A 144,179-nucleotide genomic window follows, 5' to 3' on the forward strand; every position below is an offset into this window, starting at 1 on the left:
TGGGACCTTTTACGTCCACCTGAGGGAGCAGACGGAGTCTGGGTTTAATATCTTATCCAAAAGACAGCACCTCCGACAGTACAGCAGTCCCTCAGCACTGCACTGGAGCATCAGCCGAGAGTTTTGTGTTCATGTCTCTGGAGTGCGACATCAACCCACAACCTTGTGACCCAGAGGCAAGTGTGTTACCCACTGAGTCACAGCTGACACAAATACTGACATAGTTAGAGCAGGTTAGCTCAGTTGGAGATGTGAGATGATGCATTTATCAATGCTTAGATATTTTTTCTGTTCCTTAAAATCAGCAACATTTTGGAAGGTTCAGATCATGGTTCACAGATTAACAATAAGAAATAGGAGCAGGAGTAGGCCATTTGATCCCTCGAGCCTGCTCTGCCATTCAATAAAAGCATGGCTGATCTGATCTTGACGTCAACTCCATTTTCCTGCCTGCTCCCCATAACTCTTGACTCCACTATAATTCAAAAATCTGTCTATCTCCCCTTTAAATATATTGAATGACTCAGCCTCCACAGCTCTCTGGGGTGGAGAATTCCAAAGGTTCATGAACCTCAGAGAAGAAATTCCTCCGCATATCTGTTTTCAATGGGCGACCACTTATTCTGAAACTATGCACCCTACTTGTAGATTCCCCCACAAGGGGAAACATCCTCTCTGCATCTACCCTGTCAAGCCCCCTAAGAATCTTACACGTTTCAATAAGATCACCTCTCATTCTTCGAAACGCCAATGAGTACAGGCCCAACCTGCTCATGCTTACTTCATAAGACAACCCCTTCATCTCAGGAATCAACCTCGTGAACCTTCTCTGAACTGCCTCCAATGCAAGTATACCCCTCCTTAAATACGGAGACCAAAACTGTACGCAGTACTCCAGGTATGGTGTCACGAACACCTTGTACAGTAGTAGCAGGACTTCTGTACTTTGATACTCCATTCCCCTTCAATAAAGGCCAACATTGCATTTGCGTTCCTGATTACTTGCTGTACCTTCATATTAACGTTTTGTGTTTCATGCACAAGGACCCCCAGATCCCTCTGTACCGCAGCATTTTGTTGTCGCCATTTAAATAATTTGCTTTTTTATTCTTTCTATCAAAGTGCATAACCTCATATTTTCCCACATTATATTCCATCTGCCAAATTTTTGCCCACTCACTGAGCTTGTCTATAACCATTTGCAGCTTCTTTGTGTCCTGCTCACAACTTGCTTTCCCACCTATCTTTGTATCAGCAGCATATTTGGCTGCAGTGCACTCCGTCCCTTCATCCAAGTCATTAATATAGATTGTAAATATTTGAGGCCCCAGCACTGATCCCTGTGGCACCCGACTAGTTACAGTTTGCCAACCTGAAAATTACCCATTTATCCCGACTCTGTGTTTTCTGTTACTTCGCCAATCCCACATCTATGCTAATATATTACCCCCAACCCTGTGAGCTCTTATATTGTGCAGTAACCTTTTATCTGGCAACTTATCGAATGCCTTCTGGAAATCCAAATACACAACTGCTGATGGTTCCTCATCATCCACCCTGCTCATTACATCCTCAAAGAACTCGAGCAAATTTGTCAAATGTGATTTCCCTTTCATAAAACCATGCCGTCTCATTGACTATTATGGTTTTCTAAATGTCCTGCTACTATTTCCTTCATAATGGACTCCAGCATTATCCCAATGATAGATGTTAGGCTAACTGATCTATAGTTTCCTGCTTTCTGACTCCCTCCCTCCCTTTTTGAATAGGGGTGTTGCATTCGAGGTTTTCCAATCCACTGGGACCTTGCTAGAATCCAGGGAATTTTGGTCGATTACAACCAATCCATCCACTTTCTCTGCAGCCACTTCTTTTAAGACCCCAGGATGCAGGCCATCAGGTCCAGGGGACGTCCACCTTTAGTCCTAATAGTTTGTCTAGTACTTTTTCTGCATTGATAGTGATTGTTTTAAGTTCCTCGCTCCCTGTGACCCCTTGATTATCTATTATTATTGGGATGCTTTTTGTGTCTTCAACCGTGAAGACCACACAAAATATTTGTTTAAAGTCTCTGCCATTTCCCTTGTACCATCATTAATTCCCCGTCTCATCCTCTATGGGACCAACGTTTATTTTAGCTATCTCTTTCTTTTTATATATCTGTAGAAGCTCTGACTGTATTGATATTTCTTGCCAGTTTACTTCAGTACATCTTCTCCCTCTTTATTATTTTTATTAAGTCAATACTTAAAACCACATAGCAGAAAGAAAGAATGTTCCATAGAAACTAGAATTTTCCATTCTGAATTTCGATCCTGTACTTGCAGTGATGACTTTTGTAAACTCCTTTTGCAGGGTGTTAGAAGGGGAGGATTTGAAGAAGGGAAACTCAAACTAAACGTCACAACAAGATCTGATAGAGTCACTCGATTCATCAGGACTTGAATATCATCGGCCTTTGAACGTGGAAGGAGAAATCTTTATTTATTCTGTCTGTGGGGAAAGATTACAAACATCAGTGTGACTGTAAAAGCACGGAGACACTCACACCCGAGTGAGAATATTTCAGTGCACTGATTGTGGAAAGAGCTTTAACCAGTTACACAGCCTGAAAAACCATCGCACCATTCACAGCGGGGAGAAACTGTAAACGTGTTGTGTGTGGAGGAGGCTTCAACTGATCATCCAACCTGGAGAGACGGAAGCACACCCGCACCACGGAGAAACCGTGGAAATGTGGGGACTGTGGGAAGGGATTCAGCTACCCGTCTGCACTGCAAATTCATCAACACATTCACACCGGGGAGAGGCCGTTCACCTGCTCCGTGTGTGGGAAGCGATTCATTCAGTCATCCGACCTGCGGAGACACCAGCGAGTTCACACCGGGGAGAGGCCATTCACCTGCTCAAAGTGTGGGAAGCGATTCACTCAGCCAACCAGCCAGGTGAAACACCAGCTTGTTCACACCGGGGAGAGGCCATTCACCTGCTCGGAGTGTGGGAAAGGATTCACTCAGTCATCCGACTTGCTGGCACAAAAGCGAGTTCACAATGGGGAGAGACCGTTCACCTGCTCGATGTGTGGGAAGGAATTCACTTCCTCATCCCACCTGCTGAGACACCAGCAAGTACACAAGTCACTGCAGTGGTTGGATTATGCTCTCATTGCCGCTGTTAATCACATCCGAATGAATCGTGTCCATTCTGACAGTTGAAGTTTGTTTCTGATGATGATAAACCCTGTAACTGGGCTGGAATATAATATTGTGATGTTTCAATAACAGAGTGTGTCGACATTTAATGTTCCAAGATAAGAGGAAACTAATTGATGTCCTGTTACTGACTGCATCATTTTGGGGCCTTTTCTCCTTTCTAACTCTGGATTATTTCAATTCTCATACCTTTGGTTACTCTCGTGGACGAGTGCCAGTTCCCCTTACCTTCCAGAGTGCCTCTTCTTGCCTTGGTATTGAGGGATGGTGTCGGTAACATGCCTGAGATCACTAAACACAAAACCCAGTCTGTTAATCACTTTCAGATACTGGACTTTACGTGTGCCCCACAGCATCTCTCTCACCTTCGATGTGTGAATGGAGCATCAGGCCTGCAAACCTGGGTCCAATTTAAATTTGAATCCACTCAGGAAATGTATTTAAGAAAATACAGATCACATGAAATAATTGGTGACAGTTTAGAGACAACAAGATGAACAAGTAAATACATCGCGGCCCAATATTCCAGCTCTACATTCACAGGAGAAAGTCTGTTATCAAACTCCCCGAGTAGACAGAATAGAGAACAATGCTCACTCGAAGAATATCTAGCATCTGTTGTAAATATCTTTCAAATCCTGACCGATGAAATCTGGTGTTTTCCTTTCAGTTGAAGTGAATGGAAGATGTGAGGGGTGTTGGCATAGGGAACTCGGTTAATTCAGCTTCTGAAAGGTGTTCATGTTTAGTTCATTCCATATCGGGGGAAATGTGGTTGTTATCATTCGAGAGAGATTTCACTGAGCAATAGTTGGTGTTTGCAAACAACTGGTCGAGGATATTTTCATCATAGAATGTTTAGATTAGAAATATGATGTTAGAATAAGAAGAGTTCCGAGACTAGTGGTTTGTGCTTGCCACAGGAAAAGCAGTTTTTTACGTGCTTCTAATATTGTTGATGTATGTTGAAGAAAATGCAGACTTGTGTCTCTGGACTATGCCGTAGCCAAAGACGACCATATCAGGCAATGCCAGTTCCAGTTGGATAAGAGGTTGATGACAGAGCAAAAGATCCAGCAGTTAAAACAAAATTATCTCCAGTTATCTGCAGACATCGAATGTTGCAGCATGCTGACAAAGTTAGACTTAAGAATTTAAAGTATTGAGTTAAATTATTGGGATTGAATTGTTATAGAATGGAAAAGTAGTGAAGTTATGCGAAACTTGTATCGAACCTTGGTTAAACTTTGTGTGTGCAATTCTGGTCACCATATTATAAAAAGGATATGGAGGCACTGGAGAGGGTGCAGAGAAGATTTACAAGGATGATACCAGAAAGGTGAGCGTATACCTATCTGGAAAGGATGGACAGGCCGGGTCTCTTTGCTCCTGAAAAAATAAGGCTGCGGGGTGACATAATGTCTTTAAAATGATGATAGGTTTTGATAGAGTAGACACAGTGTTTCCACTTATGGGGACCAGCATAATTAGAGGCCATTAACATAAGATAGTCACCAAGAAAGCAAATAGGGAATTCAGAAGAAATCTCTACACGGAGAGTGGTGAGAATGTGGAACTCGCTGCCACAGGGAGTGGTTGAAGTGAATAGTATCGATGCATTTAAGGGGAGGCTAGACAAGTATATGAGGGAGAAGGGAATAGAGGGTTATGTGGATAAAGTTAGATGAGGAAAGAAGGGAGGAGGCTCGAGTGGAGCATAAATGCCGGCATGGACTGGTTGGGCCGAATGGCCTGTTTCTGTGTCGTATATCCGATGTAATCCTCTTGTCAAAGACACACTGCTCGAAGGGGAAGATAAATGACTTGCATCCAAACGCAATTGTTACTTTTGTCTTCTCTGTAAAATGACAAAGTCTGGGAATAATTTGCTTGTGGAATTATATATATATATATATTTATTGCTAAGCGTCGCTGGTCAAACACATGGGAAGGAAAATTTAGCTGAAAATTGAGATAATTAATTTTTATTTTTGAAAAAGTCCCGTCTCTGTGGTGCTGTCCAAACTATCTATTCAGAAATAATTTTTTGGGGCGAATATTATACTTAAGGTAACTAACATCCTTCCTATTGTAGACTGAATTGCTCTCTGGCATATTTTGGAGAGTAAAAGGTCCAAGAAGAGGTTTGGTTAAATAAAATTAAACAAAGAAACTGGGTCAAAACTTGGACCAAGTGGGAATGTTTGATTGATGTTTAAAGACAGTATGATAATATTGTATTCGACAATAAAGTTCCCCCGGGCTCAGGAATGAAATGGTGAACACTGTATAAAATGTAATGAGAGGAAATGAGTGAGGATATAAGAGGAAAACAGGAAAGTTACACCTCCAAATAGAAATGTATCTTCATTCATTGTTCCTGGGCGAAATGTCATAAATCACCTGGGTACAATATGGTATTATTGTAAATTCTTGTTAAAGTCAGGATAGTGTAGGACATTGCGAAGATTTCTCTCTGAGATGTTTGTGTCATTGCCTGCACTGAGCAATAAGAAAACTGAATTTGATTGCCTGTCCACTACCCGAGACATCGGGACCGTGCAGAGGGAGATGAGCAATGATCTTCAGAAACCCCACGATCTTTTGATAAGATCACCTCAAATGGCTTGGATCAGATGTCCCATGTGGCATGATATTGGGATACCGCTGTGTGTGTGTGTGAACTAGTTTCAGGCATGCTCAGTTATCGACAACTGCACAACATGAAATGTCCAATGTGGCTCAGGAGAGTAAGAGAACGTTTTAAACCATCAAGGCCGTGACACATTCCCCATTAGCAAACCGACTGTGAAATAATCCGGATAGAGTTAAACACACTGCTACCTGTCAGAGGCATTAGAATTAACAGTAGCGAGAATGCTGATCAAATTAGGATTTCCTTACAGCAAGAATGGTCGTCAGTTTCAAGGCCTCCACTAAGTACTGAACAAAGGAAGCTTGTAGAGAGGCTAAAAACAAAAAAAAGTCAGCCTGTCTCTGTCTGGACAAGGTGGGCATGGCTGTGTACAGATCAGCTGCTAGCTGAAGGTGGGAGATAAGGAGGCCAGAACTTGCAGGCTCCATAACAAAACATGGATCCAAGTGAGAGGCCATCTCCAGGAGGAAGCAGAGGACCTCAAGAGGGTTAGTTTTGGAATCCCTGATAAACCGAGGTATAGACCCTCAAAAGCATAATTTTGGTGGTAAAAGAGAAAGAACCCGAAAGTGTGCTCCTTGGGAAGATTGGGAGACCAGGAAGACTCCCCTGAAGCAGGTGGGTTGGGACACATCCTGACCCCAAACACGAAATTAATAGTGTTCACTTAAAGAGTTAGTATCACACCAGGACAATAAGTAATTCAAGAACATTATAAAATACTTCAATACAAACTTAAAAGTTAATGACGGCAGATTATTTTAAAGTAAGAAATGTTGTATGTTGATCAGTAATGTTAACTATTGGTTTGCCAAGAACAAACGCTGAAAGTGATCATCATATGTGGGACTTAAATAAAATGACATCCCACCTCACAAAAATAACTCGACCTGTCCCATCCAGTAAAATAACCCACATTTAATGCACTAGAAGTAACTGAATCAGGAAATGTATTATATAACAATATGTGTTTTTAAATTGTTTATTAAAATCAAAAATTTTAATCATGATCTTGAATCTATCAACTAGATTTTGTGAAGGGAGATATTCACAATTAATAGACAAAATGGGAAGAGAATTAGTAAAGGATGTGTTGGTAAAGAATAGAAAACAGGAACCAAGGGATGAGGAAGATGGGGAACACAAGGAGAATCAGTTTAAATCGCAAGGAAAGTGAGAGCTGATAGGATAGCTCAGAATAGGAGCCACAGCAAGGTTAGCAGGAGTAAACAGAATAGATATAGAAAGTGAATGGGAACACGATGTGTCTTACTGGTGGTATTGTGTGTAGCCTCTGTGACATTTATGATGAATGTGGTACAGAAGGGACTGGACAAGAGAGAGAGTAATCAAATCCCTTTGTTTATTCATGAAGAACAACTGAGAAAATGGTTTAGGGGAACCAAGTCATAGGCTTTGATGTGATGCAGCCAATTGGAATGGGGATTTTGTCCCCTAGGGAAGGAGGAAGAAGTGAAGATATTAGACCAGTGGGAATGGTCTTGCCTTTGCTCAGGAAAAAATGGAAATGAAACGAAACCTTGGACTGTGTATAGGGTGGAATCATTTGCAAGGGTGGAAGACTGAGTTAGGTCCGATCCATAAACAGTATGAGGAATATCCAAGATATCTGATTAAGAAGGGAGGAACTTGGACAGCACCAGATATGCAGTGTTATACTCTGAAAGGGACAACATGGGTTTGCAGATGTTCCAGCTTGTGGGTTCACCCTCGACAAAGAATCTCCAGAATGCCAGATTGAAATAAGTAAATCGGGCGACGGCCAAACTAATGCCGTGTATAAAGGAAAAATACAGTATTGTGTGACTACTACTGTCACGTATATGACTGTGGGTTAAACTCGATGCCCCATATGAGAACATCACTTTAGCTTGATTCCACCGAGGAACACATGTATCGGTGCTAAACGTTGGTTCTGGTACATCATCATAACGCAACTTATCTGCAGATGACACTGCCCTGCCTCTGGAGGATGAAGCCATTCGAGCCATTCCACATATAGGACACTATATTCTCCCTGTTTCTGGCTTTAAAGCTCGTATTCAGTGAATTAGGACATCCCAGAAACACACAGTGCAAATCATATAGACGAATAGAGAGACAGAACAGGCAATCCTGAGACTTGCCAATCAGGAATGGTGGAAAGTAGCATCTAGTTAGATTGTTCCAGCTGGGATTGGTGATAGCACGGATAATAGCTTCAGGGATTTTGGTCATTACATTATGCTGTAAGGAAGTCAATAAGTGAAATTGAAAATTTCAGGAAAGGGATGGACACCGAGAGGAAACCAGGATTAGTAAAGACAAAGAAGGATATAAAACACTTTGTCAACAGGTAATGTAACCCATCAAAAAACCTGTGGGACAGGTTGACATGTGGACCCTGGTTAATTCAGCTTCTGAAAGGGGTTTATGTTTAATTCATTCGATAGAGGGATAAATGTGGTTCGTATTATTAGGGAGAGAGAGACAGATTTCACTGAGCAACAGCTGGTGTTTTCCGAATAACCAGGCTTCGATATTCATAATAGAATGGATTGGAAACATTGTTCGGAAAAGAAAAGTCCAGAACTAGTGGTTTATGATCACCGTAGCCTGACCGCAATGCATCTAAATGTGTTGCTGATGTAAACTTGTGTCTCTGGATTATGCAGTAGCCAGAGACTTCCATATTAGGCAATGCCGGTTCCAGTTTGATAAGAAAACAGTCTATAAATGTAAGCTTTTTCCATTGTTCGTTAGCGTGGAGATACCCGTGCCTGGTTACACGTGCTCCATCTGTGACTATACTCCATTTGTAAATTGTTTTTTATGCTGATGGTAAAGAATAAATCGATTATAAACAGAAGACTGAATTCATTACGACTCAAGTGAGCAAACAGAAGTTTCTTTTAAATTAACACTTGGTTCTTTTTTAAGTTTGGAACTTCAAAACTTCCTTTAGAATTAAAAATCAGTTAAAACAGCAGAAATCATTTGTAAACCTATCATTATTAACTTTGAATAAAACATAGCTTAGTTTATTTCAATAGCTCCAATTTAATTCGGATCAATATTTTATCAACGAAACAATACAGAACAGATAAAATGAAACAAAATAGCACATGCTTACAGAACACAGTAAATTACATCATTGTTACCTTCAGGTGCTTTACCAAATGCCTAAAAATACTGAATATGAGTAGACAAATATTGATTTAATTTGTTTAAATGTGAAAAAACAAAGTGCTTTGGAAATTTCAAACCAAGCACATGGCAACCGTAACTTCAAGGCTGAAGCTTATCTTTTGTAAAACAAACTCGCCTGACTTTGAGTTGCACAGCTTGCCCCAGTCAAAATATATCCACAGCAGCGTCTTTAACTTCAAAATGTATATCACAAAGATCCCCTGCTACTAGTTCCACAATCTGAATTGAAATGAACATACTCAACACATCCACACTTCTGTAAAACTCCCAACATCCAAGACAACAAAGGGTTAAGCGGCTTTTAGCTCCATGCGGAGAAAAGTGGGTGAAGCTAAAACAAACTTAACAGACGCTTTTTTCAAAGACAGACTTTCAGACAAAAGGAATACTGTAAATTCTTAAACATTCATTGTCAGGAAAACTTCCACTCTAACACAATTCACACAAACTGAAATTCCAGCAGCCTTTAAGGTTCCTTTCACTCAGCAATCTTGTGCTTTATTTTTGTCGGCACAGGCACTGGGAGCTTCAGTGTTGGTTTCAACTTTAAGTTTCCTTTTTTCGCCTTTTAAATTGTCATCTCAGTAACTTATTCCCTAATTCTGTTTTTTCCTTCCTTTGCTGAGTTCTCGGCTGGGTTAACTTGCACCTTAGAGCTTTTTCCCTCTCTGACTCGCCTGTTCCTTATGCTTCTCCTCTCTCACCTGTTAATTTCTCAAGTCTGTGCACAGAGGTGGGTTGCGTAAACCAATATACGCTTCCCTTTGTCAAATTGGAACTTGCCCTCGTCAATTTGACTCTGGACCCAATCGACCACTTTTCGGTACGAGTCACCTTGTGGACTCCCGAGGAATGATGCCAAGTGAGTGGTATGGAGCAGCTTCCCATGTTCATTGTCCCTGGCACGCTCTGTCAGGTTTGCCATGCTTAGCAAAGCGATCGCTCAACTACTGGTCGGAGATTAGTCCTACATCTCCCAGAAATTCTCCATCCTGGATTGATAGCCTGACCGAGTAAAACTAATTGGCCACAGATCTCCGGACCCCAGTTCCACTGAACAAAATGTTGATTAATTAGTATCTGTCAATTCAATTTTCTTGAGTTTTTGGGTCTGTGCCAATTAGCCCTTTCACGCCGAAGTTCAGAAAGCTTTGACTTAACTCATATTGGTGACCGTAATTATATTTTATTCAGTGAAATAGAGACACTACTTTTCACCAAACCCCGCATCCCAGCTCCTCTTGCACCTCTGTCTCCAACCATCTTCATCCCAACTCCTTTCACCCTTATTCTCCACCCTCACTTACCCCTCCTCTTAAACCCCTTTCACCTTCCATTCATTTCAATTGAAAGGAAACCGAGAGATTGGACCAGTCAGGATTTGAAAGAAATTTACAACAGTTTCTACAGGTTCTTAGACTTATGGTCTTTCTATATTCTGTTCACGCGCTCAGTTAGATAACAGACATTCTCCTGTGAATACACAGCTGGACTACTGGGCTGTGATGTGTTTACTTGTTTATCTTGGTGACTCTAAAGCTTTGCCAATTAATTGATGTGATCCATTTACTTGTTCGTCTTTTGTTAAATACATTTACTGAGTGGATTCAAATTTAAATTACAACCAGCTTTGCAGCCCATGATGCTCTATTCACACATCGAAGGAGAGAGAGATGCTATGGGGCACACGCTCAGTTCAGCAGCGGAAAGCCTCTCCACAGTGTGAACTCGCTGGTGTGTCAGCAGGTGGGATGACCAAGTGAATCCCCTCCCACACTGGGCGCAGGTGAACGGCCTCTCCCCAGTGTGAATTCGCTGGTTTGTTTGCGGGCTGGATGGCTGAGTGAATCCCTTCGTCCGGTGTGACTGCGCCGATGAATTTCCAGGTTAGACGGGGAAATAAATCCACTCCCTCAGTCTCCACATTTCCACGGTTTCTCCATGGTGCGGGTATCCTTGTGTCTCTCCAGGCTGGACGCTCAGTTGAAGCCTGGTCCACACACACAACACGTTTACAGTTTCTCCCCGCTGTGAATGGTGCGATGTTTCTTCAGGCTGTGTAACTGGTTAAAGCTCTTTCCACAGCCAGTGCACTGGAACACTCACTCTGGTGTGTGTGTCTCGGTATTTCTCCAGTCACATTGATGTTTGAAATTGTTCCCACAGGCAGAACAGACAAACATTTCTACTTCTATATTGAGATGCCGATGATATTCAGGTCCTGAGGAATCGGGTGACTCTGTCAGCTCTTGGTGTGATGTTTGGTTTGAGTTTTCCATCTCCAAATCCTTCGAATACCCTGTAAAAGGAGTTTACAGATCTCATCACCATAAGTACAGAAGAAAAATTCAAAACAGTAAATTCTAGTTTCTATGGAACATGTTTTCCTCGCTTGTTCCTCCAAAGCTGGAAATCACTGCCTCCTCCCTGTGCTGAAATCCAAACACATCGTACGTCTCGAGACATTTTATCCTCCACTCCCAGTTTTCTCCACCAACTCTGGTTGAGTTCAGTTGTACACTCACTGGTTCCCCTCCCTCTCCTCCCCTGATGGTGCTGACTTTGGCTGGGTTCACTTCTACACTCACTGGTTCCCCTCTCTCTCCTCCCCTGATGGTGCTAGCTCTGGCTGGGTTCAATTCTACACTCTCTGGTTCCCCTCCCTCTCCTCCCCTGATGGTGCTGACTTTGGCTGGGTTCACTTCTACACTCACTGGTTCCCCTCCCTCTCCTCCCCTGATGGTGCTGACTCTGGCTGGGTTCACTTCTACACTCACTGGGACCCTGAAGACCCAAGCACTCTCTGTTTTTTGACAAAGATGGGCATACATGCGCTCTACGGCTCGATGAACAGCGATAGCGGTGCACAAACCTGCGGTGTTCCTTTACAACGACTGCTAACCTGGGCCTGTTCCCGTGAAAAAGTCCCAGAGCTGCAAACGTGGGACCTCGAGGTTCTTCGTCAGGGTTACGACGAACACCAGTTATAAATGGATATGATCTGATGGCCATTACAGAGACATGGTTGCAAGCTGACCAAGACTGGGAACTTAACATTTTGGGATACTTGATAATACGGAAGGACAGACAGAAAGAAAAGGAGGTGGGTAGCTCTGATGATGAAGGATGGAATCACTGCCTTAGTGAGAAATGATATTGGCTCAAATGATCAGGATGTTGAAAGAGTTTTAGTTACCAATGGATGGCTATCTTTTCTCTTATGCCCTTTCCTCCTCACTGGAATATATTTTTCTTGAGAGTTGTGAAATATCTCCCTAAATTTACACCAACCGTCCTACACTATAATCTATTTTCCCAGTCCACTTTAGCCAATTCAGCTCTCATCCCTTCATAGTCTCCTTTATTTAAGCTGAGTCCGCTGGTTAGAGATCCTCCATCTGAATTTGAAATTGAGTCATGCTACTCATTCCAAGGGGATCCTTTACTAGGAGATTGTTTATTAATCCTGTCTCATTACACAGGACTAGATCTATGATAGCCTGGCTCCTGGTTGGTTCCGTTGCATACTGTTAAAGGAACCCGTCCCTTATGCACTCTATGAACTCTTCCTCAAGGCTACCTGACCAATTTGATTTGTCCAATCAATATGGAGGTTAAAATCACCCATGATTATTGATGTTCCCTTTTTACAAGCCCCCACTATTTCCTCGTTTATGCGCTGACCACAGAGTTGCTACTGTTCCAGGGCCGAAAGACTACACCCACCAAGTGACTTTTTCCCTTTATTATTCCTTATCTCCACCCAAACTGTTTCAGCGCACAGTCGATGTAATTAACTGGTCCTCCTTTGATAATAAATATCACATATATTTAATTGCAGTTCCTAATCTACAACAATGCCAAAGATTTTTTAAAGAAAAAAAATACTCACCAATCCACCAGCCAATCACTTACCTGCTTGGCTGTGACGTCACACTTCGATTTCGATTTTTTTTTTTGACTTTATGTTCCTGCTGCAGCTGGCCTCCTCCTGACTGTGCCCCTTTGTACTCCCGCGTCCGCACAGGTCTCGCGATGCTGGCCTCCTCCTGACTGTGCCCCTTTGTACTCCCGCGTCCGCACAGGTCTCGCGATGCTGGCCTCCTCCTGACTGTGGAACTTTGTACTCCCGCGTCTGCACAGGTCTCGCGATGCTGGCCTCCTCCTGACTGTGCCCCTTTGTACTCCCGCGTCCGCACAGGTCTCGCGATGCTGGCCTCCTCCTGACTGTGGAACTTTGTACTCCCGCGTCTGCACAGGTCTCGCGATGCTGGCCTCCTCCTGACTGTGGCCCTTTGTACTCCCGCGTCCGCACAGGTCTCGCGATGCTGGCCTCCTCCTGACTGTGGCCCTTTGTACTCCCGCGTCCGCACAGGTCTCGCGATGCTGGCCTCCTCCTGACTGTGGCCCTTTGTACTCCCGCGTCCGCACAGGTCTCGCGATGCTGGCCTCCTCCTGACTGTGGAACTTTGTACTCCCGCGTCCGCACAGGTCTCGCGATGCTGGCCTCCTCCTGACTGTGGCCCTTTGTACTCCCGCGTCCGCACAGGTCTCGCGATGCTGGCCTCCTCCTGACTGTGGCCCTTTGTACTCCCGCGTCCGCACAGGTCTCGCGATGCTGGCCTCCTCCCGACTGTCGCCCTTTGTACTCCCCCATTCGCTCAAGTCTTGCAATGCTGGCCTGCTCCCGACTGTTCCACAGAAGCACGTGGTTTGTCTGTTTTTATTCGTGAATTTAACAAATCTATATTAAAATGATGAATTTTAAAAATCTGCATTAAAATGTGAGCCAGTGGGTTGTGAGCCCCAGAGCCTTGTAATCACGGTAAATGAGCCAAAGGTGGACAGCAGAAATGTTACAAGGACACCCTCAAAGCTTCCCTGATAAAGTGTGACATCACCACTGACACCTGGGAGTCCCTGGCCAAAGACTGCCCTGGATGGAGAAAGTGCATCCGGGAGGGCGCTGAGCGCCTCGAGTTTTAATGCCGAGAGCATGAAGAAGTCAAGCGCAGGCAGCGGAAGGAGTGTGCAGCAAACCTGTCCCACCCACCAGTGACACAGTCTGTGGTTCCCGTATTGGACTGTGTAGCCACGAAATAACTCACTTCAGGAGTGGAAGCAAGTTTTTCTCGATCCGAGGGACTGCCTATGATGATGATGATGATGTGTCCAAAAGGGCCCACAATAAAGGCCCATAGCCTCCCCTGGCCCCAGGCCCTGAACAAGGGCCTGCACAAGGTCGTGCCCTGCGGCTCAGACAATCAGCGGTAGAAATCCCGCCCTTCGGGCTCCCCGATTGGTTGGAGGACCCGCCGCCGGCTCGCTCCTCTAGCCCCGCCCCGTTCGCTCCGCATTGGTCGAAAGCTCCCGTCAATCAGGCACGCGTCACGTGTCACGTGTCCCTCGAGCGCGCTCTGCCAAAGTGGTGGAAACTGGTCTCGCGGACCCGGTTGGCGGACTCTCGGGTTTGGATCTCCCTTTATTCTCCCCCTATCCCCAGCCGCGCAATTCTCTACCCAATCGGAGCAGAGAAAACTCACTTTGCATATCACCGCTCGCAGCTCTTTAACGGCACACAAACGCCTTTTCCTGGAAGGCGCTGCGCTGACTCCACACCACAGGATCCGAGTGCGCAGGCGCAAATCCGAGTGTGTGGGGGAGGAGGCGTTTGGTGGCCCCTGGGCATGCGCGGTTATTACCGATAGCGACCGAGAGGGGGCACTGTGCCGGGCGTGGTTCCCGGTGCGCAGGCGCAGACTATCGGCTGTCAATCACCCATCAGGCAGCGCAGCTGAGATCTGTGACATCAACGAATCCCAGACATTGACAGCACAGAAGGAGGCCATTCGGCCCATCGTGTCCCTGCCGGCCGGCACAGACCTCTCCAGCCTAATCCCACTGAGCAGCTCTTGGTCTGTAGCCCTGTAGGTTACAGCACAAAAAAGAAAGTCTTACATTTATGTAGCGCCGTTAACAACCACCAGACGTCTCAAAGCTCTTCACAGAGAATGAAGTACTTTTGGAGCGTGATCACTGTTGTAATGTGGGAAACGCGGCAGCTAATTTGTGCCCAGCAAGCTCCCACAGACAGAAATGTAATAATGACCAGATAAACTGTTTTTTTATTTGGATTAAAGGATAAATATTGGCCACGATGCCGGGAATAACTTCCCTGCTCTTCTTCGAACTAGTACCATGGGATCTTTTACGTCCACCAGAGAGAGAGTTGATGGGGCCTCAGTTCAAAGCCTCATCAGAAAGACGGCTCCTCCAACAGTGCAGTGACACTGGCATGCCAGCCTAGATTTTTTGTGCTCAAGTTCCTGGAGCGGGTCTTGAACCCACAACCTTCTGACTCACTGAGCCGCAGCTGACAACTCTGCTAAGGGAAATAGGTCCTTGCTAGCCACTCAATCTCGGCAGCTCATAATTTTATACATCCCACTAAGGTCACACCTCTAATCCTTCTATCAATTACTTTAACTCTATTCCCCACGAGTTATTGACCATTCTGCTAAGGCAAATAGATCCATCCTATCCACTCTATCTATGACCATCAAGTGCATATCCAAGTACTTTTAAATGTTATGAGGGTTTCTGCCTCTACCACCCTTTCATGCAGTGAGTTCCAGACTCCCACCATCCTCTGGGCGAAAAAACTTCTCAAATCCCATCGAAACCTTTCACCAATTACTTTAAATCTATTTACCCCCAATTATTAACCCTCTGCTAAGGGAAATAGGTCCTTCCTATCCACTCTATCTAGGCCCCTCATAATTTTATACACCTCAACGAGGTCTCCCCTCAGCGTCCTCTTTTCCTAAGAAAACAACCCCAGCCTATCCAATCTGTCCTCATAGCTAAAATTCTCCAGCCCAGGCAACATTCTACTAAATCTTTGAACCGTGTCTGGTGCAATCACATCTTTCCTGTAATGTGGTGACAATAACTGCACACAATACTCTAGCCGTGGCCTAACAGGAACCCAGCCAGATTCAGCACCTTCAGGGGAAGAGAGGGAGGGGAACCAGTGAGTGTAGAACTGAACCCAGCCAGAGTCAGCACCTTCAGGGGAGGGGCACCAGTGAGTGTAGAACTGAACCCAACCAGAGTCAGTACCTTCAGAGGAGGGGAACCAGTGAGTGTAGAACTGGACCCAGCCAGAGTCAGCACCTTCAGGGGAGGGGAACCAGTGAGTGTGGAACTGAATCCAGCCAGAGCCAGCACCTTCAGCAAGAAGGAAAACATGTTGGCGATGATGTAATGGGTTTGGATTTCAGCATGGGGAGTAGGGAGTGTGTGGGATAGGGATTTACAGCTGTGGGGAAACTAGAGAGGAATATGTGTACCATAGAAACTAGAATTGTCTGTTCTGGATTTCTATCCTGTCCTTACTTTTGTAAACTCCTTTTTCAGGGGATTAGAAGGGGAGGATTTGCAGATGGGAAACTCAAACCAAACATCACCAAGATCTCACAGAGTCACTTGATCCACCGCAACACGAATATCATCGGCCTTTGAATGTGGAAGGAGAAATGTTTGTCTGTTCTGCCTGTGGGCAAATATTTCAAATAACAATGTGACTGCAAAGGCAGCGAGACACACACACCCGAGTAAGTGTTCCAATGCACTGCCTGTGAAAAAAGTTTTAACCAGTTACACTGCCTGAAAAAACATCGCACCATTCACAGCGAGGAGAAATTGAAAACGTGTTTTGCGTGTGGACGAGGCTTCAACTGATCATCCAACCTGGAGAGACACAAGGATACCCGCACCATGAAGAAACCGTGGGAATGTGGAGACTATGGGAAGGAATTCAGTTCCCCATCTGAGCTGGAAATTCACCAGCGCAATCACACTGGGGAGAGGCCATTCACCTGTTCAGAGTGTGGGAAAGGATTCACTCGGCCATCCACCTGCTGAGACACCACCGAGTTCATACCGGGGAGAGGCCGTTCACCTGCTCCATGTGTGGGATGGGATTCAGTGATTCATCCAGCCTACTGGCACACCAGCCACTTCACACTGGGGAGTGGCCATTCACCTGCTCCGTGTGTGGGAAGAGATTCACTTGTTCATCCAACCTGCAGGCACACCAACTTGTTCAATAAGAGACCGTTTAAATGTTCTGACTGTGAGAAGAGCTTTAAAAGCAGAAATGGTCTGAGGAAACACCAACACACACACTGGGGAGAGGCCGTTCACCTGCTCTGAGTGTGGGAAGGGATTCACTCAGAAATCCAACCTGCTGATACACCAGCGAGTTCACACTGGTGAGAGGCCATTCACCTGCTCAGAGTGTGGGAAGCGATTCACTGCCCCATACAACCTGCTAACACACCATCGAGCTGACACTGGGGAGAGGCCGTTCACCTGCTCGGAGTGTGGGAAGGGATTCACTTGTTCATCAGACCTGTTGAGGCACCAGCGAGTTCACAAGTGACTTCAGGGTTGGATTCTGCTGTGAATCACGTCAGGACTGAACTGTGTTCATTCTGACAGTCGGGCTGTTTTTCCCCTGTAACTGGGCTGGAGTTTAACGTTCTGGATATCTGACAAATAAATAAGCTTTGGTTCCAACACAGAGTGTGTCGATTCCTTGATATATCCAATATAAGAGGAGACTGATTGTTGTCCTGTTACCAATTGTTCCTTTTTTGGAACATTTCTCCTTCATTTAAAAAAGACCCGTCCTTATGTAGCACCTCACATGACCTCAGGATGTCCCAAAGTGTTTTACAGCCAATGAAGTACAACAACAGCAAAGTACATTTGAAGTGCATTCACTGTTGTAGTATCGGAAATGCAGCAGATGATTTGCACACAGCAAGCTGCCATGAACAGCAATGGCCAGATAATCTGTTTGAGTGATATTGGTTGAGAGCTAATGGGGCCTCGGTTGAACGACTCACCTGAAAGATGGCAACATTGAAAGTGCAGCAATCCTGTGCAGTACCTGCCCTGGGCGTGTTTAATGGGACAGTGTAGAGGGAGCTTTACTCTGCATCCAACCCGTGCTGTACCTGCCCTGGAAGTGTTTGATGGGACAGTGTAGAGGGAGCTTTACTCTGTATCTAACCCGTGCTGTACCTGCCCTGGGAGTGTTTGATGGGACAGTGTAGAGGGAGCTTTACTCTGTATCTAACCTGTGCTGTACCTGATTGCAGAGTGTTTTAGGCAGACACTAGGTGCTCAGAATGACCCATTTCCAAACCGTGACATCCATCACCTCGATGAGAACATCATTTAACCGAAAGATAAGGAAAACCCATCAGTTCCTCCCCTGGACACAGGTCCGGAGGGACAGTGAGTGTCCCGGACATTGTTGTACAGTATGTTCGATAGCTCACCCCTGGGTCTGAGCCTTTTGATGATGATTTGAGTTTGATGCCCTCGAGTTACTGACTGACCAACTGGTGGAAATAGTGTTTTCCTCATTTACTGATCAAACTTTGAACAGCTCCCTCAGATCTCCAATGACCCTTTGTTCGAATGAAAATAGCCCAAGTTTCTCTAATCTCCCCTGATAACTAAAGCTTCTCTTCCCTGGTATCATCTCAGTGAATCTCTCTGCACCCTCTCCATGGCCTCCACATCCTTCCTGCTGTAAGATCCCCAAAACCTGACACAATATTCGACCTGCAGCCTAACCAATGATTTGTGCAGGTTTACATGACCTCTGCCCGTTTTGTGCTCCACATCCCAATTTAAAAACCTCGGACCCCATGTGCTTCTTTAACCACTTTATCAATTCGTCCGTCTATTTTTAAAGATTTGTGTAACTGAAGCCCTTGTAGGTTTTAAAGATATTAACATAACATAGCTAAAATACATTGACATAAACTGGCTGATATAATGTGCATCATGTGAAAGAGAAGTTTAGTCTGAGTTAGAAACTCAAACAATCGATTGGCTGCAGACAGGTCATCATGGCAACATTGATCAGACATTCCATTCACTGAACCCACTGTTGCAATCTGTAATCAGATCAGGGGAAAGAACAGGGTTTGTCTGTAAGTAACCACAATGTAAGCTTAAACGAGAGTGAGTAACACAATAGATTAGATTATAATGTGTGATGTTTATACCTATAATTGTGGAACTATAATAAATAACAACTAACATCAGTTAGGGGAGTTTATGGATAATGAGAAAATTACTGAAGAAAAGTAAGTGCTGGGAACCAGGGAAAGTGTCCTTGTAAATCACAGATTAGAGAAGTTCCAGCTGTCTTTTCCTCACTTCCTGCCCAACCCAGCAGAGAAGACAAAGAAGATTCTGGTGCCAGAGGTGGATCAGTGCAGGGTATAAAAGTGAGGGGAGACTGATGTAAGGGGGCAGTGGGGACTGGAGACACCGGAGATCAAGCTCAGGGTGCCCGAGGTTCCATCCAGCGGGCTGACCTGGTGTCAGTTACTGTGGACACGCTGGACTTGCATCTTTAATCTGATGTGGTAGAGCACAGCGAATCTGTTCAAGTTATATTTCTTAAGATATTAAAGTTGCTAATAATCATTGAATCTATTTAAGGTGGAGATAGACAGAGTTTTGAGCGATAAGGGAGTGAAGGGTGACGGGGAGTGAGCAGGGAAGTGGAGTTGAGACCAGGATCAGATCAGCCATGATCTTATTGAATGGCAGAGCAGGCTCGAGGAGCCAGATGGTCCACTCCTGCTCCTATTTCTTATGTTCTTGTGTTCTAACACTAGACTCTCGATCCTCAATAAGACAAGGAATTTGCTAGAATCTTACAACCCTAAATGTCTCTGCTCCTCTACTCCATTGAAAGTTTTACCATTTAATGTACATTTCTTCCCTTTTTCTTCCTCCCGAAATCTATCGCAGCACATTTCTCTGCATTAAATTTCATTTCACATCTACCTGCCCAAATTACTAACCTGTGTATTGGCAATGAAGGCACTTAAAGTCTTCTTCACAGTTGGCCATGGGCCTTTTTTGGCGTTCCCTGGAGATTTTAATCATGTGCCCCATATACCCCAATCCCAGATCATTTATCTATATTGAGCAGAGCAATGGTCCCAACACTGACCCTGGGGGACACCACTGTTTACATCCCTCCAGTCTGAAGAACCTCCATTAACCGCCACTCTCTGGTTTCTGCCCTTTACCCAACTTCCTCTCCACGTTGCCCCACTCCATTTAATACTATGAGCCTTAATTTGATCAACAGGACTCCTTTTGACAATCCATCTACACATCCCCTACATTTCCTTTCTCACAGCACTCTGTTAATTCCTGAAACCCTGCTATCTGTCCTGAATGAATCCATTTCACCACCAAATGTTGCAATGTTTGCTCCACTGCACAGTGTTCATCTGTTTAAAGCCACAACACAAAGGTCCCGTTTCCTCCTGCAGTTTGAGAGACAACACTCTGCATTATTCGCCTCCTCACAGCTACCCGCCAGTTTCAGACACAGACTCCAGGAGCACCAGGAAGTGCTGGGAAATCTCCAGGGAGTCAGCGAGTGTCTGTAAATGGAGGAGAAATGGAGACTGGTCAGGGAGTGTCTGTAAATGGGGGAGAAATGGGGACAGGTCAGAGAGCGTCTGTAAATGGAGGAGAAATGGGGACAGGTCAGGGAGCATCTGTAAATGGAGGAGAAATGGGGCCCAGTCAGGGAGTGTCTGTAAATGGGGGATAAATGGGGACCGCTCAGGGAGTGTTTGCAAATGGAGAAATACGAGAACCACAGTCCCTGTCACAGGTGAGACAGACAGTGGTTGAGGGAAAGGGGTTGGTGGGACTGGTTTGCCGCATGCTCCTTCCGCTGCCTACTCTTGATTTCTGCATGCTCCCGGCGATGAGTCTCGAGGTGCTCAGCGCCCTCCCGGATGCACTTCCTCCACTTAGGATGGTCTATGGCCAGGGAATCCCAGCTGTCAGTGGGGATGTTGCATTTTATCAGGGAGGCTTTGAGGATATCCTTGTAACGTTTCCTCTGCCCACCTTTGGCTCATTTGCCGTGAAGGAGTTCTGAGTCAAGCGTTTGCTTTGGGAGTCTCGTGTCTGGCATGCGGACTCTGTGGCCTGCCCAGCGGAGCTGGTCGAGTGTGGTCAGTGCTTCAATGCTGGGGATGTTCGCGTGGTCGAGGAGGCTAAGGTTGGTGTGTCTGTCCTCCCAGTGGATTTGTAGGATCTTTCGGATCCTCAATTGTTCAGTCACCTGGGAACTCACTTTTAGAGTGGAAGAAAGTCTCCTCGATTCCCAGGGACCGCCTGTGATGATGACACACATAAGATTTAAGAAAATTAATTAAAAAACAATCAAAGAAAAAAGTGCTTCCTAAACTCTCGCTCCCTCCTACCCCACGCGGCCCTCCAACGCAGCATGGACCCTGATCAACCCGCTAAGACCATTAACAATTAAAATGACATAATCCCCCCTTCCCAATCCTACAACTGAATTACTCATTAAAACATCCTCATCCAAAAACACACATTGTTAAATACATTTTAAAAATAACAAAAAACAACTAATAACATTTAAAATCTTTAAAAAAAGTATCAGCACGTCCAAGTACATAAATCATTCTTCACAGAGACCAATCACTTCCCCCGGAACAACAAGACCCCCGCTCCAACTGCCCCCATGGCCACACGTTAAATCCAGCCTGAGGCTTTTAATCGGCACTCGGCTCAAAAATAACTAACAACGAATTGAACCGACTACACAATCTCTAAAAGCCACAAAAATTAAAGAAACCCACCCCAAACAACTTAACCGAGACCCCAACTCCCAAAGAAACTAACCGAGACCCCCCCACACACACAACCTAAACGAGACCACCCCCCACACACACAACCTAACCGAGATCACCCCCACACACGACATAACCGAGAATATCCCCCACACACAACCTAACCGAGACCCCCCACACAGACACAACCTAACCGAGACCCCCCACACAGACACAACCTAACCGAGACCCCCCACACAGACACAACCTAACCGAGACCAGCCCCACACACACAACCTAACCATGACCCCCCCATACAAACAACCTAAACATGACCCCCCACACACAAACTAACCGAGACCCCCCACACACAGAACCTAACTGCGACCCCCCCACACACACAACCTAACCGCGACCCCCCGCCACACACACAACCTAACCGCGACCCCCCCCCACACACACAACCTAACCGCGACCCCCCGCCACACACACAACCTAACCGTGACCCCCCCCCACACACCCAACCTAACCGCGACCCCCCCCACACACACAACCTAACCGCGACCCCCCGCCACACACACAACCTAACCGAGACCCCCCCCCACACACAACCTAACCGCGACCCCCCGCCACACACACAACCTAACCGAGACACCCCACACACACAACCTAACCGCGACCCCCCCCACACACACACAACCTAACCGCGATCCCCCCCCACACACACAACCTAACCGCGACCCCCCCCACACACACACAACCTAACCGAGACCCCCCCACACACACAACCTAACCGAGACCCCCGCACACACACAACCTAACCGAGACCCCCCCACACACACAACCTAACCGAGACCCCCCCACACACACAACCTAACCGAGACCCCCCCCCCACACACAACCTAACCGAGACCCCACCCACACACACAACCTAACCGAGACCCCCCCACACACACAACCTAACCAAGACCCCCCCCCACAAACAACCTAACCGAGACCCCCCCACACACACAACCTAACCGAGACCCCCCCCCACACACAACCTAGCCGAGACCCCCCCACACACACAACCTAACCGAGACCCCCCCACACACACAACCTAACCGAGACCCCCCCCACACACAACCTAACCGAGACCCCCCCCACACACAACCTAACCGAGACCCCCCCCCACACACAACCTAGCCGAGACCCCCCCACACACACAACCTAACCGAGACCCCCCCACACACACAACCTAACCGAGACCCCCCCACACACACAACCTAACCGAGACCCCCCCACACACACAACCTAACCGAGACCCCCCCACACACACAACCTAACCGCGACCCCCCCCACACACAACCTAACCGAGACCCCCCCCACACACACAAACTAACCGAGACCCCACCCACACACACAAACTAACCGAGATTCCACCCACACACACAACCTAACCGAGACCCCACCCACACACACAACCTAACCGTGATCCCCCCGCCACACACACACAACCTAACCGTGACCCCCCCCCACACACAACCTAACCGAGACCCCCCCCCACACACAACCTAACCGAGACCCCCCCCCACACACAACCTAACCGAGACCCCCCCCCACACACAACCTAACCGAGACCCCCCCCCACACACAACCTAACCGAGACCCCCCGCCACACACAACCTAACCGAGACCCCCCGCCACACACAACCTAACCGAGACCCCCCACACACACAACCTAACCGAGACCCCACCCACACACACAACCTAACCGAGACCCCCCCACACACACAACCTAACCGAGACCCCACCCACACGCACAACCTAACCGAGACCCCACCCACACACACAAGCTAACCGAGACCCCCCACACACACAACCTAACCGAGACCCCCCCACACACACACAACCTAACCGTGACCCCCCACACACACACAACCTAACCGTGACCCCCCCACACACACACAACCTAACCGCGACCCCCCCCACACACACAACCTAACCGTGACCCCCCGCCACACACACACAACCTAACCGAGACCCCCCCCACACACACAACCTAACCGAGACCGCCCACACACACAACCTAACCGAGACCCCCCGCCACACACACACAACCTAACCGAGACTGCCCACACACACACAAAACCTAACCATGACCCCACCCACACACACACAACCTAACCGAGACCCCCCCCCACACACACAACCTAACCGAGACCGCCCACACACACACACAACCTAACAATGACCCCACCCACACACACACAACCTAACCGCGACCCCCCCCACACACACAACCTAACCGTGACCCCCCGCCACACACACACAACCTAACCGAGACCCCCCCCACACACACAACCTAACCGAGACCGCCCACACACACAACCTAACCGAGACCCCCCGCCACACACACACAACCTAACCGAGACCCCCCCCACACACACAACCTAACCGAGACCGCCCACACACACAACCTAACCGAGACCCCCCGCCACACACACACAACCTAATCGAGACTGCCCACACACACACAAAACCTAACCATGACCCCACCCACACACACACAACCTAACCGAGACCCCCCCCCACACACACAACCTAACCGAGACCGCCCACACACACACACAACCTAACCATGACCCCACCCACACACACACAACCTAACCGAGACCCCACCCACACACACAACCTAACCGAGACCCCCCCACACACACACAACCTAACCGAGACCCACCGCCACACACACACAACCTAACCGAGACCCCCCCACACACACACAACCTAACCGAGACCGCCCCACACACACAACCTAACCATGACCCCACCCACACACAACCTAACCGAGACCGCCCCACACACACAACCTAACCATGACCCCACCCACACACAACCTAACCGAGACCCCACCCACACACACACAACCTAACCGAGACCCCACCCACACACACAACCTAACCGAAACCCCCCCCCACACACACAACCTAACCGAGACCCCCCCCACACACAACCTAACCGTGACCCCCCCCACACACAACCTAACCGAGACCCCCCGCCACACACACACAACCTAACCGAGACCCCACCCACACACAACCTAACCGAGACCCCCCGCCACACACAACCTAACCGTGACCCCCACACACACACACACAACCTAACCGTGACCCCCACACACACACAAACTAACCGTGACCCCCACCACACACACAACCTAACCATGACCCCCCCCACACACACAACCTAACCGTGACCCCCCCCCACACACACAACCTAACCGTGACCCCCCCCCCACACACACAACCTAACCGAGACCCCCCGCCACACACACAACCTAACCGAGACCTCCCACACACACAACCTAACCGAGACCCCCCCCACACACACACAACCTAACCGAGACCCCCCCCACACACACAACCTAACCGAGACCCCCCCACACACACAACCTAACCTAGACCCCCCACACACACACAACCTAACCGAGACCCCCCCACACACACAACCTAACCGTGACCCCCCCACACACAAACAACCTAACCTAGACCCCCCACACACACACAACCTAACCTAGACCCCCCACACACACACAACCTAACCGTGACCCCCACACACACACAAACTAACCGTGACCCCCACCACACACACAACCTAACCATGACCCCCCCCACACACACAACCTAACCGAGACCCCCCCCACACACACAACCTAACCGAGACCCCCCCACACACACAACCTAACCGAGACCCCCCCCCACACACAACCTAACCGTGACCCCCCCCACACACACAAAACCTAACCGAGACCCCCCCACACACACAACCTAACCGAGACCCCCCCCCCACACACAACCTAACTGTGACCCCCCCCACACACAACCTAACCGTGACCCCCCCCACACACACAAAACCTAACCGAGACCCCCCCCCACACACAACCTAACCGTGACCCCCCCCACACACACAAAACCTAACCGAGACCCCCCCACACACACAACCTAACCGTGACCCCCCCCACACACACAAAACCTAACCGAGACCCCCCCCCCACACACAACCTAACTGTGACCCCCCCCACACACACAACCTAACCGTGACCCCCCCCACACACAACCTAACCGTGACCCCCCCCACACACACACAACCTAACCGAGACCCCCCGCCACACACACAACCTAACTGTGACCCCCCCCACACACACAACCTAACCGAGACCCCCCCCCCACACACAACCTAACCGTGACCCCCCCCCACACACAACCTAACCGTGACCCCCCCCACACACACAACCTAACCGTGACCCCCCCCCCACACACAACCTAACCGTGACCCCCCCCACACACACAATCTAACCGAGACCCCCCCCCACACACAACCTAACCGAGACCCCCCCCACACACACATCCTAACCGTGACCCCCCCACACACACAACCTAACCGTGACCCCCCGCCACACACACACAACCTAACCGAGACCCCCCCCCCACACACACACAACCTAACCGTGACCCCCCCACTCACACAACCTAACCGAGACCCCCCCACACACACAACCTAACCGAGACCCCCCCACACACACAACCTAACCGTGACCCCCCACACACACAACCTAACCGAGACCCCCCCCACACACACAACCTAACCGAGACCCCCCCACTCACACAACCTAACCGAGACCCCCCCCCACACACACACAACCTAACCGTGACCACCCGCCACACACACAACCTAACCGAGACCCCCCCCACACACACAACCTAACCGAGACCCCCCCCACACACAATTTAACCGAGACCCCCCCCACATACAACCTAACCGAGACCCCACCCACACACAACCTAACCGAGACCCCCCCCACACACAACCTAACCGTGACCCCACCCACACACACAACCTAACCGAGACCCCCCCACACACACAACCTAACCGAGACCCCCCCCACACACACAACCTAACCGTGACCCCCCCCACACACACACAACCTAACCGAGACCCCCCCACACACACAACCTAACCGTGACCCCCCACACACACAACCTAACCGAGACCCCCCCCACACACACAACCTAACCGAGACCCCCCCACTCACACAACCTAACCGAGACCCCCCCCCACACACACACAACCTAACCGTGACCACCCGCCACACACACAACCTAACCGAGACCCCCCCCACACACACAACCTAACCGTGACCCCACCCACACACACAACCTAACCGAGACCCCCCCCCACACACAACCTAACCGTGACCCCACTCACACACATAACCTAACCGAGACCCCCCCCACACACAATTTAACCGAGACCCCACCCACACACAACCTAACCGAGACCCCCCCCACACACAACCTAACCAAGACCACACCCACACACAACCTAACCGAGACCCCCCCCACACACAACCTAACCGTGACCCCACCCACACACACAACCTAACCGAGACCCCCCCCCACACACAACCTAACCGTGACCCCACTCACACACATAACCTAACCGAGACCCCCCCCACACACAATTTAACCGAGACCCCACCCACACACAACCTAACCGAGACCCCCCCCACACACAACCTAACCGAGACCCCACCCATACACACAACCTAACCGAGACCCCCCCCACACAGAACCTAACCGAGACCCCCCCCACACACACATCCTAACCGTGACCCCCCCACACACACAACCTAACCGTGACCCCCCCACACACACAACCTAACCGAGACCCCCCCCACACAGAACCTAACCGAGACCCCCCCCACACACACATCCTAACCGTGACCCCGCCACACACACACAACCTAACCGAGACCCCCCCCCCCACACACACACAACCTAACCGTGACCCCACCACTCACACAACCTAACCGAGACCCCCCCCCACACACACACAACCTAACCGTGACCACCCGCCACACACACAACCTAACCGAGACCCCCCCCACACACACAACCTAACCGAGACCCCCCGCCACACACACAACCTAACCGAGACCCCCCCACACACACAACCTAACCGAGACCCCCCCACACACACAACCTAACCGTGACCCCCCACACACACAACCTAACCGAGACCCCCCCCACACACACAACCTAACCGAGACCCCCCCACTCACACAACCTAACCGAGACCCCCCCCCACACACACACAACCTAACCGTGACCACCCGCCACACACACAACCTAACCGAGACCCTCCCCACACACACAACCTAACCGAGACCCCCCCCACACACAATTTAACCGAGACCCCCCCCACATACAACCTAACCGAGACCCCACCCACACACAACCTAACCGAGACCCCCCCCACACACAACCTAACCGTGACCCCACCCACACATACAACCTAACCGAGACCCCCCCACACACACAACCTAACCGAGACCCCCCCCACACACACAACCTAACCGTGACCCCCCCCCCACACACACACAACCTAACCGAGACCCCCCCACACACACAACCTAACCGTGACCCCCCACACACACAACCTAACCGAGACCCCCCCCACACACACAACCTAACCGAGACCCCCCCACTCACACAACCTAACCGAGACCCCCCCCCACACACACACAACCTAATCGTGACCACCCGCCACACACACAACCTAACCGAGACCCCCCCACACACAATTTAACCGAGACCCCACCCACACACAACCTAACCGAGACCCCCCCCACACACAACCTAACCGAGACCCCACCCACACACAACCTAACCGAGACCCCCCCACACACAACCTAACCGTGACCCCACCCACACACACAACCTAACCGAGACCCCCCCCCACACACAACCTAACCGTGACCCCATTCACACACATAACCTAACCGAGACCACCCCACACACAATTTAACCGAGACCCCACCCACACACAACCTAACCGAGACCCCCCCCACACACAACCTAACCGAGACCCCACCCACACACACAACCTAATCGAGACCCCCCCCACACAGAACCTAACCGAGACCCCCCCCACACACAACCTAACCGAGACCCCCCCCCACACACAACCTAACCGAGACACCCCGCCACACACACAACCTAACCGTGACCCCCCCACACACACAACCTAACCGAGACCCCCCCCACACACACACAACCTAACCGTGACCCCCCCCCCACACACACAACCTAACCGAGACCCCCCACACACACACAACCTAACCGTGACCCCCCCACACACACAACCTAACCGTGACCCCCCCACACACACAACCTAACCGTGACCCCCCACACACACAACCTAACCGTGACCCCCCCCAAACACACAACCTAACCATGACCCCCCGCCACACACACAACCTAACCGAGACCCCCCCACACACACAACCTAACCGTGACCCCCCCCCACACACACACAACCTAACCGTGACCCCCCACACACACAACCTAACCGAGACCCCCCCCCCACACAAACTAACCATGACCCCCCCCACACACACAACCTAACCGAGACCCCCCGCCACACGCACAACCTAACCGAGACCCCCCGCCACACACACAACCTAACCGAGACCCCCCCCACACACAACCTAACCGAGACCCCACCCACACACACAATCTAACCGAGACCCCACCCACACACACAACCTAACCAAGATCCCCCACACACACACAAACTAACCGAGACCGCCCCCACACACAACCTAACCGAGACCCCCCCCACACACAACCTAACCGAGACCCCACCCACACACACAATCTAACCGAGACCCCCCGCCACACGCACAACCTAACCAAGACCCCCCTCACACACAACCTAACCGAGACCGCCCCCACACACAACCTAACCGAGACCCCACCCACACACACAACCTAACCGTGACCCCCCACACACAACCTAACCGTGACCCCCCACACACAAACTAACCGTGACCCCACCCACACACACAACCTAACCGAGACCCCCCATACACACAACCTAACCGTGACCCCCCACACACACACAACCTAACCGTGACCCGCCACACACACAACCTAACCGAGACCCCCCACACACACACAACCTAACCGAGACCCCCCCACACACACACAACCTAACCGAAACCCCACCCCACACACAACCTAACCGAGACCCCCCACACACACAACCTAACCGAGACCCCACCCCACACACAACCTAACCGTGACCCCCCACACACACAACCTAACCGAGACCCCCCCACACACACACAACCTAACCGAGACCCCCCCACACACAACCTAACCGAGACCCCACCCACACACACAACCTAACCGAGACCCCCCCACACACACACAACCTAACCGAGACCCCACCCACACACAACCTAACCGAGACCCCCCCCACACACACAACCTAACCGAGACCCCCCCCACACACACAACCTAACCGTGACCCCCCCCCACACACACAACCTAACCGTGACCCCCCCCACACACACACAACCTAACCGTGACCCCCCCCCACACACACACAACCTAACCGTGACCCCCCCCACACACACACAACCTAACCGCGACCCCCCCCCACACACAACCTAACCGAGACCCCCCCACACACACAACCTAACCGAGACCCCCCCCACACACACAACCTAACCCTGACCACCCCCACACACACAACCTAACCGAGACCCCCCCACACACACAACCTAACCGTGACCCCCCCCACACACACAACCTAACCGAGACCCCCCCACACACACAACCTAACCGTGACCCCCCCCACACACACAACCTAACCGTGACCCCCCCCACACACACAACCTAACCGAGACACCCCCCCACACACACAACCTAACCGTGACCCCCCCCACACACACAACCTAACCGTGACCCCCCCAACACACACAACCTAACCGAGACCCCCCCCACACACAACCTAACCGTGACCCCCACACACACAACCTAACTGTGACCCCCCGCCACACACACACAACCTAACCGAGACCCCCCACACACACACAACCTAACCGAGACCCCCCCCCACACACACACAACCTAACTGAGACCCCCCCCACACATACAACCTAACCGTGACCCCCCCCCACACACACACAACCTAACCGAGACCCCCCCACACACACACAACCTAACCGAGACCCCCCCACACACACACAACCTAACCGAGACCCCCCCACACACACACAACCTAACCGAGACACCCCCACACACACACAACCTAACCGAGACCCCCCCCCACACACACAACCTAACCCTGACCCCCCGCCACACACACAACCTAACCCTGACCCCCCGCCACACACACACAACCTAACCGAGACCCCCCCACACACACAACCTAACCGAGACCCCCCCACACACACACAACCTAACTGTGACCCCCCGCCACACACACACAACCTAACCGAGACCCCCCCACACACACAACCTAACCGAGACCCCCCCACACACACACAACCTAACCGTGACCCCCCGCCACACACACAACCTAACCGAGACCCCCCCCACACACACAACCTAACCGAGACCCCCCGCCACACACACAACCTAACCGAGACCCCCCACACACACACAACCTAACCGTGACCCCCCCACACACAACCTAACCGAGACCCCCCCCACACACAACCTAACCGAGACCCCACCCACACACAACCTAACCGAGACCCCCCCCACACACAACCTAACCGTGACCCCACCCACACACACAACCTAAGCGAGACCCCCCCACACACAACCTAACCGTGACCCCACCCACACACACAACCTAACCGAGACCCCCCACACACACAACCTAACCGTGACCCCACCCACACACACAACCTAACCGAGACCCCACCCACACACAACCTAACCGAGACCCCCCCCACACACAACCTAACCGGGACCACCCCCACACACACACACAACCTAACCGTGACACCACCCACACACACAACCTAACCGAGACGCCACCCCACACACAACCTAACCGAGACCCCCCCCACACACACAACCTAACCGAGACCCCCCACACACACACAACCTAACCGAGACACCACCCACACACAACCTAACCGAGACCCCACCCACACACACAACCTAACCGAGACCCCCCACCCACACACACCCTAACCGACACCCCCCACACATACACAACCGAACCGAGACCCCACCCACACACACAACCTAACAGAGACCCCCCCACACACACAACCTAACCGAGACCCCCCCCCCACACACACAACCTAACCGAGACCCCCCCCACACACAACCTAACCGAGACCCCCCCCACACACAACCTAACCGAGACCCCCCCACACACACAACCTAACCGAGACCCCACCCACACACACAACTTAACCGAGACCCCCCCCACACACAACCTAACCGAGACACCCCGCCACACACACAACCTAACCGAGACCCCCCCCACACACACACAACCTAACCGAGAGCCCCCCACACACACACAACCTAACCGAGACCCCCCGCCACACACACAACCTAACCGTGACCCCCCCACACACACAACCTAACCGTGACCCCCCCCCCCACACACACAACCTAACCGAGACCCCCCGCCACACACACAACCTAACCGAGATGCCCCGCCACACACACAACCTAACCGAGACCCCCCGCCACACACACAACCTAACCAAGACTCCCCCCACACACAACCTAACCGAGACCCCACCCCCACACAACCTAACCGTGATGCCCCACACACACAACCTAACCGTGACCCCCACCACACACACAACCTAACCATGACCCCCCGCCACACACACAACCTAACCGAGACCCCCCCACACACACAACCTAACCGTGACCCCCCCCACACACACACAAACTAACCGTGACCCCCCCCACACACACAACCTAACCATGACCCCCCCCACACACACAACCTAACCGAGACCCCCCGCCACACACACAACCTAACCGAGACCCCCCGCCACACACACAACCTAACCGAGACACCCCCCACACACAACCTAACCGAGACCCCACCCACACACACAACCTAACCGAGACCCCCCCCACACACAACCTAACCGAGACCCCCCCACACACAACCTAACCGAGACCCCCCCACACACAACCTAACCGAGACCCCACCCACACACACAACCTAACCGAGACCCCCCGCCACACACACAACCTAACCGAGAACCCCCACACACACACAACCTAACCGTGACCCCCCGCCACACACACAACCTAACCGAGACCCCCCCCACACACAACCTAACCGAGACACCCACCCACACACACACAACCTAACCGAGACCCCACCCACACACACAACCTAACCAAGATCCCCCACACACACACAACCTAACAATGACCCCCCCCACACACACAATCGAACCGAGATCCCCCGCCACACACACAACCTAACCGAGACCCCCCCCACACACAACCTAACCGAGACCCCACCCACACACACAACCTAACCGAGACCCCCCCCACACACAACCTAACCGAGACCCCCCCACACACACAACCTAACCATGACCCCCCCCACACACACAACCTAACTGAGACCCCCCGCCACACACACAACCTAACCGAGACCCCCCGCCACACACACAACCTAACCGAGACCCCCCCCACACACAACCTAACCGAGACCCCACCCACACACACAACCTAACCGAGACCCCCCCCACACACAACCTAACCGAGACCCCCCCACACACAACCTAACCGAGACCCCCCCACACACAACCTAACCGAGACCCCACCCACACACACAACCTAACCGAGACACCCCGCCACACACACAACCTAACCGAGATCCCCCACACACACACAAACTAACCGTGAACCCCCGCCACACACACAACCTAACCGAGACCCCCCCCCCACACACACAACCTAACCGTGACCCCACCCCCACACACAACCTAACCGAGACCCCACCCACACACACAACCTAACCAAGATCCCCCACACACACACAACCTAACCATGACCCCCCCCACACACACAATCGAACCGAGATCCCCCGCCACACACACAACCTAACCGAGACCCCCCCCACACACAACCTAACCGAGACCCCACCCACACACACAACCTAACCGAGACCCCCCCCCACACACAACCTAACCGAGACCCCACCCACACACACAACCTAACCGTGACCCCCCACACAGAACCTAACCGTGACCCCCCACACACAACCTAACCGTGACCCCACCTACACACACAACCTAAGCGAGACCCCCCATACACACAACCTAACCGTGACCCCCCACACACACACAACCTAACCGTGACCCCCCACACACACAATCTAACCGAGACCCCCCCACACACACACAACCTAACCGAGACCCCACCCACACACAACCTAACCGAGACCCCACCCAACACACTACCTAACCGAGACCCCCCCACACACACACAACCTAACCGACACCCGCCACACACACACAACCTAACCGTGACACCCCCCCACACACACACAACCTAACCGTGACCCCCCGCCACACACACAACCTAACAGAGACCCCACCCACACACATCCTAACCGAGACCCCCCCCACACACACAACATAACCGTGACCCCCCATACACACAATCTAACCGTGACCCCCCCCACACACACAACCTAACCGAGACCCCCCCCACACAAACAACCTAACCGAGACCCCCCCCACACACGCAACCTAACCGTGACCCCCCCCACACACACAACCTAACCGTGACCCCCCCACACACAACCTAACCGTGACCCCCCACACACACACAACCTAACCGAGACCCCCCCACACACACACAACCTAACCGAGACCGCCCCCACACACACAACATAACCGTGACCCCCCATACACACAATCTAACCGTGACCCCCCCCCACACACACACAACCTAACCGAGACCCCCCCACACACAAAACCTAACCCAGACCCCCCCCACACACACAACCTAACCGAGACCCCCCCCCACACACAACCTAACCGCGACCCCCCCCCACACAACCTAACCGAGACCCCCCCTACACACACAACCTAACCGTGACCCCCCCCACACACACAACCTAACCGAGACCCCACCCACACACACAACCTAACCGAGACCCCCCCACACACACACAACCTAACCGTGACCCCACCCCACACACACAACCTAACCGAGACCCCCCCCACACACACAACCTAACCGAGACCCCACCCACACACACAACCTAACCGAGACCCCCCCACACACACAACCTAACCGTGACCCCCCCCACACACACAACCTAACCGTGACCCCCCCACATACAACCTAACCGAGATCCCCCCCACACACAACCTAACCGAGACCCCACCCACACACAACCTAACCGAGACCCCCCCCACACACACAACCTAACCGAGACCCCACCCACACACACAACCTAACCGAGACCCCCCCACACACACAACCTAACCGTGACCCCCCCACATACAACCTAACCGAGATCCCCCCCACACACAACCTAACCGAGATCCCCCCCACACACAACCTAACCGAGACCCCACCCACACACACAACCTAACCGAGACCCCCCCACACACACAACCTAACCGAGACCCCACCCACACACACAACCTAACCGAGACCCCCCCACACACACAACCTAACCGTGACCCCACCCCACACACACAACCTAACCGAGACCCCCCCCCACACACACAACCTAACCGAGACCCCCACACACACACAACCTAACCGTGACCCCCCCACATACAACCTAACCGAGATCCCCCCCACACACAACCTAACCGAGATCCCCCCCACACACAACCTAACCGATACCCCCCCCACACACACAACCTAACCGATACCCCCCCCACACACACAAACTAACCGAGACCCCACCCACACACACAAACTAACCGAGAACCCCCCCACACACAACCTAACCGTGACCCCCCCCACACACATAACCTAACCGAGACCCCCCGCCACACACACAACCTAACCGAGACCCCCCGCCACACACAACCTAACCGAGACCCCACCCACACACACAACCTAACCGAGACCCCCCGCCACACACACAACCTAACCGAGACCCCACCCACACACACACAACCTAACCGAGACCCCCCCCACACACACACAAACTAACCGAGACCCCACCCACACACACAACCTAACCGAGACCCCCCCCACACACAACCTAACCGTGACCCCCCCCACACACACAACCAAACCGTGACCCCCCCCCCACACACACAACCTAACCGAGACCCCCGCCACACACACAACCTACCGAGACCCCCCCACACACAACCTAACCGAGACCCCCCACACACACACAACCTAACCGAGAGCCCCCACACACACAACCTAACCGAGACCCCCGCCACACACACAACCTAACCGAGACCCCCCACACACACAACCTAACCGAGACCCCCCGCACACACAACCTAACCGAGACCCCACACACAACCTAACCGAGACCCCCCACACACACAACCTAACCGAGACCCCCCACACACACAACCTAACCGAGACCCCCGCCACAGACACAACCTAACCGCGACACCCCACACACACAACCTAACCGAGACCCCCACCACACACACAACCTAACCGCGACACCCCACACACACAACCTAACCGAGACCCTACCCACACAAAATCTAACGTAGAGCCCCCCTTTCAAACTCACACAACCTAACCGAGACCTCGCCCAGAGACAACCTAACCGAGACCACCCCTCACATACATCCAACCGAGACCCCTGCACACAAAAGCTAAACCGAGACATCCCCACACACATGCAACCTAACTGTGACACCCCCACGCACACGCAACCTAACCGTGGACCCCCCACGCACACACAATCTAACCATGACCCCCACACACACACGCAAGCTAACCATGACCCCACCACACACACACAACCTAACCGTGACCCCCACACACATGCAACCTAATCGTGGCCCACACACACACACAACCTAACCGTGACCCCCACACATACACAACCTAATCGTGACAACCCCCACACATACAACCTAACCTTGACATTCCCCACACACAACCTAACCGTGATCCCCTCCACACACACAACCTAACCGAGACAACCCCCACACACAACCTAACCGTGATCCCCTCCACACACACAACCTAACCGAGACCCCCCCCCACATACACAACCTAACCGTGACAACCCACCACACATACAACCTAACCTTGACCTTCCCACACACAACCTAACCGAGACAACCCCCACACACAACCTAACCGAGAACCCCCCACACACACTACCTAATCGAGACCGCCCCCAACACGCACAATCTAACCGAGATTCCCCCACTCACACAACATAAGCGAGACCCCCCCACACACACACAACCTAACCGTGACCACCCCAAACACAACCTAACCGAGATTCCCCCACTAACACAACATAAGCGAGACCCCCCCACACACACACAACCTAACCGTGACCACCCCAAACACAACTTAACCGTGACCCCCGCCAAGACTCACCTCCTAACAGAGACCGCTCCACACACACAACCTAACCGAGACCCCCCCCACACACACAACCTAACCGAGATCCCCCCCACATACACAACCTAACCATGATCCCCTCCACATACACAACCTAACCGTGATCCCCTCCACACACACAACCTAACCGAGACCCCCCCCACATACACAACCTAACCGAGACCCCCCCCACACACACAACCTAACCATGATCCCCTCCACATACACAACCTAACCGAGACCCCCCCCACACACACAACCTAACCGAGATCCCCCCCACATACACAACCTAACCATGATCCCCTCCACATACACAACCTAACCGTGATCCCCTCCACACACACAACCTAACCGAGACCCCCCCCACACACACACAACCTAACCGAGACCCCCCCACACACAAAACCTAACCCAGACCCCCCCCACACACACAACCTAACCGAGACCCCCCCCACACACAACCTAACCGCGACCCCCCCCCACACAACCTAACCGAGACCCCCCCCTACACACACAACCTAACCGTGACCCCCCCCACACACACAACCTAACCGAGACCCCACCCACACACACAACCTAACCGAGACCCCCCACACACACACAACCTAACCGTGACCCCACCCCACACACACAACCTAACCGAGACCCCCCCCACACACACAACCTAACCGAGACCCCACCCACACACACAACCTAACCGAGACCCCCCCACACACACAACCTAACCGTGACCCCCCCCACACACACAACCTAACCGTGACCCCCCCACATACAACCTAACCGAGATCCCCCCCACACACAACCTAACCGAGACCCCACCCACACACAACCTAACCGAGACCCCCCCCACACACACAACCTAACCGAGACCCCACCCACACACACAACCTAACCGAGACCCCCCCACACACACAACCTAACCGTGACCCCCCCACATACAACCTAACCGAGATCCCCCCCACACACAACCTAACCGAGATCCCCCCCACACACAACCTAACCGAGACCCCACCCACACACACAACCTAACCGAGACCCCCCCACACACACAACCTAACCGAGACCCCACCCACACACACAACCTAACCGAGACCCCCCCACACACACAACCTAACCGTGACCCACCCCACACACACAACCTAACCGAGACCCCCCCCACACACACAACCTAACCGAGACCCCCCCACACACACAACCTAACCGTGACCCCCCCACATACAACCTAACCGAGATCCCCCCCACACACAACCTAACCGAGATCCCCCCCACACACAACCTAACCGATACCCCCCCCACACACACAACCTAACCGATACCCCCCCCACACACACAAACTAACCGAGACCCCACCCACACACACAAACTAACCGAGAACCCCCCCACACACAACCTAACCGTGACCCCCCCCACACACATAACCTAACCGAGACCCCCCGCCACACACACAACCTAACCGAGACCCCCCGCCACACACAACCTAACCGAGACCCCACCCACACACACAACCTAACCGAGACCCCCCGCCACACACACAACCTAACCGAGACCCCACCCACACACACACAACCTAACCGAGACCCCCCCCACACACACACAAACTAACCGAGACCCCACCCACACACACAACCTAACCGAGACCCCCCCCACACACAACCTAACCGTGACCCCCCCCACACACACTACCAAACCGTGACCCCCCCCCCACACACACAACCTAACCGAGACCCCCGCCACACACACAACCTAACCGAGACCCCCCCACACACAACCTAACCGAGACCCCCCACACACACACAACCTAACCGAGAGCCCCCACACACACAACCTAACCGAGACCCCCGCCACACACACAACCTAACCGAGACCCCCCACACACACAACCTAACCGAGACCCCCCGCACACACAACCTAACCGAGACCCCACACACAACCTAACCGAGACCCCCCACACACACAACCTAACCGAGACCCCCCACACACACAACCTAACCGAGACCCCCGCCACAGACACAAACTAACCGCGACACCCCACACACACAACCTAACCGAGACCCCCACCACACACACAACCTAACCGCGACACCCCACACACACAACCTAACCGAGACCCTACCCACACAAAATCTAACGTAGAGCCCCCCTTCAAACTCACACAACCTAACCGAGACCTCGCCCAGAGACAACCTAACCGAGACCACCCCTCACATACATCCAACCGAGACCCCTGCACACAAAAGCTAACCGAGACATCCCCACACACATGCAACCTAACTGTGACACCCCCACGCACACGCAACCTAACCGTGACCCCCCACGCACACACAATCTAACCATGACCCCCACACACACACGCAAGCTAACCATGACCCCACCACACACACACAACCTAACCGTGACCCCCACACACATGCAACCTAATCGTGGCCCACACACACACACAACCTAACCGTGACCCCCACACATACACAACCTAATCGTGACAACCCCCACACATACAACCTAACCTTGACATTTCCCACACACAACCTAACCGTGATCCCCTCCACACACACAACCTAACCGAGACAACCCCCACACACAACCTAACCGTGATCCCCTCCACACACACAACCTAACCGAGACCCCCCCCACATACACAACCTAACCGTGACAACCCACACACATACAACCTAACCTTGACCTTCCCCACACACAACCTAACCGAGACAACCCCCACACACAACCTAACCGAGAACCCCCCACACACACTACCTAATCGAGACCGCCCCCAACACGCACAATCTAACCGAGATTCCCCCACTCACACAACATAAGCGAGACCCCCCCACACACACACAACCTAACCGTGACCACCCCAAACACAACTTAACCGTGACCCCCGCCAAGACTCACCTCCTAACAGAGACCGCTCCACACACACAACCTAACCGAGACCCCCCCCACACACACAACCTAACCGAGATCCCCCCCACATACACAACCTAACCATGATCCCCTCCACATACACAACCTAACCGTGATCCCCTCCACACACACAACCTAACCGAGACCCCCCCACATACACAACCTAACCGAGACCCCCCCCACACACACAACCTAACCATGATCCCCTCCACATACACAACCTAACCGAGACCCCCCCCACACACACAACCTAACCGAGATCCCCCCCACATACACAACCTAACCATGATCCCCTCCACATACACAACCTAACCGTGATCCCCTCCACACACACAACCTAACCGAGACCCCCCCCCACATACACAACCTAACCGTGATCCCCTCCACACACACAACCTAACCGAGACCCCCCCCCACATACACAACCTTACCGTGACAACCCCCACACATACAACCTAACCTTGATATTCCCCACACACAACCTAACCGTGATCCCCTCCACACACACAACCTAACCGAGACAACCCCCACACACAACCTAACCGTGATCCCCTCCACACACACAACCTAACCGAGACCCCCCCCACATACACAACCTAACCGTGACAACCCACACACATACAACCTAACCTTGACCTTCCCCACACACAACCTAACCGAGACAACCCCCACACTCAACCTAACCGAGAACCCCCCACACACACTACCTAATAGAGACCGCCCCCAACACGCACAATCTAACCGAGATTCCCCCACTCACACAACATAAGCGAGACCCCCCCACACACACACAACCTAACCGTGACCACCCCAAACACAACCTAACCGAGATTCCCCCACTCACACAACATAAGCGAGACCCCCCACACACACACACAACCTAACCGTGACCACCCCAAACACAACTTAACCGTGACCCCCGCCAAGACTCACCTCCTAACAGAGACCGCTCCACACACACAACCTAACTGAGACACCCCACGCACAATCTAACTAAGACACCCCCACGCACAATCTAACTAAGACACCCCCACGCACAACCTAACTGAGACCACCCCCCACACACAACCTAACCGAGACCCCCAAATCAAAACCTAACCGAGACTCCCCCATACAACCTAACCGAGACCCTGCACACAACTTATCCCAGACCACACCCACCCTCCCCGCCACACAACATCACCGAGATCCCACAGCAAGATAAAGATGCACAAAAAAAACTTTATTTTTTATCAAAAAAAATAAAATTGGCGATCCCAGCAAAACAAGCAGCCACAACAAACGGAGGTCATCATCATAGGCAATCCCTTTCAATCGAGGAAGACTTGCTTCTAGTCGATAAGTGACTTATCAGGTGGCTGTGCAGTCCAACACGAGAATTACAGATTCTGTCACAGGTGGGACAGATAGTTGTTGATGGAAACGGAGGGTGGACGAGTTTGCCACACATTCTTTCTGCTGCCTGCACTTGATTTCTGCATGCTCTTGGTGATGAGAGTCGAGATGCTCAGCGCCCTCCCGGATGCACTTCCTACACTTATGGCGGTCTTTGGCCTGGGACTCCCAGGTGTCTGTGGGGATTTTGCTTTTATCAGGGAGAGTTTCAGGGTGTTATTTTAACAATTCCTCTGCCCACCTTTGGCTCGTTTGCCATGAAGGAGTCCCGAGTAGTGTGCTTGCTTTGGGAGTCTCGTGTCTGGTATGCGAACAATGCGGCCTGCCCAGCGGAGCTGATCAAATGTAGTCAGTGCTTCAATGCTGGGGATGTTGGCCTGGTCGAGGACGCTAATTTTGGTGCGTCTGTCCTCCCAGGGGATTTGTAGGATCTTGCGGAGACATCGTCGGTGGTATTTCTCCAGAGATTTGAGGTGGCTACTGTACATGGTCCATCACTTTGAGCCATACAGGAGGGCGGGTATTACTACAGCCCTGTAGACCATGAGCTTGGTGGCAGATTTGAGGGCCTGTTCTTCGAACACTCTTTTCCTCAGCCACCGCTCGCTGCAACCCCGATAAATAAACAACGGCCCACTCTCCACAACCAAAAAGTTAACAAACCCACCACCACCACCCCCCCCCCCCCCCCCTCGTCACCGCCCCATGTAACCGAAACTTATTCCACAAATTCACAAATTGTTAAATGAATAAAATGGAAAGAAACAGACTCGGGAACATGCGGCTTCATGCTGTGGCCAATCAGCATTCTGCCGAACAGCAGCAACAAATCTCCGTTTCCAACAGACGGATTCCACAGAATCCTTGAACAGTTTAAACAATAACAATAACTCCCCAATTAATATCGCTAGCTTAGAACACCAGTTATAATATTACAAATAAATCCAAAAAATACAATTGACTTACTTACAATTAATAAGTTCCCCAACTCCACATAAACGTATTGAATACATACTAAGGAACTAACAACTCACCTATTAACCAATTTGAAACGACAAACCCAACCCACCAACCCCACACCCCCCAACACCCTCTGAAAATAAAACCCTTCCTAAACCAACATTCCCTAAGAGGGACTGTGCATAAATACAATCCAATCTCCATAAATTTAATCTCTTGGCACAATTCAATTTACTATCAATTTGATTATTAATAAAACACTTCCATAAAAGTTCCAAGGGAACATTACCCCAATGTCCCAAACAAGAAATGCCCTAACCCTTGAAATAGAATGGTACACCAGTATTCAGAATAAAATTAGAGCAAGGCGTCAGCGTCCAGAATGAAACACAAAGCCACAGCAGCTCTGAGACAGCAAGTAACGGACAGGAGAAAACCCAAACAACTAAAAAGAGGAAGCCAGAACAGAATGCATATTACTGATATTAACCTCACCCCAGTTCTAATCTAAAAACAGAGCATTGCATCAGCATGCAGAACGACACACAAAGGCACAGCGGTCCAGACACAGTGAATAGGGGGCATCAGAGAATCCAATTTACCAAACAGAAGAAACTAGAACCTAAAGGATCATACTATTAATCAAAATAATTCAAAATAATGAAAATAACTAAAGAGGACAAATCAAGGGCTAAGGCAAGAAATGCTGGGTTGTAAACTCCGGAAAGCGTGAGTAGCAAGGAATGCAAAATTCCAAAGGGGCGTTACCCCGCTGCCCGAAAAACCAACAACAACCTCAAAAAAAGTAACAGATTTGTCAAGTACAATTTCTCCTTCATCGACCCGTGTTGATTCTGCCCAATCTTGTGATTACTTCCAAAGTGCCGTGTTACCACATGTTTAATAATAGTTTCAAGCATTTCCTCTACCACTGATTTCAAGACGACCGGTACTGCACGGCTTAGATGCAGAGTAAATCTCACTCCATCCTGTCTCAAACACTACCAGGATTGATACAGAGTAAATCTCAGTCCACAATATCCCAAACACTCCCAGGGCATGTACAGCACGGGTTAGATACAGAGTAAAGCTCCCTCTACACAGTCTCATCAAACACTTCCCAGGCAGGTACAGTACAGGTTAGACACAGAGCAATTCTTCCTCTGTCCAGCCTCAAATTCTACCAGGGCATGTGCCGCATGGATCCGAGACAGAGCAATCCACACCCACTGACTGGACCCCATCCACTGACTAGACCACACCCACTGACTGCTTAACCAGAAGGCAATGTCGGTCAGCGAGCACAGGGGTGATGTGTGAGCTGGACTTATTTCGAGTTAGGACGTGGGCAGCCGAGTTTTGGATCAACTCTAGTTTATGTAGGGTAGAATGTGGGAGGAGTGTATTGGAATAGTCAAGTCCAGAAGTAACAAAGGCATGGATGAGGGCTTCAGCAGTGGATGAGCTGAGGCAAGAGTGGAGATGGGTGATGCAACAGAGGTGGAAGTTGGCAATCTTAGTTGTGCTGCAGATATATGGTCACAAACTTTTATCAGCGTCAAGTATAACATGAAGTTTGCGAACAGTGTGGTTGAGCATCAGACAGAAGTTGGGGAGAGGGAGGGAGTCGGTGGCTAGGGAAAGGAGTTTGTGACAATGACAATTGCAAATATCAGAATATTTCACAGGCTAACACACGCAAAATGTGTGGACAAGTTTTTTAAATTAAATTGCTACCAAAAACCGGTTAACTGATACCAAAATAACAGATTTTCAAATATTATGCAAGACAGTTCAATAAAGGGGTGGTTCAAAGGATTTCAGCGAAGTTTAAAGTGAGACTATGCAGTTAAGTCTACTACAATCACAAGTTATGTACTCAAACGGTACAAGTTTGGGGTTTCATATGATGGAAGGCTAACGAGGGGTGAGAAGTGATATAAGTTAGATTAAGGAAAAACACTAAAATCGAACAGTCGGTAATAGAACATCAATTAAACTCCTCTGATCATGTAAAAATCAAATATTCGACACACTGTGTTTGAAACAAAGCTGATTTATTCAATATTTATACATGATATTAATCTCCAGCCCATATGTAGGGGTTATTAAGATCATCAGAAACAAAATCTAACTGCCACAATGAACATGGTTCAGTGCCCAATGCAATCCCAGAAAATCCTGTTCCCTTCACTAAATGTACTATCAATGGCAGTATTTCTACCCAGCATTCCAAATGGGGGAGAATGTTCCGCTCCCAAATAACAGGAGATCAGTGCGCAGGCGCGGGATGTGGCTGTGTGTGGAGCATGCGCAGGGCGTGCAATGGCAGAAGCGGCACGCTGCATAAAGGATGCACAGGAGCAATCATTTTCAGCTGGTTCGAGCAAAGCAGTATATCAGGCGGGAGCCGCGGAGGCTTCATAAACAACCGGTCCCGATATCAGCCCGGAATAATAAACGGAATATCGACGGTTGCAGCTTCACGGCAAAAGAACCAAAGGCAACACAAGAAAAACCCTTTTCGTGTAGTGAGTGTTTAATTTCTGGAATACACGGCCTGACAGGGTGGTGGAGGCAGACTCAATCACAGCTTTCAAAAGGGAGTTGGATAAGTACCTGAGAGAAAAACATTTGCAGGGCTGTGCGGTAAGGGCGGGGGAGTGGGACTAGCTGATGTGCTCTTGCAGAGAGCTGGCACGGGCTCGACGGGCCGAATGGTTTTGTTCCGTGCTGTAACCATTCTCTGATTCTATGGTTCTAACTCTCTCAGCATAAGCCTCTATTCACCTCCCTCATATGCTGATCTTCAGTGCATCGATACTGGAAACACAGAGCGACCAATCCAGAGCCGCTCTGTATCAGGGTGGGCGCTGGATATGGAAGTCGCTCCCTGGCCTCCTGTGTGGGCCTATTTGTTGCATCAGTTCGAAATATAGAAACATAGAAAATAGGTGCAGGAGTAGCTATTCAGCCCTTCTAGCCTGCACCGCCATTCAATGAGTTCATGGCTGAACATGCAACTTCAGGACCCCCTTCCTGCTTTCTCGCCATACCCCTTGATCCCCCGAGTAGTAAGGACTTCAGCTAACTCCCTTTTGAATATATTTAGTGAATTGGCTTCAACTACTTTCTGTGGTAGATAATTCCACAGGTTCACCACTCTCTGAGTGAAGATGTTTCTCCTCCTCTCGGTCCTAAATGTCTTACCCCTTATCCTCAGACTGTGACCCCTGGTTCTGGACTTCCCCAACATTGGGAACATTCTTCCTGCATCTAACCTGTCTAAACCCGTTAGAATTTTAAACGTTTCTATGAGGTCCCCTCTCATTCTTCTGAACTCCAATGAATACAAGCCCAGTTGATCCAGTCTTTCTTAATAGGTCAGTCCCACCATCCCGGGAATCAGTCTGGTGAATCTTTGCTGCACTCCCTCAATAGCAAGAATGTCCTTCCTCAAGTTAGGAGACCAAAGCTGCACACAATACTCCAGGTGTAGCCTCACCAAGGCCCTGTACAACTGTAGCAACACCTCCCTGCCCCTGCACTCAATTCCCCTCGCTATGAAGGCCAACATGCCATTTGCTTTCTTAACCGCCTGCTGTACCTGCATGCCAACCTTCAATGACTAATGTACCATGACACCCAGGTCTCGTTGCACCTCCCATTTTCCTAAACTGTCACCATTCAGATAATAGTCTGTCTCTCTGTTTTTACCACCAAAGTGGATAACCGCACATTTATCCACATTATACTTCATCTGCCATGCATTTGCCCACTGACCTAACCTATCCAAGTTACTCTGCAGCCTCTTCGCATCCTCCTCGCAGGTCACACTGCCACCCAACTTAGTGTCATCCGCAAATTTGGAGATACTACATTTAATCCCCTCGTCTAAATCATTAATGTACAATGTAAACAGCTGGGGCCCCAGAACAGAACCTTGGGGTACCCCACTAGTCACTGCCTGCCATTCTGAAAAGTACCCATTTACTCCTACTCTTTCCTTCCTGTCTGACAACCAGTTCTCAATCCACGTCAGCACACTACCCCCAATCCCATGTGCTTTAACTTTGCACATTAATCTCTTGTGTGAGACCTTGTCGAAAGCCTTCTGAAAGTCCAAATATACTACATCAACTGGTTCTCCCTTGTCCACTTTACTGGAAACATCCTCAAAAAATTCCAGAAGATTTGTCAAGCATGATTTCCCTTTCACAAATCCATGCTGACTTGGAACTATCATGTCACCTATTTCCAAATGCGCTGCTATGCCATCCTTATTAATTGATTCCATCATTTTACCCACTACTGAGGTCAGGCTGACCGGTCTATAATTCACTGTTTTCTCTCTACCTCCTTTTTTAAAAAAATGGGGTTACATTGGCTACCCTCCACTCGATAGGAACTGATCCAGAATCAATGGAATGTTGGAAAATGGCTGTGAATGCATCTGCTATTTCCAAAGCCACCTCCTTAACTACTCTGGGATGCAGTCCATCAGGCCCTGGGGATTTATCGGCCCTCAATCCCATCAATATCCCCAACACAATTTCCCGACTAATAAAGATTTTCCTCAGTTTCTACTCCTTACTCGACCCTCTGACCCCTTTTATATCCGGAAGGTTGTTTGTCTCCTCCTTAGTGAATACCGAACCAAAGTACTTGTTCAATTGGTCTGCCATTTCTTTGTTCCCCGTTATGACTTCCCCTGATTCTGACTGCAGGGGACCTACGTTTGTTTTTACTAACGTTTTTCTCTTTACATATCTATAGAAAATTTTGTAATCTGCCTTAATGTTCCCTGCAAGCTTCTTCTCGTACTCTATTTTCCCTGCCCTAATCAACCCCTTTGTCCTCCTCTGCTGAGTTCTAAATTTCTCCCAGTCCCTGGGTTCGCTGCTATTCCTGGCCAATTTGTATGCCACTTCCTTGGCTTTAATACTTTCCCTGATTTCCCTTGATAGCCACGGTTGAGCCACCTTCCCTTTTTTATTTTTACACCCGACAGGAATGTACAATTGTTGTAGTTCATCCATGCGGTCTCTAAATATCTGCCATTGCCCATCCACAGTTAACCCCTTAAGTATCATTCGCTAATCTATCCTAGCCAATTCACGCCTCATACCTTCAAAGTTACCCTTCTTTAAGTTCTGGACCATGGTCTCTGACTTAACTGTTTCATTCTCCATCCTAATGCAGAATTGCACCATATTATTGTGACTCTTCCCCAAGAAGCCTCGCACAATGAGATTGCTAATTAATCCTCTCTCATTGCACAACACCCAGTCTAAGATGGCCTCCCCCCCCTAGTTGGTTCCTCGACATATTGGTCTAGAAAACCATCGCTTATGCACTCCAAAAAATAATCCTCCACCGTATTGCTTCCAGTTTGGCTAGCCCAATCTATGTGCATATTAAAGTCACCCATGATAACTGCTGCACCTTTATTGCATGCACTCCTAATTTCCTGTTTGATGCCCTCCCCAACATCACTACTACTGTTTGGAGGTCTGTACACAGCTCCCACTAACGTTTTTTGCCCTTTGGTTTTCTGCAGCTCTACCCATATAGATTCCACATCATCCAAGCTAATGTCTTTCCAAACTATTGCATTAATCTCCTCTTTAAATAGCAATGCTACCCCACCTCATTTTCCTTTTATTCTATCCTTCCTGAATGTTGAATACCCCTGGATGTTGAGTTCCCAGCCCTGATCATCCTGGAGCCACGTCTCGGTAATCCCAATCACATCATATTTGTTAACATCTATTTGCACAGTTAATTCATCCACCTTATTGCAGATACTCCTTGCATTAAGACACCCCGCCCGCCTCCCTCCTCCCATAGAGGCCAGAGTCTTGTGTAGGCCCAGACCGGGTGGTGGGTTCCCGTCCCTTAAGGACATGTAGAGGGTGGTGGGTTTGTCAGCCTTTTCTGATCTTGACGGTTCGAATCATCCCACTCCCTGGTTCTAGGGCTTGGAATTATTTATGAGATGTGATAGATGTAGACAGACAACTGTTTGGTGCAAGAACAAATATTTTATTTAGAAAATAGCACACCACACTAATTACCTTAATAGCATATAACAAAATGAACAGAAAAAGGGGGGTAACGAATACGCAATGGGTACAGAGGCTATGTAGTGAAAGAAAACACCTCCCACCACTACACTAACTAAGCTAAGCTCTGAAATTGAAGGGACTATGCTCACCAAAGGATTGCTCCACTTTAGATCAGTTGCACACTGCTTTCTCTCTCCAGCAATTATCATGGGCGACTTTAATCTACATATTGATTGCGCTAACCTAACTGTAGCAATGTGGTGGAGCAGGATTTCATGGAGTATATTAGGAATGGTTTTCCTGACCAATATTTCAAGGAACCAACTAGAGGGCTGGCCATCCTCGGCTGGGTGTTGTGTAATGAGAAAGGAGTAATTAGCAATCTTGTTGTGCGAGGCCCCTTGGGGAAGAGTGACCATAATATGGTAGAATTCTTTATTAAGATGGAGAGTGACACAGTTAATTTAGAGACTAGGGTCCTGAACTGAAGGAAAGGTGACTTTGATGGTGTGAGACATGAATTGCCTCGAATAAAATGAGAGAAAGCTTGCTGGGAACATTAAAACTGACTGCAAAAGCATGTGTGTGTGTGTGTGTGTTGCAGCCGATACATCCCCGGGGCCTGATAGTCTGCATACTCTATGGACTGGAGAGTTCAATTGTTAAAGATGAAATAGCAGCACATTTGGAAAGCAGTGACATGATCGGCCCAAGTCAGCGTGAATTTATGAAAGGGAAATCCTGCTTGACAAATCTTATCGAATTTTTTGAGGATGTAACTGGTAGAGTGGACAAGGGAGAACCAGTAGATGTGATGTATTTGGGCTGTCAAAGGGCTTTTCACAAGGTCCCACACAAGAGATTGGTGTGCAAAATTAAAGCACATAGTATTCGGGGTAATGTACTGACGTAGATAGAGAACTGGTTGGCAGACAGGAAGCAGAGAGTTGTGATAAATGGATCCTTTTCAGAATGGTAGGCAGTGACTAGTAGGGTACCGCAGGGCTCAGTGCTGGAACCCCCGCTATTTACAATATATATTAATGATTTGGATGAGGGAATTCAGTGTAATATCACCAAGTTTGCAGATGACACTAAGCTAGGTGGCTGTGTGAGCTGTGACGAGGACGCTAAAAGGCTGCAGGGTGACTTGGACAGGTTAGGTGAGTTGGCAAACGCGTGGCAGATGCAATATAAGGTGAGGTTATCCACTTTGGTGGCAAAGGTAGAATATTATCTGTATGGTGACAGATTAGGAACAGGGGAGGTGCAGTAAGACCTGGGTGTCATGGTACATCAGTCATTGAAAGTTGGCATGCAGGTTCTGCAGGCGGTGAAGAAGGAAAATTGTATGTTGGCCTTCATAGCTAGGGGATTTGAGGATCGGAGTAGAGAGGTCTTACTGCAATTGTACAGGGCCTTAGTGAGGCATCACCTGGAATATTGTGTTCAGTTTTGGTCTCCAAATCTGAGGAAGGACGTTCTTGTTATTGAGGAAGTGCAGCGAAGGTTCACCAGACTGATTCCTGGGATGACAGGACTGACATATGAGGAGAAACTGGACGACTGGGCCTGTATTCACTGAGGTTTAGAAGGATGAGAGGGGATCTCATCGAAACATATAACACTCTGACGGGACTGGACAGCTTAGATGCAGGAAGAATGTTCCCGATGTTGGGGAAGTCCAGAACCAGGGGTCACAGGATAAGGGGTAGGCCATTTAGTACTGATTTGAGGAGAAACTTCTTCACTCAGAGTTGTTAACCTGTGAAATTCCCTACCGCAGAGAGTTGTTAATGCCAGTTCATTGGATATAAACAAGGGCAAGTTAGATATGGCTCTTATGGCTAAAGGGATCAAGGGGTATGGAGCGAAAACAGAAAAGAGGCACTGAGGTAAATGATCAGCCATGATCCTATTGCATGGTGGTGCAGGCTCGAAGGGCGAATGGACTACTCCTGCACCTACTTTCTATCTTTCTATGTTTCCTCAATCTTGTGGATTCTTTGGCTGGTTGCAGTGTCTTCGGTATTAGCACTGGTCGACGGTTTGATGGTAAATAAGTGTTTTTTCCTTGAGGCAGCGCTGGATGATTGTTGGTTTTTCAGTGACTCCGAGGCTTCTTGTTAGGTTCTTCTTGTTGCGTTGCTGTAACCTCGTGTTGCAAGTTAGATGTTTCAAACCAGAGTCAAAGAGCCCAGAGGCCAAGTGCTTTTCCAGAGTGTTCTCGGGTACGTTTCTTCAGAAGTGTTTCATCGGCCCAAAAGGTACCACAGCCCAAAAGTCACCACCAAGGCCCCCAGTTATACCTGAGTGCACAATTGATTTCTGATGACTGCTTTTGTGCGATTGTAGCAGGCTGATCAACTCTAATGTGATCCCTTTGTGAGATATTTTGGTGGGCTGATTGAGTATTAGCCTGATACAAGATTCCCAAACGTGTTGATGGGGTTTTCGAATGGTGCCGTTAGAATGTAATCAGGTCTTGATACAGTCCATTGTGTGTTTTGCTGATGCCAGTGTTTTTCTGTGTAGCTGTTTTAAGAACTATTAAAATATTATGTATCTGGGTCCCTGGTAGGTGGGCTTTTGTTAGACTGCTAATGTCTACCTGGGGCCTGCCCCCCCAGATGGGTTAGCAGCCCTATACAGACCCAGCATACAATTTAAAATGTCCAAACTCAATCTAAAAGGCCCTAGTTTAGTCCAAAGGCGCCTAATAGTGAGATATTTCTGTCCACATTTCTCCTCCAAAAGTCTAATACAGTTCCATTTAAATTCCAGACACATGTCCATTGAGTAGGGGGTCCCAGAATTTTGTGAATCCTACAGACATTAGTGACCAGTTGGGTTATTACGACAATCCAACAGCTTTCATGTTCACTTTTTTTCTGCTGGCGTCCACACAAATAGCCAGGTTCATTCAGTTCAATTTCACAACCTGCTTTTGTGTTTTTGTGGATTCTCTCTCACCCACCCTTTTTCCTGTTTGAAACTCACTTTACAGGGTATCAGAAGGGGAGGATTTGTCGACCAGAGGCTCAAACCAAACATCACATGAAGATCTGATCGAGTCACTCGATTCATCGGGAACGGAATATCATCTGCCGCAGACCATGGAAGCGAAAAGCACTGTTCACACTGGGGAGAAACTGTACACGTGCTCTGTGTGTGGACAAGGCTTCAGCCGATCATCCAAACTGGAGAGACACAAGTGCAGTCACACTGGGGAGAATCTGTGTAAATGTGGGGACTGTGGGAAACGTTTCAACAACCTGTCCCAGCTGGAAATACATCAGCGAGTTCACACCGGGGAGAGGCCATTCACCTGCTCCGAGTGTGGGGAGTGATTCAATACGTAAGCCCATGTGTTGAGGCATCAGCGAGTTCTCAAGTGACTGCAGGGGTTGGGATCTGCTGCTATTGCTGCTGTTAATCACATCCCGACTGAACCATGTTCATTCTGACAGTTGGAGTTTGTTTCCGCTGATGTTAATAACTCCTGTAACTGGCCTGGAGTTTAACACTTGGGATATAGACAAGTAAATTCGTGTTGCTGTCAACACATTGCTGCAGATTTTTGTCTTTCCCGAGTGTTTAGCATCACCTGGCTCGAGCTCAGAGAGGACAATCTGGGGGAGGATCGTATGGGGGGAGAACTTCAGCCTGGACACTGTCCTTCAGGGTCACACTAAGAGGGGCAAACGGCACTTTTGTCTTTCTCATCTCACTTCACTGACAGCAAAGTCGCCGTGCGGGTTAATCTTGATGGTGTAAGGTGCGGATGATATCCACCAAGGGTGTTTAAAGATATGGGATGGATGCTCTGTCAGCCCTTTGCCCAGATCTCCAACAGCTCAGTAGAGTCATGGGTTGTTCCCTGGGATTGGAAGGTAGCACATGTAGTTCCCATTTTTCAAATTGGGCACAGGTCAGAACTCGGGAACTGAAGACCCATCAACGTGACCTCGATCACCGGGAAGGTGCTTGAAGAGATCCTGAGAGATGCTGTTTTCCATCACGGGGAAAGGGAAGGGCCATTACAGATACTGAACATGGATTCTGGTAAACATGGTCACGTCTTACAAACTAGCTTGAGTTTGTAAAGAAGTTGTTCGGTTGGTGGATGGGGGAATACGGTTGACATTGTCTACCTCAGGGTGTCAAACTCATTTTCTCGGGTGGGCCTGGTCCAGTATCCTGGCACTTGGCATGGGCCACATTCAGTAAAAGCTATTAAAACAGGAATAAATGAAGATAAACTACATCGGAATTTATATTTAGATGTTATTTACTGCCTCTGCTCCCGATCCCTTGCACCTCTTTGCTTGAGCATTCATGAACTGACCCTTATCAAACCATAACCACAAGGATATCGGTGAATGGTTCTGCCTGTGACCACAAGGCTGTGTCACTGCCACACACAGATACCGTTTCCTTGTTTCACATCTCCATACAAACATCATCACTTCACACATCCCTTTTCTGCACAATTGCAGCAGACATGAGCAAGGACATGAGGCTTATTAAAAGACACATGTCATTACAGCAAAGGTTAGACTGGGAGAAAAGGTCAGTTAATTTCCAAAATGCCGGTCAAGCCAGCAGCACACTGGCACCTGAACAGTGTCTCATCGGCCGGCAGTCTTTTCTAAAATAGATTTGCTGCCTGGATATAAACTTAAATCAGCTTTGCGGGCGTGATGCTCTATTCACACATTGAAGGTGAGAGAGATGCTGTGGGGCACACACTAAATCCAGTAGCTGAAAGTGATTAACAGACTGGGTTTTGTGTTTAGTGATCGCAGGCGTGTTACCAATACCAGCAAAGATGAAGCCCATGGAATAAAAGGGACAGTGGATGCTGTCTCACTGTGAGCGAGTCAGAATGATACGTTTAACAACAGCTGATGTTTCACAAAGTGAGACCTCACCAGACCTAAGGACATTGGTGGCGTTTAATGGGCTGTTTGTGTCACTGGGCTACAGGAGGCTATTTGTGACAGAAGGAAAGCTGGTCACAGCAAACAAACAGTTTACCGGCCTGTCCAGGGCCCAGTCTGACCCCCACCTTCTCTCTCTCACTATTGATGGACACTGCTGCAGTAATTGCTCCTCTGACCTTTCCTCTCTTGTCCCTCCTGCATCCCAAATACACGGCCCTACACAATCTCCCTCCCACTACATCCTCACTGTGCTGGAATCCACACCAGTCTCCCCATCTGTTCCTTGTTCTCTCCCTGGATCCTGAAATTACTGAACTCACTGATCCCTCCTGAAGTCTACAGGCTCTAAAACTGAAGCGTGGTGGCCCTCAGTCCCCACTCCTTGATTTACCTCCCCTTCTCTCCTCCTCTTTCCCCCTTGTTGTGTTCCACACTATGGGCCTTGGGCCTTCCCCGGGGATTCTCAGTATGAACAGGGGGATGTGTATTGAGACAGGATGTCCCAGCTCTCCACCTTTAAAGGGACATTGAGAGGGCCAGCTGGGCTGAATGGCCCTGCTTTATGACATCACTGCAGTGCCTAGCAACCACCCTCTCTGAGCCCTGCCTATTATGGGCTGGGTTGAGCTCAGTGCTGTTACAGGAAGGTAAACAGGAGCATGATTCGAGCCGTGTGGAGCCCAGGTTTAATGGGAAGAGGTACAGGATCAATTTATACCTTATTGAGTGAGAAATGTCAAATGTCCTGGACACTCCTGGTCCCTCAGTATCTGTGTCGGGGAGCGACCGATTGGTTCACTCTATATCTGACCCGTGCTGTGCGCGACTGGAGAGTGTTTGATGCTGGCACGAGCTGCCCAACTCGATGAGCATAACATTTAACCCAAAGATGATCAGATAAACCCATCAGCTTCTTCCCTTGACACAGGTCCTGAAGGACAGGGAGTGTCTCTAATAATTTGGCTGGTGCCCTTGATCAAATTTAAACACCTCATCTCTTTTTAAAAATTCGTTCATGGGATATGGCTGTCGCCTCTCACCTCTCATTCTTCTAAACGCTGGAGAATATAGTCCTGGTCTTCTCAATCTCTGATAGGACAATCCCCCCATCCCAGGAATCAGTCTGGTGAACCTTTATTGCAGTCCCTCGACAGCAAGTCTATCTTTCCTTAAAAGCAGTTGAAGGTAACAATGATGTTATTTACTATGTTCTGTAAGCATGTGCTATTTTGTTTTATTTTATCTGTTCTGTTTAGTTGATAAAACACTGGTCGAATTAAATTGGAATTGTTGAAATTAACTAAGCTATGTTTTATTCAAGGTTAATAATGATAGCTTTGCAAATGATTTCTGCTGTTTTAACGGATTTTTAATTCCTAAGGAAGTTTTGAAGTTCCGAACTTAAAACAAAGAACCAAGTGTTGATTTAAAACACATTTCTGTTTGTTCACGTGCCTAGTAAAGATTCAGTCTTCTGTTCATAATCAATTTATTCTTTAGCTTTAGCATAAAAAGCCATTTACATGTGGAGTATAGTCACAGACGGAGTACGTGTAACCAGGCACGGGTATCTCCATGCTAACGAACAAAGGAAAAAGCTTACATTTTCTTATCAAACTGGAGCCGGCATTGCCTAATATGGTAGTCTCTGGCTACTGCATGGTCCAGAGACACAAGTTTACATCAGCAACACATTTAGAAGCATTGTGGCCTGGCTACGGTGATCATAAACCACAGGTTCTGGACTTTTCTTATCCTAACAATATTTCTAATCCATTCTATTCTGAATATCGAAGTCTGGTTGGTTGCAAAACACCAGCTGTTGCAAAGTGAAATCTGTCTCTCTCTCCCGAATAATACGAACCACATTTTTCCCTCTATCGAATGAATTAAACATAAACCCCTTTCAGAAGCTGAATTAACCAGGGTCCACATGTCAACCTGTCCCACAGGTTTTTTTATGGGTTACATTACCTGTTGACAAAGTGTTTTATATCTTTCTTTGTCTTTACTAATCCTGGTTTCCTCTCAGCGTCCTTTCCTTTCCATATATTTTAAATGTCCCTTATTGACTTCCTTACAGCACAATGCAATGACCAGAATCCCTGAAGTTATTATCCGTGCTATCACCAATCCCAGCTGGAACAATTTAACTAGATCCGACGTTCCACCATTCCTGATTCACAATTCTCGGGATTGCCTGTCCTGTCTCTCTATTCGTTTATATGATTTGCACTGTGTATTTCTGGGATGTCCTAATTCGCTGAATTATGAGCTTTAAAGCCAGAAACAGGGACAATATAGTGTCCAATATGTGGAATGACTCGAATGGCTTCATCCTCCAGAGGCAGTCTCATCTGCAGATAAGTTGCGTTATGATGATGTACCAGAACCAATGTTTAGCACCGATACATGTGTTCCTCGGTGGAATCAAGCTAAAGTGATGTCCTAGTATGGGGCATCGGGTTGAACCCACAGTCATATACGTGACAGTAGTAGTCACGCAATACTGTCCTTTTCCTTTATACATGGTATTAGTTTGGCCTTTGCCCCATTTACTTATTTCAATCTGGCATTCTGGAGATTCGTTGTCGAGAGTGAACCCACAAGCTGGAACATCTACAAACCCATGTTGTCCCTTTCAGAGTACAACACTGCATATCTGGTGCTATCCAAGTTCCTCCCTTCTTAATCAGATATCTTGGATATTCCTCATACTGTTTATGGATCGGACCTAACTCAGTCTTCTACCCTTGCAGACGATTCTACCCTATACACCGTCCAAGGTTTCGTTTCATTTCCATTTATCCTAAGCAAAGGCAAGACCAATCCCACTGGTCTAATATCTTCACCTCTTTCTCCTTCCCTCGGGGCAAAAATCCCCATTCCTATTGGCTGCATCACAACAAAGCCTATGACTTTATTCCCCTAAACCATTTTCTCAGTTGTTCTTCATAAATAAACAAAGGGATTTGATTACTCTCTCTCTTGTCCAGTCACTTCTGTACCACATTCATCATAAATGTCACAGAGGCTACACACAATACCTCCAGTAAGCCACATCGTGTTCCCATTCACTTTCTATATCTATTCTGTTTACTCCTGCTAACCTTTCTGTGGCTCCTATTCTGAGCTATCCTGTCAGCTCTCACTTTCCTTGTGATTTAAACTGATTCTCCTTGTGTTCCCCATCTTCCTCATCCCTTGGTTCCTGTTTTCTATTCTTTACTAACACATCCTTTACTAATTCTCTTCCCATTTTGTCTATTAACTGTGAATATTTCCCTTCACATAATCTAGTTGATAGATTCAAGCTCATGTTTAAAACTTTTGATTTCAATGAACAATTTAAAAACACACATTGTTATATAATACAATTCCTGATTCAGTTACTTCTAGTCCATTAAAACTTGGGTTCTTTTACTGGATCGGACAGGTCTTTTTGTGAGGTGGGATGTCATTTTATTTAAGTCCCACATATGATGATCACTATCAGCGTTTGTACTTGGCAAACCAATAGTTAACATTACTGATCAACATACGACATTTCTTACTTTAAAATAATCTGCCGTCATTACCTTTTATGTTTGTATTGAAGTATTTTATAATATTCTTGAAGTACTTATTGTCCTAGTGTGATACTAACTCTTTAAGTGAACATTATTAATTTAGTGTTTGGGGTCAGGGTGTGTCCCAACCCACCTGGTTCAGGGCAGTCTTCCTGGTCTCCCAATCTTCCCAAGGAGCAGGGTTTAGGGTTCTTTCTCTATTACCACCAAAATTATGCTTTTGAGGGTCTCTGCCTCGGTTTATCACTGATTCCAAAACTTACCCTTTTGAGGTCCTCTGCTTCGTCCTGGCGATCGCCTCTCACTTGGATCCATGTTTTGTTATGGAGCCTGTAAGGTCTGGCCTCCTTATCTCCCACCTTCAGCTTGTAGCTGATCTGTACACATCCATGGTCACCTTGTCCAGACAGAGAGAGACTAACTTGTTTTGTTTTTAGCCTCTCTACAAGCTTTCTTTGTTAAGTACTTAGTGGAGGCCTTTAAACTAACGAACATTCTAGCTGTAAGGAAATCCTAATTTGATCAGCATTCTCGCTCCTGTTAATTCTAATGCCTGACAGGGAGCAGTGTGTTTAACTCTATCCTGATTATTTCAAAGTCGCTTTCTCTATGGAGAATGTGTCACGACCTTGATGGTTTAAAAAGTTCACTCAGTCTCCTGAGCCACATTAGCCATTTCATGTTGTGCTGTTTTCGATAAATGAGCTTGCCTGAGACTCGTTCACACACACACGCAGCGGTATCCCAATATCACGTCACACGGAACATCTGATCCAAGCCATTTGAGGTGATGTTATCAAAAGATCGTGGGGTGTCTGAAGATCTTTGCTCATCTCCCTCTGCATGGTCCAGTTGTCTCGGGTTGTGGCCAGGTGATCAAATTCAGTTTTCTTATAGTTCAGTGTCGGCAATGACACAAAGATCTGAGAGAGAAATCTTAGCAATTTCCTACACTTCCCTGACTTTAACAAGATTTTACATTAATACCAGATTGTACCCAGGTGATTTATGACAATTCGCCTAGGAACATTGAGTGAAGAAACATTTCTATTTTGAGGTGTAACTTTCCTGTTTTCCTCTTATATCCTCACTCATTTCCTCTCATTACATTTAATACAGTGTTCACTATTTCATTCATGAGCCCGGAGGAACTTTACTGTCGAATACAATATTATCATACTGTCTTGAAAACATCGATCAAACAATCCCACTTGGTACAAGTTTTGACCCAGTTTCTTTGTTTAATTTTATTTAACCAAACCTCTTCTTGGACCTTTTATTCTCCAAAATATGCCAGAGAGCAATTCAGTATGCAAGAGGAAGGATGTTAGTTACCTATAGCATAACAGTCGCCCCCAAAAACTTATTTCTGAATACATAGTTTGGACAGAACCACAGAGACGGGACTTTTTCAAAAACAAAAATTAATTATCTCAATTTTCAGTAAATTTTTCTTCCCATGTGTTTGACCAGCGACGCTTAGCAATATATGTATATATATATATATAAAATCAGTTTTAATTTCACAAACAAATTATGCCCAGACTTTGTCATTTTACAAAGAAGACAAAAGTAACAATTGCGTTTGGATGCAAGTCATTTATCTTCCCCTTCGAGCAGTGTGACTTGGACAATAGGATTAAATCGGATATACGGCACAGAAACAGGCCATTCGGCCCAACCCGTCCATGCCGGCGTTTATGCTCCACTCGAGCCTCCTCCCTTCTTTCCTCATCTAACTATATCCGCATAACCCTCTATTCCCTTCTCCCTCATATACTTGTCTAGCCTCCCCTTAAGTGCATCGATACTATTCACTTCAACCACTCCCTGTGGCAGCGAGTTCCACATTCTCACCACTCTCCGGGTAGAGGTTTCTTTTGAATTCCCTATTTGATTTCTTGGTGACTATCTTATGTTGATGGCCTCTAATTATGCTGGTCCCCACAAGTGGATACACTGTATCTACTCGATCAAAACCTTTCATCATTTTAAAGACATTAGATCACCCCTCAGCCTTATTTTTTCAAGAGAAGAGAGACCCGGCCTGTCCATCCTTTCCCGTTAGGTATACGCTCGCCTTTCTGGTATCATTCTTGTAAATCTTCTCTGCACCCTCTCCAGTGCCTCCATATACTTTTTATAATATGGTGACCAGAATTGCACACACAAAGTCTAACCAAGGTTCGATACAAGTTTAGCAAAACTTCACTACTTTTCCATTCTATAACAATTCAATTCTATAACAATCGATCCCAATAATTTAACTCAAGACTTTAAATTCTTAAGTCCAACTTTGTCAGCATGCTGCGACATTCGATGTCTGCAGATAACTGGAGATAATTTTGTTTTAACTGCTGGATCTTTTGCTATGCCATCAACCTCTTATCCAACTGGAACTGGCATTGCCTGATATGGTAGTCTTTGGCTACGGCATAGTCCAGAGACACAGGTCTGCATTTTCTTCAACATACATCAACAATGTTAGAAGCAGGTAAAACACTGGTCTTCCCGTGGCAAGCACAAACCACTAGTCTCTGAACTTTTCTTATTCTCGCATAATATTTCTAATCTAAACATTCTATGATGAAAATATCCATGGCCAGTTGCAAACACCAACTGTTGCTCAGTGAAATCTCTCTCTAATGATAACAACCACATTTTCCCGATATGGAATGAACTAAACATGAATACCTTTTAGAAGCTGAATTAACCGAGTTCCCGATGCCAACACCCCTCTCATCTTTCATTCACTTCAACTGAAAGGAAAATGCCAGATTGCATCAGTTCGGATTTGAAAGATATTTACAACAGATGCTAGCTATTCTGAGAGGTAGCATTGTTCTGTATTCTGTCTACTCGAGGAGTTTGATAACAGACTTTCTCCTGTGAATGCAGAGCTGGAATATTGGGCCGGGATGTATTTACTTGTTCATCTTGCTGACTCGAAACCATTGCCAATTATTTCATGTGATCTGTATTTTCTTAAATACATTTCGGGAGTGGATTCAAATTTAATTGAAACCAGGTTTGCAGGCGTGATGCTCCATTCACACATTGAAGGTGAGAGAGATGCTGTGGGGCACACACTAAGTCCAGTATCTGAAAGTGATTCACAGACTGGGTTTTGTGTTCAATGATCCCGGGCATGTTACTGATACCTTCCCTCAATACCAAGGCTAGGAGAGGCACTCTGGAAATGATGGGGAAATGGCACTTGTCCACGAGAGCAACCAAGGTATGAGAACTGAAATAATCCAGCGTTAGAAAGGAGAAAAGGCCCCAAAATGGTGCAGTCAGTAACAGGATATCAATTAGTCTCCTCTTATCTTGGAACATTAAATGTCGACGCACTCTATTATTGAAACATCAAAATATTACATTCCAGCCCAGTTATAGGGATTATTATCATCAGAAACAAACTTCAACTGTCGGAATGGACACGATTCAGTCGGGATGTGATTAACAGCAGCAATGATAGCAGAATCCAACCACTGCAGTCACTTGTGAACTCGCTGGTACCTTACCAGGCTGGATGACCGAGCGAATAGCTTCCCACACTCAGAGCAGGTGAACGGCATCTCCCCAGTGTCAATTCGCTGGTGTGCCAGAAGATTGGATGACACAGTGAATCCCTTCCCACAATCAGAGCAGGTTAATGGCATCTCCCCAGTGTGAACTCGCTGGTGTGCCAGCAGGTCGGATGACTGAGTGAATCCTTTCCCACATTCAGAGCAGGGGAACGGCCTCTCCCCGGTGTGAACTCGCTGGTGTTTCAGCAGGTCGGATAACTGAATGAATCCCTTCCCACACACGGAGCAGGTGAACGGCCTCTCCCCGGTGTGAACTCGCTGGTGTCTCAGCAGGTCGGATGACTGAATGAATCCCTTGCCACACACGGGGAAAGGTGAACGGCCTCTCCCCAGTGTGAATGTGTTGAAGAATTTCCAGCGCAGACGGGCAGCTGAATCTCTTCACACAGTCCCCACTTTACCACGGTTTCTCCGTGGTGTGGGTGTGCATCCGTCTCTCCAGGTTGGATCATCAGTTGAAGCCTTCCCCAGCACTGATCCCTGTGGCACCCGACTAGTTACAGTTTGCCAACCTGAAAATGACCCATTAATCCCGACTCTCTGTTTTCTGTTAGTTCGCCAATCCTGCATCTCTGCTAATATATTACCCCCAACCCTGTGAGCTCTTATATTGTGCAGTAACCTTTTATCTGGCACCTTATCCAATGCCTTCTGGAAATCCAAATACACAACTGCTATTGTTTCCTCTTCATCAACCCTGCTTGTTACATCCTCAAAGAACTCGAGCAAATTTGTCAAACGTGATTTCCCTTTCATAAAACCATGCCGTCTCTGCTTGACTATTTTAACATGTTTACAATTTCTCCCCGCTGTGAATGGTGTGATGGTTTTTTCAGGCTGTGTTACTGGTTAAAGCTCTTCTCACAATCAGTGCACTGAAACACTCTCACTCGGGTGTGTGTGTGCCTCAGTGCTTTTTCAGTCACACTGATGTTTTTAATCTTTCCCCACAGACAGAATAAATAAACATTTCTCCTTCCACATTCAAATGCCGATTAAATTCAAGTGCAGATGCATCAAGTGACTCTATCTGATCTTGACGTGACGTTTAGTTTGAGTTTCCCTCCTTCAAATCCTTCCCTTCTAACACCCTGCAAAAGGAGTTTCCAAAAGTCATCACTGAAAGTAAAGGATCGAAATTCAGAAGAGACAATTCTGGTTTCTATGGAACATTCTTTCTTTCTGCTGTGTGTTTTTAAGTGTTGACTTAATAAAAATAATAAAGAGGGAGAAGGTAGATTGACAGTAAACTGGCAAAAAATATAAATACAGTCAGAGTTTCTACAGATATATAAAAAGGAAGAGATAGCTAAAATAAACGTTGGTCACTTAGAGGATGAGACGGGGAATTAATAATGAGAAACAGGGAAATGGCAGAGACTTTAAACAAATATTTGGTGTGGTCTTCACGGTGGTAGAAAATAAAAGCATCCCAATAATAATAGATAATCATGGGGTCACAGGGAGTGATGAACTTAAAACAATCACTATCACTGGAGAAAACGTACGAGATAAACTATTGGGACTAAAGGTGAACGACCCCTGGACCTGATGGCCTGCATCCTAGGGTCTTAAATGAAGTGGCTGCAGAGAAAGTGGATGGATTGGTTGTAATCTACCAAAATTCCCTGGATTCTGGCAAGGTCCCAGTAGATTGGAAAACCTCAAATGCAACACCCCTATTCAACAAGGGAGGGAGGGAGAGAGAGAGCAGGAAACGATAGAGTAGTTAGCCTAACATCTATCATTGGGAAAATGCTGGAGTCCATTATTAAGGAAATAGTAGAAGGACATTTAGAAAAGCATAATAGTCAAGCAGAGACGGCATGTTTTCATGAAAGAGAAATCACGTTTGACAAATTTGCTCGAGTTCTTTGAGGATGTAACGAGCAGGGTGGATGAAGAGGAACAAGTAGCAGTTATGTATTTTGATTTCCAGAAGGCATTCGATAAGATGCCAGATAAAAGGTTACTGCACAATATAAGAGCTCAAAGGGTTGGGGGAAATATATTAGCAGAGATGCAGGATTGGCGAACTAACAGAAAACAGAGAGTCGGGATAAATGGGTCATTTTCAGGTTTGCAAACTGTAACTAGTCGGGTGCCACAGGGATCAGTGCTGGGGCCGCAACTATTTACAATCCATATTAATGAATTCGGATGAAAGGACGGAGTGCAATGCGGCCAAATATGCTGCTGTTACAAAGATAGGTGGGAAAGCAAGTTGTGAGGAGGACACAAAGAATCTGCAAAGGGTTACAGACAGGCTCAGTGAGTGAGCAAAAATTTGGCAGATGGACTATAATGTGGGAAAATGTTTGGTTATGCACTTTGGTAGGAAGAATAAAAAAGCAAATTATTATTTAAATGGCGACTGCAAAATGCTGCAGTACAGAGGGATCTGGGGGTCCTTGTGTATGAAACACAAAAAGTGAGCATGCAGGTACAGCAAATAATCAGAAAGGCAAATGGAATGTTGGCCTTTATTGAAGGGGAATGGAATATAAAAGTAGAGAAGTCTTACTACAACTGTACAGGGTGTTCGTGAGACCACACCTGGAGTACTGCGTCCAGTTTTGGTCTCCTTATTTAAGGATGGATATACTTGCATTGGAGGCAGTTCAGAGAAGGTTCCGGAGGTTGATTCCTGAGATGACGGGGTTGTCTTATGAAGTAAGCTTGAGCAGGTTGGGCCTGTACTCATTGGAGTTTCGAAGAATGAGAGGTGATCTGATTGAAACGTATAAGATTCTGAGGGGTCTTGACAGGTGAGATGCAGAGAGGATGTTTCCCCTCGTGGGGGAATCTAGAACTAGGGGGCATAGTTTCAGAATAAGGTTTTGCCCATTTAAAACGGAGATGCGGATGAATATCTTCTCTGAGGGTCGTGAATCTTTGGAATTCTCTACCCCAGAGAGCTGTGGAGGCTGAGTCAGTCAATATATTTAAAGGGGAGATAGACAGATTTTTGAATTGAAGGGGAGTCAAGAGTTATGGGGAGCAGGCAGGAAAGTGGAGTTGAGGTCAAGATCTGATCAGCCATGATATTATTGAATGGCAGAGCAGGCTCGAGGGTTCAAATGGCCTACTCCTGCTCCTATTTCTTATTGTTAATCTGTGAACCTTGACCTGAATGTTCCAAAATGTTACTGATTTTGAGGAATAGAAAAAATATCTAAGCATTGAGAAATGCATCATCTCACATCTCCAACTGAGCTAACCTGCTCTAACTATGTCAGTATTTGTGTCAGCTGTGACGCAGTGGGTAACACACTTGCCTCTGGGTCACAAGGTTGTGGGTTGACGTCGCACTCCAGAGACATGAGCACAAAAATCTCAGCTGATGCTCCAGTGCAGTGCTGAGGGACTGCTGTACTGTCGGAGGTGCATTCTTTTGGATAAGATGTTAAACCGAGGCTCCGTCTGCTCATTCAGGTGGAAGTAAACGGTCCCATTGCGCTATTTCAGCCAGAAAATGGGAGTTACCCCCGAGGTCCTGGCCAATATTTCCCCTTAACATCAGTGAAGCAGATTATCTGGTCATTATCACATTGTAAATTGGTTGCTGCGTTTCCGACATTGCGATAGTGACTACACTTCAAAAAGAACTTAATTGACTGTAAAGTGCTTTGGGGCATCTGGTGGTGGTGAAAGGTGCAAAATAAATGCAAGTCTTTTTATTTTCTATATGTCTTTTATTACTCTCCCTTCTCCCATTGTGCCTCCTTTTGTCTGCTGTCACTTCCCCACCTCCTCTTCCCCACCCAACTTTACAGTTCATTTCTTGTGTACATGCTCTCTCTCTCTCTCTCCTTTCCCTCACTCTATCGCTCCCTATAAGCTGTCCATCTGCAATATCTCCCAGTCCTGATCAAATGCTCTCCCTGACCCATCACCATTTCTCCTTCCTTTACAGACAACAACAACTTTCATTGATATAGCACCTTTAAGAACATAAGAGTTATGAGCAGGAGTAGGCCATACGGCCCCTCGAGCCCGCTCCACCATTCAATAACATCATGACTGATCATGAACCTCAACTCCACTTTCCCGCCCGATCTCCATATCCCTCGATTCCCCAAACACCAAAAATGTATCTATCTCAGCCTTGAAATAACTGTTAAATGGCCTCTGGTGCTTCACAGGAGCATTATCAGATAGAATTTGACACCGAGGTTCAAAGAGACACATTTTAAAGAGGGTTAAAAAGGAAAAGAGTGGCTAAAGTAAATGCTGGTCCCCTGGAGGATGAGACTGGGGAATTAATAATGGAGAACAGGGAAATGGCAGAGACGTTGAAGAAATATTTTGTGTCGGTCTTCACGGTAGAAGATACTAAATACATCTCAATAGTGGATATTCAAGGGCCTATAGGTAGGGAGGAACTTAATACAATCACTATCAGTAATGAAGTGGTACTAGGTTAAATAATGGGACTAAAGGCGGAAAAGTCCCCTGGACCTGATGCCTTCCATCCTCGGGTCTTAAGAGAAATGGCTGCAGAGATAGTGGATGCATTGGTTGTAATCTACCTAAATTCCCTGGATTCTGGGGCGGTCCCAGCAGATTGTAAAACCACAAATGTAACGCCCCTATTTAAAAAAGGAGGCAGACAAAAAGCAGGAAACTATAGACCAGTTCGCCTAACATCTGTCGTCGGGAAAATGTTGTAGTCCATTATTATGGAAGCAGTAATGGGACATTTGGAAAAGCATGATTCAATCAAGCAGAGTCAGCATGGTTTTATGAAAGGGAAATCAGGTTTGACAAATTTGCTGAAGTTCTTTGAGGATGTAACGAACAGGGTGGATAAGGGGGAACCAGTGGATGTGGTGTATTTGGATTTCCAGAATGCATTCGATAAGGTGCCACATAAGAGGTTACTGCTGAAGATAAAAGCTCACTGGGTTGGGGGTAATATATTAGCATGGATCGAGGATTGGCAAACTAACAAAAAACACAGAGTCGGGATAAATGGGTGATTTTCCAGTTGACAAACTGGGATGCCGCAAGGATCGGTGCTGGGTCCTCTTCTATTTATAATTTATATTAATGACTTGGATGAAGGGACAGCGGGTAATGTAGCCAAGTTTGCTGATGATACAAAGATGCATGGGAAAGTAAATTGTGAGGAGGAGATAAAAAATCTGCAAAGGCTCAGTGAGTGGGCAAACATTTGGCAGATGGAGTATAATGTGGGAAACTGTGAGATTATCCACTTTGGCAGAAATAATAGAAAAGCAAATTATAATTTAAATGGAGAAAAATTGGAAAGTGCTGCAGTACAGAGAGACCTGGGGGTCCTTTTGCATGGAACACAAAAAGTTATTACGTAGTTACAACATGTAATCAGGAAGGCAAATGGAATGTTGGCCTTTATTGCAAGGGGGACAGAGTATAAAAGCAGAGAAGTCCTGCTGCAACTGTACAGGGTATTGGTGAGGCTACACTGGAGTACTGCGTACAGTTTTAGTCTCCTTATTTAAGGAGGGATTTACTTGCATTGGAGGCTGTCAGAGAAGGTTCACGAGGTTGATTCCGGATATGAGGGGGTTGTCTTATGAAGATAGGTTGAATATGTTGGGCCTGTACTCATTGGAGTTCAGATGAATGAGAGGTGAACTTATTGAAACATACAAGATCATGAGGGTCCTCGATAAGGTGGATGCAGAGAGGATATTTGCATCCACTCATCGGGGAAACTAAAACTAACGGACATAGACTGAGAATAAGGGGCCGCCATTTAGAACTGAGATGAGGAGACATTTCTTCTCAGAGAGTTGTAAATCTGTGGAATTCTCTGCCCCAGAGAGCTGTAGAGGCTGGGTCATTGAATATATTTAAGGTGGAGATAGACAGATTTTTGAACGATAAGGGAGTAAAGGGTTATGGGGTGCGGGCAGGGAAGTGGAGCTGAGTCCATGATCAGATCAGCCATGATCTTATTGAAAGGCGGAGCAGGCTCAAGGGGCCAAATGGCCGACTCCTGCTCCTATTTCTTATGTTCTTAGGGTCTTAGAGGAGGAGGGAGAGGTTGAGGGAGATAATTCTGGAGCTTAGGGCCTAGACAGCTGAGGGCAAGGCCACCAATGGTGGTGTGATTAAAACCAGGAATGTGCAGGAGGCCAGAGATCCTGGAGGGTTGTAGGGCTGGAGGAGGTTACAGAGATAGGGAGGGGTGAGGCTACGGAGGGATTTGAAAACAAGGATGAGAATTTTAAAATTGAGCTTCGTGCCCAGTCACCATTTCTCCTTCATTTACAGACTCTCCCTGACCACTCTCCATTTCTCCTTCCTTTACAGACGCTCCCTGACCGCTCTCCATTTCTCCTTCCTTTACAGACGCTCCCTGACCACTCTCCATTTCTCCTTCGTTTACAAACGTTCCCTGACCACTCTCCATTTCTCCTTCCGTTACAGACGCTCCCTGACCACTCTCCATTTCTCCTTCCTTTATAGACGCTCCCTGACCACTCTCCATTTCACCTTCCTTTACAGACGCTCCCTGACCACTCTCCATTTCTCCTTCCTTCACAGACGCTCCCTGACCACTCTCCATTTCTCCTTCATTTACAGACGTTCCCTGACCACTCTCCATTTCTCCTTCCTTTACAGACGCTCCCTGACCAGTCACCATTTCTCCTTCCTTTACAGATGCTCCTTCACCACTCTCCATTTCTCCTTCCTTTGCAGACGCTCCCTCACCACTCACCATTTCTGCTACATTTTTTTAAATATTTAAAGATTTTAATAAATCTTTGAAGGTCGCAGGACAGGTTAACAAAGCTGTTAATAAAGCGTAACGTATCCTGGGCTTTCTAAATCGAGCCACAGAGTACTAAAGCCGGCAAGTTATGCTAAAGCTATATAAAACACGAGCTCAAGCCCAGCTGGAGGATTGGGTCCAATTCTGGGCACACTTCAGGAAGGGCACAAAGGCTTTGGAGAGGTCTTAGAAGAGATTTACTGGAATGGTGTCAGAGATGAGGAACATCATTTATGTGGAGACTGGAGAAGCTTGGATTGTTCTCCTTGGAGCAGAGAAGGCGAAGACAAGATTTGATAGAGGTGTTAAAAATCATGAAGATGAGATAGAATAAAAAGAGAAACTGTTTGAAACGGCTGATAACCAGAGGGCACAGATTTGAGGCGATTGGCAAAAACAGAGATGACATGAGGAAAACCATTTTCACACAAGGAGTGGTTAGGGTTTGGAATGCACTGCCTGAGGGAGCGGTGGAGACAGAGTCAATAGTAGCCTTCAAAAGTGAATTGGACAAACACTTGAAGCAGAATGATATTGCAGGGATTTGGGGAAAGAGCGGGGGAAGCGGGATAACCGGATTGCTCCCAGAAAGTATCGGCGCAGACTCGATGGGCCGAATGGCCCCCTTCTGCACACCGAGGGTGGGGGCGGATATATACCGGGAACATTCTCCCCCCCCGGTATGGGGAGAATGTTCCCCGGTTTATATCCAACCCCCCCGGTGTGCGGAGAATGTTCCCCAGTTTAAACCCCCTCTCTCGGTGCGGGGAGAATGTTCCCCGGTTTATATCCCCCCCCCGGTCTAGGGAGAATGTTCCCCGGTTTTTATCCCCCCCACCTTATCCTTAGACTGTGAATCCTGGTTCTAGACTTCCCCAACATCGGGAACATTCTTCCAACATCTAACCTGTCCAATCCCGTCGAAATTTCATATGCTTCAATGACATCCACTCTCATTCTTCTAAATTCCAGTGGATAGAAGGCTAGTCAATCCAGTCTTTCTTCATATGTCAGTCTTGCCTTCCCACGAATCAGTCTGGTGAACTTTGGCTGCACTCCCTCAAGGTGTATATCAGTGTTTTCTGGGTGATGCTGAGGTGATCACTAGACGATAAAGCGCAAAGACTGGCGTCTGGCTGCTCATTATCCTCGGTGTGATTAAATTATGTTTCACACTGAATACTGCAGACAGAAATGGTCACCTGGTAACAGAATGGTCAGAGGGACATCATTTTCTAAGCAAGAGCATGCAAGAGAATGGGTTATCAATAAATGTTAAAGCTATTAAACGACCTGTAATTGCATTTTGAATAAAGTGGAATGCTGAAAAATATTGGCTGAAGCTTATCATTTATCTTTGTGGAATGCACTTGCACACATTATGAATGTGTGCAAGTGTTTTGTACACACACACATACACTCACACACACACTAACACACACACACACATACATAAACACACAAACGCACATACACATATACCAAACACTTTTTGTGTTCTCTTTTCAGTTGTTCATTTCACAAGGTGAGAACATTTTTTCCGTAGGATATTAGGACCCTGCGGCCGCCCATCCGGCGGTGCTCTGAGGTCACGGTTCCAGGCTCTGTCTTACATGATCAGTGGGCCACGTCACAACTAAATAGAAAATACTGGACGAAAAACAATCCTTAACGTTAAAACTTGGAGAAATAGGCACAGGACAACACAAGTGTGATTTAGTAACCTCAAAAACACAGATTTTGCCAATAGTTCAAAGTGCAGTGAATTGCTCACCTTCCGTCCTGTCCCTCAATCCCAGCCAATTACTGGAAGATTGTTACAAAATTCACCCCAACCTCTCAACATAAATATTACCGTCATAATACCAGATCAATTAGAGATGGCACACACGTGTTGATAGCTGTTAACAAATCTAAACATATACTTCCAAACAAAAAAGTATTGCATCCTCACAGCCACACATATATACATCTTTATTTATATTAATATCTGTCGATCCCTCTTTATATCGTCTGCCTATGTAACAGACGCATGTGCAAGTGCAGAAATAACTGAGGCAGGGTCTATAGTATAAGAAATAGAAACAGGATCCAGCGCACTAATAGTGTAGACAAGATCAAGTGTAATATGAAGAGAGACAGGCATTTATTATAATATATTTCAGCCATGATCTGTGGCAGGAATAACTGAGACAGTGCCTAGTGAAATATAAACAGAGACATGGTCTAGTGTAATATAAACTGAGACAGGGTGCAGTATAATATAAACAGGGAGCGAGTATAGTGTAATATACACTGAGACAGGGACGAGTGTAATATAAATAGAGACAGGGTCTAGTGTAACATAAACAGAGACAGGGGCTAGTGTAATATAAACAGTGACTGGGTCTAGTGTAATATAAACAGAGACAGTGTCTAGTGTAATATAAACAGGGACGGGGTCAAATGTTATATAAACAGAGACAAGGTCTAGTGTAATATAAATAGAGACAGGGACGAGTGTAAATTAAACAGAGACAGGGTGCAGTGTAATATAAACAGAGACTGGGTCTAGTGCAGTTATAACTGTGACAGGGTCCAGGGAATCGATAACCAAGAGAGGGACTGCTGGGAGGATGTGTAAACTGACCACAACAGGGAGTTAATGGGGCCATTCAAGTGGCTGTGTAAAAATAAATTTTGGGTGCAAAAGCAAATTGTGAGGAAGACACTAAAAAATCTGCAAGGACATATAGACAGGCTAAGTGAATGGATAAAAATTTGGCAGACGGATTATAATGGTGAAAATCTCAGATTATCCACTTTGTCAGAAAAAAATAATAAAGCAAGTTATAATTTAAATGGAGAAAAATTGCAAAGTGCTGCGGTACAGAGGGACCTGGGTGTACTTGTGCATGAAACACAAAATGTTACTATTCAGGTACAGCAAGTAATCAGGAAGGCAAATGGAATGTTGGCCTTTATTGCAAAGGGGATGGAGTACAAAAGCAGAGAAGTCCTGCTACAACTCTACCGGGTATTGGTGAGGCCACACCTGGAGTACTGCATAAAGTTTTGTTCTCCGGATTTCAGGAAGGTTATACTTGCATTGGCGAATTTTCAGAGGAGGTTCATTAGGTTGATTCCGGAGAAGAGGGGTTTGATGTATGAAGAAAAGTTGAGTAGGTTGGGCCTATACATGTTGAAGTTCAGAAGAACGTGAGACGATCTTATCGAAACATATAAGACAATGAGAGGGCTCGAGAAAGTGAATGCAGAGAGGACATTTCCATTCACAGGGGAAAATAAAACTAGTCGGCTTAATCTCAGAATAAGCGGCTCCCACCATATAAAACTGAGATGAGGAGGAATTTCTTCTCTCAGATGGTTGTAAATCTGTGGAAGTACCTGCAACAGAGAGCTGTGGAGGCTGGGTCATTGAATATATGTAAGGCAGAGATCGACAGATTTTTGAGCGATAAGGGAATAAAAGGTTAGGAGGAGCGGGCAGGGCATTGGAGCTGAGTCCATGAGCAGACCAGCCATGAAATTATTAAATGGCAGAGCAGGCTCGAGGGGCCAAATGGTCTACTCCTGCTCCTATTGCTTATATTCTTATGTTCTTGTGTTCTAAGGTCTTAGCGTGATATAAAAAAATGCCATGACCAGTGCAATAATAACTGCGGCAGGAACTTGTGTTTTGTAAACCGAGACGGGTCTTAGTGTAATATGAACCGAGACATGATGTAGATATAGAATCACAGAATGGAAGAATGATACAGCACATAACGTGCACATTCAGCCCTCTGGTGCCTGTGCCTGCACTGAGTTGAAACAGCTAACCAATTGGTCCCACTACCCCTGCCATTTCCCAATAACCCTGCATTATTTACAGTTCAATTATTTACCTAATTCACTTTTGAAATTTATTACTGGAACTGCTTCCAGCACCCTGTCAGATAGTGTATTCCAGATCATAACAGCTCGTTGTGTATTTCTTTTTCCAAATTTCACCTCGGGCTCTTTTGCCAAGTTCCTTAAATGTGTGTCATCTGGTTACAGACCCGTCAGCTACTGGAAAATTATCTTCTCAGTTAAAGTGTCACGGTCTTGAACATGTATGTAAAAGCTTCTTTCAACCTTCTCTGCTCTAATGACAACAATCTCAATGCAGCGAGTGTCTTCACTTAATTGAAGTCTTTTATCCAAGGTACTATTCTAGTAAATTCCCCAAGCACCCTTTCCAAGGCCGTTCAATCTTTCCTAAATGTGGCGCTCAGATATAAACACAATACTCCAGCTGGAGTATAACCAATGCTTTACAGATGCTTAGCAATAAGTTCCTTGCATTTGAACCCTATATCTCTATTTATAAAAATTAAAGATAGTGTTTACCTTTTGCATTCCAGATCAGAACCACTTGCTACATTAAAACATCTCCCCATCTCCCTTCTGGTTTTTTTGCAAATGATCTGAAATATGTATCCTCTGGTTACGGACACGCCTATCAGTGTAAACACTGTCTCACTTTTAACCCTATCAAATCCCTTCATAAAGGGAAGGTTATGACACGCAGAGGCATTATTTTCTGATTGCTGCCGGAGATTGATTGCTAGATTTTGGTTCGGTTAGGAGATTACGGGTAACGGTACCAAAGCTGTTCGATGGAGTTAAGATGCCGATCATTCGTCATCTAATTGAATAGAGGCATGGTTTAGTTCAGTGCTAATTGAGAAAGCGTATCGTGTAATTGCAACAGAAGACTGGTCTAATCCATTAATAACAGAGACAAGAACTAGAGCAATATAAAGAGGAGACGTCGTCTAGTGTAGTAATAACTGCGACAGTGTCTAATGTAATATAAATAGAGACATGGTATAGATTGTAATAATGGAGAGTGCCCAGTGTATTATAAATATAGACATTGCTTAGTGCATTATAACTGAGGCAAGGTTTCGTGTAACATGAGAGATACATACCAGAGGGCAGCAATAAATGAGACAGTATTTAATATAAGACTATATGAAAAGGGGCACGGTCCAGTGCAGTAATAACTGAGACAGGACATCGTGTAATGTAAACTGAGACAAGGCTGAGTGAAATCTAATCACAGGCATGGTCTAGTGCAGTGATAACCGAGACAGGGCCTAGTGTAATATAAAGAGAGACGTGTTCTCATGCAGTATAACAGAGGGAGCATTGTGTAATATAAACAGAGACATGGCTTAGTGCAGTAATAACTGAGGCATGACCCAGTGTAATATGAACAGATGCAGGGCCTAGTGTAATATAACTAGTCACCGGGTCTAGTGCAATAATAAATGAGGCAGGGCATTGTGCAATATTAACATAAACAGTGTCCAGTACAGAACTAACGGAGAGCGAAGCGAGTGTAATATGCCAGCGACATGGTCTAGTGCATTAATAACTGAGACGGAGTCTAGTGTAATATAAACTGAGACATTGTCTGATGTAATATAAACAGAAAAAGGGTATTGTGTAATATAAACAGAGACATTGTCTAGTGTAATATAAACAGAGACACTGTCTAGTGTAATATAAACAGGGAAATAGTCTAGTGTAATATAAACAGGGACATTGTCAAGTGTAATATTAACGGAGACATTGGCTAGTGTAATGTAAACAGCGACATTGTCTAGTGTAATATAAACTGAGATATTGTCTAGTGTAATATAAAAATATACATTATCTAGTGTAATATAAACAGAGACATTGTCTCGTGCAATATAAACTGAGACATTGTCTAGTGTAATATAAAAAGATACATTGTCTAGTGTAATGTAAACAGAGACATTGGCTAGTACAATATAAACTGAGACAATATCTAGTGTAATATAAACAGAGACAGAGTCTAGTGTAATTTAAACAGAGACAGGGTCTAGTGTAATATGAAGAGAGACAACGTCGATTGCAGCAACAATCAAGACATGTTCTCTTGCACTTTAAACAGAGACATTGTCTAGATCAGTATAACTGAAGCAGGATGCCGCTGTCAAATTTATTAGTGTACTCAAGCTAGGCTCAGTTTATATTATACTGGACCATGTCCCGGTCTTTATTACACATGACCCATTCTCATTTATTCCTGCACCAGAACATATTTTATTTAAATTATATCTGAGCATATTTCTGTTTATGTTACATAAGTCCCGATATAACTTATTACTGAAACAGATCTTTTCTCTGTTTATATAACTCAGGACCTGATTTATATTACACTAGGCCCTGTCTGAGTTATACACACTGTCTCTGTTTAAGAACATAAGAAAATAACAATTAGGAGCAAGAGTAGGCCATTCGGCCCCTCAAGCCTGCTCCAACTTTTCATAAGAGCATGGCTGGTCTTTGACCTCAACTCCACGTTAACTGGAGTATCACATGCCTGACAGTAATCTACTAAATCTCTTCTTAACCTTTTCTACTCTAAGAACAAATCATCTTCTCCGGTTTCTCCACATTAACTGAAATCTCTCATGTAGGTACCAATCTACTAAATCGTCTCCTAACCTTCTCTGCTCTAAGGGGAACAACCCCAGCTTCCCAAGTCTGTCCACATAATTGTAATCCCCGATACCTGATGCAGTTCCAGTAAATTTATTCTGCACGCTCTCGAAAGACTTCACGTCCTTCCTACAGTGTGCTGCCCAGAATTGGACACAATACTCCAGCTGGGCAGAACTAGTGCTTCTTAACATTCATCCCTGCTACTAATCTGATAAATCTCCACTCAGCCTTCTCTGCTGTAAGGAGAACAGCCCCAGCTTCTCCAACTCTGTCCGCGTAACGAGAGCTTGCTTCCTACAGTCCTGTACACACAATGACAGCGAGCTCCAGGCGGGCACTGGCCTGTCCTCAACAGCGAGAAAGGGAAGGAAAAAAACAGCAGCTGAAAGTCGACGATGACTTAAAACAATTTTTTAAATTCTTACGCTTATTTTGTTTTATAAACAGGAAAAATATCCTGACTGCCCTAACTAGAATTTCTACCCTGTGACAGTTCACCAGCCAACTCCCTCTCTGGAAAGGTCAACATTTTAATTCTTGTCAGCTTTTTTAGATGGGGGTGGGGAAGTTAAATATATATATTTGCCATTGCTTTCTTTCTTATTTGTTAATATATATGAAAGCCCGGTGAAGGAATTGGCTGCAGAAAATTCCAGCTGAGGAATCCTTATAAATGGAATCAGCAACACTGCAAAGGGGAAAAAAGACACGTTTGGGCTGACAGAGGGAGGGAGTTAGGAGTGGAGCAAGGAATGGGTGGAGAGTTGGAGGGGTGGAGGGATGGACGGAGGTAGGGATGGGTGCACGGAGTGAGCAATTGATCGAGGGGGCGATGGAGGGAAGGAGGAGTGGAGCAAGGGAGGTGTAGTGTATTGGATGGGTGGAGTGCGGCCGGAGGGAGGGAGAGGTGGGTCCAGGGAGGGAGCGATTAATGGAGGCAGGAATGGAGGGCGGGAGGGATAGATAGAGGGAGGGATGAAGGGATGGAGGGAAGGAGGGACAGGTGGAAGATGGGAGGGATGGTCGGAGGGAATGATGGTGTATCTCCCAATTTACCCGATCAAAACTTTTCATGATTTTGAACACCTCTATTAAGTGGCCCAGAACTTGCTCGGCTCTAAGGAGAACAGTCCCAGCTTCCAGCTGCTCTGATGGTGCAGCTCACACAATGTAAATCTCAAGTTCCGTGGGTCCTTCTGCCTCGAACACTTCCAGATGTTGCCTGCGGAATCACTGACACTTTTATATGGACCCAGTGGAAATCCCAGTGTGGTAATGACATCTCAGGCAAGCTAAGAGAACTCGCGCCTGATGATAAACAGAGCGGTGTAAGACTGGGTTCAGACACTGAAACTGAGACATGTTAAGCTGAATGGCAGCATTTTAAAATACAAGCTGTGATATGTTCATGCCTCGGCTCAGTGGGATCACTCTCGCCTCCGACTCAGAAGGTCACAGATGCTCAACCCCACTCCAGAGATCTGAGCCCATAATCTAACCTGTCATGCCTGGTGCCAGTACTGTGGGAGTGCTGCACGATAAGAGGTGCTGTCTTTTTGGGCAGACATTAAACTGAGGCTCTGTCTTTCCACTCAGGTGGATTTAAAGGACTCATGGCACTATCTTAAATAGCAGAGGAGTTCTCCAGGGTTTCCAGCAGAAAAAATTATCCCTCAATCAACATCTGAAAAATTGATTATCTGGTCATTATTTCATTGCTGTTTATGGGATCTTGCTGTGCACACATTGGCTGCCACATTTCCTACATTACACCAGTGACCACATTTTAAAATAATTCATTGGCTGCAAACCACTTTGGGACAACTTGAGGTCATGAAAGGTGCTATATGAATGCAAGGTGTTTCTAAATGCCAACATTGGAAAATACAAGTTGTGTTATGTGAAAAGCTCAGATAATACTGTTTTTGGCCGACACTCCTCTGCTCACTGGTTTAACGTATTAAGTTTAAATGGATTAAGTATTCTACTAAATGGCGATCCAGTGGAATAGCAGCCTGTTCAGAGATGTTCCACTGAGTTTGGCAGCAGAACTTTCGAAACTGAATTATTCATTGTTAAATTTATTCCCTTTGATATAAATCACATATGTTCTAATTGAACAAAACTGAAGCAACGTCACTGTTCGAGATATGTATATTTTTGTGTACCAACTGACAATATTCTTAAAATAAGCCCATTTTGTGAGTTGAAAAGAATCAATAAGTGAGTCTGTTGATCTTACTTTGCTGCCAGGAACATTTCATGGGAATCAGTCAGGCGTTTATATAAATAAACACAGAAATAGCAGTCTCAGATTAGAGTATTGAGCGACAAAAAGACAATAAATGTTTCCCCACCAACACAGCATAGAAATAAAGATAGAGAAAAATGCAAATATCTCAACAGATTCCAGCAACAACTGTTTTTTGGTACATTTCTCTAAATTATAGGTGAATAAAGTAAAGATGATACTCACGGACAGAATGGGGAAATATTCTAATCACCGTATATAGTGACATCACAAATGTGTCAGTGGAGATTTCCTGTACCCTCTCCCTCTCCTATTTCAACTTTCCATCTTGTCTATCAAGAATAGATAATTGGCTTTCCCCCACAACTAGATGTCAACATCCAACAAACGTTTTCCTTAAGCCCAATCATATGCCTCGAACCAAATTGATCAGAAGGACAGGGGGAGCTTTAATCCAAAATGTGACATGTGCATTTAATTATCTGGCAGTTTTTGATGGGACAATGTAGAGGGATCTTTAAACAGTATCTAACCCGTGCTGTACCAGCTCTGGGTGTGTTTGATGGTACTGTGTAGAGACAGCTTTACTCTGTATCTAACCTGTGCTGTACCTGCCCTGGGACTGTTTGATGGAATGGTGTAGAGGGAGCATTACTCTGTATCTGACATATGCTGTACCTGCCCCGTGAGATACATAGTTTAGTGCAGTTATAACTGAGACAGGGTCGAGTTTAATATAAACAGAGGCATGGTCTAGTTTATTAACATGAAAGAATGGGGCTAGTGTAATATAAAGAGTGTATTTGTCTAGTTTACTATAAGCAGAGACAGGGGTCTTCAGTAATAGGAACAAAGGCATGGCATATTCCAGTAATATCTAAAACAGGGCCTAGTACAATATTAGTGTTTCTCGTGCAGTAATAACTGAGGTAGTGGCTCGTGCAGTAAGTACTGATACTGGGACATTGTTTATTCGTTCCTGGCATGTGGGTGTGGGTGTCGCTGGCAAGGCCAACATTGATTGTCTATCCCTAATTGGCCTTGAAAAGCATGTGGTGAGCTGCCTCCTTGAACCGCTACAGCCCGTGTGGTGAAGGTACTCCCACAGTGTACGGGAGGCTGTTCCACGAATTTGACCCAGCGATTATGAAGGATCGGTAATAACTTTCCACGTTAAGATGGTGTGTGATTTGGAGGGTTATGTGGAGGTGATGGTGCTCCCATGAGCCCGCTGCCCTTGTCCTTCTAGCTGGAAGAGGTCGTAGGTTTGGAAAGTGCTGTCGAAGAAGTCTTGGCTAGTTGCTGCAATGCATCTAGTAGATAGTACTCACTGCAGACATAGTGCGCCGGTGGTGGAGCTAGTGAATATTTAATGTGGTGAATGGGGTAATAAAAACAGGAACAGGGTCTAGTGTATTATAGAATTATAGAATGTTTACAGCACAGAAGAGGGCCATTTGGCCCATATAGCCCGTGCCGCTCTCTGCAAGAGTATTTAAGCAAGTCCACTCCCCCGCCCTTTCCCGTAGCCCTGTGAATTTTCTTCATTGAGGTACTTATCGAATTACCTTTGGAATGCCCTGAATGAATCTGCCTCAACCACCCTTTCAGGCAGTGCATTCCAGACCCTAACCACTAGCTGTGCAAAAACGTTTTCCTCATGTCGCCTTTGGTTCTTCTGCCAATCACCTTAAATCTGTGTCCTCTGTTCTAGACCCTTACGGCAATGGGAACAGTTTCTCTCCAGCTACTCTGTCTAGACCCCTTATGATTCTAAACACCTCTGTCAAATCTGATCTCGACCTTCTCTGCTCGAGGGAGAACAATCCCAGCTTCTCCAGTCTATCCACAAAACTGAAGTGTCTTATCCCTGGAACAACAGGTAAATCTTTTCTGCCCCCTCTCCAAGAGCTTCACATCCTTCCGAAAGTGCGGTGTCCAGAATTGGACACAATACTCCAGTTGAGGCCTAACCAATGTTTTATACATGTTCATCATAATTTCCTTGCTTTTGTATTCTATGCCTCTATTTATGAAGCACAGAATTCCGTATGCTTTTTAAAACAATTTCTCAACCTTTCCTGCCATCTTCGATGATTTGTGCAAACATACCCCCAGGTTTCTCTGTTCATCACACCTTTTAGAATTGTACCCTTTCGTTTATTTTCCGTCTCCCCGTTCCTGCTACAAAAATGTATCACTTGAAAATTTTCTCCGTTTCATTTGCCACGTGTCCAACCATTCCACCAGAATATCTATGTCCTCTTGCAGTCAGCACTATCCTCCTCACTGTTCACTATGCTTCCAAGCCATGAATGATATGAACATTTTAAATTGTGCCACATACACCAAAATCTACGTCATGAATATTAATCAAGATAAGCAGAGTTCCTATTACCAACCACTGCGGAATACCACTGTATACCTTCCTCCAGTCCAAATAAAAACACTACTCTCTGATTCCTGTCACTCAGCCAATTTCATATCCATGCTGCCACTCTTCTTTTTATTTTATGGGCTTCAACTTTGCTGGCAAGGATATTATCAAGACACTTTATCCAACGCTTTTTGGAAGTGGACCACATCAACCATATAAACTGAGACTTTGTTTACACAGTAAAAACTGCGACGGGGTCTGGTGTAATGAGAGAAACAACACATCAGACAATGACATATTTATTAACCTCATGCCAGGTACAGGTGCATTTCCATTTTTACCAACACTTACGCTAATCATCCACAACGGAGGTAAATCTCGGGAACTTCTGTGTGACAGTGGGGTGATCACTAGACAATAAAGCGCCGAGACCGGTGGGGGGGCTGCTCATTATACTCGGTGGGATTTAATCCCCTTTCCCACTGAATACAGCGACTGACATGGTCACCTTGGTAACGGAATCGTCAGTGTGACATCACTTTCTAAACCAGAGCATACAGGACAATGGGCTATCAATAAATGTTAAAGTTATTAAACGGCATGCAATTGCATTTTGAATACAATAAAATGCTGAAAAATAATGGTTGAAGCTAATCATTTATCTTTGTTTAATGCACGCATAATGAATGTTGTTTTTTTTACACACACACGTACACATATACATACACATCTAGGAAAAACTTTGTGTGTGCTCTTTTCAGTTGTTCATCTTAACGAGATGAGAGAATTTATTCAGGTGGATATTCGGACCACGTGGCCGCCCATCCGGCGGTGCTCTGAGGTCAAGTTTCCAGGCTCTGCCTGACATAATCAGTGGGTCACGTGAAAGCTAACTAGCAAATACTGCAGGAAAAACAATCCTTAACATTAAAGAACTCGGAGGAATTGGCACAGGACAACACACGTGCAAATTAGTAACCTTCACTCCTGTCCCTCAATCCCAGTCGACCTCTTGGAGATTGTTCAAAAATTCACCACATCTTTTCAACACAAATATTAACACAAAGAACAAGCAGAAATTGCAGACAGCTCTTGATAGCTGTTAACAAAACTAAACATAGACTTCAAACCAAGAAAATATTACATCCTCACAGATTCTAGTGTAATATAACATAGACAGGGTCTAGTGCAATATAAAGAGAGCCAAGGTATAATATAATATAAGCAGGGTCAGAGCCTAGTGTAATGTAAACAGCGGCAGGGTCTAGTGTAATATAAACTGGGACAGGGCCTTGTGTAATATAAACAGAGACAGGGTCGAGTGCAATATAAACAGAGCCAGGGTATAGTGTAATTTAAATAGAGACAGGGTCTAGTTTAATATAAACAAAGACAGGGTCCAGTGTAATATGAATATAGTCAAGGTCTAGTATAACAAAACGAGAGACAGGCCTAACATAACGTAAACAGGGTCAGGGTCGAGTGCAAAATAAACTGAGACGGGGTCTACTGTAATATAAACTGAGACAGGGTCTATTGTATTATAAACTAAGACAGGGTCTAGTGTAATGTAAACAGAGACACGGTCTAGTGTAATACAAACAGCAACACGGCCTAGTGTAATATAAACAGAGACAGGGTCTAGTGGAATATAAACAGATACAGTGTCTCGTGCAATATAAACAGATACATGGCCTAGTGTAATATAAACAGGGACATGCCCTAGTGTAATATAAACAGGGATAGGATCTATTGAAATATAAACAGAGACAGGGTCTAGTGTAATATAAACAGAGACGCAGTCTAGTGTAGTATAAACAGAGACAGGGCCAATCTACTTCATCCACCCTGCTCGTTACATCCTTAAAGAAATCCATCAAATTTGTCAAACATGATTCCCCTTTCATAAAACCATGCAGACTCTGCTTGATTGATTTATGATTTTGTAATTGTCCCGTTCCTGATCCTTATTAATAGACTCAAGCATTTTCCCAACGACAGATGTTAGTCAAACTCGTCTATTGTTTACTGCTTTTTGTCTACGTCCTTTTTTAGATGGGGACAGGATCTAGTGTAATATAAACAGTGACAGGGTCTGGTATGATATAAACTGTGACAACATTAAGTGTCATTTAAGCAGCAAGAGCGTCGAGTGTAATATAAACAGAGACAGGGTCTGTGTAATATAAATATAGGCAGGGTCTAGTGTAATATAAATAGAGACAGGTCTAGTCTAATATATAAATAGAGACAGGATCTAGTGTAATATAAACAGAGACATGGGCTAGAGTAATATATAACAAAAGGCAGGATCTAGTGCAGTAATAACTAAGACAGGGCTCTACTTTATATAAACAGAGGTACCGTTGAAAGTAATGTAAAGAGAAACATGGTTTAGCAGAATGATAACTGAATCAGGGCCTAGAGGCCTTTAAACAGAGACAGGGTCGAATTTAATATATGCAGAGACAGATTCGAGTGTAATATAAATGGGGACATGGTTTAGTGTACTGTCAACAGAGACAGGGCCGAGAGTAACATAATGAGAGACAGGGTGCAGTTTACTTAAGAACATAAGAATTAGGAACAGGAGTAGGCCATCTAGCTCCTCGAGCCTGCTCCGCCACTCAACAAGATCATGGCTGATCTGGCCGTGGACTCAGCTCCACTTACCCGCCCGCTCCCCATAACCATTAATTCCCTTATTGGTTAAACATCTATCTATCTGTGATTTGAATACATTCAATGAGCTAGCTTCAACTGCTTCCCTGGCAGAGAATTCCACAGATTCACAACCCTCTGGGAGAAGAAATTCCTTCTCAACTCGGCTGGAAATTGGCTCCCCCGTATTTTGAAGCTGTGCCCCCTAGTTCTAGTCTCCCCGACCAGTGGAAACAACCTCTCTGCCTCTATGTTGTCTATCCCTTTCATTATTCTATAAGATCACCACTCATCCTTCTGAACTCCAACGAGTAAAGACCCAGTCTACTCAATCTATCATCATAAGGTAACCCCCTCATCTCCTGAATCAGCCTCGTCAATCGTCTCTGTACCCCCTCCTAAGCTACTTTATCCTTCCTTAAGTAAGGTGACCAAAACTGCACGCAGTACTCCAGGTGCGGCCTCACCAATACCGTGTACAGTTGCAGCATCACCTCACTGCTTTTATACTCCATCCCTCTCGCAATGAAGGCCAACATTCCATTCGCCTTCCTGATTAACTGCTGCACCTGCAAACTAACTTTTTTTGGATTCGTGCACCCCCAGGTCCCTCTGCACCGCAGCATGTTGTAATTTCTCCCCATTCAAATAATATTCCCTTTTACTGTTTTTTTTTCCAAGGTGGATGAACTCACATTTTCCGACATTGTATTTCATCTGCCAAAGCTTAGCCCATTCGTTTAACCTATCTAAATCTCTGTGCAGCCTCTCTGAGTCCTCTACACAACCCGCTTTCCTACTAATCTTTGTTTCATCTGCAAATTTTGTTACACTACACTCTGTTCCCTCTTCCAGGTCATCTATGTATATTTTAAACAGTTGTGGTCGCAGCACCGATCCCTGTGGCACACCACTAACCACCGATTTCCAACCCAAAAAGGACCCATTTATCCCGACTCTCTGCTTTCTGTTAGTCAGCCAATTCTCGATCCATGCTAATACATTTCCACTAACTCCGCGTACAATTATCTTCCACAGTAACCTTTTGTGTGGCACCTTATCGAATGCCATTTGGAAATCTAAATACACCACATCCATCGGTACATCTCTATACACCATGCTCGTTATATCATCAAAGAATTCCAGTAAATTAGTTAAACATAATTTCCCCTTCATGAATCCATGTTGCGTCTGCTTGATTGCACTATTCCTATCTAGATGTCCCGCTATTTCTTCCTTAATGATAACTGCAAGCATTTTTCCCACTACAGATGTTAAACTAACCGGCCTATAGTTACCTGCCTTTTGTCTGCCCACCTTTTAAAACAGAGGCTTTACATTAGGTGCTTTCCAATCCGATGGTACTTCCCCAGAGTCCAGAGAATTTTGGTAGATTATAAGGAATGCATCTGCTATAACTTCTGCAATCTCTTTTAATACCCTGGGATGCATTTCATCAGGACCAGGGGACTTGTCTACTTTGAGATGCATTAGCCTGTCCAGCACTACTCCCCTAGTGATAGTGATTGTCTCAAGTTTCTCCCTTCCCACATTCCCGTGACCAGCAATTATTGGGATGTTTTTTGTCTTCCACTGTGATTTTTGTGTCTTCCACTGTGAAGGGCCCCATGTAATATAAACAGAAACATGGTGTAATATGAGCAGAGACAGGATCTACTGTAAGATAAACAGAGACAGGGTCGAGTTTAATAGAAACAGAAGCAGGTCTAGTGTAACATAAACCGAGAGAGGATCGAGTGTAATGTAAACAGAGATGTGGTCTCATGTAATATAAACAGAGACAGAGTCTAGTGTAATATAAAGAGAGACAGGGTTTAGTGTATTATAAACAGAGAAAGGATCTCGCGTAATATAAACAGAGACATGGTCTAGTGTCATATAAACAGAGGCAGGGTGTAGAGTAATATAAAGAGAGACATGGTGTAGCATAATATAAACAGAGACAGGGTCTAGTGTAATATAAACAGAGACAGGGTCTAGTGTAATCTAATTAGAGATCGGTTCGAATGCAATATAAACAGACAGGTCTGGCATAATATATAAAAAAGACGGGGCCTAGTGCAGTGTGGAAGAAAACGATCGATGTCCTATAGTAAAGGAAAGGGTTACATTCACTTTTTGCTCATTCTGTAGAATTACTGGGACTAGAAAAACACTCAAACTTCTCAGCCTTGAAACAAAGGATGTTGTAAATATGTGACCATCTGGTGTGTGTATGAGTTTCCAGATACCCTGCTTATCAGGATACGGACAGGGAGAAACTATGCAAGGACAGATAAGGTGTGTCTCCCGGAATGACCTTTGTATTTACAGGATGTATGATTAATGTTCATGTGTGGGGTGTTTTAGATAAAGTTCCTGCTTCAACTGTATAAAGATGGAGCGGGTTTTCTTGTAAAACTCAGAGTTTTGCCTCGGTGCGGACTGAGCAAGCTCTCCGAGATATCTCGCTTGTACAATAAAATTCTCTCGAAGCACGACTCTGAAAGCCTCCGCCTGAGTTAATTTACCTTAGACATTTCCTCGACAGATTCTGGCGTAGTCAGGCAGGACCTCTAAAAAAACAAGATCCAAAAGAACTAAATTTAACTTTTATAAAGAAAAAGAGAAATTTTAAGGACCTTCCTAGCTAAAGGAGGAAGGTGCCTAGGCCGTCCTAGCTAAAAGAGAGACGAGCCGCCGAGATCCCCTGGAGGGGGTGAGGCATTTAAGGTAGCTACCACAAAGAAGTTAAAATAACAAGAAGGCAAAAGGAGACCCCGAGCTGAGCGGGAAAGAGAACACCGGTGAGCGCTTTGTAAATTACTGTATATTTTGTGGGATTGTCCTAACTCTCATTTCAGAAAAGATCACGAGACGTTGTACCCAGAAGAATGGGAAACGGCTCTAGTCGAGCAGGGCACTTGCGCCCAGCTCCTAGAAAAGGAAAGAAAGACGACCTCTCGACTGAAAGAATGAAAGTACATCCTAAGACCGAGAAAATAATTCGTAAGGTAGTAAAGCAACGAGACAAGGTAGGAGATCCCATTCTGCCGCCTGGCTCGCCGGCGGACACTGTAATTAAAGAAACAGGAGATGACAGATATGCGGTAACGTTTAGTAGCGATTTGTACGGTCGGTCTGATGGGGATTGGCCATATGGAGGAAGTTTTAAGTTATCTTTGATTGAGGAATGGAGAAAAACAACCAAGGAAGGAGGGGGAGACCCTACTTGGGATAGGGACTATATGGAAAACTGTTTTAAAAAATGGACAGAGGTTGCTAAGAGGCATCAACCCCCTAAAAATAAATCAGAAGGAAAAGGAAGTGGGGAAAATGAAAACCCTCCCTCTTATAGTCCTCCGGGCCTTCCTATCCCCTCAGCACCAGCAGTAGGACTCTATCCCCGTATAGAACCCCCAAAACAAGATAGTTGGCAGGAAATTATAGATATAATCGCGGCCCATAGAAATCAAGCCCCACGGGAAATAGCAGCCCCTCTGGATCAGCCACGTAATGCAGAAGCCGGGGGAGGAGGTCCGGGAGCATCAGGATCAGGGGAAGCCGAAGTAGAGGGAGAGGTAGCAAACCAGGACACAGGGAGGATAGGTATTCACAAAACAAGGCTACAAACAGCAAAAGAAGCAGCCGATTCTACCATCCACCAACATCCTAGGGTAATGATAGGAACTACGGCAATTCTGAAACCCTGGTTCCCGGGAGAAGCCAGAGATATGATCTCGGCCGCCCCAAATCCGGTAAAGAAACCGGTAGCATTTCACAACTGGCTTGAGCAAACATGTACAATTTACAATCCACTCCCAGAAGATTATTGCAAGCGGCCTATGGATCTTCCTGGCAGGGAGTAAAATATATGTTCCCCATCCCAACAGGGGAAAATGGAGACTGGAGAGTTAATGATGACTTGCTGGATGCCGGCAATGAGTTGTTAACCCATTGGCTGAAACACCGAGGAAAGAACGCAATTCTGCAAGGGGCTAAAAAGCATATGGATATAGGGGAAGTCACCCGCTGCTTGCAGAAAACAGAAGAATCAATGATAGATTTTGCAGGCAGATGGAAAAACAGTGGGGACGAACATGCAGGAATACCGATGCATCAAAATGAACCTTTGGCAGTACAAACCTTGATAAATTGTATGTTGCCACAACAAGCCAGACCATACAAGATAAAAGTTTTGGACTGGCAAGGAAAAGGTTGGGAAAGACAATTACAGTACTGGCCAATACAGATAGGGAGGGACTATTCACCTATAAAGACAACAAGTTAATAATGAGACTTTGAAAGTCTCTAAAACAACACCTCTCCCTTTATTAGGAAGACAGACTTTGTGCAAACTAGGAGCCACAATTTATTGCACAAAGGAAGGAATGTTCATGGAGCTCCCTCCAAATAAAATCCATCAGTTCTTTAATGGGATTGAAGAAGAGAAAAGGGAGGGTAACAAAGAAAAGGCTGCCCTCTATTGTTGGCAATTGAATGGCAACTTCTACTCCCCTTTGATACATGAAGTTATACCCAATTTAAAAGCTAAAATCGACACTAATACTGAAGAATTGATGTATATAATTTTGACAAGCTTTGAGGCAGTTCAGCTTCACTGTACAGCCTGGTACACTCAACAAAAAGCTGAAACTTACCAGTGTCTGGTACAATCCTTTTTTAAAAAAAGAAGAAATAGTAGAAGCTACGCCCCGCATTTATTTTGGACCAGAAGGATCTGACATTGGCTGTAAAACCGCCAGCGAAACCTAAAGATATGGGTCCGATAATTGTAGGAATAGAAAAAGAAAAACAGCAACAAGGCTATCAACCTTGGGCAGCAATAAAGTTGCAAAATGCTCAGATAGAATTTATCACCCACAACAGGGGGATTTTCCAGTGGAAAGGTAAAAATCATGCCTCCACTTTTGAAAAACAGCAACCCCCGGAACAACCAAGCCTTAAGCTGCCAATGGCATTGAATCAAGTATCTTCTGAACTTTGGGCAAAGCATAAGAATCATGTTGGGCAAATACATTCTGCCGTACCCCATCGGGTACGATTGATAAAGAACGCCGTGTTACCAAGCATTAGGCAGTACAGACTGCCTTCAGAGGCAGAAAATGCAAGATTCCCTGAAACTGTTAGAGCACTTATGTGAAAGAGGGCACCGAGTGTCGTTACAAAAGTTACAATTATCGAGAATTGGATGCGGTCCTAAGATCAGCTGCTCTAAATGATGCCCCACCCAAGGTGGAATGGACCCCAGAGAGAGAGAGAGGAGGCATTTAAACAGTTAAAGAAAGCCATTACTAATGCTCCGGCGTTGGTACTTCCGAATTTTGGTAAACCTTTTCAGATGTATGTAAATGAGAAAGAAGGATTTGCAACAGCAGTACTAACCCAAGAACATGGCGGGGGAAATAGACCAGTTGCGTATTATTCGGTTTTGCTGCCTCCAGTAGTACGGGGAATGCCAGCATGACTACGTGCTGTAGCTGCTACTGCGGTCATGGTGGAGAAGTCGGCATCCATTGTTTTGGACTATCCATGTACTGTCATTACAGCCCATGCTGTGTTATTACTTTTGAATTCAGCTGCCACACAACACTTTACAGCGTCTAGAAGAACAGGTTATGAAGTATTACTGCTGTCACACCCTAAATATACCTTTCGATGCACATCGGTAGTGAACCCAGCCACCTTTCTTCCGACTAAAGAAGTAGAGGATCCAGACCAGCATGATTGTCTGTTAACGGTGGAAATAGCCACCTTACCAAGACCAGGTTTGCTCACAGAGCCCATGGACAATCCAGATCTTATTCTCTATACGGATGGATCATCACATAGGCCGTCGGATGATTTGCTTTTGGCAGATAATGCTATTGTAAATCCCCACAAAACTGTTGAAGCATTCGCCCTACCTCCCGGAACCTCGGCTCAGGCTGCTGAATTGTTTGCCCTCACTAGAGCTTGTATAATAGCTAAAGATCAAAATGCTAATATCTATACTGATTCTAGATATGCATTCGGTGTGGTCCATGATTTTGGACAGTTGTGTAAAAACAGAGGATTTATCACCTCTGGTGGAAAGCATATTAAGCACTCTCAAATGGTGCTTAATCTATTAGACGCCATTCAGTTGCCAAGAAAGTTAGCCGTTATCAAGTGTGCAGCTCACACAACCGGTGAGGATGAGGTATCAGTAGGAAATAGGAGGGCTGACGAAGCAGCCAAACAGGCCGCTTTGGCGCAAGTAGATTGCCTTCAAGCAGTTGCAGTCTCCCCTCCACAGAAATTAGACATCCAACAAATTAAAACAGCCCAACAACAATTTACTATGAAAGAAAAAAGAACTTGGGAAAACCAAGGTTGTTTTCTCAAAAACAACATCTGGTGTCACCCTGATGGGCGAACTGTTTGCCCTAGAGCTCTATTTTTGCCCCTGTCTCGCCTAGCACACGGTCAGGCTCACATGGGCAAAGGAGGGATGATACGTGCTATTAATGCACAGTGGTATGCACCAGGAATAACAGTAGTAATTGAAAAAGTTGCTAGGACATGCCAAATTTGCCAACAAAATAACAGAGTTAAAACACCTGCTGAATATGATCATCTACCCCAGCCAAGTATGCCCTTTGAAAATTTGCAATTTGATTTTGTCCACATGCCTCCAATATCAGGTCTTAATACCTATTAGTCATAGTAGATATGTTCACGAGGTGGGTAGAAGCGTACACCACTAGGAGAGATGATGCCCGAACAGTAGTAAAAATTCTATTTAAAGAAATAGTACCAAGATATGGGATATCTATGGGAATCAACAGTGACAGGGGAACACACTTCACAGGAAAAATAGTGCAAAATCTTGCAGAACATTAGGTTTCCAGTGGAAGTTCCATATACCATATCAACCACAGTCCTCGGGAATAGTAGAGAGAGTAAATGGGATAATAAAATCTACCCCCACCAAGGTATGTCAGGCGACAGGACGAAAGTGGTCAGATACCTTACCATTGGTACTGTATACAATTAGAAACAAAAAAAAACTCGAAACACTGGTTTGACACCACATGAAGCCTTGTTGGGAAGACCAATGCCTACCGGCGTAAATCCACCATTGGTGGCTGAAAAAATAGCATTAATTTGGAATGATGAAAAATCACTAAAGTATGCTCAAGCCATGTGTGAAACAGCGAGGAGTCTGCACGAACAAATAAAGCAGACACAGGTGCCCTCGGTGGAAGGAAATATGCACCCTTTCAGGCCTGGAGATCAAGTGTTAGTAAAAACATTAAGTAAAGAATCCTTTTCTCCTAGGTGGAAAGGACCGCATCAGATAATTCTCACAACATGAACCGCTTTGAAGTTGGAAAAGCACCCGAACTGGGTGCATGCAACCCGCTGTAAATATTATTTTCCCGACGAATTACAGCCGAAAGAAAAGGCATTGAACCAGGACGAGCTACGGTTGCCCGACTAAGAAAACAGCCATCTTCTCGCTGAAGAACTGTACCGCTCTTATTTTGTGTTCACTCCTTGTGTATTTTGGACTTAAAATATCGATAGTTACCCAAAAGTCCAGGGACGAATGTCAGAACTCATTTGTATGCCAGTTTGGGCCTTTATTATTTGGGTCACTGTTACTATCGTGCTTGCGTGTTGTTATTGTAACGAGTTAGTTCAAGAGTGTTATAGAAATAAACAGAAAAGGGAAGATGAGGCGGGACTCTGGGAAAAACTATAAGCAGACATTGGGCATTCTGATCATTTTAGCAGTTGGGCAGGTTAGACAGGAAGAAGAGTTGCTTGAAGGAAAGAAAATATGGAAGGGAGACATGACGTGGGAAACAAATAGTAAGATAACCCAACAAGACAATTTCACATGACCAGCAAGCCAAAATTGTAAGATAGGGAATTTCACAGTAATGTGTAAAGCTTGCGGAGTAGGAATAGATCAGCGATCAGGAGAAGTGCAAGTGACCAGTGAGGAAGGATTTAATATATCCCTGAACTGGAAAGTGGACAAGACTTGCCTGACCAGCACAGACCAGGGTGAGAGTCGGGAGACCAATGGAACCTTGTGTGAACAAGAAAAGAATAGGGGTTGTGCTAGGTGGCCATTCGGAATGGTATGTCCTTATCAGACTGCCATATACGAACCATGCTCACTACAGCACTCCATTGGAGTATGTAAATGGGAATTAAAGCCAACAAGTGACACTGATATTACGGAAATAGGACAGAATGAGATCTGTGTGACAGGAAATAAACCTGTCTATCTGGATGGCATTTTGTATAGGCCCCCCATTAATAAATGCGTGAGAGAAGTCTACACCCTGTATGACCCAGAATAAAGAGAACCTATACCTTTGGGCAATGGCAAAATGGAGAAAATATCTGTCCATGCACAAGATTGAACCCTTACCCCCTGCAATTAATTTGACCAGACTGCACGATTTGATACGTAATGACAAGAAAATTGAGGAAGCTCTGTCAAAATAAGGCAGAGACATCCACCAATTTAGAGTCAAAATGAGTTACAAGAAGGGGCAGCTAGTAAGAATCGCAGATTTGTTTTCCGGATGATCCCCAAAAGCTTCAGCAGTACTGAAGCTTGCTATACACCCCATAGTAATCATAGGTGTGGTTATGCTTATAATGTTAATAATAATTTGTGGAATGTGGATAAAATTGAAAAGGTTAGTTCGTCAAGTATTGGGCCTGGTATCCCAAGTAGAAAGGAAAAGTGTGTTCGTGAAAGGAAGGTTAAATCGCATAGAAGAAAAAGTAGATGGTTACATTGAAGAGGAATATCTCAAAATGCGACCCTACCATGAGGGGTATGAACTCCCTTTTGAACAAGAAAAAAATATATAACACACTGTGTTGATCTAGTAGAAGATCAACAAGGAGGGAATTGTGGAAGAAAACGATCGATGACCTATAGTAAAGGAAAGGGTTAAATTCACTTTTTGCTTATTCTGTAGAATTACTGGGGCTAGAAAAACACTCAAACTTCTCAGCCTTGAAACAAAAGATGTTGTAAATATGTGACCATCTGTTGTGTGTATGAGTTTCCAGATACCCTGCTCATCAGGATACGGACAGGGAGAAACTATGCAAGGACAGATAAATTGTGTCTCCCGGAATGACCTTTCTATTTACAGGATGTATGATTAATGTTCATGTGTGGGGTGTTTTAGATAAAGTTCCTGCTTCAACTGTATAAAGATAGAGCGGGTTTTCTTGTAAAACTCAGAGTTTTGCCTCGGTGCGGACTGAGCAAGCTCTCCGAGATATCTCGCTTGCACAATAAAATTCTCTCGAAGCACGACTCTGAAAGCCTCCGCCTGAGTTAATTTAACTTAGAAATTTCCTCGACATACAGTAATAACTGAGACAGGGCCCCATGTAATATAAACAGAGACATGGTTGAATGTAATATAAAGAGAAACATGGTTTCGCAGAATGGTAACTGAGTCCGGGCCTAGAGCCCTCAAAACAGAGAAAAGTTCTATGTAATGTAAACTGAGACTGGACTAGTGCAGTAATAACTGATACAGGGTTTAATATAATAAAAAGAGAAACGGGGTCTGGTCTAATATAAAAAAGACAGAGTCTTGTGCAGAAATAACTGCAACAGGGTCTAATATAATATCAACGGAGTCAGGGCCCTGTGCAGTAATAACTGAGACAGGTCTTAATACAATAAAACCAAAGACAGTGCCTAGAGTAATACAAACTGAGACATGGCCTTGTGCAGCAATAGCTGTGCCCTCTGGATAATCGCCCTCCTGCCAGTGTAAACATTTTCATAGAATCGTAAGAACATAAGAACATAAGAAATAGGAGCAGGTGTAGGCTAGCTGGCCCTTCGAGCCTGCTCCACTATTTAACGACTTCATGGCTGATCTGATCATGGATTGAGCTCCACTTCCCTGCCCGCTCCTCATAACCGTTCATTCCCTTATCGCTCAAAAATATGCGTATCTCTACCTTAAATGTATTCAATGACCCTGCCTCCACAGCTCGCTGGGACAGCGAATTCCACAGATTTACAATCCTTCTGAGAGAGAAAATTCCTCCTCATCTCAGTTTTAAATGGGCAGCCCCTTATTCTAAGTCTATGTCCTCAAGTTTAATTTTCCCCGATGAGTGCAAATATCTTCTCAGCATCTACCTTGCGAGCCCCACATTACTTCATACATTTCGATAAGATCCCCTCTCATTGTTCTTAACTCCAATACGCATATACCAAACCTACTCAACTTATCTACATAAGTCATCCCCCTCATGTCTGGAATCAACTTAGTGAACCTTCTCTCAACAGCCTCCAATGCACGTATATCCTTCCTTAAATACGGAGACCAAAACTCTACGCAGTGCATCAGGTGTGGCCTCACCAATACCCCGTACAGTTGTAGCAAGCCTTCTTTGCTTTTATACTTTATTCCCCTTGCAATAAAGGCCAGAATTCCATTTGCCTTCCTGATTAATTGCAGCACCTGCAAACTAACTTTTTGTGTTTCATGCACAAGGACACACAGGTCTCTCTGTCCTGCAGCACTTTGCAATTTTTCTCCATTTAAATTCAAATTTGCTTTTCTACTTTTTCTGCCAAAGTGGATAACCTCACAGTTTCCCACATTATACTCCATCTGCCAAATTTTTGCCGGCTCATTTAGCCTGTCTATGTCCCTTTGCAGCTATTTTGTGTCCTCCTCACAATTTGCTTTGCCGCCCATCTTTTTACCATCAGCAAACTTGGCTACATTACACTCTGTCCCTTCATCCATTACATTAACATAGATTGTAAAATTTGAGGACACAGCACCGATCCCTGCGGCACCACACTAGTCACTGTTTGCCAATCGGAAAATGACCCATTCATCCCGACTCTCTGTTTTTTGTTAGTTAGCCAAAGCTCTATCCATGCTAATACATTAGCCCCAACCCCGTGAACTTTTATCTTGTGCAGGAATCCTTTATGTGGCACCTAATCGATTGGAAATCCACATATACCACATCCTCTGGTTCTCCATTATCCACCCTGATTGTTACATCCTCAACGAACACAAGCAAATTTGTCAAACATTAATTCCTTTTCATAAAACCATGCGGATTTTGCATGATTTAATTATGCATATCCAAATATCCAGCTACTGCTTCCTTAATAATGGAGTCCAGCATTTTCCCAACGACAGATGTTAGGCTAACTTTTCACTAGTTTCCTCCTTTTTGCCTTTCTCCTTTATAAAATCGGGACAGGATCTCGTGTAATATAAACAGAGATAGGGTATAGGGTAAATTAAACGGCGACAATGTCTCGTGTAATATAAACAGAAACAGGGTCCAGTGTAATATAAACCCAGACAAGATCTAGTGCAATAAAACACAGACAGGATCTGGTGTAAAATAAACAGAGACAGGGTCTCGTGTCACATATAAAGAGAGATGGTCTCGTTTAATATAACAGATACAGGGTCTAGTGTAATATAAATAGAGACAGGGTCTCGTGTAATATATAAAGAGAAATGGTTTAGGAGAATATAAACAGAGACATGGTCTAGTCTAATATAAACAGAGACAGGGTCTAGTGTAATATAAACAGAGATAGGGTCTAATGTAATGTATACAGTGACATGGTATATAAACAGAGTTAGGGTCTAGTATATTATATACAGAGACAGGGTCTCGTGTAATATAAACAGAGACAGGGTCTAGTGTGATATAAACAGAGACAGGGTAGAGTGCAATATAAATAGTGACAGGATCTAGTGTAATATAAGCAGAGACATAGTGTAGTGGAGTAATAACTGAGAAACAATCTGCTGTGATTTCATAGTGTCACAGACAATTATGGCATAAAGGAAGCCATTTGTTCCATTGCGTCTCTGCTGACTTTGAGTGAAAACAAACTCTGCTCTTCTCCGCTCTAGATCTTTTGCCAATGCTTTTAAATCTAGGACCTCTGCTTAGTGAGAGCCGATATACTATATCATAAAATCTTAGAAATTTACTGTATGGAAGGAGGCCATTTCAGCCCTTTGTATAGCGCCAGCCGACCAAGAGCTATCCTGCCTAATCCCACTTTCCAGCTCATGTTCTGCAGCCTGTAGGTTACGACACGTTAATTGAACATCCAAGTATCGGTTAAATATGGTGAGGATTCCTGCAGTGCATTTCAGACCCCCACCACCCTCTCGGTGAAGACATGTCCCCTCATATCTCCACTACATTATAAAAACAAGTTAGCATATTGAAGACATCTATTAGGTCGCTAATTAAAATTCTCTGTTACAAGGAGAACAGTTCTAACTTTTGAACTCTCTACTTGAAGCCCCTCATCCCTGGTAACAACCCGTTAAACCTCTTCCATACACTTTCAAGTCTCTGTACATCGTTATGGAAATGTGGTGCCCAAAATTCTCCATAATATTCCATGTGAGATCTAAGGCCTAATATAAGCAGAGATAAGTTGCAATATATTAATAACTGAGCCAGCGTCTAGAGTGATTTAAATAGAGGCTGGTCTAGTGGAAGATAAACAGAGATAGGCTCTAGTGTAACATAAAAAGAGACAGGTTCCAGTGTAATATAAACAGAGATATGGGCGAGTGTAACATAGTCAAAAGTTTTCGTCAGATGGTCTCGTGGCCAATGCCCAGTACAATAAAGTCTCCGAGCAGCTGCTCCAGGTAGCCATCATATTCACATTGTCCTGCAAGACGCCTTAGCTCGGCGATGTAGCTCGCCACTTCCTGACCTTCAGATCGCTGGCACATGTAGAACCGATACCACGCCATCAGCACGCTCTACCTCTGGTTAAGATGCTCCAGAACCAGTGTACACAGCTCCTCATACGACTTATCTGTGAGTTTCACTGAAGCCAGAAGATTCTTCAAGAAGCTGTAGGTCGGTGCCCCGCAAACCGTGAGGAGGACTGCTCTCCTTTTCGCAGCGCCTCCTTCTCCGTCCATCTCATTGGGTACAAAGTACTGGTTTAGCCGTTCGACATAGGCTTCCTAGTCCCCATCCTCCAAGACCTTCTCCAGGACGCCCACAGTTTGCTGCATCTTTCCATTGGATTTGCATACTCGTCGCCAGTTATTGTATTCCGAACAGAGATGAGACTTCACACAGGGTGGTTAAAGTAACAGTGACTTCAGTCTTTATTAAGGCACTCCAGAATGAGGAACAGGCCTTAGGGGCCGGCTTATATACAGTGCTCCCTGTTGGCAGAAAATGGGAGTGCATGCTTTACAGATACACAACACACCCCTCCCCCTCCCCCAACTTGGGCTCCCACCCCTCCTCTCCCCAACTCGGGCTCTCTCCCAGATCAACTCGGGCTCCCTACCCTCCCTCCACAACTCGGGCTCCCTCCCCTCCCACCCACCACACCCTGGCTCGGGCTTCCTCCCCTCCCGACTCGGGCTCCTCCACCCTCCCCTCTTCTATCGACTCGGGCTCCTACATCCTCCCCTTCCCCCCGACTCGAGCGACTCACCACACCCCCCCTCCGCAACTCAGGCTACTCCTCTCCCCCACAACTGGGGCTTCTCACATCCCCCAACTGGGGTTCCTCCCCACCCCCCAACTCTGGCTCATCTCCTCCCCACAACTCAGGCTCCTCCCCTTCCCCCTCTCCCCAAAAAACTTGGGCTCTCCCACTCCCCTTGCCCCGAAATAACTCGGGCTCTCCCCCACCCCTCAAACTTGGGTACTCCCACTCCCTCTCCCTCTCCCCCAACTCGGGTTCTCGCCCTCCGCCTCTCCCTCAACTCGGGCTCCCCCTCCCCCTCTCCCCCAACTCGGGATCTCCCCCTCCCCCACTCCCCCAACTCTGGCTCTCCCCCTCCCTCTCCCTCTCTCCCAACACGGGCTCTCCACTTCCCCCCTCCCTCCAACTCGGGCTCCCCCTCCCCCTCTCCCTCATCACGGGCTCTCCCCCTCCCTCTCTCCCCCAACTCGGGCTCTCCCCCTCTTCCCCAACTCGGGATCTCCCCCTCCACCTCTCCCTCAATTCGGGCTCCCCTTGCCCCTCTCCCCCAAATCGGCCTCCCCCTCCCTCTCTCCCCCAACACGGGCTTTCCTCCTCCCCCTCCCCCGCAACTCGGGCTCCCCCGTCCCCCTCAATCTGGCTCTCCCCCTCTCCCCCAACTTGTGCTCTCCCCATTCCCCCCTCCCCCAACTCAAGCTCTCTCTCTCCACCCCTCTCCCCCAACTCGTTCTTTCTCCCTCCCCCTCTCCCCCAACTCGGGCTCCCCCAACCCCTGTTCTCCCCCTCCCCCAACTCGGGCTCGCCCCCTCCCACCTTAAGGTACTGACTCTGGCTGGGTTCAGTTCTACTCTCACTGGTTCCCCTCCCCTAAAGGTACTGACTCTGGCTAGGTTCAGTTCCACACTCACTGGCTCCCCTCCCCTGAATGTATTGACTCTGGCTGGGTTCACTTCTACACTCACTGATTCCTCACTGTTTGTGAAGTGCTCCTGACACTTTATGGAACACACACAGCAGAAGAACATGAATGTGATGCGAGATCACTGACTCGTGAACAGCCAGCAGTGTGGAGACTCCTGAGGCTTCCATCCCTTTACGGCCAGTATTTACAGGAGCTGGGACACGGGAAATGAAACATTTGTTCACTAAAAATAGTAATTTCTACTTAATTTACAGACGCTCCCTTACCAATCCCCATTTTCCCTCCATTTGCACACACTCCCGGACTGGTCCCCATTTCTCCATTTACGGACACTCCCTGTCCAGTCCCCATTTTTCCCCATTTACAGATGCTTCCTGACCAGTCCCCATTTCTCCTCCATTTACAGACACTCCCTGACCGGTCCTCATTTCTCCTCCATTTACAGACACTCCCTGACCAGTCCTCATTTCTCCATTTACGGATGCTCCCTGACCAGTTGCTATTTCTCCTCCATTTACAGACACTCCCTGACCAGTCCCCATTTCTCCTCCATTTACAGACACTCCCTGATCACTACCCCATGTCTCCTCCAGTTACAGACACTTCCTGACTCGCTAGGGATTTCCCAGCACTTCCTGGTGGTCCCAGAGTCTGTGTCTGAAACTGGCGGGTGGTTGTGGTGCGGCGGATAATGCGGAGTGTTGTCTCTTAAACTCCAGGAGGAAACGGGATTTTGTGTTGTGGCTTAAACAGATGGAACCCTGTGGGGTGGAGTAAACATTGCATTATCTGTTAGTGAAAGGGATTCATTCAGGACAGACAGCAGGGTATCAAGAAATCACACAGTGCAGTGAGAAAGGAAATAAATGTTGTGCAGATGGATTGTCAAAAGGTGTTTGATAAGATGCCGGACAGGAGGCTTGTTGACCAAATTAAGGCTCACAGTATTAAAGGGAGTGGGGCAGCGTGGAAAGGGAGTTGGGTCAAGGGCAGAAAACAGAGAGTGGCGGTTAATGGAGGTTCGTCAGACTGGGGGGATGTAAACAGTGGTGTCCCCAGGGTCAGTGTTGGGACCATTGCTCTACTCAATATAGAGAAATGATCTGGGCGTGGGTATATGCGGCACATGATCAAAATCTCCAGGGAACACCAAAAAGGGCCCATGGCTAACTGTGAAGAGGACTTTAATTGCCTTCATTGTCAATACACAGGTTAATAATTGGGCAGGTAGATGTGAAATGAAAGTTAATGCAGAGAAATGTGCTGCGATAGATTTCGGGAGGAAGAAAAAGGGAGGAAATGTATATTAAATGGTACAACGTTCAATGGAGTAGAGGAGCAGAGAGATTTAGGGTTGTAGGATTCCAGCTAATTCCATGTCTTATTGAGGATCGAGAGACGAGTGTTAGAACACAAGAACATAAGAAATAGGAGCAGGAGTAGGCCATCTGGCTCCTCGAGCCTGCTCCGTTATTCAATAAGATCATGGCTGATCTGATCCTGGCCTCAACTCCACTTCCCTGCCCGCTCCCCATAACCCTTCACTCCCTGATCGCTCAAAAATATGGCTATCTCCACCTTAAATATATTCAATGATTATTATTAGAAACATTAATATTTTAAGAACTGTAATTTGAGCAGATCCTCTGTGCTCTACCACATCAGAGTAAAGATGCAAGTCCCGCGTGTCCACAGTAACTGACACCAGGTCAGTCCCTGGATGGAACCTCGGGTGCCCTGAGCTTGATCTCCGGTGTCTCTAGTCCCCACTTCCCTCTTACATCAGTCACCCCTCAATTTTATGCCCTGCACTGATCCATCTCTGGCGCAGGACTCTTCTTTGTCTTGTTTGCTGGGTTTGGGCAGGATACGAGGAAAAGACAGCTGGAACGTCTCTAATCCGTGATTTACAAGGACACTTTCCCTGGTTCCCAGCAGTTACTTTTCTTCAGTAATTTTCTCATTATCCCAAAACTCCCCTGCCTGCTGTTAGTTGTTAGTTCTTATAGTTTCACAATTATAGGTATAAGCATCACGCGTTATATTCTAATCTATTGTGTTACTCACTCTGGTTTAATCTTACATTCTGGTTACTCACAGACAAACCCCGTTCTTTTCCCTGATCTGATTACAGATTGCAACAGTGGATTCAGTGAATGGAATGTCTGATCAGTGTTGCCAAGGAGACCTGTCTGCAGTGAATCGATTGTTTGAGTTTCTAACTCAGACTAAACTTATCTTTCCCATGATGCACATTTAAGTCAAAGTCAATGTATTTTAGCCATTTTATGTTGATAACGTGGTTAAAGAAGCACATGGGGTCCTATGGTTTATAAATAGGGGTGTGGAGTACAAAAGGGCAGAGGTCATGTAAACCTGAACAAATCATTGGTTAGGCTGCAGTTCGAGTATTGTGTCAGGTTTTGGGGATCTTACACCAGGAAAGATATCGAGGTGCAGAGAGATTCACTGAGATGATACCAGGGAAGAGAGGCTTTAGTTATCAGGGCAGATTGGAGAATCTGGGACTCTTTTCATTAGAACAAAGTGTCATTGGAGATCTGAGGGAGGTGTTCAAAGTTTGATCGGTAAGTGAGGAAAAATTATTTCCACCAGTCGGTGAGTCAGCAACTCGAGGGCATCAAATTCAAATCATCACCAAAAGGCTCAGACCCAGGGGTGAGCTATCGAACACACTGTACAATAATGTTCGGGACACTCACTGTCCCTCCGGATCTGTGTCCAGGGGAGGAACTAATGGGGTTTCCTTATCTTTGGGTTAAATGATGTTCTCATCGAGGTGATGGATGTCTGTGTTTGGGAATGGATCATTCTGAGCACCTTGTGTCTGCCTAAAGCATTCCAGGGCAGGTAAAGCACGGGGTTAGATACAGAGTAAAGCTCTCTCTACACGTTCCCAACAAACACTCCCAGGGCAGGTACAGCACGGGTTAGATACAGAGTAAAGCTGTCTCTACAGAGTCCCATCAAAACTCCCAGGGCAGGTACAGTACTGGATAGATACAGTGTAAAACTACCTCTACACTGTCCCATCAAACACTCCCAGGGCAGGTACAGAACGGGTTAGATACAGAGTAAAGCTCCCTCTACACTGTCCCATCAAACACTCCCAGAACAGGTACTGCACAGGATTGCTGCACTGTCAGTGTTGCCATCTTTCAGATGAGTCGTTCAACCGAGGCCCCATCAGCTCTCAACCAATATGACTCAAACAGATTATCTGGCCATTGCTGTTCATGGCAGTTTGCTGTGTGCAAATCATCTGCTGCATTTCCTATACTACAACAGTGAATGCACTTCAAATGTACTTTGGTGTTGTTGCACTTCATTGGCTGTAAAGCACTTTGAGGTCATGGGAGGTGCTGCATAAGGAAGGTCTTTGTTAACTGAAGGAGAAAAGTTCCAAAAAAGGAACAGTTAGTAACAGGACAACAATTAGTCTCCTCTTATATTGGAGAAGTCAAGGAATCGACACACTGTGTGCTGGAACCAAAGCTGATTTATTTGTCAGATATCCAGAACATTAAATCCAGCCCAGTTACAGGGGAAACACAGCCCGACTGTCAGAATTAACACGATTCAGTCCTGATGTGATTCACAGCAGAATCCAACCCTGCAGTCACTTGTGAAAACGCAGGTGTCTCAGCAGGTTGTATGGGGCAGTGAATCCCTTCCAACAGACGGAGCATGTGAATGGCCTCTCCTCAGTGCGAACCCGCTGTTGTGTCAGCAGATTGGATTTCTGAGTGAATCGCTTCCCACACTCTGAGCAAGTGAACGGCCTCTCCCCAGTGTGAACTCGCTGGTGTGTCAGCAGACTGTATGGGGCAGTAAATCGCTTCCCACAGACGAGCAGGTGAACGGCCTCTCCCCAGTGTGAGCGCATTGATGTTTCCTCAGATTATTTCTGCTTTTAAAGCTCTTCTCACGGTCAGAACATTTAAACGGTTTCTTATTGGTATGAACAAGTTGTTGTGCCAGCAGGTTGGATGAACAAGTGAATCCCTTCCCACACACGGACACAGGTGAATGGCCACTCCCCAGTGTGAACAAGCTGGTGTGCCAGTAGGCTGGATGAATCACTAAATCCCTTCCCACACATGGAGCAGGTGAACGGCCTCTTCCCGGTATGTACTCGCTGGTGTCTCAGCAGGTGGGATGGCCGAGTGAATCCTTTCCCATACTCTGAACAGGTGAACAGCCTCTCCCCAGTGTGAATGCGCTTGTGAATTTCCAGCTCAGACGGGTAACTGAATCCCTTCCCACAGTCTCCACATTCCCACGGTTTCTCCATGCTGCTGGTATCTCTCCAGATTGGATGATCAGTTGAAGCCTCGCCCACACACGATACGTTTATAGATTCTCTGCGCTGTGAATGGTGCGATGTTTTTTCAGGCTGTGTAACTGGTTAAAGCTCTTTCCAAAGGCAGTGCCATGGAACACTCTCACTCGGCTGTGTGTGTCTCAGTGCTTTTGCAGTCACACTGATGTTTGGAATATTTGCCTGCAGGCAGAAGAGACAAACATTTCTCCTTCCACATTCAAAGGCCAATGATATTCATGTTGCGGTGGATCAAGTGACTCTGTGAGATCTTGGTGATGTTTGGTTCCAGTTTCCCATCTGCAAATCTTCCCCTTCTAATCCCCTGAAAAAGGAGTTTACAAAAGTCATCCCTACTCCCCAGGCTGAAATTCAAACCCATTACATCATTGACAACATGTTTTCCTTCTTGCTGAAGGTATTGACTCTGGCTGGGTTCAGTTCTACACTCACTGGGTCCTCTCCCTCTCCTCCCCTGAAGGTGCTGACTCTGGTTGGATTCAGTTCTACACTCACTGGTTCCCCTCCCTCTCCTCCCCTGAAGGTGCTGACTCTGGCTGGGTTCAGTTCTACACTCACTGGTTCCCCTCCCTCTCCTCCCCTGAAGGTGCTGACTCTGGCTAGGTTCTAGTTAGGCCACAGCTAGAGTACTGTGTGCAGTTCTGGTCACCACATTACAATAAAGATGTGATTGCACCACTCAGGGTAAAAGATTTACCAGGATGTTGCCTGGACTTGAGAATTTTAGCTATGAGGACAGATTGGATAGACTGGGGTTGTTTGTTTAGGAAAAGTTGACGCTGAGCGGAGACCTCATTGAGGTGTATAAAATTATGAGGGACCGAGATAGAGTGGATAGGAAGGATCTATTTCCCTTAGCAGAGGGTCAATCGCTGGAGGTGCATAGATTTAAAGTAATTGGTGAAAGGTTTAGATGGGAATTGAGAAATGTTTTCACTGAGAGGATGGTGGGAGTCTGGAACTCACTGCCTGAAAGGATGGTAGCGGCAGAAAACCTCATAACATTTAAAAGTGCTTGGATATGCACTTGAGGGGCCTAGATAGAGTGGATAGGAAGGAACTATTTGCCTTAGCAGAGGTGTCAGCTGTGGCTCAGTGAGTCAGAATGTTGTGGGTTCAAGTCCCACTCCAGAGACTTGAGCACAAAAAATCTAGGCTGACACTCCTGTGTCACTGCACTGTCAGAGGAGCCATCTTTCAGATGAGGCTTTAAACCGAAGCCTGGTCAACTCTCTCTCTGGTGGACGTAAAAGATCTCATGGCACTATTTCAAAAAGAGCAGGGAAGCTATCCCGGCGTCGTGGCCAATATTTATCCTTTAATCAAAATAACAAAAACAGTTTAACTGGTCATTATCACATTGCTGTCTGTGGGAGTTTGCTGGTCACAAATTAGCTGCCGCGTTTCCCACATCACAACAGTGACTACACTCCAAAGGTATTTCATTCTCTGTGAAGAGCTTTGAGACGTCCGGTGTTCGTGAAAGGCGCTATATAAATGTACGGCTTTCTTTATTGTGCCATAACCTACAGGGCTACAGACCAAGAGCTGTACAGTGGGATTAGGCTGCAGAACTCTGTGCCAGCCGGCAGGGACATGGTGGGCCGAATGGCCTCCTCCTGTGCTGTCAATGTCTGGGATTCGATGATGTCACAGGTCTCACCAGCAGCTGAGCTGCCTGATTGGTGATTGACAGCCGAGAGTCTGCGCATGCTCACCGGGAAACACGTCCGGCACAGCGCCCCCCCCTCACGATCGCCATCGGTAATAGTCGCGCATGCCCAGGGGACACCAACCGCCTCCTTCCCCCCCACACTCGGAGCTGTGCCTGTGCACTCGGATCCTGTGGTGTGGAGTCGGCGCAGCACCTTCAGGGGAAAGGCGTTTGTGTCCGTTAAAGTGCTGTGAGCGGTGATGCAAAGCGACTTTCCTCCACTCCGATTGGGTAGAGAATTGCGCGGGGGGTGGGCGGGGGGAATAGGGAAAGAATAAAGGGAAATCCAAACTCGAGAGTCCGCCCATCCGGGTCCCCGAGACCAGTTTCCACCAGTTTGGCTGAGCGCGCTCGAGGGACATGTGACCGGGCCTGATTGATGGGAGCTTCCAACCAATGCAGACCGAGCGGGCCGGGGTTGGAGGAACGAGCCAGCGGCAGGTCCTCCAACCAATTGGGGAGCCCGAGGGGCGGGATTTGTGCCGCTGATTGTCTGAGCCGCATGGCACGACCTTGTGCAGTCCCTTGTTCAGGGTCTGGGGCCAGGGGAGGCTATGGGCCTTTATTGTGGGCCCTTTTGGACACATCATCATCATCATCATAGGCAGTCCCTCGGAATCGAGGAAGACTTGCTTCCACTCCTGAAGTGAGTTATTTGGTGGCTAAACAGTACAATACGAGAACCACAGACTGTGTCACTGGTGGGTGGGACAGGTTTGCTGCACACTCCTTCCGCTGCCTGCGCTTGACCTCTTCATGCTCTCGGCATTGAGACTCGAAGTGCTCAATGCACTCCTGGATGCACTTTTTCCATCCAGGGCAGTCTTTGGCCAGGGACTCCCAGGTGTCAGTGGTGATGTCGCACTTTATCAGGGAAGCTGTGAGGGTGTCCTTGTAACATTTCTGCTGCCCACATTTGGGCACAAGGCTCTGGGGCTCACAACCCACTGGCTCACATTTTAATGCAGATTTTTTAAATTCATCCTTTTAATATAGACTTGTTAAATTCATGAATACAAGCAGACAAACCCCGTGCTTCTGTGGAATAGTCGGGAGAAGGCCAGCATCGCAAGACCTGAGCGGGCGCGGGAGTACAAAGGGCAGCAGTCAGGAGGAGGCCAGCTTCGCGAGACCTGTGCGGACGCGGGAGTACAAAGGGCAGCAGTCAGGAGGAGGCCAGCATCGCGAGACCTGTGCGGACGCGGGAGTACAAAGGGCAGCAGTCAGGAGGAGGCCAGCATCGCGAGACCTGTGCGGACGCGGGAGTACAAAGGGCAGCAGTCAAGAGGAGGCCAGCATCGCGAGACCTGTGCGGACGCGGGAGTACAAAGGGCAGCAGTCAGGAGGAGGCCAGCATCGCGAGACCTGAGCGGACGCAGGAGTACAAAGGGCCACAGTCAGGAGGAGGCCAGCATCGCGAGACCTGTGCGGACGCAGGAGTACAAAGGGCAGCAGTCAAGAGGAGGCCAGCATCGCGAGACCTGTGCGGACGCGGGAGTACAAAGGGCAGCAGTCAGGAGGAGGCCAGCATCGCGAGACCTGTGCGGACGCGGGAGTACAAAGGGCAGCAGTCAGGAGGAGGCCAGCATCGCGAGACCTGAGTGGACGCGGGAGTACAAAGGGCAGCAGTCAGGAGGAGGCCAGCTGCAGCAGGAACATAAAGTGAAAAAAAATCGAAATCGAAGTGTGACGTCACAGCCAAGCAGGTAAGTGATTGGCTGGTGGATATGTGACTTTTTTTTCTTTAAGAAATCTTTGGTATTGTTGTAGGTTTGGAACTGCAATTAAATATATGTGATCTTTATTATCTAAGGAGAACCAGTTGATTAAATCGGCTGTGTGCTGAAACAGTTTGGGTGGAGATAAGGAATAATAAAGGGAAAAAGTCACTTGGTGGGTGTATTCTATCGGCCGCCGAACAGCAGCAACTCTGTTGGTCAGAATATACACCACGAAATAGTGGGGGCTAGTAAAAAGGGAACAGCAATAATCATGGGTAATTTTAATCTCCATGTTAATTGGACAAATCAAATTGGTCAGGTAGCCTTGAGGAAGAGTTCATCGAGTGCATAAGGGATGGGTTCCTTGAACAGTATATAACGGAACCAACCAGGGGGCAAGCTATCTTAGATCTGGTCCTGTGTAATGAGACAGGATTAATAAACAATCTCCAAGTAAAAGATCCCCTTGGAATCAGTAGCATGATTCAATTTCAAATTCAGATGGCAGGGGGATGGGAACCTATGTAGGGAGGCAGAGGGAAATAAAAGGGAGACAGAGGCAAAAGAGAGAAAGGAGAATAGTAAAAGTGGAGGGCAGAGAATCCCAAGGGCCACATTACAGCAAAATTATAAAGGGACAATGTGTGTTAAAAAGACAAAGCTGAAGGCTCTGTGTCTTAATGCAAGGAGTATCCGTAAAAAATGTGGATGAATTAACTGTGCAAATAGATGTTAACAGATATGGTGTGATTGGGATTACAGAGACGTGGCTCCAGGATGATCAGGGCTGGGAACTCAACATCCACGGGTATTCAACATTCAGGAAGGATAGAATAAAAGGAAAAGGAGGTGGGGTAGCATTGCTGGTTAAAGAGGAGATTAATGCAATAGTTAGGAAGGACATTAGCTTGGATGATGTGGAATCTATATGGGTAGAGCTGCAGAACACCAAATGGCAAAAAACGTTAGTGGGAGTTGTGTACAGACCTCCAAACAGTAGTAGTGATGTTGGGGAGGGCATCAAACAGGAAATTAGGGGTGCATGCAATTAAGGTGCAGCAGTTATCATGGGTGACTTTAATATGCATATAGATTGGGCTAACCAAACTGGAAACAATACGGTGGAGGAGGATTTCCTGGAGTGCATAAGGGATGGTTTTCTGGACCAATATGTCGAGGAACCAACTAGGGGGGAGGCCATCTTAGACTGGGTGTTGTGTAATGAGCGAGGAATGTGTAATGTGAGGCTCCTTGGGGAAGAGTGACCATAATATGGTGGAATTCGACATTAGGATGGAGAATGCAACAGTTAATTCAGAGACCATGGTCCAGAACTTAAAGAAGGGTAACTTTGAAGGTATGAGGCGTGAATTGGCTAGGATAGATTGGCGAATGATACTTAAGGGGTTGACAGTGGATGGGCAATGGCAGACATTTAGAGACTGCATGGATGAACTACAACAATTGTACATCCCTGCCTGGCATAAAAATAAAAAGGGAAGGTGGCTCAACCGTGGCTATCAAGGGAAATCAGGGACAGTATTAAAGCCAAGGAAGTGGCATGCAAATTGGCCAGATTTGCAGCGAACACAGGGACTGGGCTAAATTTAGCACTCAGCAGAGGAGGACAAAAGGTTTGATTAGGGCAGGGAAAATAGAGTACGAGAAGAAGCTTGCAGGGAACATTAAAACGCACTGCAAAAGCTTCTATCAATATGTAATGAGAAAAAGATTAGTAAAGACAAACGTAGGTCCCCTGCACTCAGAATCAGGGGTAGTCATAACGGGAAACAAAGAAATCGCAGAACAATTGAACGAGTACTTTGGTTCGGTATTCACTAAGGAGGACACAAACAACCTTCCGGATATCAAAGGGGTCGGAGGGTCTAGTAAGAAGGACGAACTGAGGGAAATTCTTATTAGTTGGGAAATTGGGTTGGGCACATTGATTGGATTGAAGGCCGATAAATCCCCAGTGCCTGATGGATTACATCCCAGAGTATGTAAGGAGGTTGCCTTGGAAATAGCGGATGCATTGACAGTCATTTTCCAACATTCCATAGACTCTGGATCAGTTCCTATGGAGTGGATGGTAGCCAACGTAACCCCACTTTTTAAAAAATGAGGGAGGGAGAACAGGGAATTATCGAACAGTTAGTCTGACATCGATAGTGGGGAAAATGATGGAATCAATTATTAAGGATTTCATAGCAGCGCATTTGGAAAGAGGTGACATGATAGGTCCAAGTCAGCATGGATTTGTGAAAGGGAAATCATGCTTGACAAATCTTCTGGAATTCTTTGAGGATGTTTCCAGTAGAGTGGACAAGGGAGAACCAGTTGATGTGGTGTATTTGAACTTTCAGAAGCCTTTCGACAAGGTCCCACACAAGAGATTAATGTACAAAGTTAAAGCACATGGGATTGGCGATAGTGTGCTGACGTGGATTGAGAACTGGTTGGCAGACAGTAAGCAAAGAGTAGGAGTAAATGGATATTTTTCAGAATGGCAGGCAGTGACTAGTGGGGTACCGCAAGGTTCTGTGCTGGGGCCCCATCTGTTTACATTGTACATTAATGATTTAGACGAGGGGATTAAATGTAGTATCTCCACATTTGCGGATGACACTAAGTTGGGTGGCAGTGTGAGCTGCGAGGAGGATGCTATGAGGCTGCAGAGTGACTTGGATAGGTTAGGTGAGTGGGCAAATGCATGGCAGATGAAATATAATGTGGATAAATGTGAGGTTATCCACTTTGGTGGTAAAAACAGAGAGACAGACAATTATCTGAATGGTGACAGATTAGGAAAAGGGGAGGTGCAACGAGTCCTGAGTGTCATGGTACATCAGTCATTGAAGGTTGGCATGCAGGTACAGCAGGCGGTTAAGAAAGCTACTGGCATGTTGGCCTTCATAGCTAGGGGATTTGAGTACTGGGCAGGGATGTGTTACTACAGTGTACAGGGCCTTGGTGAGGCCACACTGGAGTATTGTGTACAGTTTGGTCTCCTAACTTGAGGAAGGACATTCTTGCTATTGATGGAGTGCAGCGAAGGTTCACCAGACTGATTCCCGGGATGGCGAGACTGACATATCAAGAAAGATTGGATCAACTGGGCTTCTATTCACTGGAGTTCAGAAGAATGAGAGGGGCTCTCATAGAAACGTTTAAAATTCTGACGGGTTTAGACAGGTTAGATGCAGGAAGAATGTTCAAAAATGTTGGGGAAGTCCAGAACCAGGGATCACAGTCTAAGGATAAGGGGTAAGCCACTTACGACAGAGAAGAGGAGAAACTTCTTCACTCAGAGTGGCGAAACTATGGAATTCTCCACCACAGAAAGTTGTTGAGGCCAATTCACTCAATATATTCAAAAAGGAGTTAGATGTAGTTCTTACTGCTAGGGGGAATCAAGGGGTATGGCGAGAAAGTAGGAATGAGTTACTGAAGTTGCATGTTCAGCCATGATGGAATACAATGTCGGAAAGTGTGAGGTCATCCACCTTGGGGAAAAAAAACAAAAATTGGGAATATTATTTGAATGGGGAGAAATTACAACATGCTGCGGTGCAGAGGGACCTGGGGGTCCTTGTGCATGAATCCCAAAAAGTTAGTTTGCAGGTGCAGCAGGTAATCAGGAAGGCGAATGGAATGTTGGCCTTCATTGCGAGAGGGATGGAGTACAAAAGCAGGGAGGTCCTTCTGCAACTGTATAGGGTATTGGTGAGGCCGCACCTGGAGTACTGCGTGCAGTTTTGGTCGCCTTACTTAAGGAAGGATATACTGGCTTTGGAGTGGGTACAGAAACGATTCACTAGGTTGATTCTAGAGATGACAGGTTTACCTTATGATGATAGATTGAGTAGACTGGGTCTTTACTCGTTGGAGTTTAAGAAGGATGAGGGGTGATCTTATAGAAACATTTAAAATAATGAAAGAGATAGACAAGATAGAGGCAGAGAGGTTGTTTCCACTGGTCGGGGAGACTAGAACTAGGGGGCAGAGTCTCAAAATACGGGGGAGCCAATTTAAAACCGAGTTGAGAAGGAATTTCTTCTCCCAGAGGGTTGTGAATCTGTGGAATTATCTGCCCAAGGAAGCAATTGAGGCTAGCTCATTGAATGTATTCAAGTCACAGATAGATAGATGTTTAACTAATAAGGGAATTAAGGGTTATGGGGAGCAGGCGGGTAAGTGGAGCTGAGTCCACGGCCAGATCAGCCATGATCTTGTTGAATGGCGGAGCAGGCTCGAGGGGCTAGATGGCCTGCTCCTGTTCCTAATTCTTATGTTATGTTCTTTTGACCTCATTGAATTGCGGTGCAGGCTCGAAGAGCCAAATGGCCTAATCATGCACCTATTTTCTATGTTTCTATGATCTCTAACCAGCGTACTAAGCTTAAATAAAGGGGACTATGAAGGGATGAGGGCTGAGTTGGCTAAAGTGGACTGGGAAAATAGATTAAAGTGTAGGATGGTTGGTGTACATTTCAGGAGATATTTCACAACTCTCAAGAAAAATATATTTCAGTGAGGAGGAAAGGGTGTAAGAGAAAAGATAGCCATCCGTTGGTAACTAAACGTGTTTCAGCATCCTGATCATTTGAGCCAATATAGTTTCTCACTATGGCGGTGATTCCATCCTTTATCATCAGAGCTACCCCACCTCCTTTTCTTTTCTGTCTTTCCTTCTGGATTGTCAAGTACCCCGAAATGTTAAGTTCCCAGTCTTGGTCACCTTGCAACCATGTCTCTGTAATAGCTATGAGATCATATCCATTTGTAACTGGTGTTGGTGCTAAACCCTGACTAAGAACCTAGAGGTCCCACGTTTGCAGCTCTGGGACTTTTTCACGGGAACAGGCCCAGGTTGGCAGCCTTTGTAAAGGTACGATGCAGATCTGTGCACCGCTATCACTGTTCGTCGAGCCATAGAGCGCATGTGTGGTCACCTTTTAAATGAACACAGAGTGCTTGGAACTTCAGGGCCTCAGCCAGATTCAGCACCATCAGGGGAGGAGAGGGAGGGGAACCAGTGAGTGCAGAAGTGAACCCAGTCAGTGTCAGCACCATAAGGTGAGGAGAGGGAGTGGAAGCAGTGAGTGTCGAACTGAACCCAGCCAGAGTCTGCACCATTAGGGGAAGAGAGGGAGAGGAACCAGTGAAGGAGAACGGAACCCAGCCAGAGTCAGCACCATCAGAGTAGGAGAGGGAGTGTAGAACTGAAACCAGCCATAGTTGGTGGGGAAAACTGGGAATGGAGGATAAAATGTCTTGAGACGTGCGATGTGTTTGGATTTCAGCAGAAGGAGGAGGCAGCGATTTACAGCCTTGGAGGAACAAGAGAGGAAAAAATGTTCCATAATAACTAGAATTTACTGTTCTGAATTTTTTTTGTGTACTTATGGTGATGAGATCTGTAAACTCCTTTTACAAGGTATTCAAAGGATTTGAAGATGGAAAACTCAAACCAAACATCACACCAAGATCTGATGGAGTCACTCGATTCCTCAGGACCTGAATATCATCGGCCTTTCAATATAGAAGGAGAAATGTTTGTCTCTTCTGCCTGTGGGAAAAATTGCAAACATCAGTGTGACTGGAGAAGCACCGAGGCACACACACCCGAGTGAGTGTTCCAGTGCACTGACTGTGAAAAGAGCTTTAACCAGTTACACAGCCTGAAAAAACATCGCACCATTCACAGCGGGGAGAACCGTACACGTGTTTGTGTGTGTGGACCAGGCTTCAACTGAGCGTCCAACCTGGAGAGACACAAGGATACCCACACCATGGACAAACCGTGGAAATGTGGAGACTGTGGGTGGGGATTTAGTTCCCCGTTTAACCTCGATATTCATCAGCACAGTCACACCGGGGGAAGGGATTCACTCAGCCATCCAGCCTGTGAACACACCAGGGAGTTCACACCGGGAAGAGGCCGTTCACCTGCGCCCAGTGTGGCAGGGGATTCACTTGGTCATCCCACTTGCTGACACACCAGCGAGTTCACACTGGGGAGAGGCTTTCCACTGCTGAACTTAGCGTGTGCCCCATAGCATCTCTCTCACCTTCGATGTGTGAATAGAGCATCATGGCTGCAAACCTAGTTTTAATTTAAATTTGAATCCACTCAGGAAATGTATTTGACAAAAGATGAACAAGTAGACCGATCGCATCAATTAATTGGCAAAGCTTTAGATTCACCAGAATGAACAAGTAAACACATCAGAGCCCAATAGTCCAGCTCTGTATTCACAGGAGAATGTCTGTTATCTAACTGATCGCGTGGACAGAATATAGAAAGACCATAAGTCCAAGAACCTGTAGAATCTGTTGTAAATATCTTTCAAATCCTGACTGGTACAATCTCTCTGTTTCCTTTCAATTGAAATGACTAAGATGAGAGGGGTTTAAGAGGAGTGGTCAGTGAGGGTGGAGAATAAGGGTGAAAGGAGTTGGGATGAAGATGGTTGGAGACAGAGGTGCAAGGGGAGTTGGGATGCGGGATTTGGTGAAGAGTAGTGTCTCAATTTCACTGAATAAAATATAATTACTGTCACCAATACGAGTTAAGTGAAAGCTTTCTGAACTTAGGTGTGAAAGGGCGAATTGGCGCAGACCCAAAAACTCAACAAATTGACTTGACAGATAGTAATTAATCAATATTTTGTTCAGTGGAACTGGGGTCCGTAGATCTCTGGCCAACTCGTTTTACTCAGCCAGGCTATCAATCGAGGATGGAGAATTTCTGGGAGATGTAGGACTAATCTACCAGTAATTGAGCGATGGGTTTGCTAAGCATGGCTAACCTGACAGAGTGTGCCAGGAACAATGAACATGTGAAGCTGCTCCATACCACTCACTTGACATCATTCCTTGCGAGTCCACAAGGTGACTCGTACTGAAAATCGGTCGATTGGGTCCAGAGTCAAATTGACGAGGGCAAGTTCCAATTTGACAAAGGGAAGCGTATATTGGTTTACGCAACCCACCACTGTGCACAGACTTGAGAAATTAACAGGTGAGGGAGGAGAAGCATAAGGAACAGGCGAGACAGAGAGGGAAAAAGATCTAAGGTGCAAGTTAACCCAGCCGAGATCTCAGCAAAGGAAGGACAAAACAGAATTAGAGAATAAGTTACTGAGATGACAATTTAAAAGGTGAAAAAGGGGAACTTAAAGTTGAAACCAACTCTGAAGCTGTCAGTGTCTGTGCCGAGAAAAATAAAGCACAAGATTACTGAGTGAAAGGAACCTGAAAGGATGCTGGAATTTAAGTTTGGGTGAATTATATTAGAGTGGAAGTTTTCCTGACCATGACTGTTTAAGAATTTACAGTATTCCTTGTGTCTGAAAGTCTGTCTTTGAAAAAAGCATCTGTTATGTTTGTTTTAGCTTCACCCACTTTTCTCTGCATGGAGCTCAAAGCCATTTAACCCTTTGTTGTCTTGGATGTTGGGAGTTTTACAGAAGTGTGGATGTGTTGAGTATGTTCATTTCAATTCAGATTGTGGAACTAGTAGCAGTGGATCTTTGTGATTTACATTTTGAAGTTAAAGACGCTGCTGTGGATATATTTTGACTGGGGCAAGCTGTGCAACTCTGAAAGTCAGGCGAGTTTGTTTTACAAAAGATAAGCTTCAGCCTTGAAGTTACGGTTGCCATGTGCCTGATGCGTGGTTTGAAATTTCCAAAGCACTTTGTTTTTTCACATTTAAACAAATTAAATCAATATTTGTCTACTCATAGTCAGTATTTTTAGTCATTTGGAAAAGCACCTGAAGGTAACAATGATGTAATTTACTGTGTTCTGTAAGCATGTGCTATTTTGTTTTATTTTATCTGTTCTGTATTGTTTAGTTAATAAAATATTGGTCTGAATTAAATTGGAGCTATTGAAATTAACTACGCTATGTTTTATTCAAGGTTAATAATGATAGCTTTACTAATGATTTTGCTGTTTTAACGGATTTTTAATTCTTAAGGAAGTTATGAAGTTCCAAACTTAAAAAAAAATAACCAAGTGTTGATTCAATACAAACTTCTGTTTGTTCACTTGAGTAGTAACGAATTCAGTCTTCTGTTTATAATCAATTTATTCTTTACCATCAGCATGAAAAACAATTTACAAGTGGAATATAGTCACAGATGGAGCACGTGTAACCAGGCACGGGTATCTCCATGCTAACGAACAAAGGAAAAAGCTTACATTTATAGACTGTTTTCTTATCAAACTGGAGCCGGCATTGCCTAATATGGTAGTCTCTGGCTACTGCATAGTCCAGAGACACAAGTTTACAACAGCAACACATTTAGAAGCATTGTGGCCTGGCCAAGGTGATCATAAACCACTAGTTCTGGACTTTACTTATCCTAACAATATTTCTAATCCATTCTATTATGAATATCGAAGCCTGGTTGGTCACAAAACACCAGCTGTTGCTCAGTGAAATCTGTCTCTCTCTCCCTAATAATATGAACTACATTTATCCCACTATCGAATGAATTAAACATAAACCCCTTTCAGAAGCTGAATTAACCAGGGTCCACGTGTCAACCTGTCCCAGAGGTTTTTTTTTATGGGTTACATTACATGTTGACAAAGTGTTTTATATCCTTCTTTGTCTTTACTAATCCTGGTTTCCTCTCAGTGTCCTTCCCTTTCCTTATATTTTCAATGTCTCTTATTGACTTCCTTACAGCATAATGCAATGACCAGAATCCCTGAAGCTATTATCCGTGCTATCACCAATCCCAGCTGGAACAATCTAATTAGATACTACTTTCCTCCATTCCTGATTCTCATGTCTCGGGATTGCCTGTTCTGTCTCTCTATTCGTCTATATCATTTGCACTGTGTGTTTCTGGGATGTCCTAATTCGCTGAATTATGAGCTTTAAAGCCAGAAACAAGGAGAATATAGTGTCCTATATGTGGAATGACTTGAATGGCTTCATCCTCCAGAGGCAGTCTTGTCTGCAGATAAGTTGTGTCATGCTGATGTGCCAGAACCAATGTTTAGCAGCGATACATGTGTTCCTCGGTGGAATCAAGCTAAAGTGATGTTCTAGTATGGGGCATCGGTTTAACCCACAGTCATATACGTGACAGTAGTAGTCACACAATACTGTCCTTTTCCTTTATACACGGTATTAGTTTGGCCTTCACCCCATTTACTTATTTCAATCTGGCATTCTGGAGATTCTTTGTCGAGGGTGAACCCACAAGCTGGAGCATCTATAAACCCATGTTGTCCCTTTCAGAGTACAACACTGCATATCTGGTGCTATCCAAGTTCCTCCCTTCTTAATCAGATATCTTGGATATTCCTCATACTGCTTATGGATCGGACCGATCTCAGTCTTCCACCCTTGCAAACAGTTCTACCCTATACACCGGCCAAGATTTCGTTTCATTTCCATTTTTCCTTAGCAAAGGCAAGACCAATCCCAATGGTCTAATATCTTCACTTCTTTCTTCTTCCCTACGAGCCAAAATCCCCATTCCTATTGTCGGCATCACATCAAAGCCTATGACTTGGTTGTCCTAAACCATTTTCTCAGTTGTTCTTCATGAATAAACAAAGGGATTTGATTACTCTCTCTCTTGTCCAGTCCCTTCTGTATCACATTCATCATAAATGTCACAGAGGCTACACATGATACCTCCAGTAAGCCACATCGTGTTCCCATTCACTTTCTATATCTATTCTGTTTACTCCTGCTAACCTTGCTGTGGCTCCTATTCTGAGCTATCCTGTCAGCTCTCACTTTCCTTGTGATTTAAACTGATTCTCCTTGTGTTCTCCATCTTCCTCATCCCTTGGTTCCTGTTTTCTCTTCTTTACTAACACATTATTTACTAATTCTCTTCCCATTTTGTCTATTAATTGTGAATATCTCCCTTCACATAATCTAGTTGATAGATTCAAGCTCATGTTTAAAACTTTTGATTTCAATGAACAATTTAAAAACACACATTGTTATATAATACATTTCCTGATTCAGTTACTTCTAGTCCATTAAATGTGGGTTCTTTTACTGGATGGGACAGGTCGAGTTCTTTTTGTGAGGTGGGATGTCATTTTATTTAAGTCCCACATATGATGATCACGATCAGCGTTTGTACTTGGCAAACTAATAGTTAAGATTACTGATCAACATACAATATTTCTTACTTTAAAATAACCTGCCGTCATTTAACTCTGAAAAAATCCAGAGTTAGAAAGGAGAAAAGGCCCCAAAATGGTGCAGTCAGTAACAGGACATCAATTAGTCTCCTCTTATCTTGGAATATTAAATGTCGACACACTCTGTTATTGAAACATCAAATATTATATTGCAGCCCAGTTATAGGGGTTATTATCATCAGAAACAAACTTCAACTGTCGGAATGGACACGATTCAGTCGGGATGTGATTAACAGCAGCAATGATAGCAGAATCCAACCACTGCAGTCACTTGTGAACTCGCTGGTGTGTCAGCAGGCTGGATGACACAGTGAATCCCTTCCCACACTCCGAGCAGGTGAACGGCCTCTCCCCAGTGTGAACTCGCTGGTGTGCCAGCAGATTGGATGACCGAGTGAATCGCTTCCCACTCACGGAGCAGGTGAACGGCCACTCCCCAGTGTGAACTCGCTGGTGTTTGAGCAGATTGGATGACAGAGTGAATCCTTTCCCACACTCCGAGCAGGTGAACGGCCTCTCCCCGGTGTGAACTCGCTGGTGTGCCAGCAGGTTGGATGAAACAGTGAATCCCTTCCCACACACGGAGCAGATGAACGGCCTCTCTCCAGTGTGAACTCGCTGGTGACTCAGCAGGCTGGATGACACAGTGAATCCCTTCCCGCACTCAGAGCAGGTGAACGGCCTCTCCCCAGTGTGAACTCGCTGGTGTGCCAGCAGGTCGGATGACTGAATGAATCCCTTCCCACATTCAGAGCAGGTGAACGGCCTCTCCCCAGTGTGAACAAGCTGGTGTTTCACCAGGCTGGATGACTGAGTGAATGGCTTCCCACACACGGGGCAGGTGAACGGCCTCTCCCCAGTGTGAAAGTGTTGATGAATTTGCAGCGCAGACAGGTAGCTGAATCCCTTCCCACAGTCCCCACATTTCCACGGTTTCTCCGTGGTGCGGGTGTGCTTCCGTTTCTCCAGGTTGGATGATCAGTTGAAGCCTCCTCCACACACAACACGTTTACAGTTTCTCCCCGCTGTGAATGGTTCGAGGGTTTTTCAGGCTGTGTAACTGGTTTAAGCTCTTTCCACAATCAGTGCACTGAAACACTCTCACTCGGGTGTGTGTGTCTCAGTGCTTTTTCAGTCACACTGATGTTTGTAATCTTTCCCCACAGACAGAATAAACAAACATTTCTCCTTCCACATTCAAAGGCCGATGAAATTCAAGTCCTGATGAATCGAGTGACTCTATCTGATCATGACGTGATGTTTAGTTTGAGTTTCCCTTCTTCAAATCCTCCCCTTCTAACACCCTGCAAAAGGAGTTTACAAAAGTCATCACTGTAAGTACAGGATCGAAATTCAGAAGAGACAATTCTAGTTTCTATGGAACATTCTTTCCTTCTGCTGTGTGGCTTTAAGTATTGACTTAATAAAAATAATAAAGAGGGAGAAGATAGATTGAGGGTAAACTGGCAAGAAATATAAATACAGGCAGAGCTTCTACAGATATATAAAAAGGAAGAGATAGCTAAAATAAACGTTGGTCCCTGAGAGGATTAAACAGGGAAATGGCAGAGACTTTAAACAAATATTTTGTGTGGTCTTCACGGTGGAAGACACTAAAAGCATCCCAATAATAATAGATAATCAAGGGGTCACAGGGAGCGAGGAACTTAAAACAATCACTATCACTGGAGAAAAAGTACGAGACAAACTATTGGGACTAAAGGTGGACGTCCCCTGGACCTGATGGCCTGCATCCTGGGGTCTTAAAAGTGGCTGCAGAGAAAGTGGATGGATTGGTTGTAATCTACCAAAATTCCCTGGATTCTGGCAAGGTCCCAGTGAATTGGAAAACCTTAAATGCAACACCTCTATTCAACAAGGGAGGGAGAGAGAGAGAAAGCAGGAAACTATAGAGCAGTTAGCTGAACATCTATCATTGGGAAAATGCTGGAGTTCATTATTAAGGAAATAGTAGCAGGACATTTAGAAAACCATAATAGTCAAGCAGAGACAGCATGGTTTTATGAAAGGGAAATCAGGTTTGACAAATTTGCTGGAGTTCTTTGAGTATGTAACGAGCAGGGTGGATGAAGAGGAACCAGTAGCAGTTGTGTATTTGGATTTCCAGAAGGCATTCGGTAATGTTCCAGATAAAAGGTTACTGCACAATATAAGAGCTCACAGGGTTGGGGGTAATATATTAGCATAGATGTAGGATTGGCGAACTAACAGAAAACACAGAGTCGGGATAAATGGGTCATTTTCAGGTTGGCAAACTGTAACTAGTGGGGTGCCACAGGGATCAGTGCTGGGGCCTCAACTATTTACAATCTATATTAATGACTTGGATGAAGGGACGGAGTGCACTGTAGCCAAATATGCTGCTGATACAAAGATAGGTGGGAAAGCAAATTGTGAGGAGGACAAAGAATCTGCAAAGGGTTATAGACAGGCTCAGTGAGTGGGTAAAAAATTGGCAGATGGAGTATAATGTGGGAAAATGTGAGGTTATGCACTTTGGTAGAAAGAATAAAAAAGCAAATTATTATTTAAATGGAGACGACAAAATGCTGCGGTACAGAGGGATCTGGGGGTCCTTGTGCATGAAACACAAAAAGTTAGCATGCAGGTACAGCAAGTAATCAGGAAGGCAAATGCAATGTTGGCCTTTATTGAAGAGGAATGGAGTATAAAAGTAGAGAAGTCTTGCTACAATTGTACAGGGTGTTCGTGAGACCACACCTGGAGTACTGCGTACAGTTTTGGTCTCCTTATTTAAGGAGGGCTATACTTGCATTGGAGGCAGTTCAGAGAAGCTCACGAGGTTGATTCCTGAGATGAGGGGGTTGTCTTATGAAGTAAGATTGAGCAGGTTGGGCCTGTACTCATTGCAGTTTCTAAGAATGAGAGGTGAACTTATTGAAACGTGTAAGATTCTGAGGGGGCTTGACAGGGTAGATGCAGAGAGGATGTTTCCCCTCGTGGGGGAATCTAGAACTTGGGTGCATAGTTTCAGAATAAGGGGTCGCCCATTTAAAACGGAGATGCGGAGGAATTTCTTCTCTGAGGGTCGTGAATCTTTGGAATTCTCTACCCCAGAGAGCTGTGGAGGCTGAGTCAGTCAATATATTTAAAGGGGAGATAGACAGATTTTTGAATTACAGGGGAGTCAAGAGTTATGTGGAGCAGGCAGGAAAGTGGAGTTGAGGTCAAGATCAGATTAGCCATGATTTTATTGAATGGCAGAGCAGGCTCGAGGGATCAAATGGCCTACTCCTGCTCCTATTTCTTATTGTTAATCTGTGAACCTTGACCTGAACCTTCCAAAATGTTACTGATTTTGAGGAATAGAAAAATATCTAAGCATTGATAAATGCATCATCTAACATCTCCAACTGAGCTAACCTGCTGTAACTATGTCAGTATTTGTGTCAGCTGTGACTCAGTGGGTAACACACTTGCCTCTGGGTCACAAGGTTGTGGGTTGATGTCGCACTCCAGAGACATGAGCACAAAACTCTCGGCTGATGCTCCAGTGCAGTGCTGAGGGACTGCTGTACTGTCGGAGGTGCTGTCTTTTGGATAAGATGTTAAACCGAGGCACCGTCTGCTCCCTCAGGTGGACGTAAAAGGTCCCATTGCACTATTTAAAGCAGAACAGGGGAGTTATCCCCGATGTCCTGGCCAATATTTTCCCTTAACATCAGTAAAGCAGATTATCTGGTCATTATCACATTGTAAATTGGTTGCTGCATTTCCTACATTACGATAGTGACTACACTTCAAAAATAACTTAATTGACTGTAAAGGGCTTTGGAGCATCTGGTGGTGGTGAAAGGTGCAAAATAAATGCAAGTCTTTTTATTTTCTATGTGTCTTTTATTCCTCTCCCTTCTCCCATTGTGCCTCCTTTTGTCTGCTGTCACTTCCCCACCTCCTCTTCCCCACCCAACTTTACAGTTCATTTCTTGTGTACATGGTCTCTCTCTCTCTCTCCTTTCCCTCACTCTGTCGCTCCCTAGAAGCTGTCCATCTGCCATATCTCCCAGTTCTGATCAAATGCTCTCCCTGACCCATCACCATTTCTCCTTCCTTTATAGACAACAACAAATTTCATTTATATAGCGCCATAAGAACATAAGAGTTATGAGCAGGAGTAGGCCATACGGCCCCTCGAGCCTGCTCCACCATTCAATAACATCATGACTGATCATCAACCTCAACTCCACTTTCTCGCCCGATCTCCATATCCCTCGATTCCCCAAACACCAAAAATGTATCTATCTCAGCCTTGAAATAACTCTGTAAAATGGCCCCTGGTGCTTCACAGGAGCATTATCAGATAGAATTTGACTCCGAGGGTCAAAGAGGCACATATTAAAGAGGGTTAAAAAGGAAAAGAGTGGCTCAAGTAAATGTTGGTCCCCTGGAGGATGAGACTGGGGAATTAATAATGGAGAACAGGGAAATGGCAGAGACGTTGAACAAATATTTTGTAATGGTCTTCACGGTGGAAGACACTAAAAACATCCCAATAGTGGATAATCAAGGGGCTATAGGTAGGGAGGAATTTAATACAATCACTATCAGTAATGAAGTGGTATGAGGTAAAATAATAGGACTAAAGGCGGACAAGTCCCCTGGAACTGATGGCTTGCATCCGAGGGTCTTAAGAGAAATGGCTGCAGAGATAGTGGATGCATTGGTTGTAATCTCACAAAAATCCCTGGATTCTGGTGCGGTCCCAGCAGATTGAAAAGCCGCAAATGTAACGCCCCTATTCAAAAAAGGAGGCAGACAAAAAGCAGCAAACTACAGACCAGTTCGCCGAACATCTGTCGTTGGGAAAATGCTGGAGTCCATTATTAAGGAAGCAGTAATGGGACATTTGGAAAAGCATGATTCAATCAAGCAGAGTCAGCATGGTTTTATGAAAGGGAAATCATGTTTGACAAATTCACTGGAGTACTTTGAGGATGTAATGAGCAGGGTGGATAAGGGGCAACCAGTGGATGTGGTGTATTTGGATTTCCAGAAGGCATTCGATAAGGTGCCACATAAGAGGTTACTGCACAAGATAAAAGCTCACTGGGTTGGGGGCAATATATTAGCATGGATAGAGGATTGACGAACTAACAGAAAACAGAGAGTCGGGATAAATGGGTCATTTTCCAGTTGACAAACAATGACTAGTGGGGTGCCGCAGGGATCGGTGCTGGGTCCTCAACTATTTACAATTTATATTAATGACTTGGATGAATGGACAGATTGTAATGTAGCCAAGTTTGCTAATGATACAAAGATGGGTGGGAAAGCAAATTGTGAGGAGGACACACAAAATCTGCAAAGGCTCAGTGAGTGGGCAACAATTTGGCAGATGGAGTATAATGTGGGAAACTGTGAGATTATCCACTTTGGCAGAAATAATAGAAAAGCAAATTATAATTTAAATGGAGAACAATTGCAAAGTGCTGCAGTACAGAGAGACCTGGGGGTCCTTGTGCATGAAACACAAAAAGTTAGTATGTAGGTACAGCAAGTAATCAGGAAGGCAAATGGAATGCTGGCCTTTATTACAAGAGGTTTTGAGTATAAAAGTAGAGAAGTCCTGCTGCAACTGTACAGGGTATTGGTGAGGTCACACCTGGAGTACTGTGTAAGTTTTAGTCTCCTTATTTAAGGAGGGATATACTTGCATTGGAGGCTGTCAGAGAAGGTTCACTAGGTTGATTCAGGATCTGAGGGGGTTGTCTTCTGAAGATAAGTTGAATAGGTTGGGCCTATACTCATTGGAGTTCAGAAGAATGATAGGTGATCTTATTGAAACATATAAGATAATGAGGGGGCTCGATAAGATGGATGCAGAGAGGATATTTGCACTCATAGGGAAAACTAAAACTCGAGGACATAGTCTTCGAATAAGGGACCGCCCATTTAGAACAGAGTTGAGGAGAAATTTCTTCTCTCAGAGGGTTGTTATTCTGTGGAATTCTCTGCCCCAGAGAGTTGTAGAGGCTGGGTCACAGAATATATTTCAGGTGGAGATAGACAGATTTTTGAACAATAAGGGTGTAAAGGGTTATGGGGAGCGGACAGAGAAGTGGAGCTGAATCCATGATCAGATCAGCCATGATCTTATTGAATGACGGAGCAGACTCGAGGGGCCAAATGGCCGACTCCTGCTCCTATTTCTTCTGTTGTTTGGGTCTTAAAGGAGGAGGGAGAGAATTCTGGAGCTAAGGGCCGAGGCAGCTGAAGGCATGGCCACCAATGGTGGTGTGATTAAAACCAGGAATGTGAGGCCAGAGATCCTGGAGGGTTGTAGGGCTGGAGGAGGTTACAGAGATAGGGAGGGGCGAGGCCACAGAGGGATTTGAAAACAAGGATGAGAATTTTAAAATTGAGCTTCGTGCCCAGTCATCATTTCTCCTTCCTTTACAGACGCTCCCTGACCACTCTCCATTTCTCCTTCCTTTACAGACGCTCCCTGACCTCTCTCCATTTCTCCTTCTTTTACAGACGCTCCCTGACCACTCTCCATTTCTCTTTCCTTTACAGACGCTCCCTGACCACTCTCCATTTCTCCTTCCTTTACAGACGCTCCCTGACCACTCTCCATTTCTCCTTCCTTTACAGACGCTCCCTGACCACTCTCCATTTCTCCTTGCTTTACCGACGCTCCCTGACCACTCTCCATTTCTCCTTCCTTTACAGACGCTCCCTGACCACTCTCCATTTCTCCTTTCTTTACAGACGCTCCCTGACCACTCTCCATTTCTGCTCCATTTTTTGAAATATTTAAAGATTTTAATAAATCTTTGAAGGTGGCAGGACAGGTTAACAAAGCTGTTAATAAAGCATAAAAGATCCTGGCTTTATAAATCGAGGGACAGAGTACTAAAGCCGGGAAGTTATGCTAAAGCGATATAAAACACTAGCTCGACCCCAGCTGGAGGATTGGGTCCAATTCTGGGCACACTTCAGGAAGGACACAAAGGCTTTGGAGAGGGGACAGAAGAGATTTACTGGAATGGTGCCAGGGATGAAGAACTTCATTTATGTGGAGACTGGAGAAGCTGGGATTGTTGTCCTTGGAGCAGAGAAGGCTAAGACGAGATTTGATCGAGGTGTTAAAAATCATGAAGATGAGATAGAATAAATCGAGAAACTGTTTCTAACACTGATAACCAGAGGGCACAGATTTGAGGCGATTGGCAAAAACAGAGGTCACATGAGGAAAACCATTTTCACAGAAGGAGTGGTTAGGATTTGGAATGCACTGCCTGACGGAGCGGTGGAGACAGAGTCAATAGTAGCCTTCAAAAGTGAATTGGACAAACACTTGAAGCAGAATGATATTGCAGGGATTTGGGGAAAGAGCGGGGGAAGTGGGATAACCGGATTGCTCCCCGAAAGTATCGGCGCAGACTCGATGGACCAAATGGCCCCCTTCTGTGCTGAATATTCTGTGATTCTAGAATTCTTTACAGACACTCCCTGCTCAGTCACCATTGCTCCTTCATTTACAGACGCTCCCTGGTCCATTACTAGTTCTCGTTGATTTACAGACGCTCCGAGAGTTTGACGCAGACACAGCGCATGCACTGACCGCTCCTTCGGGCTGGAGCGGACCCAGGACCCGGCAGGCAGGGGGAGAATGTTCCCCGGTTTATATCCCCCCACCCCCCCGGTGTGGGGAGAATGTTCCCCGGTTTATATCACCCCCGCCCCGGTGTGGGGAGAATGTTCCCTGGTTTATATCACCCCCGCCCCCTGGTGTGGGGAGAATGTTCCCCGGTTTATATCCCCCGCCCCCTGGTGTGGGGAGAATGTTCCCCGGTTTATATCCCCCCCCCCGGTGTGGGGAGAATGTTCCCCGGATTATATCCCACCCCCGCTGTGGGGAGAATGTTCCCCAGTTTATATCCCCCCCCCCCCCGGTGTGGGGAGAATGTTCCCCGGATTATATCCCACCCCCGCTGTGGGGAGAATGTTCCCCGGTTTATATCCCCCCCCCCCGGTGTGGGGAGAATGTTCCCCGGATTATATCCCCCCCCCCCCGGTGTGGGGAGAATGTTCCCCGGATTATATCCCACCCCCGCTGTGGGGAGAATGTTCCCCGGTTTATATCCCCCCCCCCCTGGTGTGGGGAGAATGTTCCCCGGATTATATCCCACCCCCGCTGTGGGGAGAATGTTCCCCGGTTTATATCCCCCCCCCCTGGTGTGGGGAGAATGTTCCCCGGATTATATCCCACCCCCGCTGTGGGGAGAATGTTCCCCGGTTTATATCCCCCCCCCCCGGTGTGGGGAGAATGTTCCCCGGTTTATATCCCCCCCCCCCCCCGCGGTGTGGGGAGAATGTTCCCCGGTTTATATCGCCCCCCCCGGTGTGGGGAGAATGTTCCCCGGTTTATATCCCCCCCGGTGTGAGGAGAATGTTCCCAGTTTATATCCCTCCCCCCGGTGTGGGGAGAATGTTCCCCGGTTTATATCCCCCCGGTGTGGGGAGAATGTTCCCCGGTTTATATCCCCCCGGTGTGGGGAGAATGTTCCCCGGTTTATATCCCCCCCCGGTGTGGGGAGAATGTTCCCCGGTTTATATCCCCCCCCCCCGGTGTGGGGAGAATGTTCCCCGGTTTATATCCCCCCCGGTGTGGGGAGAATGTTCCCCGGTTTATATCCCCCCCGGTGTGGGGAGAATGTTCCCCGGTTTATATCCCCCCCGGTGTGGGGAGAATGTTCCCCAGTTTATATCCCCCTCCCCCGGTGTGGGGAGAATGTTCCCCGGTTTATATCCCCCCCCGGTGTGGGGAGAATGTTCCCTGGTTTATATCCCCCCCCCCCGGTGTGGGGAGAATGTTCCCCGGTTTATATCCCCTCCCCCCGGTGTGGGGAGAATGTTCCCCGGTTTATATCCCCCCCTGGTGTGGGGAGAATGTTCCCCGGTTTATATCCCCCCCCCCGGTGTGGGGAGAATGTTCCCCGGTTTATATCCTCCCCCCCGGTGTGGGGAGAATGTTCCCCGGTTTATATCCCCCCCGGTGTGGGGAGAATGTTCCCCGGTTTATATCCTCCCCCCCCGGTGTGGGGAGAATGTTCCCCGGTTTATATCCCCCCCGGTGTGGGGAGAATGTTCCACGGTTTATATCCCCCCCCCCTGGTGTGGGGAGAATGTTCCCCGGTTTATATCCCCCCCGGTGTGGGGAGAATGTTCCCCGGTTTATATCCCCCCCCCGGTGTGGGGAGAATGTTCCCCGGTTTATATCCCCCCCCCCGGTGTGGGGAGAATGTTCCCCGGTTTATATCCCCCCCCGGTGTGGGGAGAATGTTCCCCGGTTTATATACCCCCCCCCGGTGTGAGAAGAATGTTCCCCGGTTTATATCCCCCCCCGGTGTGGGGAGAATGTTCCCCGGTTTATATCCCCCCCGGTGTGGGGAGAATGTTCCCCGGTTTATATCCCCCCCGGTGTGGGGAGAATGTTCCCCGGTTTATATCCCCCCCGGTGTGGGGAGAATGTTCCCCGGTTTATATCCCCCCCCCCGGTGTGGGGAGAATGTTCCCCGGTTTATATCCCCCCCGGTGTGGGGAGAATGTTCCCCGGTTTATATCCCCCCCGGTGTGGGGAGAATGTTCCCCGGTTTATATCCCCCCCAGTGTGGGGAGAATGTTCCCCGGTTTATATCCCCCCCCCCCGGTGTGGGGAGAATGTTCCCCGGTTTATATCCCCCCCCCGGTGTGGGGAGAATGTTCCCCGGTTTATATCCCCCCCGGTGTGGGGAGAATGTTCCCCGGTTTATATCCCCCCCCTCCCCCGGTGTGGGGAGAATGTTCCCCGGTTTATATCCCCCCTCCCCCGGTGTGGGGAGAATGTTCCCCGGTTTATATCCCCCCCCCCCGGTGTGGGGAGAATGTTCCCCGGTTTATATCCCCCCCCCCGGTGTGGGGAGAATGTTCCCCGGTTTATATCCCCCCCCCGGTGTGGGGAGAATGTTCCCCGGTTTATATCCGGGCCCGGGGCTGCACTCGGTGTTGTTCTCCCCAGTGTTTCTTTAACCCGCTCCCTGGAGCTCGCTCACCTCCTGCGTCAGCGTCTGCCTCCGCCGCCTGCACATGCTCAGCTCACACTGCCCGGGTGATTGACGGCAGCTCCCCACCAATAGGAAGAGTGGGGCGGGGCTGGAGGACCGAATGGGCGGTTGGTCCTCCAACCAATTGGAGTGTGTGAGGGGCGGGGCTTCCGGCAGGCTGTAACTAGTGGGGTGCAGCAAGGATCAGTGCTGGGGCCTCAGCTATTTACAATCTATATTAATGACCGAGATAAAGGGACCGAGTGTAATATTTGCTGACGATACAAAGCTCGGTGAGACAGTAAGCTGTGAGCAGAACACAAGAGTGCAAAGATATATAGATAGACGATGTGAATGGGCAGTAAGGTGGCAGATTGAGTACAATGTCGGGAAATGTGAGGTTATTCACTTTGGTCGGAAGAATAGAAAAACAGAATATCTTTTAAATGGTGAGAAACTTTAAATGTTGGTGTTGAGAGAGATTTGGGTGTCCTTGTGCAAGAAACACAGAAAGCGAGCATGCAGGTACAGCAAGCAGTAAGGGGGTGGAGTATAAGTGTAAGGATCTATTGCTACAATTGTACAGGGCCTTAGTGAGACCACACCTGGAGTACTGGGCAGTTTCAGTCTCCTTATATAAGGAAAGATATATTTGCCTTGGAAATGGTGCAATGGAGGTTCACAAGATTGATTCCTGGGATGAGAGAGCTGTCTTACGATGAGAGTTTGTGTAGAATGGGCCTATACTCTCTGGAGTTTAGACGAATGAGAGGTTATCTCATTGAAACACACTGGCACTGGCATTTAGTGCTGCCAAACTCCCCTATTGTCTATTTTCTAGCCTTTGTTTCCTCTGCCTTCCAAACACGATACCTGCAGTCCCCTCTCTCTGTCCACGCAGTCCCCTCTCTCTGTCCAGTGAGGATATTGTCCGGTCCTGTTGAGGTGCAACCTGTCTGGCTTGTACTGGTCCCCCCTCCCCCAGAAACGCTCCCAATGCCTCAGGAATCTAAAGCCCTCCCTCCTGCACCAAACTCCAGCCATGCATTCATCTGCTCTATCCTCTTATTTCTGTACTCACCAGCACGTGGCACCGGGAGTAATCCGGACATTGCTCCCTTTGAGGTCCTGTTTTTTAATCTCTTTCCTAGCTCCCTAAAATCTGCCTGCAGGATCTCATCCCTCTTTCTACCGATGTCACTGGTCCCGATATGGACCACAACCTCTGGATGTTCATCCTCCCCCCTCAACAATGTCCTGCAGCCGCTCAGTGACATCCTTGACCCTGGCACCAGGGAGGCAACATACCATCCTGGAATCATTTTTGTGCCTGCAGAAGCGCTTGTTTGTTCCCCTAACTATCAAATCCACTCCCACTATTACTCTTCCACTCTTCTTCCTCCCCGCCCTGTGCAGCTGAGCCACCCACGGTGTTGTGGACATGGCTCTGGCTGTACTCCCCAGAGAAACCATCGCCCTCATCAGTATCCAGAACTGAAAACCGGTTAGCGAGCGAGATGCACTCAGGGGACTCCTGTCCTACTCTTGCCCCATAACGCTGAAAAATTTTTAAACTCATGTTTATCTCTTTCGAAAGTTACAAGTGAATCTGCTTCCACCACCCGAACAGGCAGTGTGTTCCAGGCCAGAACATCTCGCTGCTTCATTAGTCCCTCATGTAGCATCTGCTTCATTTACCAATCACATTCAATCTGTGCCTCTGGTCACTGAACTTTCTGACACTGGAAATTGTTTCTCCTTATTAAGAGGATTGGCGGGCTGGAGGAGGTTACAGAGATAGGGAGGGGTGAGGCCTTGGAGGGATTTGAACAAGAGGATGAGAATTTTAAAGCCTGAAGCCACCAGCCGTCTCCCCCAGTGCAGAATGTGACTCACTGCTAACAGAAAGGATTTTTGTTTACTTACAAAAGATGCATAATGGAGGGAAATCAATCTCTGTATCTTTAACTAACAGCGACATGAGGGAAATGAATGATCTTTAAACACCTGGTCCACTTGGCAATGAAGTGTCTGAAACTCATAATAGGAACTCCAGGGAAATAAAATACTGACAAATGTTAAACTGTTTTGCTAACTTTAACCCTAACCCTAACCCTAACCCTAACCCTAACCCTAAATCTCGATTTAACTTTAAAAGATGAATTGTATAACAGGGGTTTACACAGACTCACCTGACAGGCCGACTCAGGATCCACCCCTCAAGCACCGCGATTGGTTGCAGAACACGCTGCTCCCTGGGCCCTCCGGCCTCTGACCTCTCTTCCTGTTGGTTCCCAGGGCAATCAATCAACACTCGCCAACATTACGCTGCCAGATTAAGTTGAGAGGCTCAGAGGAAGAAATAAAATAGGGCCGTGAATCTGAGTTCAGAAATAAAATTAAAGAAGCATAATTAAATTTAGAAACAAAACTATTTAAAGTAAAATCAAATGAATTGTTGCATTTAATACATCCTTCAGGGCCAAGTGGGAAACAAGTGATGTGTGGGCAGTGCAGAGTGTCTGTGCCCAGTTACACAGCGTGATCCTGGCTCCCCGCTCCAAGTGCACATGTTTCAGCTCACATCCAACTGACTGGATAAACCTCGCCCGTCTAAACCCCATCACACAAATAGCAGCATTTGATGTTTAGTTCTGCTCAACCTTAATAAAACACCGGTTAGGCCTCAGCTGACACATTGTGCTCAATTCTGGGAACCACACTTTCAGAAGGGTATCTACACCTTAGAGAGGGACCAGAAGAGATTTACTAGAACGGTACGAAGGAGGAGGGACTTCAGTTATGTGGAGATACTGGAGAAGCTGCGGTAATTCTCCTTGGAACAGAAAAGGTTAAGAGGAGATTTGATAGAGTGTTCAAAATCATGAACGGTTTTAATAGACTAAATAAGGAGAAACACTTTCCAGTGGCAGAAGGGTCAGTAACCAGAGGACACAGAGTTCAGGTCATTGGCAAAAGAAGCAGAGGCGACATGAGCAACCATTGAATAAGCAGCGAGTTGTTGCAATCTGGAATGCGCTGCCTGATAGGGCGGTGGAAGCAGATTCAACAGTGGCTTTCAAAAGTGAATTGGATAAATACTAAAGGGACAATATTTGCAGAGCTATGGGGAAAGAGCAGGGGAGTGGAACTAACTGGATAGCTCTACCATAGAGCCAGCACAGGCACGATGGGCCGAATGGTCTCCTGCAATTTCATTCTATGAAAATGGCGGATGATCTTATCCAGAATGCTGCGACCACATATCCCCAGAAAACCAAGACCGCCTATTTCCACCTGTGCAATATCGGCCGTCTCCATCCCTGCCTCAGCTCACCCTCTTCTGAAACCCTCATCCATTCCTCGGTTACCTCTAGACTTGACTATTCCAACACACTCCTGGCTGGCCTCCCACATTCTACCCCACGTAATCTTCACCTCATCCAAAACTCGGCTGCCCGTGTCCTAACTCGCACCAAGTCTCGTTCACCCATCACTCCCTGTGCTCACTGACCTACATTGGCTCCCGGTTAAGCAACGCTTCGATTTCAAAATTATCATCCTGGTTTACAAATCCCTCCATGGTCTCGCCCCTCCCTATCTCTGTAATATCCTCCAGCCCCACAACCGCCAGAGATGTCTGCGCTTCTCCAATTCTACCCTCCTGAGCATCCCTGATTATAATCGCCCAACCGTTGGTGGCCTTGTCTTCTGTTGCCGAGGCCCAAAGCTCTGGAACTGCCTCCCGAAACCTCTGTACCTCCTCCCTGAAAGCACTGACTCTGGCTGGGTTCAGTTCTACACTCACTGGTTCCCCTCCCCTGAAGGTACTGAATCTGGCTGGGTTCAGTTCTACACTCACTGGTTCCCCTCCACTGAAGGTACTGACTCTGGCTGGGTTTAGTTCTACACTCACTGGTTCCCCTCCCCTGAAGGTACTGACTCTGGCTGGGTTCAGTTCTACACTCACTGGTTCCCCTCCCCTGAAGGTGCTGACTCTGGCTGGGATCAGTTCTACACTCACTGGTTCCCCTCCCCTGAAGGTACTGACTCTGGCTGGGTTCAGTTCTACACTCACTGGTTCCCCTCCCCTGAAGGTACTGACTCTGGCTGGGTTCAGTTCGACACTCACTGGTTCCCCTCCCCTGAAGGTACTGACTCTGGCTGGGTTCAGTTCTACACTCACTGGTTCCCCTCCCCTGAAGGTACTGACTCTGGCTGGGTTCAGTTCTACACTCACTGGTTCCCCTCCCCTGAAGATGCTGACTCTGGCTGGGTTCAGTTCTACACTCACTGGTTCCCCTCCCCTGAAGGTACTGACTCTGGCTGGGTTCAGTTCTATACTCACTGGTTCCCCTCCCCTGAAGTTACTGTGTCTGGCTTTGTTCAGTTTTACACTCACTGGTTCCCCTCTCTCTGCTGAAAAATTGACTCTCTCTGGTTTCAGTTCTGCACTCACTGGTTAACATACGATATCGGAGCAGCAGTCGGCCATGCGGCCCCTCGAACCTGCTCCACCATTTACTACGATCGTAGCTGATCCGATCATGGACACAAATCCCATTCACTGCCCGCTCCCCATAACCCCTTATCTTTTAAGAAAGTGTCTATTTCTGTCTTAAATTTATACAATGTTCCAGCTTCCACAGCTCTCTGAGGCAATGAATTCCACACATCCACAACCCTCAGAAGAAATTTCTCCTCATCTCAGTTTTAAATGGGGGCTCCTTATTCTAAGATTATGCCCTCTAGTTCTACTCTTCCCCATCAGTGAAACATCCTCTCTGCATCCACCTTGTCACGCCCCCTCATAATCTTATATATTTCGATAAGATCACTTTTCTATCTTCTGAATTCCAATGAGAAGAGGCCCAACATATTCAACCCCCTCATCTCCAGAATCAACTTTGTGAACCTTTTCTGAACTGCTTCCAAAGCAAGTATATCCTTTCGTAAATACAGAAACCAAAACTGCACGCAGTATTCCAAGTGTGACCTCACCAATACCCTGTACAACTGTAGCAAGACTTCCTAGCTTTTATACTCCATCCCCTTTGTAATAAAGGCCAAGATTCCATTGGCCTTCCTGATCACTTGCTGTACCTGCATACTGATCTTTTGTGTTTCATGCACAAGTCCCCCCAGGTCCCGCTGTACAGTAGCACTTGGTAATCTTTCTCCATTTAAATAATAACTTCTTCTGTGATTTTTTTTCTGCCAAAGTGCATGACCTCATACTTTCCAACATTATACTCCATCTGCCAAATTTTTGCCAACTCACGTAGCCTGTCAATGTCGTTTTGCAGATTTTGTGTGTCCTCCTCACACATTGCATTTCTTCCCATCTTTGTATCATCAGCAAACTTGGCTACACTACACTCGGTCCCTTCTTCCAAGTCGCTAATATAGATTATAAATAGTTGGGGTCCCAGCACTGAACCCTGCGGCAACCCACTAGTTACTGATTGCCAAACTGAGAATGAACCATTTATCCCGACTCAATATTTCCTTATAATCAACCCTCTCATCTCCGGAATCACCCTCATGAACCTTCTCTCAACTGTCTCTCCTTTCCTCCCCTGAAGATGCTGAATCTGTCTGGTTTCAGTTCTGCACTCACTGGTTATCCTCTGTCCCCGCCCCTGAAGGTGCTGTCTCGGGCTGGAATCAGTTCTACACTCACTGGTTCCCCTCTCATTCCTTGAATGCCGACACTGGCTGGGTCCAGTTCTACACTCACTGGTTCCCCTCCATCTCCTCCCCTGATGGTACTGACTCTGGCTGGGTTCAGTTCTACACTCACTGGTTCCCCTCCCCTGAAGGTGCTGACTCTGGCTGGGTCCAGTTGTATACTCAGTGGTTCCCCTCCCTCCCATCTGCCCCGTCCCTTCAGGCGCTAACTCTGGCTGTGTTCAATTCCACGCTCACTGTTTCCCCTCCCTCCCCTCTCCAGCACGCAGAGTTCAGGGAGTGAGGAGAGAGATTAAAAAGCAGGACCTCAAAGGTAGTAATCTCCGGATTCCTCCCAATGTCACGAGCGAGTGAGTACAGAAACAGGAGGATAGAGCAGATGAATGCCTGGCTGGAGAGATGGTGCAGGCGGGAGGGCGTTAGTTTCCTGAGGCACTGGGACCGCTTCTGAGGGAGGTGGGACATGGACAAACCGGACGGGTTGCACCTTAACAGAGCCGGGACCAATATCCTCGTGGCGGGGGCGTTTGCTATTGCTGTTGTGGAGAGTTTAAAACTAGCTTGGCAGGGGGATGGGAATCTGAAAATAGAGTCAGTAGGGAGGGGAGTAAAGCTGGAATTAGGAAGCATAAAGAAAGAAAGTGAGTTTGGAGGAGAGAGGAAACAAGCAGGAAAAAAGTGTAAAAAAACAAGGCACTTTGTCTAAATGCACGTAGCATTTGTAACAAAATAGATGAGTTGACGGCACAAAGATACAAATGGGTATGATCTGATAGGCATTACAGAGACGTGGTTGCAAGGTGAGCAATTGGGGAATTAAATATTCAGCGGTACTGGACAATCCGGAAGGACAGACAGAAAGGAAAAGGAGGTGGAGTTGCTCTATTGATAAAGGATGGAATCACTGCAATAGTATGAAACGATATTGGCTCAAATGACAAGGCTGTTGAAACGGTTTGGGTGGAGATAAGGAACAATAAGCGGAAAAAGTCACTAGTGGGTGTAGTCGATAGGCCCCCTAACAAGAGCTACTCTGTTGGTCAGCACATAAACCAGGAAATAGTGGGGGCTTGTAAAAAGGGAACAGCAATAATCATGGGTGATTTTAACCTCCATATTGATTGGACAAACCAAATTGGTCAGGGTAGCCTTGAGGAGGAGTTCATAGAATGCATAAGGGACAGGTTCCTTCAGCAGTATGTAATGGAACCAACCAGGGGGCAGGCTATCTTAGATCTGGTTCTGTGTAATGAGACGGGATTAATAAACAATCTCCTAGTAAAGGATCCCTTGGAATGAGTGATCATAGCATGATCTGAATTTGAAATTCAGATGGTGGGTGAGAAAGTTGGATCGCTAACCAGCGTACTAATCTTAAATAAAGGAGACTATGTAGGTATGAGGGCAGAGTTGGGTAAAGTGGACTGGGAAAATAGATTAAAGTGCAGGACAGTTGATGAACAGTGGTGTACATTTAAGGAGATATTGATTGCACAACTCTCAAGAAAAATATATTCCAGTGAGGAGGAAAGGGTGTAAAAGAAAAGATAGCCAGCCGTGGCTAACTAAAGAATTAAAGGACGGTATCCAATTAAAAACAAGGGCATACAAAGTGGTCAAAACTAGTGGGAGGACAGAAGACTGGGAAGCTTTTAAAACCCAGCAAAGAATGACTAAAAAAAATTATTAAGAAAGGGAAGATAGACTATGAAAGTAAACTAGCACAAAATAGAAAAACAGATAGCAAGAGTTTCTATAGGTACATAAAAAGGAAAAGAGTGGCTAAAGTAAATGTTGGTCCCTTATAGGACGAGATCGGGGAATTAGTAATGGGGAACATGGAACTGGCAGAAACACTAACAAATATTTTCTATCAGTCTTTACGGCCGAGGACACTAACAATATCGCAACAGTGGACAGTCAAGGGGCTACAGGGGGGAGGAACTTAACACAATCACTAAGAAGGTGGTACTCAGTAAGATAATGGGACTAAAGGCGGATAAATCCCCTGGATCTGATGGCTTGCATCCTCGGGTCTTGAGAAGTCGCAGCAGGGACAGTAGATGCATTGGTTGTAATTTACCAAAATTCCCTGGATTCTGGGGAGGTCCCAGCGATTGGAAAACTTCAAATGTAACGTCCTTATTTAACAAAGGAGGCAGAAAAAAAGCAGGAAACTATAGACCAGTTAGCCTCACTTCTGTGGTTGGGAAAATGTTGGGAGTCCATTATTAAAGAAGCAGTAGCAGGATATTTGGAAAAGCAAAATTCGGTCAGGCAGAGTCAGCATGGATTTATGAAGGGGAAGGCATGTTTGACAAATTTGCTGGAATTCTTTGAGGATGTAACAAACAGGGTGGATAAAGGGGAACCAGTGGATGTGGTGTATTTGGACTTCCAGAAGGCATTTGAAAAGGTGCCACATAAAAGGTTACTGCACAAGATAAAAGTTCACAGGGTTGGGGGTAATATATCAGCAAGGATAGAGGATTGGCTAACTAACAGAAAACAGAGCGTTGGATAAATGGTGCATTCTCTGGTTGGCAACCAGTAACTAGTGGGGTGCTGCAGGGATCAGTGCTGGGATCCCAACTATTTACATTCTATATTAAAGGACTTGGAAGAAAGGACTGAGTGTAACGCAGCCTAGTTTGCTGACGATACAAAGGATGGGAGGAAAAGCAATATGTGAAGACACATAAAATCTGCAAAAGGACATATACAGGCTAAGTGAATGGGAAAAAATTTGGCAGATGGAGTATAATATTAGAAAGTGTGAGGTGATGCACTTTGACAGAAAAAAAATTAAAGAGCAAGTTATTATTTAAATGGAGAAAGATTGCAAAGTGCTGCAGTACAGCGGGACCTGGGGGTACTTGTGCATGAAACACAAAAGGACAGTATGCAGGTACAGCAAGTGATCAGGAAGGCGAACGGAATCTTGGCCTTCCTGATCCATGTTGATGAAAGGATATACTTGCTTTGGAGGCAGTTCAGAGAAGGTTTCGGGGATGATGGGGATGACTTATGAGGAAAGGTTGAGTAGTTTGGGCCTCTTCCCAGTGGAATTCAGAAGAATGAGAGGTGATCTTATCGAAACGTATAAGATTATGAGGGGGCGGGACAAGGTGGATGCAGAGAGGATGTTTCCACTGATGGGGGAGACTCGAACTAGAGGGCATGATCTTCGAATAAGGGGCCACCCATTTAAAACTGAGATGAGGAGGAACGTCTTCTCTCAAAGGGTTGTAAATCTGTGGAATTTGCTGCCTCAGAGAGCTGTGGAAGTTGGGTCATAGAAACATAGAAAATAGTTGCAGGAGTGGGCCATTCGGTGTTTTTGTGACTGGAAGGCTGTTTCCAGTTGGGTTCTGCAGGGCTCAGTGCTGGGTCCCTTGTTTTTTGTGGTATATATCAATGACTTGGGCGTCAATGTTGGGGGTATGATTAAGAAGCTTGAAGGTGACACTAAAATAGGCTGTGTGGTTGAGAATTAAGAAGAATACTGCGGACTGCAGGAAGATATCAATGTACTGGTCAGGTGGGCAGTAAAGTGGCAAATGGAATTTAATCCGGATAAGTTTGAGGTAATACATTTGGGGAGGTCTAACAAGGCAAGGGAATATACATTAAATGCTACAACACTGAAAATTGTAGAGGAACACAGGGACCTTGGAGTGTCGGTCCACAGATCCCTGAAGGTGGCAGGCCAGGTAGATATGGTGGTTAAGAAGGCATATGGAATACTTACTTTTATTAGTCGAGGCATGGAATACAAGAGCTAGGAGGTTGTGCTTGAACTGGTTCGGCCGCAGTTGGAATACTGTGTGCAGTTCTGGTCACCACATTACAGGAAAGATGTGATTGTACTGGAAAGGGTACAGAGGAGATTTACAAGAATGTTGCCTGGACTGGAGAATTTTGGCTATGAGGAAAGATTGGAGATGCAGAGTCCATTTTCTTTGGATCAGAGGACACTGAGGGGAGACCTGATGAAAGTGTATTAAATTATGAGGGGCTTGGATAGAGTGGATAGGAAGGACCTGTTTCCCTTGGCAGAGGGATCAACAACAAGAGGGCACAGATATAAAGTAATTGGTTTAGAGGAGATACGAAGTTAATTTTCTTCTCCCAGAGGATGGTAGGGGTCTGGAACTCACTGCCTGAAAGGGTGGTAGAGGCAGAAACACTCAGCACATTTGAAAAATACTCAGATGTGCACTTCAAGTGTCATCACCGACAGGGCTACGGACCGAGAGCTGGAGAGTGGGATTAGGCTGGATAGCTGTTTGTCGGCCGGCACGGACACGGTGGGCTGAAATGGTCTCCTGCCATGCTGTAAATTTCTATGATTTTATGATTAATGACCTAGATGAAGGGACCGAGTGTAATGTATCCAAATTTGTTTAGGATACAAAACTAGGTGGGACAGTAAGCTGTGAGAACACAAGAGTCTGCAAGATATACATAGATAGACTATGTGAGTGGGCAGTAAGGTGGCAGATGGAGTATAATGTAGGGAAATGTGAGGTTATTCACTTTGGTAGGAACAACAGAAGAACAGAGTATCTTTTAAATTATGAGAAACTTTTAAACATCGGTGTTCAGAGAGATTTGGGGTGTCCTTGTGCAAGACACACAGAAAGTGAGCATGCAGGTATGCAAGCAATAAGGAAGGGAAATGGTTTGTCCTTTATTGCAAGGGTTTGGAGTATAAGAGTAAGGAGGTCTTGCCACAATTGCACAGGGCCTTGGTGAGACCACACCTGGAGTACTGGGCACAGTTTTGTTTTCTTATCTAAGGACGGAAACACTTGCCTTGGAGACGGTGCAACAAAGGTTCACAAGATTCCTGGGATGAGAGGGCTGCCTTATGATGAGATAGTGTGTAGAATGGGCCTATACACTCTCGAGTTTAGAATAATGAGAGGTGCTCTCATTGAAGCATACAAGGTTCTGAAGGGGACTGACAGGTTAGATGCTGAGAGGTTGATTCCCCTGGCTGGACTGTCAAGAACTAGGGGCACAGTCTCAGGATAAGGGGTAGGCCATTTAAGACAGAGATGAGGAGGAATTTCTTCACTCAGAGGGTTGTGAATCTTTGGCATTCTCTCCCCCAGAGGGCTGTGGATGCTCAGTCCATTCAAGGTTGAGATAGATAGATTTTTGTATATTAAGGGAATCAAGGGATATGGAGATCAGGCGGGAAAGTGGCGTTGAGGGCGATGATCAGCCATGATCTTATTGAATGGCCGTGCAGGCTCGAGGGACATTATGGCCTCCTCCTGCCGCTATTTCTTATGTTGATATCCAGGGGACTCTAGATTTATTAGTCCCACCCTTTTTCTTTAAGGTAACATACTTCCTCTGAACCCTCATTATCTCTTCATTGAATGCCTCCCACTGCTCTGAGACTGATTTAACTTCAACAAAAGAACATAAGATTTCAGAGCAGGAGTAAGCCATTCGGCCCCTCGAGCCTGCTCTGCCATTCAATGAGATCATGGCTGATCTTCTACCTCAACTTCACTTTCCTGCACTATTCCATATCCCTTGACTACCTTAATTTACAAAAATCTATCGATCTCTGTCTTAACTATGCTCAAAGACAGAGCCTCCACAGCCCTCTGGGGTAGAGAATTACAAAGATTAATGAGTGAATAAGTTTCTGCTCATCTCAGTCCTAAATGGCCAACCCCTTATTTTGAGACTGTGACCCCTGGTTCTAGACTCCTCAGCCAGAGGAAACATCCTCCCTGCATCTATCCTGTCACGCCTTGTAAGAATTTTGTTTGTTTCAATGAGATCATCTCTCATTCTTCTAAACTCTCGAAAATTCATGCCTAGTCTACTCAATCTCTCCTCATAGGACAATCCTCCCATCCCAGGAATTCAGTTTGGTGAACCTTCGTTGCCATCCTCAACAGCAAGTACATCCTTCCTTAGGTAAGCAGCCAAAACTGTACACAATACTCCAGCTGCAGTCTCACCAGGACCCTATATAATTGCAGTAAGACGTCTTTACTCCTGCACTCAAATCCTCTTGTAATAAAGGCCAACATACCATTTGCTTTCTTCGTTGCTTGCTGTACCTACATGTTAACTTTCAGTGATTCGTGTACAAGGACACCAAGGTCCCTCTGAACACCAACGTTTCCCAATCTCTCACCATTTCAAATAGCTGTTTCCAGTCCACTTTGGCTAAATCACATCTCAGCTTAGTAAAATTGGCTTTTCCCCAATTGAGAACTTTTATTCCTGGTCTGTCTTTGTCCTTTTCCATAACTACCCTAAATCAAACTGAATTATGATCACTAGCACTAAAATGCTGTCCCATCGATACCCCTTCCACTTACCCAGCTTCAGTCTCTAATACTTAGTCCAGAACTTCCCCCTCTCTTGTTGGGCTTGCTGCATACTGGCTAAAAAGTTCTGCTGGTTGCTGACCCCTCTGTGAAGGGAAATAGGTCCTTCCTATCCACTCTATCTGGGCCCCTCATAATTTTATACACCTCATTAAGATCTCCCCTCAGCCTCCTTTGTTCCAAAGAGGGTTGGTGGGCTGGAGGAGGTTACAGAGATGGGGAAGGGTGAGACCCTGGAGAGATTTGAACAAGAGAATGCGTATTTTAAAGGCTGATACCACCAGCCATCTCGCCCAGCACAGAATGTAACTCACTACCAACAGGAAGGATGTTACTTTAAATACTACGAATGCATAATGCGGGGAAATCAATCTCTGTCCCTTTAACTAACAGCGTCATGGAAAGAGGGAAATGAATGACATTTAAACACCTGATTAACTTGGAACTGAAGTGTCTGAAACTCATAATAGGAGCTCCAGGAAAACAAAAAACTGAGCAATGTTACATTGTTTTGTTAACAAAAGAAATCTTGATTTAACTTTTAAAAGATAAATTGTTTAACAGGGATTCACACAGACTCACCCGACAGGCCGACTCAGGATCCACCCCACAAGCACCGCGATTGGTTGAAGAATTCGCTGCTCCCTGGGCACTCCGACCTCTGAACTCTCTTCCTGTTGATTCCCAGTGCAATCAATCACCACTCGCCAACATTACACTGCCAGATTAAGTTGAGGGGCTTGGAGGAAGAAATAAAACAAGACCGTGAACCTGAGTGAAGAAATAAAATTAGAGAAGCATGATGAAATAAACAAGGATAGACAATATAAACTGAAGGGTACAATCCGAAAGGGGGTGCATGAACAGTGAGACCTGCGGGTATATGTGGACAAATCACTGAAGGTGACAGGACAGGTTGGGAAAGCAGTTAAAAAAGCTTACAGGTTGCTGGGAATCACAGAGTACAAAAGCAAGGAGGTTATGATGAACCTTTGTAAAACACTGGTTCGGCCTCAACTGGAGCATTGTGTCCAATTCTGGGCATCGCACATTTGGATGTGAAGGCCTGAGAGAGGGTGCAGAAAAGATTGACAAGAATGATTCACGAGATGAGGGACTTCAGTTCCGTGGATTGACTGGAGAAGCTGGGGTTGTTCTCCTTAGAGCAGAGAAGGTTGAGAGGAGAATTGATAGAAGTGTTCAAAATCATGAGGGGTGTGGACAGAGTAGATAGAGAGATACTGTTCCCACTGGCAGAAGGGTAGAGAATCAGAGGAGATGGATTTAAGGTGAATGGCAAAAGAACCAAAGGTGACATCAGAAAATCTATTTTACGCGGCGAGTGGTTAGGATCCGGAAAGCACGGCCTGAAAGGGTGGTGGAGGAAGATTCAATCACAGCTTTCAAAAAAAAAAGTTGGATAAGTATCTGAAAGAAAACATTTGCAGGGCTGGGGGAAGGGCGGGGCAGTGGGACTAGCTGGGAGCAGGCAAGGGTTCGATGGGCTGAACGGCCTTCCGTGCTGTAACCATTCTCTGATTGTGTGAGCAGAACCACTCTGTTCCCTGACTCAATCTAAAGCCTTCCTGATTGTGAGCATCTCTGTTAAACCTGCCCTGCACCTTCACTGCTCCAAGGAGAACCACCCCAGATGCTGCAGCCATCATCTTATTGAATGGCGGCAGGCTCGAGGGGCCAAAGGGCCGACTCATCTCCTATTTCTGATGTTCTCATGTGTTCATGTCACTGGTCCCCATCCTGCACCTGCTCCCTGCAGTAAGATGGCCGCCGCGCATGCTCCCTGCCCTGCAGCGGGACAATGGAAAGTATTGTGACGTCGAGGAAGCCCCGCCCCCCGTGGCGGGCGGCCCCGTGCTGCCCAAAAATGGCGGACAAACTCCCGGCAAACCCCGACAGTAACCAAGGCCCGTCCCCGCCCGAAGGTGCCCCACAGCCGCCACCCGCCGACTCGGCGGCCAAATCTCACAGCCCGCACGTGTCCGTGAGAAGGTGAGTCCTCAGGGAGGCTGAGCGCGCTGCCCGGGCTGCTCATCCATCCTCCGCGTGGGGCAAAACATCGTCCGTCCGCAGCTAATCTCCCACAATAGGCTGGCCCCGCGCCTGCGCACAACTCCGCCTCGCCTCACCTGGGCCCCGAGCTCAAAGGCTGCGAGCGGAGCCCACCAACAAACCCCCCAACCGCCCGCCCGTAACACTCAGCCCGCAGCCAATGGCGAGGGGGCGCGGGGCACCAGCTCACCCAGCGCGCTGCTCCGCACCAATCAGTGGCTGGGGGCGGGGCCGGGCACCAATCAATCACTGGTCCCTGAAGGTGCTGACTCTGGCTGGGTTTAGTTCTACACTCACTGGTTCCCCTCCCCTGAAGGTACTGACTCTGGCTGGGTTCAGTTCTACACTCACTGGTTCCCCTCCCCTGAAGGTACTGACTCTGGCTGGGTTCAGTTCTGCACTCACTGGTTCCCCTCCCCTGAAGGTACTGACCCTGGCTGGGTTCAGTTCTACACTCAGTGGTTCCCCTCCCCTGAAGGTCCTGACTCTGGCTGGGTTCAGTTCTACACTCACTGGTTCCCCTCCGCTGAAGGTGCTGACTCTGGCTGGGTTCAGGTCTACACTCACTGGTTTCCCTCCCCTGAAGGTACTGACTCTGGCTGGGTTCAGTTCTATACTCACTGGTTCCCCTCCGCTGACGGTACTGACTCTGGCTGGGTTCAGTTCTACACTCACTGGTTCCCCTCCCCTGAAGGTACTGACTCTGGCTCAGTTCAGTTCTACGCTCACTGGTTCCCCTCCCCTGAAGGTACTGACTCTGGCTGGGTTCAGTTCTACACTCACTGGTTCCCCTCCCCTGAAGGTACTGACTCTGGCTGGGTTCAGTTCTACACTCACTGGTTCCCCTCCCCTGAAGGTGCTGACTCTGGCTCAGTTCAGTTCTCCGCTCACTGGTTCCCCTCCCCTGAAGGTACTGACTCTGGCTGGGTTCAGTTCTACACTCACTGGTTCCCCTCCCCTGAAGGTACTGACTCTGGCTGGGTTCAGTTCTACACTCACTGGTTCCCCTCCCCTGAAGGTACTGACTCTGGCTGGGTTCAGTTCTACACTCACTGGTTCCCCTCCGCTGATGGTACTGACTCTGGCTGGGTTCAGTTCTGCACTCACTGGTTCCCCTCCCCTGAAGGTACTGACTCTGGATGGGTTCAGTTCTACACTCACTGGTTCCCCTCCCCTGAAGGTACTGACTCTGGCTGGGTTCAGTTCTACACTCACTGGTTCCCCTCCCCTGAAGGTACTGACTCTGGCTGGGTTCAGTTCTACACTCACTGGTTCCCCTCCCTTGAAGGTACTGACTCTGGCTGGGTTCAGTTCTACACTCACTGGTTCCCCTCCCCTGAAGGTACTGACTCTGGCTGGGTTCAGTTCTGCACTCACTGGTTCCCCTCCCCTGAAGGTACTGACTCTGGATGGGTTCAGTTCTACACTCACTGGTTCCCCTCCCCTGAAGGTACTGACTCTGGCTGGGTTGAGTTCTACACTCACTGGTTCCCCTCCCCTGAAGGCACTGACTCTGGCTGGGTTCAGTTCTACACTCACTGGTTCCCCTCCCCTGAAGGTACTGACTCTGGCTGGGTTCAGTTCTACACTCACTGGTTCCCCTCCCCTGGAGGTACTGACTCTGGCTGGGTTCAGTTCTACACTCACTGGTTCCCCTCCCCTGAAGGTACTGACTCTGGCTGGGTTCAGTTCTACACTCACTGGTTCCCCTCCCCTGAAGGTGCTGACTCTGGCTGGGTTCAGTTCTACACTCACTGGTTCCCCTCCCCTGAAGGTACTGACTCTGGCTGGGTTCAGTTGCAGACACGAACATCATTCACTTTGTTCCTGCACCAAGATGGCCGCGCATGCGCGGTGCTACTCACTGAATCAAAATGGAGGAGCGCTGAACCTGCCTTCCTGTACGAAGATGGCCGCCGTTATCCTGGGCCTGTGACGGGAGAAAGCCCCGAAGCTGCAACCGCCGATATTCCGGTTATTATTCCCGGCTTGCGGCGGGCACCGGTTGTTTGTGAAGCCTCCCCACCTCCCCGCTGGTACCTTACTCCGCTCTGTCCCACTGAAAATTACACTTCTGAGGAGCCTTCTCAAAACATGTCTTCTCCGCCATTACAAGCCTCGCGCATGCTCCAAACACAGCCAGAGCCCGCGCCTGCGCACTGAGCTCCTGTAGTCTGGGTGCGGCACTTTCTTCTCCGCGGGGCACGCTGGGTACATAAGACCATGTTAAATCGGTGCAGGAGTGGGCCAGATACTGCACGGTTATATACAGAGTAAAGCTCCCTCTGTACTGTCCTAAACAATCTTAGGGCAGGTACAGCACGGGTTAGTTACAATTTAAAGCTTGCTGTACGCTGACTCATCAAACACTCCCAGGGCAGGTACAGTACATATTAAATACACAGTAAGGATCCAGCTACACTGTCCCACCAGGTATTCCCAGGGCATTTACAGCACGGGTTAGATACAGAATAAAGCTCACTCTGCACTGTCCCAAGAAACAATCCCAGGGCAGGTACAGCACAAGTATTTTGTTGTTAATCTGTAAATAAAAAGCCCCCTGATTAAAGGGGGGAGGAGACACAAATAAACCAATTAAACTTTGGACGGTAAACTTAAATCAAATTAACAGTTGGTTGCTGGAGGCAATGATGCACTCCAGTCCGTCTGGTGCTGATCTCTTACAGAAGGCCGCAAGCGTACTGGTGGCAGGTACAGCACATGTTAGATAGAGAGTAAAGCTCCCTCTACAGTGACCTATCAAACACTCCCAGGGCAGGTACAGCATGGGTTAGATCCGGAGTAAAGCTCCCTCTACATTCACCAATCCAACACTCCCAGGGCAGGTACAGCAGGGGTTAGATACAGAGTGAAGCTCCCTCTGCACTGTCCCATCAAACACTCCCAGTGCAAGCACAGCATGGGTTAGATACAGAGTGAATCTCCCTCTACACTGTCCCATCAAACACTCACAGGGCAAGTACAGCATAATTTAGATGCAGGGTAAATGTCTTTCTAAACAGGCAATCCAAAATTGCACAGCACAGGCACAACACAGGTTAGGTACACATCATCATCATTATAGGCAGTCCTTCGAAATCGAGGAAGAGTTGCTTACACTCGAAAGGTGAGTTCTTAGGTGACAAAATAGTCGAATACGGGAATTACAGTCTCGGTCACAGGTAGGACAGCCAGTCGTTGAAAGAAAGGGTGGGTGGGACTGGTTTGCCGCATGCTCCTCTGCTTGGTTTCTGCATGCGCTCAGCGATGAGACTTGAGGTGCTCAGCGCCCTCCCCAGATGCATTTCCTCTACTTAGAGTGGACTTTGGCCAGGGACCCCCAGGTATCAGTGGGGATGTTGCATTTTATCAAGGAAGCTTTGACGGTGCACTTGAAATGGTTCGTCTGCCCACCTTGAGCTCGCTTGCCATGTAGAAGTTCTGAGCAGAGCGCTTGCTTTGGGAGTCTTGTGTGAACCATGTGAACAATGTGGCAAGCCAGATTAGGAAAAGGGGAGGTGTAACGAGACCTGGGTGTCATGGTACATCAGTCATTGAAGGTTGGCATGCAGGTACAGCAGGCGGTTCAGAAAGCAAATGGCATGTTTGCCTTCATAGTGAGGGGATTTGAGTACAGGGACAGTGAGGTGTTGCTACAGTTGTACAGGGCCTTGGCGAGGCCAAACCTGGAGTATTGTGTACAGTTTTGGCCTCCTAACTTGAGGAAGGACATTCTTGCTATTGAGGGAGTGCAGCGAAGGTTCACTGGACTGATTCCCGGGATGGCGGGACTGACATATCAAGAAAGACTGGATCAACTGGGCTTGTATTCACTGGAGTTCAGAAGAATGAGAGGGGATCTCATAGAAACGTTTAAAATTCTGATGGGTTTAGACAGGTTAGATGCAGGAAGAATGTTCCAATGTTGGGGAAGTCCAGAACCAAGGGTCACAGTCGAAGGATAAGGGGTAAGCCATTTAGGACCGAGATGAGGAGAAATTTCTTCACCCAGAGAGTGCTGAAACTGGGGAATTCTCTACCACAGAAAGTTGTTGAGGCCAATTCACTAAATATATTCAAAAAGGAATTAGATGAAGTCCTTACTACTAGGAGGATCAAAGGGTATGGCGCGAAAGCAGGAATGGGGTACTGAAGTTGCATGTTCAGCCATGAACTCATTGAATGGCGGTGCAGGCTAGAAGGTTCGAATGGGCTACTTCTGCACCTATTTTCTATGTTTCTATGTTTCTATGTGTGTCCCTGGAGATGGAGCATGCGGTATCCACGAGAGATGGGCACCGCAGAGACTGGAGTGCATCATTTCAAGAGGGAACTGAATTTTAATTTTAATAAATTTGATTTGATTTGACAAAGCTTCCCTTAATGTTGACTTGTTAAGTTTTGTTTTTGGTGCCCTCAAAAATAATAAAGGGGCACTTTAATGAAAGTTTCTGGAGTGTGACGCCCCTCCCCACTTTAATCAGGGGACACTTGATTATTGTTTTACTTAAAATAGTTGTGAACAATGTGGCCCACCCAATGGAATTGGACGAGTGTGGTCAGTGCTTTGATGCTGGTGATGTTGGTCTGATCGAGGAAACACCAGGACTGGTTTAATGAGAATGACGAGGAGATCCAAGAGCTAATGGTTAGCAAGCACAGGGCATTTCTGAACCTAAAACAACAACCCAACTCGGGAGCAGCAAATCAGCATTACAGACGGCTTGAGGCCGAGGTCCAAGAAAAAACCTGTGACCTAAAGCATAGATGGTGGGTCGAGAAATCACAGGAGGTTCAGCAGCTGGCCGACAGCCATGATGTGTGACGAGTCTTCATCGCAGTCAAGGCCACCTATGGCCCAAGCACCCAAGGCCCCACCCCACTGCTGGCCAAGAATGGGGAAACACTCATCAAGGACACTGAGGCAGTCAGGACACGCTGGAAGGAGCACTTCGAAGATCTCTTTAACTGAGACTCTGCCTTTGACTCGAGTGTCCTCGATTCCAACCCACAGCATGCTACCCGCCAACATCTCCGCAAAACCCCAGCCCTGCACGAGATAGAAAAGGCCATCCACCAGCTCAAGAACAACAAGGCAATGGGAGCGGATGAAATCCCCACTGAGACACGAAAGTATAGCAGAGAGGCAATATTGGCAAAAATGCATGACCTCATCTCTCTCATCTGGAAGGAGGAGAACATGCCTGGAGATCTCAGAGATGCAGTAATCTTTAACAAAGGGGACAAGTCCGATTGCGGCAATTACAGATGGATCGCCCTGTTATCAGCCACTGGGAAAGCCATCACTAGAATCCTCCCAAACCGTCTTCTCCCTGTGGCTGAGGAACTCCACCCGGAGTCACAGTGTGGTTTTCGTCCACTACGGTGTATGACGGACATGAGTAGGTACACAGTAAGGATCTCAATACGCTGTCCCATCAGACACTTGCAGGGAAGGTACAGCATGGGTTAGATACAGAGTAAAGCTCCCTCCACAGTGTCCCATCAAACATTCCCAGAGCAAGTACAACATGGGTTAAACAAAGATGATACAGCTCCCTCTATACTGTTCCATCAGTCATCAGGGCAAGTACAGCACAAGTTGGATACAGACTACATCTCCATCTAACTTGTCCAGTCATTCCAGGGCAGATATAGCATCGGATAGATATAGAGAAAAGCTCCCTCTACACTGTCCCATCAACCGTTCGCAGGGCAGGTACCACCAAGCGCATGGTCTACAGGATTGTAGTAATACCCGCCCTCCTGTATGGCTCAGAGGCATGGACCATGTACAGTAGACGCTCAAGTCACTGGAGATATATCACCAACAATGTCTCTGCAAGAACCTACAAATCCCCTGGGAGGACTGGCACACCAACATCAGCGTCCTTGTCCAGGCTAACGTCCCCAGCATTGAAGCACTGACCACACTCGATTAACTCCACTGGGCAGGCCACATAGTTCGCATGCCAGACACAAGACTCCCAAACCAAGTGCTCTATGTGGAGCTCCTTCATGGCAAATGAGCTAAAGGTGGGCAGCGGAAACGTTACAAGGACACCCTCAAAACCTCCCTGATAAAGTGCGACATCCCCACTGACAACTGGGATTCCCTGGCCAAAGACCACCTGAATTCGAGAAAGTACATCCGGGAAGTTGCTGAGCACTTCGAGTCTCAATGCCGAGAGCATGCAGAAATCAAGCGCAGGCAGCGGAAAGAGCATGTGGCGAACCAATCACACCCACCCCTTCCCTCAATGATTATCTGTCCCACCTGTGACAGAGTCTGTGGCTCTCATATTGGACTGTTTAGACATCAAATAACTCACTTCAGGAGTGGAAGCAAGTCTTCCTCGATTCCGAGGGACTGCCTATGATGATGATGATG

At 47.0% G+C, this 144,179-nt stretch overlaps 2 protein-coding genes across 2 annotated transcripts; both read right to left on the bottom strand.

Annotated features, from left to right (window-relative positions):
- Positions 1-60,516: 60,516 nt before the first annotated feature.
- On the bottom strand, positions 60,517-99,507 carry LOC139235506 (zinc finger protein 154-like). The gene is made up of 2 exons (XM_070866588.1): positions 99,245-99,507; positions 60,517-60,988 (listed from the first exon to the last, which is right to left on the bottom strand). Exons 1-2 carry the CDS (start codon positions 99,505-99,507, stop codon positions 60,517-60,519), a joined length of 735 nt encoding a protein of 244 aa, XP_070722689.1.
- A 14,338-nt stretch (positions 99,508-113,845) lies between these two features.
- Positions 113,846-114,450, bottom strand: LOC139235357 (zinc finger protein 239-like; the record flags this gene model as incomplete). Its single annotated transcript, XM_070866502.1, has 1 exon — positions 113,846-114,450. A coding segment is annotated over one exon (591 nt), but the record flags the coding sequence as incomplete, so codon positions are not given.
- Positions 114,451-144,179: the final 29,729 nt, after the last annotated feature.

This window comes from Pristiophorus japonicus, chromosome 23, assembly GCF_044704955.1.
Source record: "Pristiophorus japonicus isolate sPriJap1 chromosome 23, sPriJap1.hap1, whole genome shotgun sequence".
Classification (NCBI taxonomy): Eukaryota; Metazoa; Chordata; class Chondrichthyes; family Pristiophoridae; genus Pristiophorus; species Pristiophorus japonicus.

What these genes read in the sequence shown, in the direction of transcription:
- LOC139235506 (XM_070866588.1), bottom strand. Translation starts at nt 99,507, where the DNA reads ATGCGCTCACACTGGGGAGAGGCCGTTCACCTGCTCGTCTGTGGGAAG. An exon ending in AGACACCTGCGTTTTCACAA is followed by an intron (nt 60,989 to 99,244) that starts GTGACTGCAGGG and finishes GACTGTGTGAAG; the next exon opens with AGATTCAGCTGCCCGTCTGC.